The sequence below is a fragment of the Lagopus leucura genome, unplaced genomic scaffold, assembly GCF_019238085.1.
Source record: "Lagopus leucura isolate 7727_CA_CO unplaced genomic scaffold, USGS_WTPT01 Super-Scaffold_100038, whole genome shotgun sequence".
Taxonomy (NCBI): Eukaryota; Metazoa; Chordata; class Aves; order Galliformes; family Phasianidae; genus Lagopus; species Lagopus leucura.
Window position 1 is genome coordinate 1,087,942 of NW_024962287.1, and position 143,526 is coordinate 1,231,467.

The following is a 143,526-nucleotide window of genomic DNA, read 5'->3' on the forward strand; positions in this document are numbered from 1 at the left end:
AGGGGTTGGAACTGGATGAGCGCTGTGGGCCTTTGCAACCCAGGCCATGCTGGGATTCTGTGATTATTTTCAGCAAGAAAACACAGCAAGAGCATCCCTTCCTGTAATGAGAGTACAGACACAGTCACTGCAAAGTGCTTTATGGCACTGCAGACCAGCCCTAACACTTACAGCTCGCACGTGGCGCAGATGGAAGGTGTTTTTGTCCTGGTGTCCCCCAGCAGCAGGAAAGGACCTTCTGCCAAATGACTGTTTGTTCTGTGCACAGCGCTGCTGAGCTGCAGGGCCGAGCACAGCGCCGGGACGGAGCACGACAGCTTTGCCATCATACTGTACATACTTTGGAGATATTCTATTTAGTCATATTTTATAGGAGTGTGAAAAAGCTATGGGCGAATTAACCACTTTTACACTTGTATAATTCAGAGCTTAGTTTAAAAAAAAAATAAATATGGCAAACGATGGTTGTTGTGTTGTTTGTGCCGGCGTGGCGGAAAGCAGCAGAGGAAATGTCTGGGAAAAGGTTGTGTTCCTTGTGACAGATGGAAAGCAGCTGTTGGTGGTGCCTTGCATCAGCTGGTGCTGCGCCTCCAGGCACTGGAAGCAGGCTGTGTTTGCAGTGTCGGTGTCCCGTGTTCCATCCTGTGGCGGTCACTCAGCTCTGCACTGCGAGGGTTTTCCTGCTGTGCGCCCAGCCTGCAGCTTTACAGCTTTGTAGCAGGAGCCACGTGGGCCGCAGGGCAGCACTGTGTGGATGTGCACGGGTGCAGCACACACTGGGTGCGGGCAAACAGACCGGCTTCGTGCTGGGTGCTGGGGGTGGTGTGCAGCTCCCTGCTGCCAGGCACTGCATGACGGCCACCAGCAGCATCCCCTCCGGTACAGCACTGCGCTGCTGCTGCCTGCCCTGCAGCCACAGGGCCTTGTCCTAAGCTCTGGGACGCGCCATGGCTGCACCACTGTCAGAGGGCAGCCCCTACAGCAGCACTGCAACATGCTTGCAAGGAGAACAAGCAAAAAAGCAGAGCCCACCAAAATGGGGCTGTTCTTGATTTAGTGCCTCTTCTGGGATCCGCTCAGCAGTTCTCAGCTGAAAGGAATGTTGTCCATAGAGCTGAGGCCGTGAGGCTCTGCTCAGTGATGGGTCCTGCAGTGCTGTGTGCTGCTGCGTGCCCCACGCACGGCTCCTGTTCTCCAGATGTGACAAATCTGCATACATTACAAATGAGTGCTATTTTCAACCACGTGATTTGTATGAATCTCACATCAGCGCTGTACTTCAGTGAAACGATTACAGCATTCAACATCTGGGTGGAATTAGCAATTCTTCATCCCGTGTGTGATCCTCACTGGGAGCTCCCAGCCAGCCCGGCTGGCAGCGTGCCCGCAGACTGCCCCTACCGGCCACGTTGTGCCGTGGGGAGGCCCGACCCGCACAGGTACAGCTGTGATGTTACAGGCGGGTTTTCTTCTCACTCCTTTCAGGGCAGTGATGGGGTCACCGTCCTCAGAGGTGTCCCAGAAACGCGGAGGTTGCAGTCAGAGGGCGCGGGGGTGGGCTGTGCATCGCAGAGGGCTTCTCCAGCCCCCCCGACTGCATGGTTCCCTGCAGCTCCTGGGGTCAGGTCCCTGCACTTAGAACCTCACTGCATGGCCGAACTCAGATCCTCACACTGCATGGCCGAGCTCAGATCCTCACACTGCATGGCTGAGCTCAGAACGTGTGCGCGTTTCGCGGCGCCTACGCGGCTCCCAATGCCGGCAGAGGGCGCTCCCCCCCCCCCGGGCACCTAGTTTTGATTGACAGCGCCGCTGTCCACTGGGAGCAGAGGAGGCGGGCCGCCGCAAACTCAGCAGATCACGGCGAGGTGGCGGCGGTCTCACGGCGGCGGCGCGGAGCAGAACGGCAGTGAGGGGATTCGGCCCGGCCCGTCCCGTCCCGTCCCGTCCCGTCCCGTCCCGTCCCGTCCCACCAACACCCGCCTCTGGCGCCGTGATCCGACGTCAGAAGACACGAGGCGTTACTTTCGGAGCAGCCCCACCAGTGCTGCGCTGCCCGGCACGGCTTCCGGCGATTCGTCGCGGCGCTGAACGCTCAAACCCTCGGCTCACGGCGTTGGAACGGAAGCTGATTTCCAGCTCAGGAGCGGACGCCCCAGGTCCAGCTCTGTGCTCGCTGCCTCGTGCATCCCGCAGACAGATCTGCCGCTCGGTTTGCTGTCCGTATCCGTGCTGCTGCCCCTGCACACGGGTGCTGCGGTGTTGGACGGCTGATAGAATCATAGAACCATAGAACTGCTCAGGTTGAAAAGACCTTCAAGATGATGGAGTCCAACCACAGCCCAACCATCCCACCCCAACTCTACCAGCCCTCTGCTCAATCACGGCCCTGAGCACCACATCACGATGGTCCCACATTGCTGTGAGCGGCCGCAGTTCCCCACGCAGCGCTCTGCCGTCCATCCGGAGCTGCAGGGCCCAGCTGCACGCCGCTCTGTGTGGTGCGTGGGTCAGCGCTGCAGGGCTGCGTGTTGGGGGCGAGTGGAAGCGCAGGAAGGAGGGTGGTGTGTTATGGTGTCTGAACAGCCTGATTCCTGTGTGTGAAGGGCGAGCAGGAGCAGCACGTGAGGAATACTGCAGCTGCTCATCCTTGTGACTTTGTCACGCAGGTGAACGCAATCAAACCCAGCTTTCCTCTGCGGATGCCAGGCTGCCCAGCACAGCCCTGAGTTGCTCCTGTAGAGCCCTGGCCGTGTGATTCCAGTGCTTACTGCTTCCAGCCCCTAGGGAGCCTGAAACAGGAGGGGAGTCAGCTCTTGGAAAGGGGAGATGACAGCAGGACCAGGGGAAATGGTTTGGAGTTGAGGGAGGGCAGATGGAGGTTGGATGTCAGGGGGAAGTTCTGTGCTGTGAGAGTGGTGAGGTGCTGGAACAGCTGCCAGAGAGGCTGTGATGCCCCGTCCATCCCTGGAGGTGTTCAAGGCCAGGTTGGATGGGGCCCTGGGCAGCCTGGGCTGCTGTGAAATGGGGAGGTTGGTGGCCCTGTGTGGCACAGGGGGATTGGAGCTTCGTGATCCTTGAGGTCCCTTCCAACCCAGGCCATTCCGTGACTCTGTGATTCCTCTCTGCAGGCAGGACCTCCCCAAGGTGTTGGTGATCTCTTTTGATGGATTTGAATGGGATTACAACTACAGTCTTGACTCTGAATTGCCACGATGCCACAGAAAGTGGTATTGGTGTTAAACAGATCACTGGTGTGTTCATAACAAAGGATTTCCTCACTGCTGTACAGTGCAGTGGGTCTCTGTGCAGAAAGCCATGGTACAGTTGCCAATGAGGAGCGTGATCCTGTTGTGAATGAAGCTTAGAACTACACCCAAAGCTCCATTCAGTAATTCCAAGTTCTGGGAAGAAGCCATCCCAGCATGGGTAACAGGCCAGAGAGAAGGACAGAAAACCGGAGTGGTTGCATGGCCTGGAATGCACCTGAAGATACTGGAGTCCTTCCTACATGTGCTATGGCATACAGTGAGTCTGTTGGGAGCAGCCTGGTAAGATGGACCCAGCAAGTCCGCTTGTGGGACAGGCAGTTCATGGTATGGATCACAAGCTGGGATGTCTGATATCAGAGGAGAAGAAAACGAAGCTGTTGAATGTGGTAGATGTGATAACCTCCAGTGATCATAGAACGTCACTGTCATCCTCTGAAGGGCTCATTGGACTTCATCGGGATGTGAGCAGAGAGCTGTGCAAAGTCCTCGGCTGTCCTGCATGGCTGCTCTGCCAGAAGGCCGGAGCTGTAGCACTAAAATCCTCAGAAGAAAATCCTTGCATTAGAAGTGCACAGACTTCATTCCTGAATGGAATCTGTCATAGCACCAGCGATGCCATCCACCTTAACAGGAGTTCTGGCTGGAGCTGTGCTGTGTCACTGCTGCTGGCTCTGTCAGGAGCCTGAGTTACGTTGCTGAAATGCACAGTGAGCAAATTTGTGCCTTGATGAGCAGTACTGCCCTGTGTGCTGTAGTGCTTATGAGCAGTGAGATGATCTGAAGGTGTTACAGGGCTGAGCAGTGTTCTGCATGGATAGCTACCGAGTGTCGCAGATCGTGCCTTCTGTCAGCATGCTGGAGCCCTGGATAGAATCAGATTTGTGAGTCAGGAACCTGAAGCCAGATGGGGAGCTGCAATCCATAGGGACTGCGGTAGCTACTGGTAATCACACTGAATCACAGAATGCCTTGGGCTGGAAGGGACCTTCGTGATCCTTCCCTCTGAGGCACACAGGGCCACCAACCTCCACATTTCATAGCAGCCCAGGCTGCCCAGGGCCCCATCCAACCTGGCCTCAAACACCTCCAGGGATGGGGCAGCTCTCTGTCAGCCCCTCCCAACGAGCACAGGCAGCAGTGCTGGTCGGGACACTCTGATTACCAACTGAAGGAGCTGCTGTAAAAGGAAACTTCAGCATCAGGAGGGAGAACTGACTGTAACCTGATTCTCTGAGCTTGTTTTCCTGGAGTTCAGATAGCTATTACACATGACAGTAAGCACACATCAGCTTGGAGTACAGCTCACGTTGCTTCCTCCTGCAGCGGGACCCACTGTGAAGCAGTAAGCCTCGTGCCTTGTTCAGCTCTGAAGGGGCTCAGGCTCACTGACCCCGTGCTGTTTTCCAGCTGTTATTCATTCTGTCCCGTCCAAGTTTAGCGATTCTCTTCAGTTGTCAGTTTGAGATCAGAAACAGAATGCTATTCTCTGTTTTCCTGCAGGATTCCTGTGCTGTGCCTGTGCTCCACTGTTAGGGAGGAAGGGACGTGCCCAAACATACAGGTTCCTAACTTGTTTTCATGTCCTGGCTCCTCCTTTCTGCTCGCTGGCTTTCCAGCTTGTTGTTACACAGACTTCTGCTGGAAAGCAAAGCTCAGAGGCCAGAGATAAGCAAATGGAATCTGGGGGTGGAAGCTGCTTGTTTCTGTGGCAGTCGTAGTACAGCCCCTGGGTTTTGTTGCTCGCTGCACAGCAGACGATGAGGGAAGGGAAAAAAATACCCTAAAAGTACAAAGGAGTGAGTGGTGCTGTTTCCTGATTGCATACAGTTGGTGACAAGGTCTGAAGTGCCACCTGCACCTCCCATCCTGCCTGTCCCTGTGGCTGGTGCCACGAGCTGCCAGCCCAGCATCTCGGCTCAGCACAGCTCCTCCTGACCTGTAGGCTGCCTGCGGCTGCTGGAGAGTTAACAGGAGCTGCTTCTGCTCCCCCCTGGGCAGCAGGACTCCGTACCATGATGATAAATGGAGCACAGCAATGAGCCAGCTAGTTCTGAGTTAGATGAACTCAGCACCTGAAGATGAAAATTGGGATTTGAATGAGGTGAAATACCTCACTGCCTCCTGGAAGATAAATAGTCAGGTTCACTCAGAAAGCCTTCACTCAGGCTTTCAGAGGTGCCAGGACGCAGTGTGACATCTCCCTTTGGCACTGGGAAGGAAGAAACTAGCAATGTGCTCAGCAGAAATGCATCTGTGCTTCTCTTTCTCCTGAAGGCAGGATTTGCACTCAGGTGATGTTGGTAAACCTATCCATGGTTTTGGATGCCTTTGGATGGCTTTTCTGCTCATTTGCTTCAAGGCTGTGTCTGAAGCTCCAGTGCTCATCCCAACACGAATGTCTGTAACAAGGATGTGATCCTGACATTACATCACACACAGCCGTAATGTTCAGCCAGCCTTACCAGGCTGATAAACGATGGGAAACTGTGCGCTGAGTCCGATCAGTTTCAGTGCAAGTGATCCATCATCACAGTGTTTTGCTTTATCTTCTGAGTCAGGGACCCTGCACAGTACTTTCTATCCCAACCTCAACCAATGCCACTGAAGAAACAACAGCAAAACAAACTGTGAAGCCAAATATGTGGAGTTACACAACTAATTGTATATTTTATTTATGGAGATGGATAGGAGAATATCCTCCTTGGTGGAATAGGAAACATCCAGTATTAGTAACGGAAAGAGACTTGGTCTTACTGTCTCAAACAGCTAAACTTAGTGAGGTGAAGTCACTGCATGTGTTGGTGACCACATCCACGAGGCCTGAAGAGATGCAGCACACTGAGGACTTCCTGAGAGAATGAAGAAGAGTGATAACAGAACATGGGGGGGTTGGAGCAGCTCTGCTATGAGGAACAGTTGAGGGAACTGGGCTTGTTTAGCTTGGAGAAGAGAAGGCTGTGGGGTGACCTCATGGTGGCCTTCAGTGCTTGAAGGGAGCGGATAAACAGGAGGGGAACGGCTGTTTGTGAGGGTGGATGGTGATGGGACAAGGGGAATGGTTTTAAAGTGAGACGGGAGGTTTGGGTTGGATATGAGGAGGAAGTTTTTCCCCCCGAGGGTGGTGAGGCACTGGCACAGGTTGCCCAAGGAGGCTGTGGATGCCCCATCCCTGCAGGCATTCAAGGCCAGGCTGGATGTGGCTCTGGGCAGCCTGGGCTGCTGGTTGGCGACCTGCACACAGCAGGGGTTGGGACTGGAGGAGCGCTGTGGGCCTTTGAACCCAGGCCATGCTGTGGTTCTGTGAAGTTGGTGAGCACAGCTGCTGCTTCACCCAGCACTGCTCGTTTGCAAGTGCTGTGTTACTGGAGGAAGGTTGGCTTTCTGAGAGCGCTCAGTTTTTGCCCACATGTGGGGTACCCTGTTCTGTTCCTGGAGAGCTGTGAGGTGTGATGACTGTGACACTGTACAGTTATTTGCCTTAAGGTTACAGTGCATTCTCAGCAATTTGGGGGGAAAAAAAAACCCAAACACCCACATCCTTCACCTTGGGGTTTTGAGATTTATTCCAAGTAAGTGGAACAGGTAAAGTAAGCTTTGGCTAATCAGGAAGGACGTGTGGAAGGGGATGCTCACCATTTTCATGGCTGCACAGCAGCAAGGACCTGCTCTAGAAAGAATGCTTAATGCTCTCATGTGCTGTACTTTGTTTGGGCTGGAAAATAAACAGTGATGCAATTAGGATACTTTCTTCCCTGTTTAGTACTCAGTAAAACTTTCCCTGTAAAGCAAGTTAATCTTGGTGATGGAGGGAGGAGGAGATAAGGGTTTATGAGGAGCCCTTCCAAAGGTGTGACCTGGAGCAATGGGCCAAGGCCTCATTTCCTCACCTGTGCCAACAGCTGGTGAGAGCAGGGTTGGCACGGTTCAGTCTCGCCACACCTGCCAGTTCCATGCCAGCCTGATCTCCTGCTGTATGCAAGGAACTTCGAACCTGCAGGGTCCATGTGCTCAGGTGCTGAGGCACTCTGCAGCTAATATCAAATCCAGGCAGTTTTAGCAAGAAACCACACTGCACACCACCACCATGTACTTCAGCTCTCTCACTGCATTCGTTCTTCAAACTGTCAAACACAGAAAAAGGACTTGGTGACCACAGCTCTATTTTGAGGTTTGTGTAACAGTTTAACCTCACGTCCTTTCCTCACTAAAAGAGGAGGTACCACAAGGGCTTTCTAAATCAAACTCATTTTTGTGTATGAACTTGCTGGATCTGACAGGTAAAAAGGAGAAAACCACCAGCACTGGTCTTCACCACAGCTTTGAACCCACACCAGTCAGATACCTCAAAGATCATCATCTCATCTCTGAAGTTTAACCTTTCCCTGTAAATTGCCACTTTAAAATAAAACCTTGGAGTCTTTGTTTGATGGCCAGCACCAGCTGGCAGGTAGGGCAGCATCCACCTTTGGTGCAGGCACACATTCAGCAGTCTGCACCTGAGAACACCTTCCATAGGGTTTGGAAACAGAAGCTCTGGAATTTCATTTTAAAAGCGCTCAACGACTCGAGTGAAAAATTAAACATCTTTATTTTCTTAAGCACTTCCTCCAGCAGCAAATGACCCATTGAGGATTTCTGAACACCTTTTCACAGGACTACAAATCAGGTGAGACGCACACAGAAGTTAGCAGGTCTGGGCTGTACAGTATTTTACACAGATACTGATAAAGTGCATCAAAGAATGCCCTGCAGTGCAAGATCACACGCGCTCGCTGAAATCCCTTCTGCCAGGCAGGCTCAGCTCAGCGCACGCTACCCAATTAAAGGGTCAGCTACCCAATTAAAGGGTCAGCTACCCAATTAAAGGGTCATCGTCATCAGACTGCAACTGGAGCCGGGAAAACGGACGCGGAGAAGCGATTCTGTTCTTTGTGACCATTATGACAACGCAGGTGAAGGTGGTCAACATCAGCAGCCCCCCAGTCACTATCCCAATGGCCTCTGGGAGCTGAAGGCACCACTGGTCAGCCAGCAGGCACTTGGTGTGGCTGAGAGTGCCGTTGTGTGGCTGCGCTGCCAGCCCCAGGATGTGGCACATCATCGGGTAAATATCCACGTTGTTTATGGTGCTCTGCCGGTAACCCCGACGAAAAGCAGGGCCACGGGCAGCCAGGAATGGATGCATGCTTGGGAGAGAGTTGTCATAACCGTGGTCACCTACTGGAGAAATGCAAATTCAAGAGGTAACATGGCAGCTTCTGTCTGCATGTCGAGTGTTCCCCTCTCCCTTCGCCCCCACTGCACGAGGCACTTTGACCAGGGGCTGAGGCAGGCACTAGGAGGAAGTTTTTCCCCCCGAGGGTGGTGAGGCACTGGCACAGGTTGCCCAAGGAGGCTGTGGATGCCCCATCCCTGCAGGCATTCAAGGCCAGGCTGGATGTGGCTCTGGGCAGCCTGGGCTGCTGGTTGGCGACCTGCACACAGCAGGGGGTTGGGACTGGAGAAGCGCTGTGGGCCTTTGCAACCCAGGCTGTTCTGTGGTTCTAAGGGCAGCACTTGGATCACACACTGATGAAACCCAGAGCTTCCCTCTTCCAGCCCCCCCAGCAGTCTTTTCTCATACCAATGTTCCTTTCCCTACTCCAATTAACCTTTGCTCCCCCTCCCATTCCAGCCAAAGCTGAAAAGGTGTTACCACTCCACAAGCTCACGGTTGGAGCACAAGTTTGCATTTCTTAGATTTTGGAAAGACCCTCCTCTTAGCAAAGCAGGCACTTCTGAAAGACAGGCACCTTCCCACTGATGGTGTTCAGTTCAGGTCTATGATCTGATCCTGCTTATCAGGTTAGGTCAGGTGAATGCATATCAAAACAAACCCCTACAGACCACACGAAGAAACAGCCTAACAGGGGATAAAGATCCAAACATCTAGCAACACCTTGTGGCTGCAAGGATGCTGGTACTTGGGCAGCTGGTATATTTGCAAGAAACACTGACTTTTGGTAAAGTATCAACAGCCACGGCCCAAATTCCTAATCAGAGCACACCTGCAGAACCCATTCCAGGTACCAACAGTCCCACACAGCACGCTCAGCACAGCAAGAGCGACTGCATCTCAGTTTGTGGCTCATTTCTTAGTACCAGTTCCGTGGGTCATCTCCCTCATTAAAAGCTTTCCATCTGAAACATCAGACTCCTATTGCTTTAGACCACACTCACCTCTTAACATTTTCCACCACTGCATTAGTTACTGCCAAGTTCTAAACAAGATACGGTGCAGTAACTTGTTTTAACGTAGTCCTACATTACTTGATTAGACTTTTTCCTTCTGCTACTTGCTTTGAATGGAGATGTTCCAGTGGAGCTTTGAGGGAGAGGAGTGCAGGTGTGTGCTAAGTGCTGGGCACAGAGCTGTGCTGCCACTGCACAACAAACTTGTTGGGAAGGCAACAAACAGCCAGGCAGGCCAATACCTCCCCTTCCTGCTTCTAGGAAGCCATAGCTAGCAAAATGTTTTGCAAAGTGATTCACTTCAATGAAGTGAGCACTGATGCAGTGCTGTTACTGGTCTCTATATATTTATCAGCTATTTTTAGGTACGTGACATTGAATCTGAGCACGAAAACAGAAGAGAGCTCTGTTGGAAAACACTCCAACACCTTAAACGTCAGTGGGAAGACGAGTGGCAGATGCTGGGGGGAGGTGGAACACAAACATGTCACAAGCTGTACCTTTGTGCAAACAACGGCACAGGCAGCAGGGTGGCAGCAGGGGCTGCACTGCACAGTGCTCTGTCCTGGCAGCAGCCAGCCCAGCCACACACTCCTTAATTTCTTCCCCCCTCCCCCATATGTGTATTTTATATATAAGCATTTAAACAACACACTGGTGAAATATTAAAATACAAGAGAAATACAAGGGAAACCCAGAGGTGCATCTCAGGCTATAAAGTTGAGCGTGGCCAAGTGTTTCAGCCAATAGAACAAGTCATGGAACCATAAAATAGCTCAGGTTGGAAAAGCCCTTAAAGATGATGGAGTCCAACCGCAGCCCAACCATCCCAGCCCAACTCTACCAGCCCTCCGCTAAATCATGGCCCTGAGCACCACATCCAAACGGTTTGAAACACAGCCAGGGATGGGGACTCCACCACCTCCCTGTCAGCCCATGGCAGTGCTTAGCAGCCCTTTCTGTACACAAGTGTTTCCTGACATCCAACCTCAACCTTTTCTTCCTTTGCAGTGGGAACCCCCAGGTTCCAGCTGAGAACACTCTGAAACGCTGAGATGTTCCTAAAGGAGCACAGACTCCACTTGCTAAACCAGGAGCAGCCCACGGGTCACTGGGGTCAAAGCAAAACCCTCTACCAGTGTAAGTCACATGAGCTCAGATGGGGAAATCCCACTTACGCTTTGAGAAGGCCTCATTCTGCACAATTGTCCAGCCTTCATCTGCAATCAGGATTATGGGCTGAATTCTCCCGTTGTGGCGATAATGAAACCTGTCTGGGATTTCCTCCTTGAGATACACTTTCATGTGACGCTCATCACACTGCTTCAGTAAGTTGTACACGTATTTTTTATCTGCCAAGAAAAAAAATGCATGTGAAACAACTGGAAACGAGGTCTTTTTTACTGCAGTTATCTGTCATTAAACCCGAGATCCATTTTTTCCCCCAAACAATTACTTCTTACAAGGCAGTCATGAAATGCCACCTGCACCAATGCGGACGTTGCAGCTCCCCATGAAGTTGGGTGTTTTGTGTCTGGGGCTGAGGACCTACAGTTCAGCTTATCCTGTGCTTCTGGGGGAGCGAGGTGCAAAGTTCAAGCAGTGAAATCAAGAGAAAGCAAATCATACCCTCTGGTAGCCAATATTTTCTCCAAAACAGTGAGCATAAAACCTTCTGTTGATCTATAAATGGTTTTGTTTGCTCTAATTGCTTCAGCCTGGCCGCGCTTGAGGAAGCTGAGACCAGCTGCATCCGGGTGTTACTGACTACCTCTAGATACAGAAGCTACAGCTTCACTCACAAAATTAAAGTTGTGCAGCAATCCAGGTTGGTTGTAGACAACATTTTTCGTTCTGAATAACCCTGAGGGCTTATTTCATGCTCCTTGCAAACCTCAACTGGACAGAATACACGAGCAACAAGGGAGCAGGCACACCAAGTGCCTAGCTCTGTTCTCTATAAACTGCACCATGACCACCATTAATGAGAAACCCCTCAGCCCATCAATTGCCAAAACAAAGTAACTTCTAAACAGACAGCGAGTCACAGCAGCATGACAAGGCTTCAAAAACTACCACGTACTGTTCTTTGGCAGCACTGCAGCAACTGGACTCCTGTCGATCAGAGTATAGTTACCACGACCAATACAGTTGTCCAGGATGATCAGCTTCTTTGGAGAGCACTGGGCCATCCCGTGATCACTAGTTATTATGACATTGATACTGTCCCACAGACCCGATGCCTTCAGTTTACTGGTAAGGAAACCAACGTGTTGATCCACCTGCTCTAACACTCGGCGCATGTTCTCAGTATCATCTGGTCCATACTTGTGCCCGCTCACATCTGGTTCTTCCCAGTACAGCGTAGCAAAATTGACGACAGGATCAGAGCTGTTCAACCACTTCACAATTTTCTCCACTCTTTCCTCAAACGTCACTGAAAAGTTATACTTCATGAAGAAGCGAGGGGTCGTGTTGTTAATCCTCACATCAGTACCGGGCCACATGGCAGCAGCACTCGTCCCATTTCTCTGCTGTTGATTTGTCACCCAGATCGGGACCGCTTCGTTCCACCAGAAGGGATCCGAATCATTGAACTGCGAGAACTTTTTCTTGGCATCTGGGTCATACATGTCGTTAGCCACGATGCCATGGCTTTCCTCATACAAACCTGTCACTATGCTGTAATGGTTTGGGAAAGTCTTGGTGATGAAAGCATTTGTAACTTGCTTTACAAACACACCGTCTTCAATGAACTCCTGAAGGTGAGGAAGGTTATAGGTTTCCAAGTAATCAGCTCTGAAGCCATCAAAGGACACGAGGAGCAGCCTGGGGGCTGAGCTACCCAACTGACTGCAACAGCTGACTATGGCAGACACAAACAGCACTACCAGCACGCTCATCCTCGGAGCCTCAGGACGCTTCCAGCAATTAATCCAATGCAGCTGAGGAAGTTAAAAAGATGAGCCATAATTCAGAAGGGCTGTAGTGCAACCAGCACAACGAGCTGTATGTTACACACACCTTCCTCATACAGCCTGCTGTAAACAACCCCCGAACAACAGCCAATAGCAGGTTCCACAGCCAGCTTCAGAAGCTCCTACCCGCACATTATCCAAACAAACGAGCAAGAGACGGCCTTCAAAGCAGGCTGAGCGCGAGGAAGAGCTGCGCCGCCGTCCCCCGCTTCTCCCATCAGCTGCAGGCAGCAGCTCGGCCCCCCCTTCTGCTGTCCCGCCCCGCTCCCCTCACACAGGCCGTGCTCACAGCAGGAGGCTGCGCAGCGGGACGGCCCCACGCGGCCGCACCCGCACCGGCCCCGCGTCCCAGCGGTGTCCCAGCGCTCCCTCTGACAGCTCGGGGCCGTGCTCACCGCCCCCTCTGGTGCACAGCCTCGCCCTCACCCCCGGCCCTCTCCCGCCAGCGCCAGGCCCGCAGTGCCGCCCGCCTAACCTGCAGCAAACGGCCGAGCCCCGGCCCGAGCGGCGCGCGCAGCCCTCAGGACGGCGGCAGGCCGCGCTCACCTCCCGCTCCCCCCGTCTCACCCGGCGCCGCCGACGCTCACCTCACGACCCCAACGGCAGAGGCGGGAGATGGTGGGCGGGACCCGCCGCCGCCTCGGCGGGCTGCGATTGGTCGGGCCGCCCGCTGGCGAAGGCTCTGATTGGCTCCGGTTTGAGTGGGCGTGGATGCGGAGCGGGGATTGGGGGGAGTGCGAGGAGGGTCGGGGGAGCGTTAGAACCCGAGGGCGGGTTGGAAGAAGGGCGGGAAAGCTGGTGAGGGGTGTGCGGCTCAGGGCTGGTGAAGAGCGGCTGATGGAGTTGGGAGTGTGCGGTGTGGAGAAGAGGAGGCTCAGGGGAGACCTCACTGCTCTCTGTAACTACCTGAAGGGAGGCTGTGGTGAGTTGGGGGTTGGCCTCTTCTCTCGTGTAACAGTGATAGAACTTGAGGGAATGGCTCCAAGCTGTGCCAGGGGAGATTCAGGCTGGATGTGAGGAAATAGTACTGCTCCAAAAGAGTGGTCAGGCAGTGCCATGGGCTGCGCAGGGAGGTGTGGAGTCACCGAGCCTGGAGGTGTTCAAGGAACGGTTGGATGTCGTGATGAGGGCCATGGATTAGTGAGAACTGTTGGTGATGGGTGGAGGTTGGACTGGGTGATCCTGTGGGTCTTTTCCAACCTCGGTGATTCTGTGATTTCTATGACTTCTGTGCTGGGAGCAGGGTGAGGTCTGCCTCTGTTAGAAGGCATCAGCAGTTCTGCAAAACCTGTCTCGTTATTGTGGCTGAATAACGATGAAATCACCTCTGTGCAAGAAGGAAAATGTCTTCTTTAACAGAACAGAGCTGAAATCACAGCTCCATTTTCGATTTCATCCAAAATAGTGAGAAGCAGGCATGGCCACAGCCCCACGGCAGACATGAGGGCCAGACAGGCCCAGAGCCGGGTGCTGCTCCAGCTCTGCTGGTACCCACGAGGCTGTGTGCAAGAGGGGAAGGTCCCCTGGCAATGACTTTACTGTGTTTGCTTCACAGCACTTACTGTGAGTGAGTTAAGGGTCATGGGGAAAGGTAACGTGTAGTTTTTAATCCAATTATGATTTAGTTTTGTATAATGAGGACTGACGTCTTGTTACAAATTTATTCCAAGATGCGAGGATTTTAGGCATCAAAGGTAACTTAGCAGGTAATAACCTGCTTTGGCAATGGGCTTGCTCAACCATTGGGGCCTCAGAGGTGAAAGATCTCCTTTGCCCTTACCTGCCTACTCTGAGACCTGTTTGCAGTATTCACTGTGTCCAGTTTGACACTTCCCAAAGGCAGCTCATGGTACCATCTCTGTGCTTCTGAGCCGTGCTGGCAGCAGTTTTCACATGGCATAGAGCCCTTCTGCTTGGAAAAGACCTCCGTGATCCCCAGGCCCAACCCAACCCCCCATGCCTACTGACAGTCCCTCAGTGCCACATCTTTGTGATTCTGGGGCTCCTCTTCCCCCATTGCTTCCTCAGTACAGGTCCGGTTCTGTTGGCAGCGTATGCCTACAAGGCGTGGATTTATGTACATACTTGCATTAAGAGAAGTAAAACTGGGAACTGCCAAGAGGTTTCATCACCTTAATCCCTCTCTGTACTGTATTTCACCCCACATTCATCTGCGTAGGCTGTAGCTCTGAGCAGCAACCTGTACGAAATCCTGCCCAATGCCCTCTCAATTTGCTGCTGTGGTAGAGCTGAGCAGAAAAGCCATGAGATGCACTTGTTTGTGTCAGAGGAGTTTAGGGAATGACAGAGGCGAGGTTTGGAAGCACACCTAGCTGCTAGGTGGGCAGCTGCACTCCTGTTGGTAGTGGCATGAGGGGAAAGCAACTCCTTTTGTTCAGGTGGAGAGAACATGTTGCACTCAAATAGTTTAGGCATTCACAGAATCATAGAATGGCTTGGGTTGGAAGGGACCTCAATGATCATGAAATTCCAACCCCCCCAAGAAGGGCATTTTCATTATGTTAAGCAGCTTAAGCAATGCTAAGTTGAATATTGAAAGAGAAACATTTTTTTCTGTATTTCTCCATTCGTTTCTCAGAGTTATTCATTTGACAGAGCTCCGTTTTGCTGGGTCACTTCTTTAATCAGTGCACCTTCTATCGTTGTGAAGAATCACAGGTGACAGAATTGCAGGGGTTGGAAGGGACATCAGCAGATGGAGTCCAACCCCCCTGTTAAAGCAGTACCCTACAGTAAGTCACACAGGTGAGCATCCAGATGGGTCTTGAATATTTCCAGTAGAAGGAGACTCCCCCACCTCTCTGGGCAGCCTGTGCCAGTGCTCTGTCACATTTACTGTAAAGAAGTTCTCCTGCACGTTAGCACAGAACTTCTTACGTTCCAGTTGTAGGCCACTGCTCCTGGTCCTATTGCTGCACAGCACCTGGAAGAGCCTGGCCTCGTCCATTTGCCTCCCACCTCCCTTTGGATGCCATCCTGCTTTTATCAGAATTCCACCCACAGGAGGATGCAGTTAAGACTCAGCTGCTGGTGCCCATTTAACCTGAAGGACAGGCTGTACACAGAGACCAGAGACAGAGCCCTTCGCCCCACATCCCCTCAGGCTGCTAATGGCTTGATACCCATCCCTGTGTGATGGGGCCATACCTTGGTGCTGTCCCCATAGCCCCGCTGCAGCCTGGCTGCTGGGCTTCCTGCAGGCACAGCATTTTGGAGTAAACAAGGGTGTTGAAAGGATGCCAGGCTCCAAAGGCAAACAAAAATGTTTTCCTTGGAGCTGTTGTGAATGTAAAGTCAATATTTCTCAGGCTGTCAGGTATTCTAGCGTAACCATGGAGCTGGAGAGCAAAGTGGTACAAAAGGAACGCAAAGACCACTCTGAAGGCCTTTGAAACATCCAAATCAGTGATAATTGTTGAGGCCCTGCAGCGGGTGAGAAATGTCTGCTGGCTGATAACACCTGCTATTTTTAACTACAGGTTGTTTATAATATACAAATTGAGTGTCTGGTGCAAAATAATCTGGTATTCTTTTCCCATTTCCCTGTGGAGAAGTGTCTGTGGCCCTCCCAGCCACACAGCCCAGGTGCTGCTGAGCAACACGGGCTGCTGCAGGCCCTGCCATGGTGACTCAGTGTGATCACACCTGATGGCCAAAGGCCAACGCCAAGCCACTGCCTCCTGCAGTCCTTCTCTCTGTTTTCTCTCCTTATGAGAACTGAAGTAGAATGCTGCTGTGGCTGCACAGATCAGCAGTTAACATGAAACCAAGAGGAAGCAGGTGTTTCAGAAGGTGAACTAACTACATGCACTCCAGAATTTTTCAGCTTATCTTCTTGTCCCCCTCCTAATGAGATGCTACTAACCCCTTTTATGTAAAAGCTGAGACTAAAATTTTGCAAGAAAGTGGGCTTGCTGCTATTTTCCAAGTATGTAGCACAGTCAGGAGGGAAAATGAAATTGCAGTTTCCTTGTAATATGTCTGCAAACCATCAGCAGGCTTCCTCTGTGAGCCCACGGGGGCAGGTCTGGTGACCACTCGATGGGTAAGAAACTGGTTGAACGGCTGCAGACAGAGGGTGGTCCTCAATGGCTCTGTGTCCAGGTGGAGGCCAGTAACGAGTGGCATCCCCAGGGCTCTGTGTTGGGAACGGTGCTCTGTAACATCTTCATCATGACAGCGATGGCGGAATCGAGGGCAGCCTCAGCCATTTGCTGACAACACTAAGCTGAGTGGTGCGGTGGAAGGACATGCACCACTGGTGGAAGGAAGGGATGCCATTCAGAGGGACCTCGAGAGGCTGGAAAGATGGGCAGGGTGAACCTGATGAGGTTCAACACGGCAAAGTGCAGAGTTTGGCACTTGGGCCAGAGGAATCCCAGGCATCCACACAGACTGGAAGGAGCGGTGCTTGAGAGCAGCCCTGGGGAGAAGGACCTGGGGGTCCTGAAGGATGAAAAGATGAACATGAGCCAGCAGTGTGCCTTTGTGGCTCAGAAGGCAAATGGTGTCCTGGGCTCCATCAGCAGAGGGGTGACCAGCAGGGACAGGGAGGTGATCGTTCCTCTCTGCTCTGCTCTCATGAGGCCCCATCTGCAGCACTGCATCCAGGGCTGGGGGCTTCAGTACAAGAAAGACAGGGAGCTGTTGGAGAGGGTCCAGAGGAGCTACAGAGATGAGCAGAGGGCTGCAGCACCTCCACTACAAAGACAGGCTGAGGGAGCTGGGCTTGTTCAGCATGGAGAAGAGAAGCTGCGGGGTGACCTCAGTGCAGCCTGCAGTAACTAAAGGGAGCCTGCAGACAGGAGGGGAGTCAGCTCTTGGAAGGGGGAGATGGCAGCAGGACAAGGGGAAATGGTTTGGAGCTGAGGGAGGGCAGCTGGAGGTTGGATGTCAGGGGAAGTTGTGTGCTGTGAGAGTGGTGAGGTGCTGGAACAGCTGCCCAGAGAGGCTGTGATGCCCCGTCCATCCCTGGAGGTGTTCAAGGCCGGGTTGGATGGGGCCCTGGGCAGCCTGGGCTGCTGTGAAATGGGGAGGTTGGTGGCCCTGCATGGCACAGGGGTTTGGAGCTTTGTGATTCTTGAGGTCCCTTCCAACACTGGCCATTCTGTGATTCTGTGATTCTGTGACTTGAAAAGCACCTTGTTTCTACCTGTCTGAATGCAGAATTGCAGCTGTGCTCACTGCAGAGCTGTATCACTGTCACCAGAATGACCCCTGGCCCTGTGCTCCTGGTGGAGACGTGGGGGAAAAGGGAACACAGCTCACTCGCAGTTCTGACTAATTAAACCAACTCCTGTGTCTTTATTTTCCATAATGCCTGCATGCTGCACTTTTGTGATGCATTTTACCTGTGATATTGTGTACCCTCCAGCAGGTGCTGCTGCACCCTGCCAGTGTTTCTGTGGATTAAAAGTCATTTGATACACTGCTATACAACCATACTTTGCTCTTTGCTTGGCTCCAAAAGACGCATGAGAGTGCCCTTATCCCTTTCCTCCTTGGTGACTTGCAAGCAGGGTTGACAAAGAAGCAAAGTTTGCTCATCCCAGAGTACTGAACCCTGCACGGCCTGTAGGAGAAAGGCTTGCAAGTCAGTGGAAGGTACTTATCATAGCATCTTGTGCGCTTGGCAAGGTGCAGAAATGAAGGTGTGCTGCTATGAATTGTGAAGAAATGTTAGCGCTCAATAATGTGTGAAATTGTTATTAAAGTTTTGTGCCTTGCTGGTGATTTAGAAGAGCTGTCTGTCATTGCTGTGTCTTTCCCTAAGTTACAACTTGAACTTGGCATGCTAACACTGGATTAAAGGGCTCAGCGAGAAAAGCAGAAGAGGCAGTGTTGTACATTTGTTCTGTTCAGTGTGTCTGCTGTGCATGAGCAGCTTCTATGGCAGAAGAATTTTCAGTGACTCTCATTTAGGCACTTACTCCTTCCCTGTTACACAGAGTTCCCAAAGGGCTCTTCTCTGCAGTTCTGTGCTCTGGATTGCTCTTCCTTCTCTTCCAGGTTGCCCAAGGAGGCTGTGGATGCCCCATCCCTGCAGGCATTCAAGGCCAGGCTGGATGTGGCTCTGGGCAGCCTGGGCTGCTGGTTGGTGACCTGCACACAGCAGGGGGTTGGGACTGGAGGAGCGCTGTGGGCCTTTGCAACCCAGGCTGTTCTGGGATTCTGTGATTCCTTCTGTTGCACAGTTTCACTCAACCCACTGTCAGCAAGCCCTTCTATATTGGATAAGGGAACAAGATTTGTGTGTAGCAGGGTTCTCAGGGCTCCAGCTTCCTGCTGCAAGCTTTGCAAGAAGGGAATCCCATACAATCCTCAACTAGGCAACATTTAGACAGAGTTTTGTAACAGTTCTGTCCGTAACACTGCTAAGTTTGTTTTCAGTTAATATCAGGAATCCTTCAGTGCAACCAGAGTTTAACCTTTGTTTTAGCTGAAGCAGCACTTTCTGGCTATAAAGTGGCTAGAGGCATCTCAGCATAGGATGGTTACATCTGCCAGTTCCACTGATGCACTGAGCACTGTGACAGCAGTCATTTAAATGGATGGTTGTAAAAGCTGCTGAAGGTTTGCAATCTGGATTGCCCAGCACGTGTTTCACAATCTCTTGTTTAGGACTTGTGCAGGCGTGAGCAGAAAGATCTCAGTAATGTCTGATATCCTTGCTGGTGGCCCCAGGAGGGAATTGAAATTTTGCTATAGTGTTTTTCCTCACTGTTACAGTGATTAAACATCAATCTGGGTGTGATTTAGCACTTCTCTGATTATCTGAGAGCCTTAGCAGGTGAATCTCAGTTGAACAAGCTCAGTTATAATATTGCTTTTGATATTTAACTTTATTAGTGATTTTAAAAGTTCACTGTCAGAATAAGGCAATGAACAGCAGCCATAAATTTCAGGCATGCAGCAGCTGCTACTCGGTGGCGTGCAGCATGGCGAGTTCCCTGGTCGTTCCATTTGGAGATGACTGGAGCTGTGATCTGTCCTCATAAGTACGTAGGACCACTCTGTGCTGCTTTAGCAATCCAACCTGCAGCTGCTTGGGAATTACATGAATAGTGAACCCCAGTCTCGCTGTGATGGGCCAGGAGAACGTCCCCATCTCTCTGTTTCAATTCAACTGGAATTAACCACACTTTGGAAGCTTGGCTCTATGTCATGCCAACGTGGAGATTCATAACATAAACGCAATCATAAGTAATGCGACATTAAAGTTTGATGCTCAAGGACAATGCCTTTTTCTTTTCTTTTTTTTTAATTTGTATTTTTTTATCACGATCCCTCATGGTTGACTGAGAATGCTGTAAGTAACCACTGAAATGTTGCAGGCTGCTTCTACTGCTCAGACTGTTTTCCCTTCTCTGACTCTAGGCTTCTGTGTATTGAGAAGGTGAGCAACTGAGTAAGGCCTGCCTTTCTATCTCTTTACACAAGTGAAAGAATAAATATTTTTTTACCATAGCTTTCTAATATGGTTAGATGCTTCAGCTTTTTCTCCACTGTGCTTGACAAGAAAGAACAAAAGGTGATGATAATCCCTAAGACAGAGTTGCCAGCAGCCGGATTGAAAAAGGAGTTAAAGTGAGACAACCTTATCTGTTATTCAGTGGAAGTGTAGTTGTTGATTTAAAGCTCTTAGTAAATGATTGTTGGAGATCTGTTGCGTAGCAGAACACTCAATAAGCGTAGCACAGACCTTGGTTCCTCCTAAGGAACAGATATCTGTCAACATCTCACTTCAGCTTGCGGACTTCTAAGGTGCTAGAAGGAAGGTGAACTCACCAGGCAGTGGTCATGGCAGATCAGAGCGCTACGTACATTAACCGAAACATTAACAACACCAATAACTGTGTGATGCCAGGCTCTAAGGAAGACAAAGGAAATCATCTTTATGATCGTGTCCCAGAAGATCCAGCTTCTCCCTCTTCCACCACTACTATCCCGGAGATGATGGATCTCAGTCAAGATTGCAACGAGGGCAGCCGCAGCACTTCTGTGGCTTCTCAGCACGGGTCTGATGGGGAGAGTAGTTCTTCCTCTGAGCACAGTGCTGCAGATGAGCACCCGTACCAGGACATGGATCAGATGAGCCCCGCTCACGAAGACAAACCCATGACATTTGAGAACTGCGGGTTTTGTCCTCCAGGTTTCCACTTGCGTCGGAGCCAGAGCACTTCCACCTCTCCGACCTCCCTCAAGTTCCCACATGGCACTAACATAGGAGAAAACAACAACTTTGAGGAAGATTACGAGATTTTCATGTATGTAAAGGTAAGAGCCTGAGTGCTTCTAAGACCCCTGGTCAACCCATGTGTCCTTCACTAACTCATAAGGCACAGAAAGAGAATACTTGCGTGGAGGTGCTTGCATTTCTTCCAGTTCAAGTGGGAGGACAAAATGCTGAAGGTGTTGTGGTTGTTGCCATAATTCTTTTATTCTCCTACTTGACCTGGCTTAGTTAGGCTGGTTCAGTTATTGCCATGTTTCATTACCCAGTAGTGCAAATGCGACAGTTATTAATGCTATAGAGAAAATGGCATCTACAGTTCAAATGATGGCAACAAAATTTCTTCATATGCTCATCTCTGACAGAGATCTTCCTTTTAGTGCTTTCAGTATTTAGACAAATGTATTTTTGTGTCCAAGAACAATTTTCAGAGCTCTCCACCTATGGCAGATTTACAGATCAAGATGCAGCATGCTTCTGCTGATAGAGCCATCGCTGGAAGTGACTGTGGAGGTCCAATATCCTACCGTGATACTTTCTTTTTTATTTTTAATGAAATAATGGATGTTCTTCTCTGCAAATAGTTTCATGAATGTAAAAAAGTTTATAAGTGCAATGAAGCATGTGAACGGCATATCGAGGTGTAAGACATGTCCTCCTGTTTTCAATCTTATCTGGGTTATCTCTAATGCTGATATCTCTAATCTCTGATGCTTTTAGGACTTTGAAAACATTCAGAGATGCAGATTCAGCACTTATACTGATCAGTCTGTGCCAGTGTTCCCAGTACTGGAGATATGGGGATGCTGGGGAGAGTACTGGGGAGGAACATGGAGGGCCTGGAGCAGCTCTGCTGGGAGGGGGCACAGAGTGGAGCCCAAGGCACGGGGAGAGGGGAGCTGAGGGGGTCCTCACTGGGGATCTCCCACAGCCCCTGGCTGCGGTGCTGGGCACTGGGATCAGATGGACCCAGAGGTCCCTTCCAACCTCAACCCTTCTGTGATGATGTGAATGCTTAATTATTTTGCAGGGGAAAATATTTTCCTCTGTTAGAATTCCCTGGTTCTCCATCATGCTATTTTTCTTTTTTAATAAATGGGTTACTATGTATTAGAAAACATAACACATTTCCTCTATGTTTTTTCTTTCCTAAGCAAAAGAAGTGCAATTCCTTCAGCCTGTCTTCAAGTTATGACTTGTAGGCTTGGAGTGATTTGGTGTGCTGTGGGCTTTTTGGTTTGTTTGTTTTTTGACCTCTTCCAGACCCTCTCCCATGCTCCTACACATTTCTTCTGTTCTGGTTTTCAGGTGTAGGCAACGTATTTAGCAGTGTCAAAAAAATTAGTGCAGAAAGTGCTTCTTTAACCCATCATTTATTTACCCAACCCTCTAGCCAGGATGCTTTATGTGCTTTATCTTAGCATATTTCTTGGTCCTCTAACACATAGGATTACCATGTTCATCTTCTGCTGTTCTCGCGTGGATTGTAGCAGCCACTTAGCACTCTCCTGTTTGCATACAGCTATGGAGCAGCACTTTTGCCCATCTGTGCCTGTTGTTTGACTTCAAGAGCATCAGGTTTCTCTCAGTGTTGAGCTCTGGTGCAGTGAGAACAGTAGGGTTTTGCAGGCAGAGAATTACTGTGCTATAAATGCATGTGAAAAACACTATCACCGATGCTTCCTCTCTACTGATCTGTGGTCCGTGGGCTGGCTCGTGGTGATTGATGGGGCTGGCACAGCCATGTAGCTGCAGCTCCAAGTATGGACCCAAACTGGGAGCTTTACTGCACACTGACTGCAGAAAGAGCAAATACAATGCAGATCTGTGGGTCACACTGAGGGAAATTTAAAAAGAGATTTACATGCTTGCTTCTTTTCTGTGTATTTTCCTCTTTTTTTGACTCACTCATAGGTGTTCAGAAATAGAGGTTGTCATCCCTGCCCATTTTATTCTTTCCAGCCATTTTGGTTCCTTTTGTTACACATGAGAAGACTGATTTTAGATTGATTACTGTTGTATTCATACTATCCCTGATGTCTGTGTAGCAGCACTGCCAGCCGTGGAATGACTTCTGCCCAAGATGGAGGGATTTGTATTATTTGCAATTGTTTATTTCAGAAGAAATCCCTAAAAACTGGCTCTGCTGAGACCAGTGTTTTCAAATGATGAAGCAATATGCAGTCCCTGCAGAGCAGCTGGTGATGATAAGTGTAAATTATTTTGGTAACTATGAGAAGAAAGCTGCTTTTCCTCTTTGCTCCTTGTTTTCTTCATAGACAGAGGGCTGGGTTGAGCTCTAGCTGACTTCAGGTGTCCATAAGCTACTGACTGCTAAGCTCCTCTTGCAACAGAAAGTTAATGAAATTGAGCAGTGGGGTGTCCACCTGTGTGAGCAGGTGTAGGCACGAGCTGCAGGATATGGTTAGATGTTCCATAGGCCCCACTGGTTGTGTTGGGCAGCAATCTCATCAGGCTTTCCAACCACAGGTTGAAGTGCCTTATGGTTTCCTTCCTGACCTCCAGCTTCCTGTGCAAATGGCCACAGATCTCCTATGCATCCTCTCCCATATCTCTTTATGGATTTCTCAGCTATCCTGGGGCCTCTCTTGTGGCTCTGGATCATAGAATCATAGAATCATAGAATCACCAAGGTTGGAAAAGACCTAAAAGATCACCCAGTCCAACCGTTCACCTATTCCCAATAGCTCCTACTAAACCACGTCCCTCAACACAACATCCAGCCTTTCCTTGAACACCCCCAGGGTCGGTGATTCCACCACTTCCCTGGGCATCCATTGCAGTGCCTGACCACCCTTTCTGAAAAGTAATACTTCCTCATGTCCAGCCTGAATCTCCCCTGCCGTAGCTTGAAACCATTCCCCCTGGTCCTATCACTGATGACACGAGAGAAGAGGCCGACCCCCAGCTCACTACAACCTCCCTTCAGGAAGTTATAGAGAGCAATAAGGTCTCCCCTGAGCCTCCTCTTCTCCAGGCTGAACATTCCCAGCTCCTTCAGCCTCTCCTCATATGGCCTGTGTTCCAGACCCCTCACCAGCTTTGTTGCCCTTCTTTGAACACGTTCCAGGGCCTCAATATCTTTCTTGCAGTGAGGGGCCCAAAACTGGACACAGTACTCGAGATGCGGGCCTCACGAGTGCTGAATATAGGGGAACAATCACCTCTCTGCTCCTGCTTGCAACACTGTTTCTGATGCAAGCCAGGATGCCATTGGCCTTCTTGGCCACCTGGGCACACTGTCGGCTCATGTTCAGCCGAGCATCAATCAATACCCCCAGGTCCATTTCCTCTACGCAGTCCTCCAGCCACACCGCCCCAAGCCTGCAGCGTCGCCTGGGGTTGTTGTGGCTGAAGTGCAGGACCCGGCATTTGGCCTTGTTGAAACTCATCCCATATCTAGAGTCAGGCCCCCAAACCAAGCCATAAACCTTCCCTGCATACAGTGGGTGGTCACTGGAATCAAGGAGGCTGGATGCCACCGGCAGCAACTTAAACACAAAGCATGGATGACAAATTAGAAGTACCCCTAGGTGAGATATTTGCCATCCTTGTCAGTCTGGAAACAAGCTCCAGGCTGGTTTCTTCGGGCTACTTCATTCCTCGCTTCTCGCAGTGACTGCACTCAGCAGCAGCTGAAGTGCAGCAGTGAGCAGATTTGGGATGTTGGACAGCTCAGCCAGAGAGCAGAGAAGAGCTCACAGCCAGCACTAAGAACCAGCACTCTTCTTTTTAACTGTAGGCAACTCATCCTTTTTTTTTTTTTATTAACAGCAACCTCCATGTATGTTTGTTTCATACTTTCCATCCTACTTGAGTAGAAAAGCCAGCTGAATTTACTACAAACCTATATGGAACTACCTTCTGTGGGAGAAAAATTAGGAGGAAGTATATCACTCCAGTGTGAGTCATTGACACGTTATCTGGTTTTGATAGCTGAACCTATGGGTGAACTTTTTCATATCAGAAGTGATACAACTGTTGTTGATGTTTTACTGCTGGTACATCTCTGATAGTGTTGCTAAGCACTGGTGACCTTGATGAAGATGGTATGATACAATTAGAAACAGATAAGAAGGAAATTGGTCTAGGTTCAGTACAGGCAAGCTGAATCCAAAAGCAGAATATCCATTGAGGAATTAATTGAGTTTCTATTGCAGCTTCCATGCAGCCACATCCAAGCAACCTACACGTGTTGAGGAATTGAAACTCCAGAGCAAGTCTTCCAAGAAAAGATTACCACTTCCCTGATTATGTGTATGTACAATCGAGGCACAGAAAGGTGAAAATCTGCCTGTTCAGCAAGAGGATTTGTGTTGGCTCCTGGTAACCGAAGGGAAGCTCATGGATCTAGGGGTGACCTTCTGGGGGCATGAAATTGCATCCTTGGCTGTCACTGCCAGCCTCACCGTGTCAGATATAACTCATACACAGAACAGGGTCCATCTGTGTTGCTACTTGGGTTGGAAGGCTTTTCAGAGCGACACTGCTCTGTGGTTTGACATCTTAATCTAATTTCCAAATGATACTTATTTGTGTGCAGCCCATACGTCCTTGTTCTTGTGCCAGCGTGCCCTGCTAGCATTCCTTCCTTCAGTCAGCACTTTTGGGTCAGTTTAGGCTCAGTTCTTCTGAGGTGGTTTTGGGCTAACTAAGCAAATCCATTCTGCACACGTTCTTTGCAGGAAGGTGCCACTTCTCACAGCTGCATCCTGTGCCCCATTGCTTCTGCTTCTGCGGGCAGACTAAATTAGAAGCAAGAAAGGGTTCTTTTAATAACTTCCTTAAGATTCCTACCATCATTTAAGTAAACACATCATTCTGTTTGAAATGAAATGTTCCCATGTAAACACAGAATAGAATTAGTCAGAAATCCATTAATTTCTTGGTTCCTTGCACCAGTTTTCACTTATCCTGGCACCTGTTTTCCTTTCAGAAACAATACTTTTTTCCCTAAGATCTTTATAATGGTTCCTCATCGGCCTGCAGAGGGCCTAACACTCTCAGAAATGTGGTTTGAATTTTGGGTGGTGCAGTGCACAACCAGGGGTTGGACTCAGTGTTCCTCGTGGGTCCCTTCCAGCTAAGGGCACTGTCGTTCTGTGACTCTAATTTCCACCGTCCTGTTGTGTATTCACTGGTCCTGAGCTTTGACTTTCTCAAGTCCAAGGGGCTTCTATCTGGATCCCTAACTGAAATTTAGATACAGTTGTTCCCTTATCTGTATGATTGCACTCAGGTTGATCTTCGCACTGCACACAGGAACTTACAGCTGTATCCCTGTAGCTTAGGGATTGCTTGGGAAGAAAACAGAAGCGGAATCGTACCTGTGAGTATCTGCACATTTAACCTCTGTCCACCCACACTGATGCCATTCTGGGATTTTTTAAAAAAGGATTTGGTTCCAAAACCTGGCCACCAGGAGCACTGATCTGTGGCCCACAGAATGGATCAGTTCTACTCCATAAATGCGGATCCTTATCTGTAGCTCTGATACTTTGGGTGCCCCTCCCTGCATGAAGGTCTTTGTTGGGCAGAATGGCACGTGGCTGGCCTCAACCATGCTGCCAGCTCCTCGTTAAACAAGAATAGCAGGTGAAATCATTTAAACTTAAAAAGGTCTCATTTTTCTTCTTAATTTTAACATCTGTTAGCATGGAGCCTTTCCAGATAAGCTCTGGAGAAAATAGTTTGAGAACCTATGCTGCAGCTGTGAGAAGTATTGAACCACACCAGTGTGGACAGGATATTATTTAAGATACTTTGACATGTACACTATGTGTGTGGTTTGGAGATTGCTTCGATTTGGGGATTCATCCATATAAAATTATGGAAGTGTGTTCTTAATGATTCTATCAGATAGAAAATTGCTTCAGTGCCGATCTCAACTGCTTACTGTCCCTGTTTCCGTGTTGAGGCAGAAGATGAAGATGTATTGAGGGACGTGGTTTGCTGGGAAACATTGGTGATGGGCGGATGGTTGGACTGGATGATCTTGGAGCTGTTGCCAACCTTGGTGATTTTGTGATTCTGTGATTGTCCTTTGGGCACAGAAGACAGGTGCTAGCCCTGGGACACAGCACAGCTTCCTAGGGAAGTTGCCCACTCTTAGGTTTAGTGGTGTTGGAGACATACCAGGCATACCACAGAGTCAGAACGTGTTTTTCCTTGTCTCACAAGTGGGTGTGCTGGTGTTGGGTTGGTGGTTGGACTGGATCGTCTCAGTGGCATTCTCTAAGTTAATCATTTGATGATGTTGTGAGATTTCTAGATCAGCCACTAAGTGGCAGACAAACATGGCCCTGGGGTCAGGAGGAGAAGGAGCGGGGAGAGCTGAGAGCGGCCTGCGGTGCCTGCAGGGCTGTATGAGAGAAGGGCAGACTCTCATCGGGGTCCGCGTGCCGGGACGAGGGCGATGGGTTCGGAGCCAAGGAGGGCAGATTTCGGTGGATGTAAGGAAGGAGCCGCTGGCGGTGAGGCGGTGAGGCGCTGCACAGGGTGCCCAGAGGTGCTGCTGCCCCGTCCTGCACGCAGCCAAGGCCAGGGGACGGGGCTCTGAGCACTGAGGAGCTGCGGTGTGCTGTGCGCTGCAGGCCTGCGCTGATGGCCTCCGGGGTCCCTTCCTGCTCAAACCGTCCTATGCCTTATGGTTGAAGCAGCATAACCCCACCAATAGTTTCTTAAAGCCTGAAGTAACTTCAGTGTCCTATTTCTGGAAAAAAGCACTAAGCTAATCCATTAGAGGCCTGTGCTGAGGAGGCACTCGCCTTTCTACCGTGTGGCCGTATGGTTTGTTAGCAGTCAGCAAGCAGCAGTTCCTGGTTACGCTGTGCATAGCTGCAAAATGACACAACAAAGAGCACCTCAGCTGAAAAGAAACAACAAAAAAACCACACCAAGACTGTTTCATTTCTGTGCCATGCTGCAGGGCTGCATACCTCACTGGGCTGAATGAGGCACGCCGAATTCTTGCTGTTTGCACCCATCGTGGGCAGGGTGCGTCTCTGCTGGGTCAGGCTCCTGTAACTCAGGTGCCTGGCGTGCGACTCCCTGCAAAAGTTCAGGGCAGCAAATTTACAGCCATTGGGCTCCTCCCTGAGAGATTGCAGAGAATGAAGTTTGGACCAAGAGGAGTTCCTTGGAGGCACTGGGTGCTGATTGGCCCCCGGGCTCTGCAGCTGATAACAGCTAAAAATAGTCGGATATAAAAGCAGAGGCAGCACCGGGCTGCTGTGGCTGGGGAGGAGACGCTGCTCCTGAGTGCCAAGGAGCTCTTTCTGCTGCTTAATTCCCCTTAACAATTAAATTGTCAAAGAAGGACATCGGGAGGCGTGACTCAAGGGGAAAGGAACCACGTTCTGGTTTTAAAAATAACAAATCACGTCCAAGGGCAGGTTGTCCTGCAGGTGGCCATTGGTGTGTCTTTGGAAGTGTGCCTGAAGGATGCCCGTGTGATTTGTGTGTGAGGATGTACACATATGCATCAAGAGCATAGTCTGGCTGTGGGATTCTGAGTGCTCTGAGAAACAAACATCCTTATGGGGCTCTCGTACAGCGTCCAGGATGCTGCTCTTAGCCCTGCTGCTGGCTCTGGGGCAGTGTGCCTGCACTTCCCTTTCTGGCTTTGGCTGCCTTCTGTTCCAAGCTGCAGGCACTGGGACAGGAATACTGCTCTCAGCACAGAATGCTTTGCGAGGTAAACCTGTGAATGCCCGAAGCACCTTGCAAAAAGAAGGAAAACTCTCCTAACTTCTGGCAGAAGTTGCATGGAACTGAAAGCAGTGTCATCAGGGAGAGCATTAGTGAGCCCTAAAAATAGGTGGCAGTATCAGCCCTATCAGCAACCACTCCCTCACGCATTCATTTCGGTTGCTGTGAGTCCTCCTCTTTGATTTGGAGCAGCTTTGTACTATGGAATTTGGCTGGGTGGATTCCTGTTTAGTGTAATTATAGGTTTTGTTTTATTTTTTCTGGCACATAATAGCTTTGTCATATCCTGCAGCACTGGCAGATGACCTGGCTGACTTGCCTTCAGCTCTGATTTGATACACTTAATTATCTGAAAAGGTCACTTATAAACGCTTGGCCACTTTCCCTTTCATAAGAACATTCAATTAGCATTTAATTTATTTTTTAATTGAGCGATACTCATAGCAAACAGGATAATTGCAGAGGATGCTCGTTTGGTAATTGCACAGATTAAAGATTTTCTGTGGTGGTCAGGAGAGCCAGCAGGAGCCGTGCTGCTGGGAGCTCCCATCCCATCCCTCTTTGCAGCACACCTGCCTTCACTTCCTGAACTCTTTGCCTTTCTTCACAACAGGGCTGTGTTAGTGTGAATCCGAGGGAGAACCTGAGAGCCTCTTACTGATGCCATCCTCTCCAGCGAGCCTGGGCTTTCTCACATCATGAACATTTTGTCCGGCATCAAGCTCTCACTTGCAGTTTGGCCAAGGATGGATTGAAATTGCTAACAATAAGTAAAGGGCTCCATATCCCATTAAGACTTTTCTAACTAATGTAGATCTCTCAGGAGCCGCTGTCCCTGAAGGTGTGCAGTAAAAGGGTAGATGTGGCACTTAGGGACACGGTTAGTGGGCACAGCGGGGATGGGTTGGGGTGGGACTTGGTGATCTTAGAGGATAAGATTTTCCAATCTTATGTTCCTGTGATTCTGTGATAGTTGTCACTGAGGCCACAGCAGTGAGGGCAGCTCTGGGCTTTGGCCATTCAGTCACCTATGGGGTGGCTTCCAGTTATCGCAGCAATATCCAGGGACCCTCAGAAGGTGGTGAGGGACCAGAACCTGAACAGGTTGTCCAAGGAGGCTGTGGATGCCCCATCCCTGCAGACATTCAAGACCAGGCTGGATGTGGCTCTGGGCAGCCTGGGCTGCTGGTTGGCGACCTGCACACAGCAGAGATGTGGCCTCAGAAGCCCCGTGCATGGTGGCAGTTATCACCAGGGAATGTGAACAACCTGTAAGCACAGCTGCAGAAGAGGGGTTCATGTCTGTGCCCAGCTGACCACACTGCTTCCATTTATGTCACCTTAAGCAAAAATGAAAATGAGATCTAACCAAGGCAACGTCAGGTGCTTCAAGACATTGAACCCTTGCACTGAAGGAAACGAAAACCAAACCACCCTTCTTTTAATAATGGCTCCAGGTAAGTGAGCTTGGTCACTGGCAAACTTGATGGAAACTGTAGCCCAGAAGTACCAAAAGGTGAAATGAAAAATGAATGAGGGCAATTTCCTGAGGAGGATGAGAGGGTTGCAGACTGTGCTGCAAGGCTCAAGGTCAGCGTATGGCTCTGCCTCTGCTTACATTTGCTGCTACAGAGCTGTGAAACTGCCCATCCTGTTCACTGGGATGGCTTTAGCACGGAGCCAACAGCCACAAGCCCTGCTCTTCAGCCTAATGGTGCACGATGGGAGCACATTGGGTTTGGCTGGTGCAGCTGAATGCCTCTAACAGCAGTTTTCCAAACACGGGAGCTGCTCTGAGTCATGGACAATCTCAAAGCAAGGTGCAGAGGCCTCGCCTTGCAGAAATAATGTGCATCGACACAGAAGGCAATTTTTGCTCTCAGCCAAATTGTTCACTAAACATCAGAGCGAGGCACAAACATCTCCAGCAGCAATTGTGCCATCTTTGAGACTTGTTTACTGGGAGGAGCAGAAACCCAGCCTGAGATGTGTGTGTACGTGGCATTTTGAACCTTTTCTCTGCACGAATAATACATTAATTGGGATTGGAGCAGTGCTGTGTGCCAATCTTTCGCTTTGGGGGATTTCATCCTGGCTGCATGGATCTGCTTCACATTATGGTTAATTTAGATGTAATTTCTGACAAGAAGCACACCAAGAAGTGAGCAGAAAGAACCTAAATGCTTATTTACCATATACACACTTGAACACTTGGAAATGAAGGCAGAGATATGTGCTGTTTGCTCCGCTGCAGCTGTAAGTAAAATCACGTAGTTTTCATTCAGCGACATCAGTGAGTCAACAGCAGTGGGTACATGGCTTACCTGGTGCTGTTTCTCTCCACAGCAGTAATATTAAGAGGATTCATTTTGAAAAACAGGGGCCAAGGATGTCTCCATTCCTTTCATCTGCTGTGTTACACAAAGCCCACAGTTGTGGGCAATCTGTGATGCTCTCCCCTGCATCCCCCACAGTGCCACTTGCAGAGGTCTCCCAGTCCCATTCAGAAGAATCTCCTGGTTTGAATTGAAACAGTGGTTCGGGGGCTGATAGAAAATGCAGAGACCTCTGTGCCCTTGAAGCCTTTTTACTGAATGCAGCGTTAGGAGATGGTTTTGTACATTTTAAGAGCTCCTTCCCTACGAGTGGTTCGCTGCGGCTGCCTGAATGCAAGTGCTGAGATAATTATCCATAATGAAATCCCTCCTCACACTGAACAGCAGTGAGTTTTTCTCTCGAAACTGTTAACATTTATTAGTGTTGCAGAGAGGTTTGATACTGAATCCATGTGAAAATGCAATTATAAAGAAAAATGACGTGGTACTCCTGGCCTAGAACTTGCTCTGCAAAGCAAAGTGGTGAAGCATCTGCCCTTTCTGGTGAACAGTGCAGTTCATCCAGCAGCCATTGGAGCTGCACTCATGCGTCTTCATCATCTGGTAAAAGGAGAGCTGCTGCAGCCTGTGGCTACAAAGGGTTTTAGTGCCTGGGGGGTGGATGCATGGTCAGAGATCTGATCATTGACTTTTAAGGGGGCTGCCAAGTTTTTCTGGCCAAGATTTTGCCCACTTCTTGGGACACTCAGGCTGCACAGCTGTTGTATCGCTGCCTTCTGTTCCATGTTGGATATCAGGAGCAATTTGTTCTCAGAAGGAGCAATGGGGCAATGGCACAGCTGCACAGGGAGTGCTGGGGGCACCATCCCCATAGGGATCCCAGGACCTTAGAGATGTGGCACTGAGGGATGTGGGCAGTGGGGTGGGCTGGAGTTGGGCTTGGGGATCTCAGAGGTCTCTTCCAACCAGAATGTCTCTATGATTCTATGTCCTTGTGCATGGCACAAAGTAGAAAAGGGAACAAAATCACTGCCCTCCTAATTCTGCCAAATCAACAAGTGTTGAGGCATTGTGCATCCCTGGGCTGGGGGAAATGTCTGCTCAGCCAGCTCTGGCTTGAGGTTAAGAAGTGCTTCATACATCCTCCATGTTTTCATACATCCATACATGTCTTGGGCAGCAAGGGGAACACACACTGACCCCAAATATCTGAGACAAATCCTTCTGGATGTCTCTGAAGGTCAAGCAAGAGTTTGACAGCTATATATAATTCAAAAGAAAATCAAAATTATTCAATTAATCTGTTTTAGTTTTGGCTTCAAAGTCGCTCCCATTTGTTAAACAAGTGCTGCGTCAAAGATAGCCACACACAACGAATGCAGTTGCAACTGACCATAATTCAGAACTGATCCACCCATACCTCTTGGTGAGAGCTCCACGATAGAGTTACAGGGATGCTTGGCCTCTGCATCACCCCCTGGGGACAAATCTTTGCTGGAAGTGAGGCTGGATCAGCGCAGTGAAAGCTGATAGTGCGTCGGGGCGCCTACAATAGAGGTCTTACGTGGGGAGGTGACGGCTCCTTTTCTGAAGCTGTCCTCATTTATTCATGCCGTGATGTGCTCATATTTATATCGCTCATAAGCCTCAAACTATAATGACCTGGCCTATGGAGAGCTCAGAATTCATACATCATGTTCTTGTGGGTAACTCAAAGCCTGCACTGCCTCTGACTTGCAAGAAAGCGATAGGCCAAGCGGAGCGGCTCATTCTTTGCAGTAAAATGAGAGTGTACAAATTATTTATCAGTGTCTTAGCCTCAATTTGATGGAAGAAAGAGCTGATTTCGTAGCACAGAACAGAGCCGTGCAGACAGTGATAACCATTGTAGTCAAAAAGGTTGCACCCAGATGTAAGTGATAAGTCCATCTTAGATGGCAGCAAAACAGAACATGCGTGAATGGATTCCCAAGGTGTTACACGTGTATATATTTCCTCTTACTCTGCTTCCTGGTGTGTTTACTTTAGATCAAGAATTCAGAATCTGTGTCAAGAACACAGCATTTGTACAAAGAAGGGCTCCAGCTTTTTGAGGTGAGCCAGGTTGTTCTGGGATGTCACCTTCTTATTGAATGTCCCCATCCCTGCACACAGCCAAGGCCAGGGGACGGGGCTCTGAGCTCTGACAGCGATGTGTTGTCCCTGTGCACTGCAGGGCTGGCACCAGTGGCCTTCCTGCTCAAACACACACACATACAGAATGCCTTGGGTTGGAAGGGACCTCAAGGATCACGAAGCTCCAACCCCCCTGTGCCATGAAGGGCCACCAACCTCCACGTTTCATAGCAGCCCAGGCTGCCCAGGGCCCCATCCAACCTGGCCTTGAGCACCTCCAGGGATGGAGCATCCTTTGCTCAGCAAAGCTCCTTCTCGTGCAGACCACAGGAGGGACTTAGGGGTATGTTTTAGAGATGCAGTGACTGTGCTTACAGCATTGGCTGCTGTTCAGAGCTGCAATCCATAATGATAGTGCAGTGATTCTTCTTGCTGCATGTAAGTGTGCTCAGCCCATGTCCTGGGAAGTTTGCCTGTGGGCATAAGAATAATTACACCATAAATGTTTGGTAATTAATGTACGTAGTCCAAGAATTACATGTAAGCATCTGAAATCAAAGGGCTAATAACACTTAATTCTCTTACAGTTAACCTTCCAGTTATTTGAATGAGAGCTAATTAGATCTACAAACCATAAGCGCACTTTTACACTAATTACCCTGTTGATTGTGTTGTAATTACAGTTGCAGCAGCATAACGAGACTGCCTGGTTAATCATTTGTGTGCTGCAGAGACACACAGCTGGAACCCCCATTGCCATCACCTGCAGTGCTGCAGAGGTGCTGGGTGGCACCAGGGGTCACGGGGCAGTGAGGGCTGAGCATGGAGCTCACAGTTGGGGGACTTTGAGCAACCACAGCCTGCTGGTCGTGGCAGAACGTTCCTAAAAGCTTTCTAGGTGTCAGGCAAGGAAGGTGAGCCTGCTGCATGCTTTATTCCATAGGAGTGGGTTTTCCTGTGCTGCATTTGTTCCAAAGCAGAGCGGGGACAGGGCGAGGAGCTGTAACCCAAGGGACACTGTGAGGGTGTGACAGCAGTGAGCAGGAGGTGCCACTCAGCCCTGCTGTGCCCTTCTGCTTGTGTCAACCCACAGTGTCACCTCCCGCTCTGGGTGCCTGTGTCATTTGTGTCACCACAGTGCCTTCTGAGTCACACCAGGTGATGGGCAGCGTGTCAGTCAGAAGCTGAAACTTAAAGAAGCATAGAATTCTAGAATCCTAGAATGTCCTGGGTTGCAAAGGCCCACAACTCATTTCAACCCCCTGCTGTGTGCAGTCACCAACCAGCAGCCCAGGCTGCCCAGGGCCACATCCAGCCTTGAATGCCTTCAGGGATGGGGCATCCACAAAAGACGTTTCCTCCCATTTGTGCCACCACCCTGCTGTCCCCACACTGTGCCCGAGGGCCGAACCAAGGCATGGGGCACCCTCCCGCTGTTCCCCCCGCAGCTCTTTGTGCCCCTGCATAACCCCATTCGCACTCCCCACTCAGCTCTCCCAGAAGCAGCGGCACCGGGCTGCTCTTCCCACATGCGGTTATCAGCCGGGCTTCTCCATGTCTCTGTACCTCTACGGATAGGGCTTGCTGCACGCACACAGTGCTGTCCCTCTGCACCGGGACAATCAGCAATAACAACAATAGCAATACTGTGGTTTTGAACGGCGAAAGCCAAAACACCCATCAGAAAAAGAAGGGACAAAACCCCACCCCAGCTTCCCGCACCCCCACCCCGCACCCTCCGACCCCGCTCCCATCGCGCTGCGGGGCGAGGCGTGGAGCCGGGCCGGAGGTACCACGGCCTGTCTCCTCCCCGAGCCCAAACCCCACCCTCCGCTTCACGCTGGGACTATTTCGGGCTGCGAGCCGCTCTCTGACAGATGCGCTCCCGCGGCCGCACTTGTTGCGCTCAGCGGCCGCCGCCCCGCAGCAGCGCTCCGCTCCGCTTCTCCGTTCGCTCCTCCATCGCTCACCTGCCGGCTCTCCCGCTGCGTTGCTTTCGAGTCCCGCTCCCCGCAGAAGATGTTTTAGAAGGGAAACCCTCCCGGAGCGCGGCTGTCCCCGTCCCCGTCGGGAGTTCGGCCCCGCGGTGAGAGATGTCAGAGCCCTCCGCTGCCAACGGGGACGGGAAGGAGCCCGACATCGAGCTCTTCGTGAAGGTGAGCTGCGGGCGGGCGGCGGGGCTCCTACGGCCCGTCCAACTTCCATTCCCGACCTCTTATCTCCCGCAAACACGCGTCGCTTTCTTCTTCGTGGCGTTCCAATTAGGTCACGCTGCCGAGGGAGAGGCAGAGCTCCTTGATTTTGTTGTCGCTTCTCTCCTCGGGAGCGTGCCCTGTTATTCTTAGCCCGGCGGGGTTCTCACGGCCAGCCTGACGTGCTGCTCCATTTATGGGAACGGAGCGCGGAGCGGAGCGACCCAGTGAGGGCTGCGGGCACCCCGGGCTCCCAGCACACAGGGCTGAGCTCAGCGGGCACTGCTCTGCTCAGTGCCTGCAGCACTTACTTCCTCCCCCCGGAGGAAAAAAAAAAAAAAAAAAAAAGGGTAATAAATCAGTTTTTGCCCTCGGTTCTCAAAGCCCATTCTGATTTTTTTATATGGGTAACTGGGAACAGAACCCGATTCAATGCAAACATAGACAAGTGGGTGTGCCTGGGATGTGACAGGACCACAGAATATTTCAGTTTGTGTACATCTGTTGCTCTTGGGTTATACTTGAAGGGAGTGTATAAACAGGAGGGGGAATGACTGTTCACAAGGGTGGATGGTGATGGGACAAGGGGGAATGGTCTTAAACTGAGACAGTGGAGGTTTAGGTTGGATATGAGGAGGAAGTTTTTCCCCCCGAGGGTGGTGAGGCACTGGCACGGGTTGCCCAAGGAGGCTGTGGATGCCCCATCCCTGCAGGCATTCAAGGCCAGGCTGGATGTGGCTCTGGGCAGCCTAGGCTGCTGGTTGGCGACCTGCACACAGCAGGGGGTTGGGACTGGAGGAGCGCTGTGGGCCTTTGCAACCCAGGCCATTCCATGAAGAACATCCCACTACAATCAGTGGTGTATGCAACGTTATGAATAGTGAACTTCATGCAAACTCTGAGTGAAGAGTTTGGATTTTTGGGTGCTCAAAAGGTGTTCCAAAGCCTCTGTTAGGGCTGAGATATGCCTGTGTCAAACCAGGTGCTGGCTGTGCATCCCTGCTTTGATGGGGCTGTGATTAGCAGGTGGGAGTTGTGTGGTGCCCTTTGCAAACAGCACAGGCTGATTGGGAAAGCAAATTCCAGCTCCTCCCTTCTGTCAAGCTAAGGGTACTTAATTGCTTTGCACTCCTGATGGATGGCTTGGGTGATGAGTTGAAGTGTCAGCTGCATACCACACATGTATGCATGGCCCTTTCATGCATCCTCCAGAATGTGCCAGCTCAGGTGCAGCCTTTCTGACCTGGGCAGAACAGAAGTGTTTTTTTTTTCCTTAGCAAACAGGGATTTGACAAGAATTCCTGGTTCATAATTGCATGGAGCTTCATGTATTAAAAAGGCCCTGTCTGGTTCCATCTGCCCTGATACCTTTCCAAGCTGTTCCTCCTGAAGTGAGCTTTGTGTGCTCACTGATAGCTTGCTGAGGTTCTTTGGCTGGCATCACAAGGTCATCTGGGTTGGAAAAGATTGCTAAGATCCCCAAGTCCACCCCCAACCACCCCTGCATGCCCACTGTGTCCCTGTGCTGTTAAGGTCCAGGCCATGTCCCAGTGCTATGGGTGAAGCTCTGGGTCCATGCAGTTGTCACTGCAGCCAACTGAGCCATCACCTGAGGATTTATGAGCACAGAGAGAACATTTCCAGTAATGGGACTTCCTGCATAATGCATGCGGGGGAATGCATTGAGACTCATGTAAAGCCCACACTTTGCTGAGCTGCAGCAGAAGAATTAATTGGTGTCTTTTTGGAGGCTTTCCATTTAGATTGAAAAATGGCAGTTCTGGACATTTTGGAAAGGTGCCATTAATTTAATTAAAAGTCTAAAAAGCCGAATAGCAAAGTGTGTGAGCAGAGCCTTACAGCATACAGCTCAGAAGCTGAAAAAGAAGTAAGGATTGTTGGAACGAGCGGAGCTGAAGGTTATGGCGTCATAGAATCACAGAACGTCCCGAGAAGGAAGGGACCCACTGGGCTCTCTGTGCCCAGCCCCATGCAGCACCCCCAGCCCTATGTGAGAGCAGCATCCCAGTGCTCCCATGGCCAGGAGCACAGAGGCTAGGGAGGTGTGAGGCAGTGCGTACGGCCAGGAGAAAAGTGGGTCTTAGCCGAGCGCAAATAAACCAGAGCAGGGCTGTTTTTCAGAGCCTCTCACAAAAGCAGTTTGTGTCTCAGGTTAAAGAGGAAAGAAAAAAGAGAGAGGTGTTACACAATTGCTCTATTTCCTTTTTATTATGCAGCAAACAGGAGCTGTGTGTACAGAGGCAGGGAGCAGAGCAGGGCGGTGCAGTGAGGCTGTGTGTTGCAGGATCCAGCTGCAGTCTCACCTCACTGCTTGCATCCCTGTTTGTCCCCCTGTGCTTCTGTAGCCTAAACTGCATGAGATGCTTCGCTGTTTCTGCTTGACTGAGAGTGAAACCCCCAAAGCTGGGCTGGGATAAAGCAGGGTGGTGGTGGCAGCTGGCTGGGGTGTGTGGCAAAGAGGGATGCTGGCTCTGCTTAGGCTGGCTGCTGCTCCGGTGTGCTGCGAAGCAATGTGCCCAGTGCAAGTGACACCCTATGGAAGGTCTGCACTGCTTCTTTTGGCAGTCCCACACCTGTACACTGGGGTGTAATGGTGCTCTTTGGAAAGAATCACAGAACGGCCTGGGTTGCAAAGGCCCACAGTGCTCCTCCAGTCCCAACCCCCTGCTGTGTGCAGGTCGCCAACCAGCAGCCCAGGCTGCCCAGAGCCACATCCAGCCTGGCCTTGAATGCCTGCAGGGATGGGGCATCCACAGCCTCCCTCCTTGGAAAGATGTGCACTGAGACATAACATTACACCACATAGGGGAAGAGCAGAGAACTCTTCTGGTTTCTTTTTATTCGCTCTGGTTTTGAATGTATGTTCCTTGCATTTCAAGTATTAGAGTACTGATAAATTTCTGGAAAGTTAATTTGGTCGCAGAGATGTTGTATACATGGAAAACAAAGGATAGAACCAGGCCTCAAAAGTACAGCTGTCTGTTTGCACTGCTCAGGATGAGTGCAGTCTAGAAAGCAAACAAGCCACACAAACGGTCCAAAGTACGTTCTGCTAAATAAATCTTCCTGCTTTAGAAATGCTCTGCAGCACGACAGATAATAACCCGTATTTCTGATGGTCAGAAGGTGGTAGTGCCCTCACAGCGGTCGGTCCTTGCTGTGGGGTTGCGGTCCATATCCCAGAGAGGTTCATCAGTGCTGCTTTGCAACAGTTTTTGCTCGAGAGCTGCAGGGCTTCTCTTCGCAGAGCTGCAGGCACGGCCCAAACCCATGCACAGAACGTAGGGAGGTTCACAGCAAGGAGGCTTCTCAAGACCTTGAACCTGGAGTCGACCTTTGGCTCTGCTAAGGGAGGCCATCCCTCCATAAAGCACACCCAGGACTCAGCCTGTCCCACGCACTGGGAGCAGAGGGCAGTGGCTCCAGGAGCTGTGCTTGAGGCTGCCTGTGGGACGCAGGGAAACACTCCCAGCCTGGCTCAGCGATGGACTGAGGCTGTGTGTTTGTAAGGAGTCATTCCTCGCTAGAGGGTTGTTATAAAGATAAGAGGTTGGTCCTTGGTTGGACTTTGGATCCTTTTGGGGTCTCTTCCAACTTGGGATGTTCTGGGATCCTGTGGTTATTTTTTTAATTATCTCTGCCACAGATTGATTGCAAAGGAACCCAGGTTAGGATTTTGGTGAATGGTTGTGATGTATCTTTAAAGGCAGGCACAGATAAAAAGGTGACTCCCAGTACAGCCATTCCCCACTATTGAGGGTTTGTGTTTTTTGAGGTTAGAGATTCATTGTGATAAGAGAACTGATTTTAGTTTCAAATTTTGGGGTTTATAAAGCTCGTGCTGGTCTCCCTAACTGGGAGGGAGAGAGAAGTTGTCAGGACCCTTTTAAACATCGGGGCAGTGCAGGGTCTGTGATTTATGTGGCCATTGAGATGCGTTCTGGAAATCACAAGCAGGTCTGGAAGGCACAAAGTTCATCTCTATTTGTTAAAAACTGCGAGTATTTTATTGACTGTTATGAAGTCACCTTTGGCTCCCATACAAATTTGCTTCTACATTTAGCAAAACTCTCTAGGTAAGGAGGAAGTAATAGGGAAAAGCAAACAAGGAGTAATAGTGGTACTGAAACACTGGCTCAGCCCACCTGGTGCTCCACGATGAAATGCAGTGTATTTTTGGTTACTTTGGTCAAGTGACTTGCCAAGCCTTTCTTCTTCCAAGAGAGAAGCAGACCCCTACAGAACAGATACGCACTGTGCTTGCGCTCCTCTCTAGCTCTCATGTATCGCCCCGCAGGCTGATATGAACACATCTGTGCTGATAAGGATCATGCAGTTATTCCTTCTGAGCTGCTTGAGCAGGTGCTGGACACCACAGTTCACATCCCTTCCAAAGTTCAGGGACATCTCTGCAGTACAAGAAAGATGCAGAGCTCTTGGAGCGGGTCCAGAGGAGGCACTAAGATGATCAGAGGGCTGGAGCAGCTCTCCTGTGAGGAAAGGTTGAAGGAAGTGGGCTTGTTTAGCCTGGAGAAGAGAAGGCTGTGGGGTGACCTCATGGTGGCCTTCCAGTGCTTGAAGGGAGTGGATAAACAGGAGGGGAACGGCTGTTTGTGAGGGTGGATGGTGATGGGACAAGGGGAATGGTTTTAAAGTGAGACAGGGGAGGTTTAGGTTGGATATGAGGAGGAAGTTTTTCCCCCCGAGGGTGGTGAGGCACTGGCACAGGTTGCCCAAGGAGGCTGTGGATGCCCCATCCCTGCAGGCATTCAAGGCCAGGCTGGATGTGGCTCTGGGCAGCCTGGGCTGCTGGTTGGCGACCTGCACACAGCAGGGGTTGGGACTGGAGGAGCGCTGTGGGCCTTTGCAACCCAGGCCATGCTGTGGTTCTGTGATCTCCCCCTTCCTCACATGCTGGCCTTGTGCTCTGTTATCAAGGTAACAGAACCAGGCCAGGTTCACTACTGGTGCAGACATCAGCACCATATGTAGTGGGGGGAAAATTTTTTTTAAATATTGATTGCATTTCGTTTATGAGCTCCATGCAAGAGATTGCAAGGATTTCAATGTATTTTTTGCTCAGTTCCTATTTTGCTCTCTTCTTTTCCATTCAGGATTAACCCCATTGAAGACTGTGGTGTTTGCACATGTACAAAATGGGCACAGGAGAGTCAGGCTGCCTAAATTTGAATCATACTATTGAAGCAAGCAAGCTAATAGCAACCCACTGTAGACACAGTGAAGTGGACCAAGGCTTGCTTCTCTGGTCTTTTCATTCAGCATTTTCCATAAAATAATAAAAAGAACAGAGTTAAGGGGAAAAAAAAAAACATCCACTATGACAAGGTCTAATTTTGCTTTAACCTGTTATTACTGAAAAAGCATTATTCAGTTAATTAAGGAGCTGCTTCAAGAATGTTTTAACAGTACAAGTGGGTTATTTTTCCTTGTGTGGAAGAAAAACAATACCCTAAAGAAGCTCTTGCCTGAGTTACACAAGCAGAGCCTGTATGTCTGCCTGTCTGCTTTCTCTCTGAGCGCCTGCAGGTTTTGTCCTGTGCCAAGACAAGAGTCTCATTGGTGGGAATGCAGGGGCAGCCAGCGAGCGGTGCAGGAGGTCAATATGTGAAAGGACTTGGCAGGAGCACAGTAGCTCTCCCTGCCACCTTGGGCTGCTGTGTCTTCGGAGAAACCTCACCCTGAGGATTTCTGAGATTTCGGGTGAGCTCTGCCTCCCAGCTCCTCCATTCCGTCCGCTTTTTTGATCTGCGCCGTCAAATCAGGTAATAGAGGGTTTTAATTCCTCCACAAGGAGCTGGTGATGTTCCACACTGTTATAACTGCTGCTCAGAAGGAGCTGTGGGTATCTGTGTGCTCCGTGCTTAGCAGCAGGCAGCTCACTGCCCATCCCTGGCATCCCATCGCACTCCAGGTCCGTGTGTCACGGCCCCGTGATGCTCCTGTAAGAGTGCCCAGGAAACTTCTATGGGCAGCACATGGCTCTGCTGCTGCTCTGAACGAATGGCAAATGTCACAGGGATCGGCTGACACAGCATCCCAAAAATACACAGGGATCTTTTCCAGGAAGGCCGGTAGGAAATGCGGCTGTGCTTAAATGTGAGCACCGATTCACCTGGCTGTGTCAAACAGGCTTTGGAAGGAGGCTGTGTAAAGGTCGTTTGGAGTAATGATGTCATCATTTGGGCAACTGTATTGCTTAGTGCTTCTATGACACCTAATTCTTCATTATCTGGAAGGTAGCAGTAAATTAATCCCAGCTGTGATTGATGTTATTTCCAGCACAGGCTTCTCCAAGGCCATAGGAAGAACCCGTTGGCATAAGGAGGGTCCTGAGTTTGTGTACTGAGGAGTCCATCTGTGTTCCTTGAAACAGGAAATCAGAGTGGGTGCCTGAAGCACCAGACTGAAAATAGCTTCAAGTGCTTTGTTTGGCACAACAGAATTTATCACTGATAATGTCCAAAAGAGATTTTCATTCCCTTTCCTTCCTTGCCTCTTGCTCCACCCATTTGTTTGTACTTCTGTGTTTGCAGTAAGACTCATCTAGGTGTTATAACTGTGCCGTTTATATACATCTGGAGCTGGGAGTGAAGATTTCTTTTTTTTCTTTTCTTTTTCCTTTCTTTCTTTTTTGTAGATCTGATGAATTTAATCAGAATCACATACTTCTAGCATGATTTTAGTATCATAGGTTGGCTTATGTTGGAAAGGACCTTAAAACCCATCCAGTTCCAACCCCTTCCTCAGGCACCTTCACGGATGGGGCATCCTCAGCTTTGTGCAGCAGTGCCAGGGCCTCACAGTGAAGCATTTCCTGCTAACATCAGACCTAAATCTTTCTTCTTTTAATTAAGAACCATTCTCCCTTGTTCTGTCACAAGCTACCCTTGGAAAAAGTCTCTCTGTGACTTCTCCCTTAGTGCTGGCTACATTATTTCTGATACAAGCCAGGAGGCCATTGGCCTTCTTGGCCCCCTGGGTGCTCTGCTGGCTGATGCTCAGCAGCTGTTGCCCTGCACCTCCGGACCTTTTTCTGCTGGGCAGCTTTCCAGCCACTCAGCCCCCAAACTTTTGCACTGTGTTGAGTTGTTGTGACTCGAGTGAAGCATCTGGCACTTATCCTTGTTGAATGCCATGCAACTGGCAGCAGCCTATTGATCTGGCCTATCTCTCTGCAGAGCTTTCCTACCCTCGAGTAGATAAATGGTCTTGTCTGGCTTGGGATCACCTGCAAACTTGCTCAGAATGCAGTCGATCTCCCATTTGATAACCTAAATCTTTTTCAGAGTCTATGATTTTACTCCACTGTGCGTATTGCTATTTAATGGCAATGTTCTTTGGCTGATGCAGCTCTTCTATGACATAGGATTCCTCTTTTGTTTAACTTCCCTGGTGCACTATGGAAATTGTGTGGCTACACTGTCATAAGACAAGGTGTGCTCAGAAACGAAACCGAGGCACAGAGAACCCAAAGCTAAGAGGGAGTTCTGCATGGAGCTACTGCAAAGTTTTGCCATGTTGCTATTTTTGACTTTCCATGCAGTGAACAGATCCCTGTTTCTGCTCTTTATCTTAATACAGAGCAACAGCAGCAGTTCCCACCAGGTTGAAACTCTGATTTTTATTTCTATTTTGATCCAATTCTAGTTGAAATCTGAAAAGATCCTGCCACACACACTCTGCAACGTGACCTTGTCATACCCCTAGCCTACCACCCAGACTCCTGGTTACCCTTTTGCTCTTCTGCCTCCTTAGTGACCATGGCAAGCTTGCCAGGCTGTGCTGGGCTTACTTCCTCCTCTACATCATGCTGAATGTAATCCTCAAGCAGATGTGCAGACATTGGGGAGCAAGGAGTGTTCTTCACCCCTATCCCCAGAAGGGCATTCTGACTGCTATTTAGAGTAGAAATGTAGGATGGGTCTCTGCTAAACAGCTGTTTCCCAATGAAGTACTGAAAATCTTGATTTCTTGGGCATAAGAGAAATCTGACCAAGCAGAACTGAACATTTGACTGCTTTTGGGAACTGGCAGAGCTGAGCCAAAGCTCCTTTCCCATCCTCTTCTTCCAGTCTTCTCTTTTTCCTTCTCAGGGTTTGCATCTCCTGCAATGACTTTTTTCCAGCTGTTTTGTCCACCTGTTCTCAGGGCACTCAGACTCGTCAGTTCAGATGAATCAGCGTCTCAGTTGTCACGATTTCATGTTGGTCCTTGGGGACTCCTGTTTCTCCTACCAGACAACTGAGTACATTGGAGTTCGGGTTCTTCTCCAGCTGTCTGCCATGTACTTAATTGCCACGAGGTGGAAATAGCTCCTTTGTATGTATTTCTGGCCACCATGAGTAAAGCTCAGGTAAAGCACTAATTGAAACACGTTGCAGGAGAGTTGTGTTGTGATGGCTAACTAGTGCACCCGTGGGACAGCAGGGCTTGAACCTATCCCTGCTGTAGCTACTTTGGTAAAAATAGTGTCACATAAGGATGAAGTTGCCTAGATAGTGATCATTTGCTCTTCTAAATGTGCAGTCTGATAGTCCCTGATATGGGGCAGATTACAGAAGACCATGGCGTTGACTTGTGCTTACTTGATGCAAAATGTAGCAAGAATGGTCAAAGCTTAATATTCAAGACTGATTGGATTCTCTTTTACTTCAAATTCTGTAAAATTTGAGCTTCATACGTATAAAACTTGCAGAGATTATATATGGGAATAGTCATAATAACATTACATTATTCTTATTGATTCTCTTACTTATGTTGATTTCTTTGAGACTAAGAAAAATATCGTGGCTCAATTCTCCATTCCCCAATATTTTGCAAGTCATACCTGCTCATGATGCTGGCAATGCTGCTGGGAAGCAAAAGGAAGTCTGCCTGATTTATGTATTGCTTTAGTTTCCCTTTTTGTTAACAGTGAAGGTGCCAAAATCCATGTAGCATTTTCTAACTTGTGCTGCTTGTAAAGAGAAAGAGAATGGGAAAGAGAAGAATAATTTTAACATTTACAAAGTAGTGAAGATTGCTGTTTTTAAGATGGTCTTTCTCATTCATGTTAAACAGCGGGAGTCATTTGACTGCAATATGAAGTGTATCTGTACTGGGCTTTTAAATATAGGGCTAACAAGTGGTATTAGTGATTAGTTAAGATCAGCTATAATGGAACTTCATTTCTAGTGGGATTTCTAGTGGAATTGGAAATGAGTTTAATAATAACTGTAAAAGTCACTAACCACTGGAATGAGCCAGTGAAGACTTTCTTCTTCTGATTCAGATCAAGACTGGACATACTTCAGAGAAATGTGCAGGTAGAGTTGGTACAGGAATAAATGTGCCATAAAATCTGCAATCCAGGTAGGATCAAAGAATCGTAGAATCCCAGCATGGCCTGGGTTGCAAAGGCCCACAGCGCTCCTCCAGTCCCAACCCCTGCTGTGTGCAGGTCGCCAACCAGCAGCCCAGGCTGCCCAGAGCCACATCCAGCCTGGCCTTGAATGCCTGCAGGAGTGATATATTGGTACAGCAGAGTAGAGATTGATTCAAGCACAGAAGAGAGCTTTCTTTTTCTGTGTCATTGAAATGTGGCACAAATTTGATCAAAGCTACTCTGATAGAAACAATGTTCAGAGGCCACTTGCATGTCTTAAAATATCTCTTGGTGTCAAGGGTGCAGTAATGGCATGGGATCAGTTCAGGACTGGTCGAGGGTTTGCTTATTTGTTGGTATGCAGGTGGCAGCCGTCGGGAAGGCCTTCAAAGATGGGGTGGCTGATGCAGGTGTGCTGGGGCTCCAGGCTGCTGTGCCAGGAGGGATCCCACCCTGTGGCTGAGGCAGAGCTAAAACCTTTTCTCTTCACATAAAGACTGCAAAAGCTGCTGGGGCTTTATGGTTCTGTGATCCTCACAAAGCACTGAATCAGTTCTCAGGTCGGACAGGTGTCTCTCCCTGTACTAAGTGTCAAATCTCTCCACCTCATAGCATCTCAGCACCCAAACAATCACCCTGAACATCACCAGCCACCATGTACAGCTGTTGTCATTTTGGGTGCTGGTGCACATCTGTACCTGTGTATTGTTCAAAACAAGCGGTCCCCTGATGGCTCACTGCTATTGTTGCTGTTGTTTTTCTAGACTGTGATTCGATTTGTGTGGGTCAACAGGCACGTTGTGTTCCTGCTTTCCTTTTGCTTCTAGCTGCTGAATGGGCAGCTTACTTCAAACAGATACAAATGCATATCATGGGAGGAAACGACTTTCTTTCAGTGCCTCGTGTTTTGTGATGAGCCAATGTTGCTGTTGTTTGCTCCATTTGTTTTACTGGTAGTGTTTTTTTAAAGCTGTCTGGATGAAGAGGGGTTGAACCATGGAATGTTCTTGCAGGCTGTAGGGGCTGTCATAATGGCAGTTGCAGTTGTTCTGTTCCCACTTCTATCAGTTTTTCAGGACAGGAGGACAGGACCCAGATCTCCAGCTCACTCTGTGCAAAGCCTTGTTTCAGACTTCCTCCAGCTCTTGCATCCTTTTCACTTTCTTCTCTGACCACCAACTCACAGTGCAATATCAAACAAATGGCATTTTGCCTTAATTTACTGAGCTGTCCTTCCTTGAGCTGAGGAACCCTAGATTTGGATTTTTGGTTTTGTTTTGCTTTTAATGCCAGTTAATTTCTATCCCCAGTTTAGCTGTGATCCAGTTTTAGATCTGGGTCTTGCCTGAGGTTCAAAACCGCTTGCCCCTTTTCAAGGGTTGGACTCAGTGATCCTTATGGGTCAGTATCCCAACCTGGGATGGATGTTCTGTGATTCCATGATAAGACGGAGCCCAGAGCCCTTCCTGAACATGCATGAATGTGAGCTTTTGGGTTTAGTTCATCTCTAGCTATGCTTTTCTCCAAACACTTCATAGAATCACAGAACCACAGAACGGCCTGGGTTGCAAAGGCCCACAGCGCTCCTCCAGTCCCAACCCCTGCTGTGTGCAGGTCGCCAACCAGCAGCCCAGGCTGCCCAGAGCCACATCCAGCCTGGCCTTGAATGCCTGCAGGGATGGGGCATCCACAGCCTCCTTGGGCAACCTGTGCCACTGCCTTGCCACCCTGTGTGTGTGAAAAACTTCCTCCTCATATCCAACCTAAACCTCCCCTGTCTCACTTTAAAACCATTCCCCCTGTCCCATCACCACCCACCCTCACAAACAGCCGTTCCCCCTCCTGTTTATATGCTCCCTTCAAGAATTGGAAGACCATAATGAGAAGTGGTTTCTCACTGTTCACTCCATACAGAAGGCAGCTGAGCATGGCTGCAGGAGGACTTGTTCTGGAGTTGGAATTGCCTACTTGTCCACCTGGGACTGATGAAACCAGCATCTCTATGGCATGCATCTCTGGAAGACCTCCTGTCCTCCGAGGCGAGCAGGGCCTGTACCTGAAGGTTGCTGTGTTTATCTCAAAAGAGATGATGCTGCAAGAATAATAATAGTAATAAAAAAGTGCTGATTGCACGCAGCTACCAGGTCCAGCCTGTGTGATCATGGGAAGGACACAGAGCGGGGGATGTAACCTTGGGATGGTGACTTTCTTTTCCAGTGGAAGGAACTGCCTCTTGTCCCTGTCCTTGGCCAACATCCCCAGTCCTGTCATGCACTCCTGTCAGCATCTTCCTGCAGCTTGCAAGGGCAGCAGTCTTTTTTTCCTATTTAGCCTCTGGGCATCTTTCACACTTTGCTCCAGGGATTTATGGGAGCATTTAAAGAAATGAACCATACCCAGGATGTTTGAGAGTGGATACAATTAGTAGCAATCATGTTGTGCCCTGTTGTCAGAAAGAGCCTTTTGTGCTGATGTTTGCTTACTCAGTGCAAGTGGAAATGTGTAGAATTTATCTGGGTTTATAATTTTTCACATTCAGAAAGACATCCTTTTTCAGAGAGATTTGGAAGGAATTCTCCTGGCAAATGCTGGTTTCTCAATTATCTCAACTTGGATGTTCCAGTGAACTTTTCACGTTAGATGCTTGGTGCTCAAATGGCATTCTGCAAATCACAATGAAATGCAAACTGCTGGATCAGAGAGCTCAGGATAAAACAAAAAGCTGCTGCAGAAACTTCTGAGATGGAGCAGGGTGAGATTCAGTCCATCTGTAGAGGTGGTTGGGATTGCACTGGATGCACTGAGACGAGATCGAAGGAGAGACCAGAGAGGAGAAGCTGCCAGGAAAACTGCAGTGGCATCAGTAGGGGAGATTTTGTACAAAGGGAAGAAAGGAAAGAATGACGTAAGGTTTTAATTAATAGCATTAAATTAAATTTAATTAGCTAAGGGTTTTTTTTAATACTGGATATAGGATAAAAAGAAATTAGAGGGAATTCAGTTCGAGTGTCAAGTCAAAGTGTGTTTTGAGAAGAAATTGTCCTGCATGATGACGAGATCCTAACCCTGCTCACTGCTCCAGCAGCATTTCCCTCCTTGCAGCATCCATCAGGCATTTGCTTCACAATTCCATGCAATATTTGCAAATAACTCTTCTCATCATGCATGCACTTATTCAAGTTTCCCCAGTAGTTTTGGAAAGCATCACTGTTATTTTCTTGAGTGTTTGATCTTGAAAACACAAATTGTTTTGCTTTTAGATGAGTAACAAGGCATTTGTTGGTTGTTGAGGTGTGTGCCTTCCTTAAGCTCTTGTTTTCCTTGCAAGTATTTACATTTACAAATACAGAACTTGCTCTCTGTCTCTGGTTTAATGAAATATTCAGGCTGTGTCGCGTTCCCCTCCTTTGCAGATGGCTCTCAGAAAAGCTGCCCGTGGAGTCACACCATCTTGGTGGGCAAACTTGACTGTGTGTAAGAGGTCAGATGAGCAGATATGGTGGCTTTGGTGTGCAAGAAAATATTCAAGGTGAAGAGATGTCCCCTGCGTAGGAAACCATGTTACGATCCTTTGCTCAGGGACCTGATTTAGCAGAGGGCTGTTAGAGCTAGGGTGGGATGGCTGGGTTGTGGTTGGACTGGATGATCTTTAAGGTCTTTTCCAACCCAAGCTATTCTATGATTCTATGATTTCTCTGTGAATAGCTAGGGACCAGAATTTCTGTTTCCATTGATTGCATTTGTACCCTCGCAGCAGGCAGGTTTGGTCCAGGTTCTGCTGGATATCAGTTGGATCTCAGAAGGAGCAGTGGGGCAGTGGCACAGCTGCACACGGAGTGCTGGGGGCTCCATTCCCATAGAGGTCCAAGGACCTTGGAGATTGGCACTGGGAGATGTGGGCAGCAGGCAGATGGGGTGGGCTGGGATTGGGCTTGGGGATCTCAGGGGACCTTTCCATCCTAAATGACTCCATGATTCCATGGATATCATAATTGAACCAGTAAATATTTTACTGAAGTTACTGGGGCTTCCATTGGGAATTCATGCTGAGATGCAAGCATGAAACCAAATTCTAGCTGGTGTCTGCTGGTGATGCTCTCCTCCTTTGCTGTGCAACTTGAGCTGCTTTCTGGAAAGCGATGAGCATGGCTCACATCTGGGATGAGGCTGCCTCAGATTGCAGCACCACAGCTCTGGAGATGCCGAAGGAGAAAGGGCAACATCCTGCAAACTGCAGAAGAGCTCTGCAGAGCTCCTGGTGGCTCTTGCATCCCATTCAGATCAATGGAAGCCACGAGTGAGCATAGTTATGTGGTAAATAAGATACAAAATGAGACCATCGAGGGCAGGTCACGGCCACTGACTGCTTTGGTGGTGAGTGCCCTCCTCAGAGGCAGCCCTCCATTCAGCTGTGTGTTTGCAGGGCTGCGAGTGCCTCTCTCTTCTAACAGTGCACAGAAAGTCCTGGAATTTCAATAAATAATTCAGGCCCGGATCTGATTTCAGGTTCAGCATTAACTTTCAGCACCTGGCTGCTGTTATTATTTGTTAGTCTGATACGCTGCTTAGAGGCATGGAAATTTGGCTGCAATTCACCAGCATTTGCAGAATATCCTCTATGGCCAGATTACCATCCTGGGCTCAGAGATTTTTAACAGACATTCAAATGCCAGATATGCAGAGATTGAATTCTTACAAGGACAGCAGCATGCAGGGCTCTGTCCTGGGAACGGAGGTCTCAGCACAGAGCTTTCTGCAAAGCAATGACTCCTCAATTGGCACCTGCCCTCTACCAGAAGCGCCGGTAATTGCACCATAATTTGCACTGCCCGTGCCACCTTTTGACAACGACGCAGCTCTCATTTTATTTCCTACATTTTCCCCGAGGGAATACTTTTTTTTTTTTTTACATGTCCGTTCAGCTCTGAGGATATAGAATCATCAGAAGCAATCATGGTTGGTGGCCTGCAGGTACCCCAAAGGATTTGCTCCCAGTTCCTTTCTCCAGAGCCCATAAAGTCACTTCTGGTTTTGACCACTTATTAGAAAGAAAATGGTGAATCAAAATTACAATTCTGCTCTCACTGGTGGATCTTTAGTGGGAACAGCTTGTATCTCAGGGCCATGATTCAGCAGAGGGCTGTTAGAGTTAGGGTGGTATGGTTAGGTTGTGGTTGGACGTGATGATCTGTAAGGGCTTTTCCAACCTGAGCAGCTCCACGAATAGTGGCTATGATGCGAGCAGAATTAGAGTAAGTCTGTTGTATTCCACTCACCCATCGCTGAAAGGCCGAAACCAGAATGTTTTGTAGACGCAGGGCTCCAGAATGTGGGATGAGCAGACAGATGTGATGAGTGCATCTCCCTGCAGCGCCGGCACGCACCACGAGAGGGGACCTCGCTACCGCTCTATGCCGGTCGCTCCTGACAGACCTCTCAGAGCCTGTGCTCTGCTTCAGCCACCAGACGTTAGCCACAAGCAGAGGGAAATCTGTGGTTTGTGTGATACGAAAAGCCGGGGACGATTGTTATGATTGCACCTTTTGGCTGTTAGACCCACCAGTGTAATGCCAGTACCATCACATCCATTGCCATAGTCCCCACTGCCTGCAACGGGGCTCGGCCGCATCCTGCGCAGCTTAGGGGAGCAGAGCCTGGTCCCACTGGCTCTGCTTTGCTGTTAGAGCATCGCTGTGTGCTGCTGCTGGGACGTGGGGGCACCCACTTGACTGCCCCACATTGCTGCAGGATGGGGTGCACTCAGACTGGCTTTCTCAACTTCTTCTGCCTTTTGATTCCTTCAAAGCCTCCACTGGTGCAGATTACACAACCTCCTTAGAAAGCCTGCTTTGTCTTTTGTCTTTCATATAATTACACTGGATTTCTTTTTTCTCCTAACGCTTCATTGTTGCAAATTAAGCAAAATAATAATCCTATTCTCCGTGGAAATGAACAATAGCCCATCATCCTCTTTGTAAACAGTCTTTTATGAGCTGGAGGACTGCGGTATTGCCTGAAGCTGCTCCTAGGAACCCACACACCAATTGCATCACCTTGCTGTGCTTGTCTGAGGGTTCACGCACCGATGGTTTGTACTGCTTGGATCTTCCATACAGCCTCCTTCACACTTCCCCATCCTGCTCTTGTACCTGTTGTTCCCCTTGTCAGACCTTGTGCTTTACTTCTCTAAATTCCATTTAAGCGACTTCAGACTCTTTGTTCTGACTTCTCTGTATGGGTTTGGAGCCTGCTCCTCTCCTGTGCTTGTTGCTATTGGAGTGTTGTAGGGTTCTCTCAGTTCCTTCCTTCATTTTGCTGATGGAGGCATGAACTGTGACTCATCTTGTTGCAGACCTTTATGGTACTCCTGGTTGTTGTGTGTTTCTAGAGTAACAGAAAACTTGGTTATTACTACTTCAAAGATGTGCTCTGCAGAGGCTATGTACAGTTCCTGGCTCCCTATTTATATATCCCACCCCTATGAGGGTGGATGGTGATGGGACAAGGGGAATGGTTTTAAAGTGAGACAGGGGAGGTTTAGGTTGGATATGAGGAGGTGGTTTTTCACACGCACAGGGTGGCAAGGCAGTGGAACAGGTTGCCCAAGGAGGCTGTGGATGCCCCATCCCTGCAGGCATCCAAGGCCAGGCTGGATGTGGCTCTGGGCAGCCTGGGCTGCTGGTTGGTGACCTGCACACAGCAGGGGTTGGAGCTGGATGAGCACTGTGGGCCTTTGCAACACAGGCCATGCTGTGGTTCTATTTGATGAATGTAAATCTGAAAGCTTATACATTTGTCATCCTTTGAGTTCTTCTCCTGCACCTTCTCTGGTATCTCATTATCAGTGAACAGTTGAATTCCCCTCCAATACAAAAAGCAAAGATTTTAGAAGCCGTTCTCTGTAGTTACATCCAGTGCCCACTGTGGGTGTATGGGATCTCTGCCATGATCCCAGGGAGTGGTGGGAGCACAGTTCATTGGGTTGGAACAGCTCAAGAAGTGTTAAAGGATGATTTTTATTTTATCTGGGCACATATATATCCAGCCCACTTCGTCCACGTGCACAGAGACTCTGTGCATGATCCGCTGGCCAGAGCTTGGCGAGAATGGCAGTTTGGGTTTTTGAAGAATGTCAAGATTTTGCTCTAAATCGCCCAAAGACTGAAAAACACATTTTAAAATACCCACAGCTTTATTGAACAGAAGCTGTGGGTTTTCTGAGGGGAGGGAGAATGAAATAGCCTCAGTGATTCTGAAAGGCGCTTTCGGCTGGCGGGCTGACGGGAAGCCAGGAGCTCTCGGCCTTTGGGTTTGCATGGTCCCAGCACCCTGCCTGCCCTGCAGAAGGGCATGGGGGGACTGCATCGGGACACTGGGGCACACTGTTATGGCTAAAGCTGTTGCACAGCTCCACCAGGTATCTGTGAAGTTCCAGGTGTCCTCCTCCAAAGAACAGCATTTCAACAGATGTGGTTTTCAACATTCCCATATTGGTTTTTTTTTTGCCTAGTTGCTCAAGAAGCTCACAGAGGGGAAAATTCCCAAAGCAGATCTAGAAAACTGTTAGTAATACTTTGAAAAGCAGCTATTCCTTCTGAGTGGCTCTTGGCCCTAGTTTCCGTGTGTGGGGAAGTGACACGTGCGAGAAGCTGTCTGCCTTCAAATCATCCCACAGCATCCAGAACACCACACACCCCTTAGCTGGTGCCGAAAGAATGCTGATCAGTGGGAGATGTCACCGTATGCACTTTGTATCTGAGCCTGTGTTACTTCATGGCTGCCCCTATTCTGGGATTTCCCCTGAGATACCACCATGTGGATGTCAGATGTTAGCTCTAGGGTTAGGGTTAGCCCAGAGCAGAGCATGCTGGAACACGGTCTAGAAAAAAACAAAGTATGTTAGTTCCACCCCTATTTCATAAATTGCAGTATACATTTTGCTATAGGAAGTTTTGTTGTAGCTCCTCCTCCCTTTGATTATTTACCATCAATTTCTCGTTAAGTTGAATGCATGCAGTGATAGGGAAGGGATCTAAAAATATAACTGAGAACAAAATCCTTTATTGGCCCAGGGTGCTGGACCTGTCTGTGCTTTGCTGTTCTGATGCCGTGTGCCAAGCTGTGGGCCTGTAGTGTTTCAAAAGAAAGGAGGAGAGGTGATGGAACGGCACGAGGAGGCTGTGGATGCCCCATCCCTGCAGGCATTCAAGGCCAGGCTGGATGTGGCTCTGGGCATTGGCAGCTCCTTGGAGGTCCTCAGCTCTCCTGACAAGCTGCTCAGCCAGTGTGGGCAGTGTGGAACACACCAACTCCCTGCAAACTGGCCAGCAGTGCAAACCCAGTTGAGCTTATGTGCATCTATAACGTGCGTCTGTATGGATGCCAGACTTGGACAACATTTTGGCTGGCTTTTGGAGAGCTGGCTGAAGATACTCACCGCTTCCTTTTTGTCTTGTTACTACCCTGACAGTCTTTCTAGCAAATGCTCTATTTTTGTTTGACATATATGCACATGGTCCATTTCCATGTGTGTGTGCTTCGGAGTGTATTTCTTCTCTAGCTTGCCCTCCTTTGGAAGGCTGCTGCTAGGAGTTTCTCTTAGCAAAATGAAATTTCGGAAAAAGTCCAGTGGAATTAAAATGCTGCACAGCAAATTTATTATTGTTATTACAGGCTCCCATTCAGGAAAATACTTAAGTATGTGCTTAAGTCCCATTGAAAGCATCAAGACTTAAGAACATGCTTAAAGTCAAGCGTATACTTCCTCTGAATTGGGATGTATTTCAGCACATGCTTAAATGCTTTCCTGAACCAGAGCCACAGTCAACAAGAGCGTCCTGTGATGCACAGGACTCGTGCTGTAAGATTTACTCCTTGCCTGGGACATAGCAGTGCTGCTCTAGGAGCATACACTTCTTTGCTCTGTTGGTGGTACTCCAAAGAGCTTACTGGCTTTTGCAGTTGGACGTGAACTTGTGAAAGGAGACCAGAAAGTAGGAAAAAAGGAAGAGAAAAAGATCCTTGCTAAAACAATACCTTGGCTTGTCTGATCTCACGTTGCGCCCAATGATTTTTCCTTACGATGGAGATTTGTGCTGTTGTGCATATTGTGGTATATGCATATTGTGGTTTAATTACGAAGACAGATTTTTTTTTTTAATGGCACAGCAAATAGGATATTTCCTGGCTTGCTCTGCATTTCAAATAAGATTTTCAGTTCCCCTTTGGGTCCTGAGTGTAAGGAGAGTAAGTGTCAAAAGGCAGGCGCCTTCCCAGCTCTAACAGAGAGAGTGCAGCCATGTGGAACGTGCATCTAGATTTTGATTGTAAGGATGATGAAATCAAACCTCTCCTTAATTCTCAGTCGGGAACATTTGGGTGAATTAGCCTGCCTGCTGTTGCTGACGTGTTAAAATCCCTTTGAATGAGAAACGTCTATTTAGTGTCATCAAAAATATCCGTGTGCTTTGCCGTGAGTCCAAGGGAGCGCTGGGCCCTCGTTCAGAGCGGTCTCAAAGCAATGCAAAATGACAACAAAATGAAAATAGATAAAACCACGTACAGTCTGATACCGGAGAACACAGCGCTTTGCAATGCACAACTCTTTCCAACACAGCCATTTTTAAGCTAGATGCTTAGTCATTACTAATGACTGCATGTTCCTATAAAGCTGCTCTATTTTGGGAACAACTGCAAGTGCGACTTTGCTTCTTCCCTACCTTAAGGTTAATTACAATAATGTGCAGTTCCCTGTGTACACTGCAGGCTCTCTGCATGCACCACTCTCGGTATTTTTGGAACAAGTGTGGAAGTTTATTCCAGTTATATCATTCAAAGCAAGCAGTAACTTGAACTTGAGAATAGCTCCCTGTTCACATTGTCCGGCCATGCTGTGCAGTGCTGGAGGCTCTGGGTATTACTGCTGCCTTACAGAGGGATTTGGCACGAGCTCATAAAATGACTGAGACTTTTTTTCTTCCCCTATGGCCTCCTTAATTTTATTCCTTGGGTGTGTGTCAGTGCTCCCCCGCTTGTGCACATCTTTAAGGTTGAATTGATTCCCTAAAAACAGCAGAAGTATTTGAGGAGTGCTTTATAAATAACAAAGGAGAACACCTTGCTCATTCTTGTCATTGCTCAGATTTGAGCAAGCAGCTGCCTTGGTGATGGGGTGTCCCAATGTGGCTGCACTGAGTCCCAGGGCAGGGCCCTGCATCGCTTGGTGGTGCTACCTAGATGTCCAGAGGCCAATGGGAAAGCATCTCATTCAGCAGCTGAACTGATAGATGAAGGTTTGAGAGAAGCAACAGGAGCAGAAAGTGATGTTTCCAGGACGGAACAACAGTTTTGCCTTCACAAGCTCCAGGCTTTACAGCTGCTGGTGTCCACATGTGTCCCGCTTCAGTTCAGGCACTTGCTGGGTTCAGTCAAAGAGAAAAGCAGGCAGGTTCTTGTTCTGGATGTGCTTTGCTGCCTCGTCTGCATGAGAGACCTTCCTTTGGGCATCCCCCATTACACTTCAGTGTGATGAATGCTGGCCAGGCAGTCTCGGTCAGCAAATCCTAGAATCTGTTTTACTTTCCCAGGGTCACTCCAGGCTGAGGTTCTTCTCCATGGGGAAAAGGAGGGAGTGCTCTTCTGCAGGGAGGAAGGAGCTCTGAAGCCCTTTCACCGCTCTGGTGCACAGTGCACGTCTCAAAAACTTCTTCAGTGATCCTAGTGCCCATAAATCTGTCCCAGCTGCAGTAATTATACCAGCAGTATGCAACATTGCTGGCATCTCCAGCTTGCTCCTTTTGGTACGTGGCTGTGCCCCAGGGAATCATAGATAGAATCACAAGGTTGGAAAGGACCTACAAGATCATCCAGTCCAACCGTCTCCTCATCACCATTGCCACCACCAGCACTAAACCACATCATGCAGCACATCATCCAGACGCCTCTTGAACGCTGCCAGGGACGGTGACTCCACCACCTCCCTGTGCAGCCATTGCAGTGCCTGACCACTGAGAGAAAAAGTTCTTCCTTATGTCCAACCTAAACCTCCTCTGATACAACTTGTGGCCATTGCCCCGTGTGCTGCTCGTTGCCTGGGAGAAGAGGCCAAATCCCTCCTCACCACAGCCTCCCTTCAGGAGGTTGTACAGTGCAGTGAGGTCTCCCCTGAGCCTCCTCTTCTCCAGAAATCTTCTAGTCCAGATCTTCTAGTCCAACCATCCTCCCATCACCATCATTACCACTCAGCTATTCAACTATATCTCACAGGAGCCGCATGAGAAAGATTTTGTGGTCGTTTGAGACTGGCAGCAGGAGTAATGGTGTTTCTCCAGCTTGTCAATTACGTGTTCTTTTCTTTCTGCCCACTGTTGGAGTTCTTGATCTTGATTAAGGCATTATTTAATTCCTGCTTTTCTGAGCCCCTGTGCTGAGCCAGGCATAATGGCCCTGTGTTTGGGCACTAGCAGGGTGCTTTCAGCAAGCTGATCTTCTGTGAAGCTGAAAGCGACTCAGCCTGAGCAGTGCTCTGTTCCTCCTCCTCTCCTCCTGGTAGGGAGCAGACTTCACAGGTAATCTGGAGGCACGCTGATATGCCTTTCAAGTTATTACCCGGGAAGTTTTTGCCCTGTCTGAGCACTGAGCAGTGAGTTGCTGACAGCTGTTGGAAGCAATGAGAAAGGATTCACAAAACAGACAGAGCCTTGCCTCCAATTTCTGCAGACTGGAGCTGAATTTAATGGATAAATTGTGTTGCTGGGGAGATTTTGACTCTGTTCCCTCCTCTGTCACCAGTTTGCCTTGTGATTTGTGGCAGCGTTTTCAGCTGTGCCCGTCACATGAGATCGAAACCCATGAGTCAGACTCCACCCAAATCATGAGCCTGGCTTCTAGATCCAGGAGCTTTGAAAAGAGATCGTACTGTACTGTGTCTTTAGTTTATCTTTCCTTTCTGGAATTTCCTCCATGTATTCCCAGCGTGTCTCCAGCAATTAATGTTTTCTACTCTTTTGGAAGTGCTGGGGGTGTATTCTGACCATTTGGTGCTGCTGGAAGCCTCGTTTGACTGACACAATTAGTTTTGCTTTTGATCTCCAAATGCATCTTATTTCTTCCAGACTCCACGTCTTTGCCCTGTCCCCAGTGTCCTCCATCCCTCAGCCTCACACGACCCATCACCGCCGTCCAACTGCTCTGTGTCCCCTCTTCAGTCTGAAGAGGGTTTTTCAGCATTGCCTTTCATGGCTGGGAGAGTGCAAAAAGGCACAGACCTGTGTAATCCTTAACCTTTCTGTGGCAGTATGTAATTGGAGAGAGCAGGGAAACACTCTTCCTGAGGCTCGTTCCTGAAAAGGTGAAACTTGTAGCACAGGAAAAGGGCACTGAGGACAAGCAGTGCAGTTTCTCTGTTCAGGATGGGAGACCTTTGAGTTAGGTGATAAAAGACCCCTTTGCTCATGAGGTGTTTGCAGGACTTGGCAAGCCAGAGTTTCTGATTCCTTCAAATGGAGTCAGGTGAGGAGTGAATCAGACACAAGCCAAAGTAAATCCAGAGAAGGTAAGTTGAGAGTCAGCCCTTCTGTCTGCCCTGTTTTGCTCTCTAATTCAGTGGTCAATCCGTTTTTCTTCAGATGTAAGGTTCATAGTATGTTGTTTGTAGGCTCTGTTGACTGACTCCATTGTGGAGGATATGGGTAGAATGAGGTGGTGAAAAAGCCAAGGGGAAATTTGGTGTCGTATCACTGTTTTCCCCTATAGCATTTGCCTCTTCAGAAGGGTAAGAAGTTACAACTTCTTGGCGAGGTTTTATTAAGCCAAAGCCAAATCAATAAATGTAATTTCGCAGTAATTATTGTGTGCAACACTGTGGTGCCTGGTATTCCCATGGTAGCATTGCCATTGTTTTGCCATGAAGCCTGGAGATCAGAGCCAGCTATTTGACTAAGTTACACAAAACAAATCTACTCGCACCCCAGGCAGACAAGAAAATGCATCTTCCCTTGCTCAGCTTCACACTGTACCTTCACCCATGGAGTTTGCACATTCCTGCATGTGCTGTGTGCCAGGCATATGGCCAGTCCACAACGTCAGGTAGAAGTGCAGCTGAGCCACGTATCTCTACAGTTGGACAGCTAGGAACTGAATCTGAACCCAGAGAAAAGCTCTTTACCTAGCCTGAAACCTCACCAGGAGCTATCTCCAAGACTTGAATCCACACCATCTCCATAGTTTGGTAGATGGGAAATTTGGAATTTGTTTTTAAACACAGGATTATCAGAAGCTGTGTTGAAGATGTGAGGAAGATGCACGATGCCTGCCAGAAAATCTTTCAGCTAAACTTTTCAGATGCAAGTTGTAGCAAATGGACACATCCTAAAGTGTTTCTTGTTGTGCTGTATTTCAATAAACTGTGGTAATTAGAAGTGATTCCTTCTGTAAGACAGAGAAATGCTACCTCACAGCTTGAATATTAAAAAGATAACATTTGTGAAAGCAAACAGAGTAATGTGATATTTTCTCCAGAGGAAAAGGCCATGTGTTTTCCTGCCTGTTTCATCAGCCATTTTCAGACACACACTGCGTACATAAAGTGCAGTTATGCAACCCACATGGGTCAACAAAGGGAGGTTGGTTGCTTCACCAGGATCATAAGAATCTTTCAAACACAATGGTACCACAAATTAAAATGGAAATCTATCAAAACCATTATCGTCCTGAAAGCTTTGGCCACAAGTGTAATTACTGCAGAGGGATGTTGTCCTTGGACACAGCTTTGGCGCAGTTCTGCTAGTGTTATTTGTAGCCCTCTATGGCTCAAAGTCAGAGCTTGCATGGCTAAGGACCATAAATTTTTAGAGGCAAGAAACAGGCTATTTCCTCAGTGCTAACACTAGCAGTTTTTTATTGTTTTGTAGTGGTTTGCAGGCAACTCATTAGGTGCTAGAGATAGGAACAGACTGAATGCGGTGGCTGAAGTCTGCCTTGAACTTTGGAAGGATTCAGACACAGATTTCTGTCTGGATCCAGTTGTTTGTGTCTGAGGCTCTTGCTTTACTGGACGTGAACAAGAACGATCAAATGTTAGGAGTGTTTGGATTTAAATCCAGTTCCAGAAGTCTCCCGCATTGATGTGCAGTCCACAGACTTAAGCAGAAGACCTACCCTGAGTTCCCTAGCATGCAGCAGGCAGTCCTGTAGGATGAAAGTAAGTGAAGGTACGTTCGACATACAGTGCAAAGAAAAATGCAGTCTTCTGTTGCTCACCATAAGCAAGGGTCACAACTTCTGCCCCCAGGAGAAGCACCAGGTTACTTTCTCAAGCTCCCGATAAAGGCGGAGTCCTGGAGTAACTCTGCCACTGACCTGAAGATGAACTGCATCAAATAACAGGCACTGTACATTAGTTTTGAGCTAGTTACTTCTTTTCCAATACCCGATTTTCCATCTTGAGAGAGATGAGCAGTGAACATGTTTGGACAGTATTTTTCCTCTCTCTCTTTCCCTCAGGCCGGTATAGATGGGGAAAGCATTGGGAACTGCCCGTTCTCCCAGCGTCTCTTCATGATCCTCTGGCTCAAAGGAGTTGTGTTCAACGTCACCACTGTTGACCTGAAAAGGTAAAAATTGCTTGGTTTTATTGAAAATAGTGACATGATCCCGTGTTTTCCCAATAGAAAGGCCCCAGTAAGTTCAATCAGATTGATATCTGGCCTAGAGAGTCTGTGGTGCACAACAAAATAGTTGGGATTCAGGTTTGTTATTCCTTTTTTCACTTGTGGAATGTTTTTATATTAAACAGAGTGTTCTGGGGTATTTTAAAAGCATCCTCACCACAAACTGCTGAAGAAAAAGAAGGGCAAGCAACTGATTTTGCATGATTTTGCATGAACTGTGAATATCTGTGTGGCTGCCTGACCATAGAGATTAACGAATTCGTGACCTTTCTTCTCTGTGCAGAAAGCCAGCTGATCTACACAACCTGGCTCCCGGAACTCACCCACCTTTCTTAACTTTTAATGGAGAAGTCAAGACAGATGTTAACAAGATTGAGGAATTCTTGGAAGAGATTCTTGCACCTCCAAAGTAAGAGCTTGAGGGTTTTTCAGTCAATATTCCATTTCCTAGGAATGAAAGTAGTCCAAAGAGGAGTTCCTAAAAAGCACTCGGTCCTGCAACCTTTACTTACAGGAGTAATATTTATTTATGAAACTTGTTGGCTTCTGTGAGATGACTTCCATGTGTGAAAGTTGCTTGTGTGACTAATAACTGCAGAATGTTTTCTCTGAACACATTTCAGGATGCCATTGTATACAGAATTAAGGAGATGAATACTAAAAAAAAAGAAGTCATAGGGGTCTGGTGTCCACATTTTATAGAGCTAAAAATAACTTGGACTGGATGCAGAACATTGCCACACACAAAATCTGTGCCAGGAAAAGCATTTTGCTGTGAAAAACTGAAGGGTTCTGAGCTCTTCCAACAAAAAGGTTGGAAGAGGAACGGATCACAGAACACGAGGAGCTCTGGAGGCAGAGAAGTGCTCATTAGTCTCATCAAGAAATGACAAGAACCCATGACTAGAAGTTATAACCGTACTAATTCAGATTAGAAACAGGGCACAGATATTTCGGCATGAATGAATAACCACTGGAACAAACTACTGAGGAAAGTGTCGGATTGGATTCACCAGACACGCCTCAGTTAGTCAAGCATTTCGACTTCATACAAGGATGGTGTAGAAAAAGATTGTTGGCTTGTGTTTTGGACCTTAAAATCTATGAATCAATGAAAATTGGCTCAGTTCCTTACAGAGTGTTTTACCTCTGACTGAACCAGCATCTGTGGGCCAGTCCTGAGGCAAGCAACCAGGTATTTAATTTTCTATATGCTAGTCCAAGATCACCAAAACCAGTAGGAGTCGTTAGTTTGCATTGATCTTTCAGATCAGTGTATTCCTTTGCACCACAAAATAACAACTCAGAGACTGAAAACATTATGTTCCTTCACATGGGTGATGTTAACACGCCTTGCTGTTACATCCTGGCATGCATTTTCTGTGCAGGGAGTTAGACACGACTGCTGCTCATAATAGAGAGAGCTGGTTGCCAACCTCCCCTGCACTTTTCTGGAAATTTATGCTTCCTTTTGATTCAAGGCCACTATATGTTGGATTGTGGTCACGTAAAGAATCAGTGTAACTACTTCTGTCATGAAGCCATCCCTGTGCAGCTATCCAATCCTCTGCCTTGACAGACACAGATACTGTGAAGAAGGTCTTGCCAGGCTGTTGTTTTGAGATAAATGATAGTGTTAATTGCAGGGCTTTTTTTTTCTTCTTTTTTTTTCCCTTTCTTCCTGTAAGTAGAATTTGTAATCATCACGATGCTGCTGGTAATAAGATGTTTCTCCTTTCAGGTACCCCAAGCTGGCTGCTAAGCACCGGGAATCAAACACTGCTGGAATTGACATCTTCTCCAAATTTTCTGCTTACATCAAAAATACCAAGCAGCAGGACAATGCTGGTGAGTAGGATTGTTACCAAATGCGCCAGGAAGATTTACTGTTTAAAAAATGAATAATTTTACTATTTACCCCTTGTTTTATTGTAAGCTGTGTTCATACGACTTCAAGTGCTGCTGCTGATCAGTCTCAGGTGGTAAATTCAATGGACTCAATTCACATGTCCACAGTTGGATTAACTACATCTACACTAGTAAATAAAATAGATCAGGCACAGCTCCTGCCCGTAGCAGCCAAGCTGCACCAGTAATCCTGTATTCCATTCTGGATGGGTCTGATGGCTTGTACTACCTTCTCTACTCTATCCAGGCACTGTTCAGGATGCTAGTTGGTTGGCCCATGGTGGTGCGAGAGACAGTACTAAAAGCTTAGCAACCAGTGACTCAGGAATGAAAGGAGAGAGCAAGCCATGCCTCTTGACCTGCATGATTTCGTAGATGTAGCCACTGACACCAGATTCTCATCCCGCATTCGGTGATGTTATGGTAGTGTAGCTAATTTGCTCATATAAACAGAATGTAATTGAATGAAAGAAGTGGCTTTGAGAAATGTAATTGCACTCTGCATGCTCCTGACTTTCCTCACATCTGCGTCAAAAGAAATAACCACGGAAGCTGGATGCCATGCATATTTACACGCATCCTACACTCGCTTCTTAATGAAATTGCTTTTCTTCTCCACATTCCTTTCTCCTCAGAGGCACAACTTCAGCCAGTCTCAGTTCCCATTGCTCCATGACAGAGAATGGATTGACACAGTCATATCCCTGGAGATAATCTAGCCGGATACTTGCAGTCACTCACTGTTCATCTCACCTCGTTTTACTAATTTCACAGAGACCTAAGGCATGCTAATTACCATTCAGAGAGGAGTAGATTTGCAGGTTCCAGCTCTGCCCCAGCTTTCATTTGTGCACTTATATTTCATTGCCTGGGGCTGCCTCGTGAGATGAAGATGGGGAACGGGTGATTTATGCCAGATTACAATCTGCTCCTTAATATTTTTTTGGTGTTAACAAAGAAAGTAATTATAACACTTCACTTCTTAGAGATGCTAAAAGCTTTTTTTATGTGTGTGTGTGTCTAACACCAATGGGATGCTCAGCTAACCACTGTAGGAAGGCTTGTAAAAAGAAGATAAATTAAGAGTCAGCCTAAATTGATGCTACATTGAAAATAAAATATCTTGGCCATCCAAAAGGAATCTTTATGGTCTGTGGTGCAACTGTAAGTCTTCAATTCAGCTGCTCTGTTCTTTGCACTCGAAAACTGTCATGGGTGTTTGCCCACATGTAGAATCCTGGCATGGTGGTTCTCAGTGGCTCTGCGATGTGCAGATCCTGCTCTGATGTAGGCTGGCAGCTCCCACTGGTATTTAATGGCTGTGACACCTGGACATCTCTGAGCTCAGCTTTCCTCTTTGAAGTGGAGAAATGCTTCATTTCCTTCCGCTGAAGTGCCAGAGCACCAGGACAGAGCAAAGATGAGCAGAGTATTGACCTATTCTTTGTAGCACCACGGGCCTCAGGGAGCTTGGGGCTGTCAACCTAACATGACCTAACACCTACAACATGAGGGAATCAGACCTCAGCTATAGTAAGGTCTTTGACTTTCAGTTTTCAAGAGCTAGGTGAGAATAGTGTTTGTCTTACCCTGGGGACATTTTCATTGAACTATCCTTTCCAGTTCCTCTGATCCTTCTTTGGAGAATGCCCCTTTCCTTATCTGCATGTGAGTAGTTAAGGTCTAAAAGGAACAGATTGCTGCTTGTGGCTATCATGCATTTCCTATACACACCAGCTCTCGAGGTAGTGGCACATGCCTCACAGCCGTGCTCTATGTCGAGCCCAAGCTGCAGGTGACTCAAGCTCTTGGGTTAAGCTGGAAATTCACACCTCTATCCGGGTCATCAGTTGCAAAGGATCGAAGATTCTTTCGAAGGAATTACTAGCGCAACAACACATCATCAGTAGGGTAAAACTAACCTGTCTCACGACGGTCTAATCCCAGCTCACGTTCCCTAGAACAAGAACAGAAAAACACTTGTTGACAGAACCAAAACGGAATGGGGAACCTTTATCATTGCATCAAAAGTAAATGTCATTGCTTTTGCTTGGGAGTAGGAGGGTGCTGGATACCAAGTTGCCTGAGTCACAAAGCGTCAGGTTGTTTAAATGATATTCTCTGAACCTGGAGGTCAGGGAGGTGGATTCACCAGTGTGGGATATCAGGCTGGGAATTTGTAGCATCCAGCAATCTCTAGCTGTGAGAACTCGTGTTAGCTGTAGTTGTGTTCCTCGTGGCATAGGGTTAGGAGAGGTCATTAGGTCTATGTAACATGAGCTGTTGTGGAAAAATGTTGTGAACTGGTTGGAATCATTAATGAGATTTATGCAGTGGAAGAACACTGGATGTGAGAGTTAATGGCAGCCCAGTGCACATCCAAGATACCCCCCAAACAGCGTTTCTCCTAGAAGGGCTTACAGCTGCAGTCATGCAGCAGATCAGACACCAAGTAGCACCGTCTCTTGGCTGTGTTATGGCAGAGGGGTGGTGAGGAGGCACTGGCTGTAGAGTCTGTAGCCTTTAAGTACTGGAATGACTTTTTTTCCCCTGAAAGTAGAAATGTTATGAAAAAAAAAACGAGATTTGTAATATCTTTGTTTAGTTTTTTGAGTTCTTGCGTGTAAGTGAGCAAACACAATGATACACACATCCGTTTGTTTCTAAGATTGTGATACCCTCTGCTGGCAAGTATATGAATACTTAAAGCAAGAAGCTTTGCAGTCAAAGCTGAGACATCCCCTGGACAAGATAGCTTTCGTTCTGACCAGGTGCTTTTCTCTTTCAAGTGCAGTATTGTCAAAAGAGAAGCGTGCAGAGTAGTCTATTGATTTTAACAATGTTTTCGTGGAAAGTTTTGTGTTTTTTCTGGATGAGCTAAAATTATTTAGAATTCTTCAGCATTATGAGAATAACAGTGCATTTTTTTTTTTGCTGGATTCGTGAAGTACTTTATTAGCCACATGCCATTATGTTTCATACCTGGCACAGAAGCAGGTGATAACCCTCTTGGGTAAGTCTGCATGGCAATATGGTATTGATCACGTTCTGTTTACTTACTGAAGGTATTTGGCAGCCAGGCTGCCCTGTTTTAATAGTTCCCTGAATTTCTGATGCTTTTTTTCCATCTTTGTTTTGCTCACATTTCTGCCTTATAATATAAAAACGTTGAAAGGTTTGGAACGGGCTGGCTAGGGCTGTAAGCCCAGAAGCAAACATGCTCATGCCATATCAAAGTCCCACCACTTTTAAGCTTCTTGAAAGGGAATGAATTGATTCCAGATCCTCAGGATGTGGCAAGCTGTGTTTAAAAAAAGTGCGTGCATTTATTATTTCAAGTCACTTCAATTACAACTGGCTTGATTCCTTCCACCCCCCATGTCACTCGATAATTTTATAACAGGCCTCTCTGAAGGAGCGACGGTCTCATCGTAGGCGTAGATCCACATCTGGCTTAGATAGCACAACCGGGTTATTCGGCCCTCCAAGCCCAGCACCAGACTTTGCTGCTTGGAACACTGAGAAGTTCTTATCCACCTCGTGGCTGCCGCAAAGAGCCCTTGGAACAAAGCAGCGACAGTCCTCTTTGGTGATCTCCTGGATCCTCATCCACAGGTTTAGGTTGCTCAGGCTTGTGTGACTAAGCTGAGAGTTTTGGGTTGCTTTGTGCTTAATATCTCAAAGACCTTGACCGGGCACAAGGATGGAAACCAGAGCCCTGGGAGTTTACTTTGGTTCCTTTTGTTGATGCTGAGCAAAGCACTCCAGCTCTGTATCAAAACCAGAGTAGTAACAGTTTATCTATTCATTGGAGGAGGATGCATTTCAATTGATCGGAATGCTGCGTACAAATTCAGTACCCGCTCGTGACTTCTTTTGCTGCGTACTGCAAACCAAGGGGACAGCCCATAGCCACCACCCCTTCACCGTTCCGCCTAAAACCCTAAGTTCTCTGGCTCGCAGAATGAGCCCTTTGATTTCATTTATGAGTTTAAAAAGTTGTTCTTGAATGGAGTTCTTAGGAGGCACCAGCCCCGTGTGGGTGGGCGCATTCATTAGCGGCACGGAAGGAGGTTTCTCTGTAGGGCTCTTCAGAAGGCACGAGGCCGGGGGACCACCAGCACGGTCCCACGCGCAGGAATTTCCAACGTCTGACCAGAGGCCTCCGCTTGTCTGGTTTGGATTTACATCAAGAGCATTTAAATCATTAACTTACACGTGATTAAACGCTGTTCACCTCTTTCAGTAGCTGCATCACGCTGCGGTTCGGCGCGTGAGATGGGAAGTACCTCTCCATGCACTGCATCTGTGTGTGTGCAGCAGGTATGCACCCATGGGCAGGCTGGGATTGAAGCTGGTCTTCACCACTGTGAAGCTGCTCTGACTATACAGGATTCCTCCTGCTGAGAAGAGAGCCAGGTCCACAGTCTGGGTACGTGCACCCATTGAGGTGTACCTGGAAACCGTGCTGAAATTAGCAGGAAAACAGCAGGTTCAAAAAATCTACGTAGGATAAAGGATGCTGCAGTAATCGATCTGTGGTGCAGGTCCTCTGTGGAATTGGAGCTGATGTGCACAGATCCTTGGTGTGGTTTCATGGGTCCTTGATGCTGCGGTCATCCCAATGAGCACAGACTGCTCTACTCAACATCCACATCCAGAGGGGAGAAAACAGCTTTCCCCGAAGCTTCCTCTTGCTCAGTGGGAGAGGTCAGACTGGAACCATGACACAGCTTATCCCAACCCTAAAATCCTCCCGTCTCTTTCTGGGCCTAAAAGCTTCGCCCTCAGCTCAGCAAAGCTCTTGGCACAGCTCCTGTTGGCTTTAGTGGAGCAAAGTTAAAAAGTAGTGTGAATGCACTGAATGGATGAGGAGTTTCCTTTGACAGGAATGCGGGATCGGACTCTAATTCAGGAGCAATGTTAATGCTTTACGATTTTTGCATAGTTTTCCAAGGTGCCACAGAAATATATAGGTATAAATGCGTGTCGTGTCTGTGTATCAAATTGCCATTCAGTTTTTTCCTTCTTCCTCTTTAGTTGCAGAATTTCCCTTTTCCACCACAAAACCCCACACCTGTCCAAACCCAGCATGAGTCATAATTTGTCCCATACTGAGATAACATTAAGTTTTCTCTGCCGTGCAACCAGGAAGGACTAGAAATAGCTGTAAAAATCATTTTGAAGAAAAGGAGTTGCTTTGTGATGGGCTTTCTAGCTGCGGAGTGTCTTGGGATGACAGATCTTCAACTGTGACATTTTGAAACACAAAAAAGCTATTTTAGAGCATTTTAAACAAGTCTTTATGGCTCCCTCAGAGCCGAGTACTGTTGGGCTCATGGCAGCTGAAGTGCCTGGCAGCTTTACAAAACCAGGCCTAATATAAAAAATACCTAGTCTTAGAACATATGTAAGATAGGTTTTCTGCAACATTTGTGGCACATAAAACACCAAATACGTGTTGTCGAGCATGATATAAAGATTTTATTGCTACTCATTTGGGATGACCCATATAACTCACTCATGATATGTTAATAAAACTGCTCTCCACTCTATTTATAAAAACACACATATAAGGTTCACTCAAAAAATGGTGATAGCTGTGTGCAAACTTGTTAAGCAGAGCAGTGAGCTGTACTCATCGTCCACCCTCAGTTGCTTCATCGCCACTTTGCCCCATAATTAAAGACCAGCTCTAAAATGCTCAGAAACAGCATTTTGCACAAGTTTGCAGAGAAATAACTTTTTGAAAACCTCCCTCAGAATGTTTCTGGCTGGAGGCCCAGACCCATCCATCTTCTGCCTGGTGCCAGGGACAGGTTTCAGGGCTGATATCTTCTGACCTGCCACAGCCAGGAGCTGGAATTGTATGCCATTGGAGGGAATTCTTTTCTAAAATGATGATAAACCATTGTCTTAACCTCAGAAGTATGTACCTTACTAGGGAAATTTCTGAACTTTCCCATTGTTTAGGTTGGTTTGTTTTTTTTTCCTTCTCAGGCCTTTTAACTTAATTTTGCTAATTAAGGCACGAGGATTTGCTGATGGAAGTGTGAAAAATACTAATTGAAATCAGTAGAACATGCAAGCTCTCTGTAAGTCCGGATGTGGTCAGACTGCAGGAGCTCCAAGGCAGCACGTGGTGCTCCTGCGCGGCACGCTGAGGTGCAGCCGCTCCAGGAGCAGTGCATATTCACCATCAATGCACCCACAGTCATAACTCTGACAAGTCTGTGTCTGCAAGCCAGTGTTGCTTTGGAGCCATAGCATGCCGTACGGGGGGAGGAAAAAGAAATAGAAAAGTATATTTATAGACAGAATATGCAAAGCCCTAAAAACCAGTTGACACCATGCTCTCGAGTCAGTGACTGTAATGATGCTCTCAAAGAGGGGCACTGTTTGAGGCCTTTGCTGAACCAGGGCCTACGCACACAGGCCAGGCCTAGGCTGAAATCCTTGCAAGGGGAACAGAAGTTGGCAGACGCTCTCCTTGAAGAAGGAACGATTTCCCCTGTGTGTTTGAAGACTCCTCCAAGTGCTGCTGGCTTCCCTGGGATGCTTTGTTCTGCTTCCCAGCCCAGCTCTCGCTCACACACAGGAGCAGTAGCACAGCTGGAAGTGGATTAGAGCAAGCTGGCGGCAGCAGTCCTGGGAGGAATTAAGCGCCTTGCTGCTGGGATGGGAGGCCTAAATGACATTATTACTTAGGATTTGGTTTTAACTTTGTTGCTCTGCTGTTTCGCATGGGTGGGTAACTCCACTGGTTGCAACACACTTGGTGCATCTTAAGCGCGTGCAGGACTGATGAAGTTAAGGCCTAACTCAGTAGAACATCCGGATCTTACATGAGCAAACTGCAGGGCAGCTGAACTGGGTGGCCTTTGAATGTCCCGGGCACCTGAAAAGATTCTATGATTTAAGCACCCAAGGGGTCCTACTGTCCCAAGAAGGCTGTCCCCAGACTTCTATTTAGCAATGGTAGAGTGAGCTATCCCATGGCACAGCCCAGGGACCGGCTCTTTATTTGCACTGAAGTCCATTTTCAAAACAGAGAGACTTCAAAGGGCAAAGCATTTGTCCAGAATCTGTTTTTCCCAAAGCATATTTTTTTTGTTTTATCCATGCAAATGTTCTTAATAAAATAATTGGGAAGAGAAGAATGAGACGTAACTGAAAACCAGTGCTGCTAATTTTCTTTATTAGAGAGGATCTTAAATAATTGACAGTTAGCTTGAAAACAGTGCTGGGAAAAAGGTGACAATGAGAATTAGAGACACAATTATTTTCTAAATCTCCCAATTTTGCTGATTGCAGAAAAAAATATCAAAATTTCTGAGAGCTTGAGTCTGCAAGAAGCTTTGGGTGCAAAGCACAGCCCTGTCAGCTTTACTTATTCAGCAAATACGCTACTGTTTTAGTGCTGTAGAGGGTAAGTTACTCTTTTAGTCCTGTAGAGGGTGAGTTCTTTTGCATTTAAGCAGAGAACAGGAGAAACTGAAATGTCTTTTACTGCCCAGTGCCCCTCTAAGGAGGGAATGTATTGAGTGAGAGGGGCTCAGGTGATGGCAATAGCCGGTCTGTATTCTGCACTGCAGAAGGAGGATCCCTACTGACCCAGCCAATCGAAACTGAAAGAAACTGCACCTTAACATTGAGTCAAGATGCCCTGAAAATGTCAGGAAGGCATCTGGTCAGCAGTGCTTTCTGCACTACTTCAAGCCATTGGTCTGCCTAATCCAACTGTTCTAACAGAGAAAGACCAGACAGCAATGGATAAGCTATGGACAGCTATGGATAAGCCCCTACCGATTCGTTTTATGTTGTGGGAAAAGATATTGTGATCTCTGCAAACGTGTCAGGTCTTGAGATATGTGGTTTAATTACAGTTACTGTCTCAGCAAACTTTCTGTGTTGTTGAGGCAGTGTTGTTGAGGCAGTGCACCTCATTCCTTTTCCAAAACATCAGAGGCGATACCGGGGATTGAAAAGCACATGGGTTGTGACCTGTCCTTGCAGCTGTATCCCCCCTTGGCTCAGTTTCTGACAGTTCTGAAAAATTTACCTTTTCCTTGTCCCTTTATAAATATCCTAAGAAGCAAGCATGCCCCTCTCCCTCCTTGTTTGTTCCCTGAACACTCCATTGCTTTGGCAATGTGGAAACTGCAATTTGTCCAGCTTCCAGCATTTGGACCTCTCCATGCCTTTGTCATCAAGGCTGAATTGCTCCTCACACCTTGCAGATGTTTTGTCCATAGGTGAGGAGCTGCACACATGAACCTCTTAGCGTTCCCTCCGATAAACTGAACAAATAAACTTTTCTAGCCTGATATTCTGAGGCTTGTTTCCCGGCCCTTGAGCACGACATTATTGTTCTCCTTTGGCCTCTCTCTTGGGAATTTCCAAAGCCTTTTTTAACAGGGGACTCCAGAACTGGGAGAAATGTTCTTAATGTATCGTCACATCAGGGCTATTGCAACAGAGGAAGTATGACCTTCCTGCTACTGCTTGGATTTTTTAATGCATCCAAACATAATTATAACCCTTTTGGCTGATGCTTCCATTAGAATGCTGAAGTCAAGGCATAATTGCGATGATCCCTAAGTCATTTGATGCGGCTTAAAACCAAAAATCTCAAAGGCAGAGAAACAGTGGATAACAATTACAACTTAAGTCATTTGTAAATCTCATTGTAAATCTCCTTTCTTTTTTTTTTTTTTTTTTTAATTTTAATTCCCTCCCACGTCTTCACTGCCGTTTAAGTGGAAGAACTTGAAGTCAATAGAGTGTAATTGGGATGATTCTGTTGTCTGAAAAGCTGACTTCATTTCCGTGATATGTCTAGCGTTGGAATGAATTGGTGTTAAAGATGGGACCGTTTCTCTTTGCTCAGGCACAGAACACCAGGGGTCCCCACCGCACTGTCTCTGAGCCCAGAGGCACTCACCGTGCGCTAACTTTGCTCTTATTTCAAAGCAGAAGCATGCAGTTTGTTTTGCTTTGTCAGTCCCCAAATCGTCAGTTTGTTCTTTGCAAATAAAACAAAACCGTACATGCAGAGTAAACATGTAGCAGCTTGGCAATGGAGATACTGGAATGCTAATCTCACACTCCAATGGTACGGCTTAATATTGTGCAGGGCTTTCATTTTTATTATTATTACATTTTTTTTTCAGGGTTTTGATGCAAATCAGCTGCTGTTTGTCTGCGGTTGTGTCAGGGACATCTGCGCTAGACTAGAGCAGTAGTGGTCAAGATGAGGCCCCTAAGGACAGAGAAAAGATGTCTGTCACCTGTGTGCTGCTGCAGAGTTCCGATGATTTGTGAAATGCAGGCAAAGTGCTGGGGCGCTGGTAGGCCACTAGTTTTACATTCGGTTGCTTCCTGCCCTCAGGTCACTGTGGCTCCCAGGAGAGTTGGAAATAAGCCTTGCATTTGGTGTCATTCTGACACCTGGGTTTTCTTCTTAGAGAACTGCATTTGAGGGTGTTTCAGTTTCACTCTTTGTGATGAAGTTACAAGTATTGCATTTATTTCTTGCCTCCACTGAAAAACAGACTAAGAAGGAAGGAAGAAAATTGATATTTAGCCTGAAACTAGAACCAAATCAAAACAAACTTTCTAGTTGCTATGAATGGTTTAATTTTCTTCTTAAAGTCATTATAGATACACCTGTTTCACTAGGTTTGATTTGGGAGTTGGATAGATGATATCACAAAATAGGATACCTCTTTTCGTAACAGACAATTTCCCTCTGACCTGAAACAAATGCCCATGGCTGGCACATTACTGCTTCTACCGATGTAAAGTATCTGTCATCCCTATTTTGCCTGTAGGAAGTTGACAGAGCATTTAAATCATTTATGGAAGCTCAAGTAGAATTATCTTGGGAAGAAAAGAATTGGACTTGCATCTCCTAAACCCAGGTGACCCCAGACCTGTGGATCATTGTGTTTGAGTGAGGGAAAGTTACCTGAGGAATCCCAGAATGGCTTGGGCTGGAGGAAACCTTACCGATCAGACCTTATCAAAGTTTTTGGCTCAGTCTCTCTGGGATGAAATTTGACAGGTTTGTCAAAGCATCCCAGAGTTTGGGAGCAAGCTCTGAATGGTCAATTCACATCACTGAGCTTTTGTAGACAGTGTGGAGAGAAAGGGAAGGGAAGGGAAGGGAAGGGAAGGGAAGGGAAGGGAAGGGAAGACATCACCTAAGTCTGTTTGTCTAAAAGTTCACATAGGTCATTCAATTTTCCCGCCCTGTTCTCTGATTTATGAAAAGGTACGTAAATCTACCTCCAAAGGAAAGTTTCATTTACCTTAAAGTACAAACTAAAACTGGAAGAACTTCCCTTAGAGTTGCCCATCTTTTATCAATATCTATAACGGAGCCTTGGACAACCAGGTTGGACTAGACACCTAACATTTAAATAGCCAAAGTTAGACAGGATGAGTCCTGCTCGTAAGTAACTTGATAGATTTTCCGTGTGTCTGCTGAGATTGCTTTGGTTATCTAACTGCTGTATGTCCCTCTGAGAACTGGCTGCAGTGCTCTAGGGGTTTAGCAACTCCTTTTCTCTCTGTGAAAATGCACAGAGCATATGCACCAATGTTTCTTGAAAATATATGCTTATTTATGTTTGGTTATTCTCTGTGTACACAACTAGAGATTCATTCAGTCAGTGAAAGCAGACAGATTGCAGCTTTTCGGTGTTGTTGCATAAGCATTTACCTTTATTGTGAAAGCACAATCAGGTCTCTGTTCAAGTGAATATTGAATAATTTATCTTTAATTAATCTTTAATAGCAGAGGTGATTCACTCCAGAACTCCCTTTGGCTTGGAGTTGGGTATCTGAATGGTTGGATGCATGGGAGCCACACCTCCCTTCTTTTTGTAGGGACTAACCATCATTTGCCCCTCCATACAGACTCTCCTTAGAGCCAGGGATCTTACAAGGCAGAAATACGCCTGGAAGTTGGATGTTGCACTGCTGCAATTGGCAATGTACTTTCACACCTTTGGGGTGTGAAGCCTGAGTATCTAATAAAAAAGGGGGAATGTTACCCTACATCACTTAGGTGAACTGTGGAGATATATTTAAAGGGTGGGGTTCATCTCTCCTGACTTCACCTTCCTGACTGGTAGGTGTCTAGCCTGAGCTTGTCCTTTTGGTTTCACCTATAGTTCATGCTGTGGGAAGGGCAGGTGTGCAGCCAGCTTCCATTGGGGGTCTGTGGCAGTGAGAAGGAGCTGCCTTCCTGAGATGCTCAGTGTCTCTGAGCAGGAGAAGCCCATACAACCAGCAGAGACAAGACACCTGTCTTTTAAACGGCTGAGCAGAGGCATTCAAGGCAGCACTCTGGTCTCAAGGGTTATATCAAAATCACAAATGGGTCAGTATGTAATACAGGGGCAGTAACACGTACTGCAGTTACAGCTCTGCTGCATGAGAAGGATTAATCTATTCAGATTAAAGTTATGGTACTCTGTTGAGCCTGCCTAAAATAAAGTGAGCAGGATGTAGAAAAATAGAGCGAAAATATGGATCCTTGGTCTTTAATCAGACTGGCAGACTACTAGAATGATATTATTTTCTTACCTTAAATTGCAGTTTCTTAGCTGGTTTCCTTCTACCAGAAAACAGTATTGGGTCTCATATAATATCAAACTCTGTGAATCTGGAAGTGATCAGGAAAGGTGGTTTGTTTTTCTAAAGTAGAAATAAATCTCAGATTGTTTGTGTGAGACTGCGAATATTTATGTACTGTTCCCCCTCTTCCCTCATTGCATATTTCACCAAGTTCATTTGCGTGTGTTATGGGATAAATCTTACTGGAGGGCAATGGAAGAAAGCAGTAAAAAGGGAAAGCAGCCGTTAGCTGTCTAGGGCAGCGGTAGCAACTGTTGCTCGGTTTTGTGCATGGATTGCTGTTGGTTGAACTTGCTGGGCTTGATGATTCAGAAACGTGCGGTCCTACTAATTGTGTGTGTGATACTGAGGTCAGACAGCGGTTTCAGATGGTGTACCAAAGCCATTGTGTTGCTGCACTTTGGTGACTTTAGATTCTTGCCACGTGCTTTCATTGACTTGAAGAGGGCTGTATCTATCTTCCCTTGGCTTGGAAAAATGTTTTGTGATAAAATGTTGGCGTGAGAAAAAAGTAGCAGGGGTGTCCTGAATGATGGGCAAATTTCAAGGGTTATCAAAATTTTAAAAGTCATGTGAAAACAGAATCACAGAATCACAGAATAGATCAGGTTGGAAAAGACCTTCAAGATCATCGAGTGCAACCACAACCACAGCCCAACCATCCTACCCTAACTCTAACAGCCCTCTGCTAAATCACGGCCCTGAATGGTTGAGTATTTTAAGTATGACTTAACCAAGTAACCTAAACACTTCTTTTCTTATACGTTTGTTTGGAAAGTTTATGTTATTTTGCTATAGGATAGTTTTAAAAATGTAAACATTTTTGCTCTCTTTTATCTTAAATAGTTTTCAAACACAATTTGACCAAGGAGTCAATTACTCCTATTGCTTTTATTGTGTGCTCCATGCTTTGCATAGGATCCCAGCATGGCCTGGGTCGCAAAGGCCCACAGCGCTCCTCCAGTCCCAACCCCTGCTGTGTGCAGGTCGCCAACCAGCAGCCCAGGCTGCCCAGAGCCACATCCAGCCTGGCCTTGAATGCCTGCAGGGATGGGGCATCCACAGCCTCCTTGGGCAACCTGTGCCAGTGCCTCACCACCCTCTGGGTGGGCACCTCTTCTTACATCAAGTAGAGTCCTCATCCTGCAGATGGTGCCACTCAGACACATAGAACAGGATGAATCTCAACTTGTTTTAGGTATTTAAGATCTGAGTAGCCAGTTTGCCTAGTCTCCAAGGAGTCTTCTCAAAAAAACTGAGGCTCCTCTGGTGGTAGTTCAGCTTTTCCTAGGGTACTATTTTAGGATGGAACGATCTGCCTTCCGGTGTCTCTTTCAGGCCACAGAGATTGGTGTTTGTGTGCTTTGTTTGCTTTGCTGTGTCTCCTCATCCCAGTGTGAAACAAGGAAGGAAATATTTGAGTTCAAGGAAGGGGAAGAAGAGTCCTTGTCTGACCTCTGTAAACGCTGTGGGTGTGGACAGTCTGAATCAGTTTTACTTTTTCCAAACCATTTTTCTTTTACTACTTTCTAGTTACTTTCCACTTTGCTTCAGCCTTATTTGACCCATAGGAAACAGATGGAAACGACCTCCAATGCTGGGAGTTTTATGGCCAGTATTACGCAGGAGGTCAGATGAACTGATTTTGGCTTTAAAAGCTTCTGGAGAAATCCTAACCCCACTGAAGTCAACAGCATAACTTCAGTATGGCCAGAATTTCACTCTAAATACCTACTAATGAATCTTAGAATCTGGCCCTTGACTTGCAGGGTCTCTCCATGCATTACATTTTCCAATGTTTTGTTCTGTTGTGGTATAAATGCTTCAAGACAGAATGATTTCTCTTTGTCCCTGGGAAATAGTGGCTCAGGCTAATAGTTTAAGGAAGTTTTTGCTTGAAGAGTTGAATAACAGAGCCAAAATCTTGTCTTGGTTGAACTGGAGTAAATATGGAATAGCTTGCTGACAATGTGGAGTTACTCCTCTTTTATGTCAGCGTAACTGAGAGCACCATTTTGCCAATTATTAGCTTTTGTTACATTATTTGTATTTCTGTGCATGTCACAATTTGTTAATCTCATTGTTCAACATGAAGTAACCTTATGCTGAAAACAGAGCGTCACTATGAATTAGGTATCATTGGCTAAACTGAGCCTCACCCCATGCAATTGACAGATGGTAATACATTCATTAAGTGTTCTGTGGTTGCTTTGTGATTGGAAAGTGTTATTTTTTTGGCTTCTAACTCAGAATTCTTAAGGGAAGTTGTATAAAGGTATAGTTTTGAGGAGGGAAGGAATGTCACAAAGAACTCGTGAGTTATTTTTACTGATATTATTTGTTCATTGTTGGTGGGAGGACACAACAGGCTGTGATTGATGTAAGTTGTCTTTGCCTAAATAGCCCAGAACACAGCTGTGAAGCCTGAGAGAGATGATTCCACCATGGATTTTAAATATATATGGATAGAGCTTGTTGGAATTTGAGGTTATATTAAATATATCAGTATGGAGGGAGGCAATATAGTTCTGGTGCATTTGTGCTCAGTGATTTCTCTGGACAGTTTGTGTGAGTTCAGACTTCTGCAGATCTTGCACTGAAAACCTGATGACAGCAGTCCTCATACAGGGCTGGGCTGCATTTGGGTTCTCTAAGTTCATACTGCAAATCTGCAGGGTGGGAAAGAAATTGGAGGTGGAAGTTTCAAAAGCAGCACAGAGCAACATTCTCAGGCATAGTTCCACTTGGTGTTGTAATACTGAATACTCCACCCTGACATTACCAACACAATGTGAGGCTATTAGATGCTTCAGGAAAAGTTCTCCATACAACTGACTTCAGGTCATGCAAACCAAGTGCAGTAGAGAAGATACCCCTGGCTACAGAGGAAGCTCAGTGTGTTTAATTCAAAACAATTCATTTAATTTATACACTGTAGGGAAGATTAATCCCAGTGACTGACGTGCAATTGAGCTCCTGCTCGTATCAACAAACCTGTTATTTAATGATGTTACCACGAGGATAAGTTATAAAGGGCAATAGCTGTGTAACAACTTTCAAAATTTATTATGGGTACTATATTGGCAAATGGAAAATTACACCTTTTAGTGGGTCGCACCTTTTTAAATGTCTTCCTTCAGTCTATTGTTGTGTGTGGTATTCACAATGTCCCAGTGAGAGTCTGCTGCTCCCTGTGTTCTCAACAGAGGCAACATACCAAGTCATCCAGATTTTCACAAAATAGCCATGCTGTGGGAGGTTCAGAGGTGATACGAGGCGGTGACCTGTGACAGCCAGCACAGCTTCACTGCAGCTTCAAGACCATGGCTTCACCAAGGGAGACTGTACTTGACCAGTCTGATGGCCTTCTATGTTGAAGTGATGACATCAGTGGATAAAGGGAGGACGCTGTCATCTACGTGGACTTGTGCAAGGCTTTGGATGTGATCCTGCACCACATCCTTATCTCTAAATTGGAAAGAGACGGATTTGAAAGATGGACTATTCAGTGGATAAAGAATTGATTGAATGTTTGTAGCCAGAGAGCTGCTGTCAATGGCTCTATGTCCATTGTGATGAGCAGTGTCCCCAAGGAGTCTGCCTTGGGACCAGTAGTCCTCAACATCTTTATCAGTGACATAGAGAGTGGGATTGAGTGTACTTTCAGCAACTTCCTTGATGACACCAAATTCAGTGGAGCAGCTGACACAAAAGAAGGGAGGGATGTCATCCAGAGGGACCTGGAGATGCTCTAAAAGTGATCACAAGAGAATCTAAGGTACTGGGGTTGAGAATCACAGATGCAAGTACAGACTGAGAGAAGAACTCACAGAGAGCAGCACTGCAGAGAAGGACTTGGGGGTCTTGATGGATAAAAAAGCTGAGTGTGAGCCAGCAGTGTGACCCTGCAGCTCAGAATGCTGTTGTTGTCCTGGGCTGCATCAGCAGAGGGTGGCATCAGGTTGGGGGGACAACGGGGAGGGCCGTCCCCTGTGCTTTGCCCCTTGTCAGGCTGCAGTGCAGCATGCAGGCCTGGGGCCCCCAGCACAGGAGGGATGTGGGGCTGTGGGAGCGGGGCCAGAGGGGGGCCAGGAGGATGCTGAGAGCAGCTCTCTATGGAGAAAGGCTGAGGAGCTGGGGGTGTTCAGCCTGGAGAAGGGAAGGCTGTGGGGAGACCTCACTGCGGCCTTCCAGTGATGAGGAGCTCATCAGCAGGAGGGGGAGTGACTTTTTACAGTCTGATAGTGATAGGACAGCATGGAATGGCTTTAGACTAAAAAACTATACAAGGGAGAAATTTAGGACACATGTTAGACAGAAATTTTTTACTGAGAGGGTGGTGAGCCTCATTGATGCCCAGAGCTGTGGTGCCCCATTTCTGGAGGTGCCTGAGGCCATGGATGGGCCCTGGGCAGCCTGAGCTGGGGGCACCCAGCCCATGGCAGGGGGTGGGACTGCGTGATCTTTTAAGGTCCTCTCCAACCCAAGCCATTCGTAGTTTTGTGAAGAGCTTCTTCTGCTTGGTTTGATCTCAATATGAACCCAGACAACAGGTCACTCAGCAAGGGTTCCAGAACCTTCAGAGATGTAGATTTTTCTAAGAATGTTGTTTCTCAGTCTCTGCTCGTACTTTTTTTACTGTTAATGGATTTTCTTAAACATTGAGCAGATAAGAGAGCAAATGAGAGTTAATTTTTTAAGGTGTTTACCCATGGTTTCAGCTTTCTGTGATGATCCGCTAAAATTATTTATGAAAAGGGAAATAGTCCAATAGGAAAGCCATACAGGTTACTCTGTGCTCCACTGGTGGGATTTTATCTGGGAGACCTGGTTTGATCACCTCGAAAAGGCATTTGAAGCTCAGCCTTCCACTTCCCATAAAAATTGTCTCCCTACAACGTTGTTAAAAGTACAATTCGTCTCCCACTTATTTATTTTTCTAAAAATGATTTTAAAAGAAATTAAAAGTAGCCTTGTACACCTAAGCTCTATATGAAATTATAATTTTAGGTTTTTCATTCTCTTGACTTTTCAGAATTCCATCACTGATCAATTGGAAGAAAGACAGCTCTCTCTTATTCACTGCTCCTCTCTTTCCTAGTTGTTCTGGGAGCTTTACCAGTACCGGAGGAGTATTAATTAATCAGGGTCTGAATTGATGATCAGAATCTGAGGTGGTCCCACCTTATAGTGACTTCAGTGGGAGATCTTGGGATCCCGTGGGTCCCAGCAGAGCCTAGAGTTAGGTCTCAGACATGTTGAACCCTGCACATATGCTTATTTCTGGCCTAAAGCAGTTGCATGCAAGCGCCAAATGAATTCAGATAGATGTTTTTCCCACTGTCACACACAGGCTCCACTCCAGGCATTGTTTTTGAGACAACCATGACGCACTTTGGTGTATCAGTGAGAAAAGAAAACAACACATCCCTAATAAGTTCCAGAAAAACTTACATAAATGCGTGTCACCTGCTGCTCCTGGCTTTGTAAACACGTGCAGCTGAGCCATGGGATGGCGCAGGGCAGCTCGTGTAGCACTTCCACCAGGAACATTGCACGGATCCCTCAAAGAGCTGTAGGTCTCACTGGGTAAATGGGATGCTGGAAAATAGTCAGCGTTAAGCCAATTTTCTAAAATCCAAATGGGCAAAATTGGATTAAATCACAGTAATTTGATTCCATTGTCTCTAAATGAATTCGTTGCAAGAGAATATAGCGTGGGGCTGACCAAGGGACAGAGAGCTCTCCATTCAGCAGGTGTGATGGGTCAAACCAAGGAGAGATTGCTAACCTTCCAAGCGTTGCCACGTGGGGTAGCATTGCGCAGCAGGAGATCACCGCCCTTCGGCAGAAGCCGTGTGGCAGAGCACAGCTGCAGATGATTAAAGGCACCACTGCCGGGATCTGACAGCAGAATGTCAGTGTCAAAATTCAATTTAAATTGATTAAATAAGGGATGGCAACGCTTTTGTTTTATGGATGGCAGCACTTCAGTCGCTTTAGTTGCTCTGCTTTCAGAAATAAAATTCTTTCCCTCCCCGCTCCGTTTGCTGGGATGTTTTCAGTTGGATCGCAGTCACTCCTCCAGTCAATCAATTAAGCCAGGATTTGCCACTGTGTCTGAGAGTCAGCCACAACAGAGCTGCTACGGTTCCCTGGTGCTTGGCCAAGAGGCTTCAGAGGGAGCGAGGCATCAGGTGGCTTAATCCGTCTTCCACCACTGGCACAAGGCTTAATGGATGTCAGGGCTGCAGAGAAGTCACGTTCCGTGGAGCTCGGCTCCTGCTCTTTCCATGGCCCTGTGCACACCGCCCATCCCTCCCTGCCAGCAGCACAGCAGAGCCAGCAGAGCTGCAGGTGCCAGAGCTGTCCTGGATGATCGCTGCTGCCTGTTGAAGCTCGCGCTGTGCTCCATGAATGCATTTCTCTCCCGAGGCTTTGTAGTGTAGTGCCACGCCACGTGAGTCACCTGACGCACTGAGCAGTCTCCCTTAAGTTAAATGGCAATAAGTTACTCAGAGATAAAAGATCTTACAGGATTAGGCCTTAAACGCTGACTCCAGGCCAGATCTGCAGCAGGTATAAATCACTGCAGGTAATTTTCACCAGCTGAAATTCTGGCCCGAAGCCCGTGAGTCATGTTGTTATTTTTTCACATTGTAAATTCTCGCTGTTTCTTATTTATATTGCTTTAGCACTGTGAGGCACTTGTCAGGGGCTGGGACCACATCGTGCTTGTCCCCCTTCAGAGATGCAAAATATCCTTCTTGCCCTGGAGGCTCTGCAGTTCAAATAGCATGCAAATGTGTGCACAGTCATCCAGTTTTCTATAAGTACATTGTTTCAATCACATTTTTCTACTAACCTGCAGGTAAAGTGTAAGAACGCAAAGTCTGTGCCCCAGGTTGATGTTTTCAAGTAAAAACTTTGCTCTTTGCTTTGCGTCATGCCTAAGCAGAATTTTACATCTTCAGTTCCTTGCAGCGGTGTGGGACAAGGTCTTTCACAGTTGAAGGCCCAAGACTTATCTCCACTGTGGCACTCCATCTGAGACATATCAGAATGAGAATCTGCACCTAAATGAACCTGAAGTAAGAAGAATCTTAGCAGTGCCTGAATATCTCACCTGTTTTGAGTAGCTTTGAATTTTGATTTTGTTACATTGCTTTTGTTTAACAGCCATTGACAGTGAATGTTTCTAAATTCTTTCTGGCCACTCACTCTTTACATTTTGGCACAGCCCTTGAAAAAGGTTTGGTGAAGGCTCTGAAGAAGCTGGATGACTATCTGAGAACCCCTCTGCCAGAGGAGATTGATGCAAACAGCACTGAAGAAGAGAAGGTGTCCAAACGCAAGTTTCTGGATGGAGATGACCTCACCCTTGCTGACTGCAACCTTCTGCCCAAACTCCATGTTGTCAAGGTAAAAGATGTCATGTGATGGACAAAGAAGCCTTATTTGATAGGGAAGTGCTCTGGTTCAAACATTTTGAGTGTTTGTGCTACATGGTAGGCTAACACATATGTATTTACACACTATTTACAGTATTCACACACTCCCTCTCACGGATAAGCGAGTGATATATGAAATGCACAGAGTGAAGTCCCTTCCATTGATCCAGCAGCCAAGTGTCAAGCCAACAGGCTTTTCAGCAGAGGTATCTTAAGTGCTAAGGAAACAGGATTTGACACGTATTCTTCTCAGAATTTCCTGTAAGTTAACTTAAACCATTTTGTATTTAGTACGTGGGAAAATTGTCCCACCAGTAGCAAAGACAGTGTTGAGATTTGGGTGTCCTTTCTCTTTGCTTTTACACTGCTGCTGGTAAAAGTCATCTTTCATATTAATTACTTCCCATTATTCTTAAGAGAGATGTCAAAACTTCAGTCAGTTCCCACCCACTTGTGACTTAAGAGAGACAGTCTGTCTTTGGGGGCAGTATTTGTTCCAGCTGGTGTTTCACACAGAGAAATTAACAAATCAATGTCACAGCTGAGGTCCAGGATGTAAGATGCACAGTAGTTGCTGGTACAGGGCAAGTGATGTGCATCATCTTGCCTTCTAAATGTTTCATTTATTTCATTTATCGGACTGCATCTTTCTTTAGGATAAAGCAAGTACCTGGCAGACCTTGGCAAGCAAGAAAACTAGTAATTAAAACCAAGACATGCATCTAATTTGGCTCTGTGAGCCAAAACATAAACTGAGCCTAGGAGCTGAAGGCACACATGCAGTAAGATAGATGAAAGTGTGTAAGTCACCAGGTGAGAACTGCAACAACATCCTCACAACTTTAGCTCCTTCTTTGGCTCATCTCGATTGGTGACTCTGGATTCACACAATGCAAAATCAAATGGTTCCTGTTTCACTGTGACAAAATGAAAGAAGTCAAACGAGAACTAAAATATTTCTCAGACAGGCGTAACCACAGGATATTATCTGAAAAGCATTTTACAGATGTAAGAAAAGGGTAAATTATCAGGAGTTTTTCACTTGATGAAAGATGTGTGCTGGAAATTGTGAAAATCTTGACTTGAGTTGCCCAGCAGGTTTTATCTTCCCCATGTGTGTGTGAAACATCACTGAGGGCAAGAATGCTTAATTGAATGCAGTTTAAGACAGGATGAGGCGTTACATATACCAAGTGGATCCTGGTAATAAAACCAAATCAAATCACAGTCATTTCTGAGAACATGACTGTCCTGCAAAAGCTGAGATGGAAAACAGCTCTACCATGTGCTTTTAAAATAAAGGGGAACTCTGTGCCACATATGTATGTAATTTATGCTCAGGAACAATTTTATACTGTCAGAAAAAATTAGAGATTGGAAGCACTCATCAAATCAGCTAATCCGTCCCTTCCTATCAGCTAGTTCATTCTGTCACCACAGGATTATTCTATATGGTGTGTTCTTACAGGGAAACTGAAATATCCCAACCAGCAAGCTGCTTAACCAACCAGCTAGCTTTAAACACAGATTAGTCCCTTGGACTTCAATAGGACCATACAGGTGCTTAAAATTAAGTATGCACTTAAATATTTTGCTGAATAAGGGCCTGAAATTTTTAGAAATTGAGAATTTCCCTTGATGGACAATTTCCGAGTCTAACAACTCTTGAAATAACCATTTTCTTTCTCCAGCTTATGCTAATAGTCCTGTTTCTAATGTCTGCTAAATCATCTTGGTTCCTCGATCGTGGTACCCATACCGTGCCAAATCTTTCCTTTGTGAGAACAAGGACACAGCCTTCCAACAGCTGTAGGCAGTTATGTCTTCTGACTTTGTTGGCCAAATAAAATATATTACATATGTTAAAAAAAAAAATAAAAATAGTAAATACCTAATGTAATACGTTGAATATGGTACTCAGTTTTAAAATGCATTATATATTAACTGTTACTAATGTCTTTCCCCTAAATCTGTATATTTTTAATTCAGCTATAAGATCTCTTATTTGGCATCTCACTGTTAAGAAGGGATATGCATAGGACTGGTGGAAAACACCAGAAAATAGTAGTAAAATTAATGAACTTCAGGTGCCTTAAAATGCACAATTTGGTGATAGTTGCCAGGCAATTGTATTGAAGTGTCCTTAGGCCAGATGGTGTCCTTGCAAGACGTGGGATCACCAGTGGGCCCTTTCAAGATGTTCTATTCTAAGTCCAAGTGTCCCCAAGAATTTAAAAGAAAATAGAATTACAGAACGGTTTGGGTTGGAAGGGATGTTTAAAGATTGTGGGCAGAGACATATTCCACTAGATCAGGTTACTCAAAGCCTTGTCCAACCCAGTACTTCAAATGATGGCACACGCAGTTCCTCTGGACAACCTGTTCTGGTGTCCGATCACCTGTTCGTCTCCTTTGCTGTTAATTACACTACAAGAAAGAGTAAGAAGCTCTCTGAAACGCCACCAGGAGATGTATCACCAACAGATGCTTTCTTTGTTTTCCTCTTTTCTCTTTGGTTTAGATTGTTGCAAAGAAATACCGCAACTTCGAGTTCCCAACAGAGATGACGGGGCTGTGGCGGTACCTGAAGAACGCGTACGCCAGGGATGAGTTCACTAACACCTGTGCAGCAGACAAAGAAATTGAGCAAGCCTATGCAGATGTGGCCAAACGGCTCAGCAAGCCCTAACTGACCCCAGCAGTGGCTCGGCATCCCTGACAGATTCCTGTTTTGCAGACTCTTCTCCTTGTTGCCTTAAGATATACCTTATCGTTATCTATCTGGCTGGCATCCCTATGATTTCACCTGTTCAAGAGTAGTGGTCAGGGACAAACGTGCTTCTCCCTGGAGGAAGGAGAAGGTAGCCCTAGTGTAGGGGGTGGAGACCCTTTGAAATCTGAACCTACGATCTGACACAGCTAGTATTACTCATAATCAGTATTGGAAATGACTCCGCTGTATTAGTTTCTTGTTTTGTGTTGGGGTATATCACCACCTGTTTTCTTTGGAGTTTTAACAGTAGTATGTTAGCTTAAATTTCAAGCAAGTCAGTCAGGAACACATAGAACTGCTTCTATATAATCTGCTGATTATTTCAAGGGCGCTTTGTTTTCCCATTGCTATTGAAACCTGTGAGGAAGGAACAAAATTTGTGAGAGAGGCAAAAGGAAAGAGTTTGACCCTAGAGGAGTAACGCTCTTAGCAGTTATATTTTTAAACTTCTCTGAAAGCATTTTCTGCCTTAGAAGACCCAAGAGTTTGTAGGACATTTATTTTTAACTTGGCACAAGAGGGGAAAGCCTAAGCAAATGTCAGACTTGCAGATGCTGCTTTGCATGAAATTTGTATGATGCTGCTGGATCTAGAGGTGTAAAGCAAAAGAGATCGAATGGGCAGTTGAGCAGGAAGCCTTGGAAGAGGCTGATGCCAAAATGGCCAGTGGATCTGACATTGGGAGAGACAGCAGTGATGGGGCAATACATTGAGTCAAGCCCACGGCCCAAACTGGCTCAGCTGACCAAACCATGCAGAACATTGTCATCCTGGCTCCGTGGCTGCCAATTCCTTTCTGCTGCTATCTTGGGAAGCGTGGCTAGGCAGGAACAAGCTTTGGGCTCCAGATGGGTTGCCTTCAAGCAGCCATCATCCAGCCCAGGGAGCAGCGTGCTCTGAAAAGGGGACAGAGAGACCCATTTCCAGCCTGAAAGCTGGTGAGCAGGCGAGGAGGAAGCCTGCATGCTGCCTTAGTCCTGCTCCCCCAAGGTTCACCAGTCCAGGTTAAATGATTCAGGATTGTTTTCTGAAAGCGATTATTGCATTCAATCCGGAACATCTGCCTGACACAATTTGCTTTAAAGTAGTGATTATGTGCACATTACTTTAGTAAATCCAGAACGACAGCCCTTTTGCATAAAACTCACATGTATGCTGGTGAACATGAAACATTTCAGTTTGGGACTATTTGAAGACAAACAAAAGCTGAGCTCTTGGCTGGCATAGCTCTCCTTGTGCTCAGGGCTGAGCCCTGACTGAGGGGAACCCGGGGGAGGTGGGCTGAGGCCAGGGGAACCCTGCAGTGAGCTGTCTGCAGCCTGAGAGCCAAGAGATGGATCCACAGCCATCGCTGCATGACAGTGATGAATATCTGATGGGATTTTTCCCCTTTTCACGCTCACCCAGCTGGGAGCAGGATGCAGTTTGCTTGTTGTTGACTATTGTTTTGCACGCAGTGATCAGTTTGTTTTGAGCTTTCCAAAACCTCAGAACTCCCGGGCCTTCCCCTGAAAGGGGCTGTGTTAGAAGTGGCTGGATTGGGGGGCAAAGGCTGCATGAAATCAGCTGGCTCAGAGGGTGCTGATAGCAGCCAGCAAAGCCTCAGGAGCTTAGCAGTGTCTGCACAGGCACATGTGGCTCGTTAAAAACAAACAAACAAACAAAAAAGCAACACTTCTTCATGAGTTTGGAATTACTTGTGATTTTATTTTATTTTTTTAGCTCTAGATTGAGGCGACTATTTATTTATTTATTCTGATCTACTCGGTCCTTTCTGCCCGCCTCTTGCTTTTGGTTTGCGCTCAGCGCGCCGCTCAGGGTGGTGTTAGCAGCACCGTGTGATCTCATTTGTTAGGGAGAAGCTGCTGTGTGATGAACAGCCTCTGGGCTGGATTTTGGCTGGCAGCACCCCTTGGCCAGGAGCAGCTTTTTGCAGTTGCTGTTGGCCAGGTTTGCACGCAGCTGGTGGCGTAGTGGCAGTGATGTTGGAATGAAGGCGCAGGGTCAGACTCAGCTCTTGTTCTGTGCTCACTGTGGTAAGCTCCTCACAGAAGGCAGTGCTTACCTGCAGCTGAGTAGGGTGAGTGAGGCAGCCAGCATCTGCCCTGATTTTGGCCATCTCTGAACCTTCATTCCTGAATCCTATGTTTCTGAAACGTTCTACCTGTCTGACTTTGGTTTTGTTAGAAGAGGGCCAAATCACCATCATTTGGTCTCAGCACGCCTCAAGTTGCATCTGCTTTTTAAAAAATGATGTTTAGAAATAGGTGGGCTCATAGCAGAAGGAAAATGAGCTGTTGGTGCAATGAGTTTTTGGTTAGATGTTCTTAAAATCCTTTTTCGATTTGATTAGAAAACTGAAAGCCCCCACGCTACCTCAATTTTAATTGGCAATACCAAATCAAAATATTTTCACTTTCTCAGCAACACTGCAAAGAGAAAAAAAAAAAAAATTGGACAAAATGTATTGATAGATATGAGAAGGAATAAGAGGTAAGAAATGAAACTGGTTTTCCACCAGCTGTAATGCCCATTCTGGGGGAATCCACGTCTGGCTCTGCATCCTAACTGTGCACTGTGTTCGTCGCTTTGTTATAGGCTGATCCAGGATCATGGACAGGTTCGAGCATTGCCTGACCTTTGGGTTTGCAGGTTCATGCTGCCAGGTCTGTAACTTCTGCTCACCTCTGTGCTTTGTGCCGTAGGCAGAAGCAGGAAACACTGGAAATCCTATATAGAAAAGTTTGAGTCCTACACATACTGAATTTGAGCTCAGTACTCCTGACTCGGGATCCATCACCATCAAGATTTTAAGGGGCTCCAGACTCCTTTAGGCAGGGTATTTTCAGTGACCTTCCATTGTATTTAGAATTATAAGTAATAAATATTAATCATACAGGATTGTATGTCTACATTGGCAAGGCAGCATTTCTGAAAAGAATCTAAGTGACAAGACAGACACTGCAGATTTACAATAACTTTGTTCATAAATTTTTTGCAAGATGTAAAGAAAGACATAGTGCAGAGGGGGAAGAAGCCAACAATATGGATTTAATCATCTGCATTTCAGAAATGCAGACCAAATGTCTGTAAAGATGTCCATTTCATCCAAACATTTCTCAGATATTTATTTCAAAGCTCCCTGTTCAGTCAATCCAACACTCCATTCATATTGGAACTAATACTGATTTCTCTTCTATTACCAGCGATACGGGAGTGTTAAAGGATCCCATATACAAGTTACTCTTGTTTTTTGTTAGACTTTTTCAGTTGCCAAGAGGTCATCCTATGCATACCTATGAAGGTAAGATCAAGGGAGCATCTGTTTTGGGGCTGCTTAAAAGAAAGCTTCCGACAAACAATTTTTTCCACCAGAAAGACTCTTGTAAAGGTATTTCTTTATCAGGAGTGTTGTGGACTATTGAGCTGTGGGTTACAAGCTCTTCTCCTATGTTTGCATCAGCTGAAAACCACCACCAGGAAGGAATTATGGTCTGTATTGCAAAGAAGCTAGACATCTTTGTTTCCTGCTATGTTGTGCAGAGCAGTAATTTTGAGTGTGTATTTACTTTATTTTGACCCCCAGACAGCTTTTCTCGTCCCTTGTATTCATAGAAAGTCAGCTCCAGGTTACCCATGACCATTCTTCCATCCTCCAGTGCCAGTTCAGCAGAGTGCCCATGGATGGGCACACAGAAGGGCATCTTAAAGCAACCCATCCACCTGGGGGGATGGCAACCAAAGGTCATTGCTTGCAGCAGCGATCCCACCATTGTCCCAGCAGAAAAAGTGAGAAGCAAAGAGAGTCCCTCTTTCTGAAGTGACCACGTTTGGCTCACTGCTGAGTTTGGGGCATTGCTAAAATGTAGGGGTTGGAAATCTCACTCATTTGAAACCTGAAGGGCACATGGAAGCACACACTTTGTAAAATGAATTGGTGTTTTAAACAGGGAAGTAAACCCAAAGCCCATTGCCCTCCTTCACTTGTATTCTTCTAGGCACTGGGAAGCTTGCAGTTGTTTATTATTCTGCTAGATATATTCTTGAATAGCTTTTCATATTAAGAAATATTTTCCAGTAAGATTTTTGCCTTTCTACTCCGTCTTTCAACTCTTCATTAGTTTTGATGTCTGCGATGACCAAATGATTCCAGAGGAGGCAGGAAAGCTGGGAGGCTCATACTTGTTGAGATGTTGAAGGAGGTAATGATTTTTTGGAGAAAACAGTGTTCAAAGCATTTTTTTTTAACAATCTGTCTTTTCATCTGGGATACTTCAACCAAAAGTGATGGTCTGTTTAGTCTGGGCTGTGATTTTCAGCTGGGACCTGGAACAGTCACCGTGTTCAAGATGGCTTTGCTGAGGGATTTCCCCCAGATACATAGGATGTTCCCTCTTGGTCACAAAATGGCCCATTCCCTTGGTCTGGATCTTCTGGTCTATATTGGTGCTGAATTACCACACTCCATTAACTTTGTGCTGGGCAGTGAAAATGGTTCCTACCACCTCCTCTCCTCTTCTGGGCAGGAAAAGAAAAGAGCAGTGACCTGTTTTACTTCCTTGTCCAAGCAACACTCCAGCTCCAAGGGAACGCAGGGCCCTGCCCAACATTGGTATCCAGAATCTGAAGACCCCCACATCCCTCACCAGGCAGCATTTCATAGCCCACAGCAGTCTTGCAGCCCCTTGTTCCCCTCTTGGCCCAAACCATCCCCTTTCAACATTTATCAGAGAGATGCCAACACTGGCAGTGTCCCGGAGGATGCGCGCCAGCTGAGCAGTTCTGAGGGATGCCGTTGGCCCAGCAGGTGATGGCTGCACTGCTGGGGGATGGCCACCCCTGCCCAGCAGCCCCCCGCTGGTGCTGCAGTGTTTGGTAGGAAATGCTGATGTCAGCACTGCGATGCTCTCAGCCAGCGGCGCTGCTCCACAAGCAGAGCTGTCTGTGCCACCACTTGCTGCCCCAGCTCAATGCTCTGAAGGACGTTGGTGTTTAGTGCTGAACGAGTGCTTGCCTGCGCTTGCACTTGCAGGACTGGGGCCTGAAAGTCGTGGCAGGAAAGCCTCTATCAATGAAGCTGTTATTGTCCTGTTTCCTTTGAAATCCATGGCAGAATTCCCAGCGGGGAAATTCCCAATAGGAGTTCCCAGTAGAGCCCAAGTCTACACCATGATGAAGCTGTTTGAGGTGTGATGTTCTTGGAGAACTGCAAGCAGTCAGAGAAGCATGGAACCAGCCACAGTAGTCTCACTACAGAAGCAGCACTAAAGATCCCATTCTGTCCCAGTTCTAACTGGGGGACGCCACCAGTGCTGCCAGAACCATGCTGGTGGAGCCCCGGGGTCTTGGGGCAGAGCCCTGCTGGCAGCGTGATGCAAAGGCATGTTCTGCTGCATCTCCCACCCACAGGCAGTGAGCTGCCTGCCCCACTCCTATTCTGATATGGCTTGTCTAATGAAAGCTGAGGAGGGTGGGGGATTTATTTTGTTGTAATGTATATACTCACATTGTAAAAGCAATCCAAAGAGTCCTTAGTGGTTCTCCACATGATGCTGTCAGTTCTCACCACAGGGTAGAATTTGTTGGTAGAAATTAAATGAAATTAAATTAAAACAGAAAAGCTTGGCTGCTGCTGATAGGTACTACTGGGAGCCCTGAAAGCAGTGTGCAGTGTAGAAGCATAGCAGGAGTGAACAGTCCCCAATTCCTGGGTTTACTTATGTTTTGCAGCATCATTGCAGCCCATTCTCCTGCACTGTTGCTAATTCCCTGTCTCTCTATGTCTATAATCTGAAAATATTGGGAAATAGGTATGGGCACCACATTCATCTTTTTCCCCCTTTCTTTCCCCCTCAAATCAATCCCTTTAGTTCAGATATATATATGGTAGGTAAGGAGCGTTTCCAAACAGCAGATTTCTCAACTTTTTCATGAAGGAATTTTTTAAGAGCTTTGGGGTAATGAGAGGTTATCACCGTCTTTGGGAATAAACTGTACTATAAAACATACATAGGAGTCTGATTCTGACCGAATGGAGTAAGCAAGGCAGCGTACAATTCATTTTGAAGAGTCTGCTTAGGACTGAGCAAGCAGAATAATCCACGCTTTGCAGTAAAAACTTAAAGTCTGGTTCAAGTCTCAGTTTTTCATTGGTTGCTTTGGTGTTCTTTTTGGGATTAGTTTCTGTACAACACTTTGCTTAGAATCACAGAATCATGGAATATCCCAAGCTGGAAGAGACCTGTAAGGATCTTTGAGTGCTACTCCCAGAAACAGCATCTGTTCTATGTGCAGGCATTTGTTATGAGGAATGCCCCCTCCCTGGAAGCACTCAAGGCCAGGCTGGATGGCGCTGTGAGCAGCCTGGTCTACAGGGAGGAGTCCTTCCCTCCAGCAGGAGGTTGGAACTGGATGGTCGTAAAGATGCCTTCCAACCAAGCCATTCTATGATTCAATGATTCTATTATGTAATGGCATTATTTAATTCACCAGCTCTGTAAGAGTGCGTTGGGATGGAAGGCGGCACAAGGTGAACTGCTCCTGAAATGGTGCTGTTCTTGGCTGAGCCCTTGGGTTTGTTCCCTGTGCAGTGAACACAAGCAGTGCCATGGGCCGTGCAGAGGCAGGAGCTGCCTGCATCCCGTGCTGCCAGGAATGGGGCTTTGTCAGCACTGGGAAATAGGGGTGAAAAAAACCTGGCCCCAACCCTCCTTCCTTGTGCAATGCTGACTGCTTCTGTACATGGCTGTGTTTTCAGAGCTTGTGAAGCCGTTCCCAATAGCTGCTTGCTTTGCTTTCTGGGGAACAGGTCCTCATCTGTACAAATCCTTCAGCAATCATCCTATCCCTTTTTCCCTGTAAATTTTATTGTTTTAACAGTCCTGCTCTATACTGCCTGGCAAGTTCTGATCCACCGATTGACAGATTTATCTTCCTTGTCTGACTGTTTCCAATTCTAAAGCCTGAAGATCAAAACCAAGTTGTGTAGTGAGATCTGAGGGTGAGCAGAAATGCTGTTTTGTTTTTCCTCAGAAACCACTCAGTTCCAAATCCTGACTCCAATCCTGGTTAGTGAGGGGGGTCTGAGGCTGAAGGAGAGGAAGAGAAGCCCACTGCACATGATGCTGTCCCTCCAGTGATGGAGGAGGAGGAACCAGTCTGAGAGTCCTAAGAGGTGTACGGACAAGTTTTCACTCCTGTGTGTGAAATCAGTCTATGCAGGGACATGAGTGGTCCCAAACTGCCCCAGAGCTGCTTAAAAACATCAGCGATATTAAAAAGCTGAAGTTGGGATGGAGTAACACCCTCAGGACACGGCACAGACAAAAAGTAACTCAAAGACACTCCAATTCTTAGCTATCAGCCCAGACCCATCTTAAGGGCTGGATTTCTTCCACCAAAATGCCATTAGTCTCAGAAACACCTCATTGTTGTTGGGTCTGCCAGTGTGCTGGGGGAAAGCAAAATCAGGGGCTCCTAAAGACTGATTCTTAAGTCGGATCTGGTGAGCTTCAAAGTCATCTGTTTGTAAACAACTCTTTGATAGTGGTTGGCTGTGGAAAGTGACTGTGCATGTGCGGGTCTCCATCAGGTCAGGCAGGTAATCCATCCCTTCTCATACCCCTCCTTTTCCACAGAGGCACTCCTAAGGGAGAATTTTAGATCAGACTGTACCCTTTGCAGTAGAACTCTGCATTTCCTCTCCGTATGTACGGCTCCTAGCGTGGCAGGGGTCTGATTAGAGGCTTTGTGTGCTGCTCTAACACTCAGAACATATCATAGGAATAATGTAATTAAAATGTCATTGAGATTGCCTTTAGCATAATGATTGCGTGGCTGCACTGTCACCTGTGAATAAAGTCAATGTCCTTTTTGTATCATAGGGAGTATATTTTATTATTGAAGAAACTGTTTAATTTTTAAGATTAAATTGAAAAGTATCTGCTTATTATTTCATTGTAAGCCTAAACAAGCAAATATTTCTTTTGTAGCCTTCAAATGAGTATGTGTTAATTGCAGAAATCCACCTTCCTGAATTGGAGCTGTTTATAGTCCGATATTCCGGGAGTGATTAACACTTGGTAATTTGAATAAAAGTGGTTTATTTTCTCATTGGGTTATTCCTGGGCTTTTGTTTAAATTGTTAACTGTTGGTTTTATTAACCAGAAACGTTCCGTTGGCTCTAGGAGTGGCTGCAGAGAGAAAGCGTGCCCACAGCTGTACTCACCTGTGGAACTTGGGTGGAGTAGAAAGGAAGGACAGTGAGCTGGAGGTATGTCAGCAGAAGTAGGAGCAGGTATGAGCATTGGTGCCGTGCGGATTGTACAGCTCCATGGCAGTGCCCAAGCACAGCACAGCAGGTCTGAGAGCTGATGGGGTTGTAATACAGCTCTGTCAAATAGCGGATGGAGTGAGATGGGCCGTTATTGCTCAGTTTTTCTCATTTCATAGGGTAGGGTTTCCTGATGAAGTAATCCTGCAGCAAGTCTAAAGCAAACAAGGAGAAATACCATTTTCAAAGTGCAATTGAGCTTTGGAGCCCTTTACCAGCAGAAACTTTGCAGAGCAGAATGAACGTGGGGTTCAAATAGGGATACGATAACGTTCTGAAAAACAGACCATTACAGTTGTTAAACATGATAGTTTGGGTGGAATCCCCAGGTTAAGACGTTCCTGAATACCTGGGCTGGGACAGAGCCCAGATGATGGAGCGTGTTTTCACTTGCCTTATCTCATATGTTGCTTCTTATATTGCTTCTGTTGCTCTTGCTGTGAGAGGTTGGACACAGCCGAGGAAGGGCTGGGTGGCGCAGCTCCAGACTGCCGGTCTGGTGGTGTGATGCACAAATGTGTAGTATTACAAATTTTATTGCGGCGCAACGTTTTGAATTTAGCTTCCCCAAAGCAAACCACTTCCAGAGAGGCATTAGAGACATCTGAGTCTCCCGGAGCAAGCAGCAGGCAGTCACCATCCGTCTGAAACAACAAGGGCTCATAATGCAGCAGCTAAAATGAGAAGGGAATGTGTTGGATTCCTCCTGGTTGATATTTCAACGTTTTTTTCTAGGCATCAGACCCTGTTGGCCACATCTCTCTTGCAGTGATATGAAAATGAGAACGTATTTCCAAGCCCACGCTCGTGAGTGTTGGTGTGATGTTCCTCCTCGGCTCATTGCGTTTGCACAGAGTTCATCTCTGAGGATGACCAGCACCGAAGGCTGATGAGGCTCCTGGGGTCTGTCGTACTGAGCAGGCACAAAAGCTTGTCCACTCTTTACTTTTCCTGTCTTATTCATTTCATTCCTTATGCATCTCCTCTGCACAAACTGAAGCTTCCTCTATTTCCCCAGCAGCCTCACCATCCTACTGGTCATTTTTTGGTCATTCAGTCGTTGCGTTGCTCCTTACCCAACTAATCCCTCCTTAGCGGCTCCACAGAGCTGCTGGCACCTCTTCCCTCAGGGGAGGGCTGGAGGGAGCTTTGTCAGCAAGCAGTTCATTTGCTTTCTCTTTATTTCACCTCCATACCTGCTGTACTACCCTGCACATCCCATCAGACATGCTGCTATCAGCCCAGACTGTGCCAGCCAAGAGTTTAGGCCTTTCAGGTGCCATCCATTCTTCATCTCCTGCACGCCTTCCCTCTCGTGAGCCCTGCAGATGCCTTTAATTGCCAGCCACCGCTCTTGGCTCTCCGAGGAGCAGCAAAGGAATCATGGAGTCCCTCTGGCGAAGGATGAAACAAAGGGGCCCAGCGGCGTTACGACTTTTTCTTGCACTGAATTGGCTTTGGGAAGAATGGGCTCTTTCCTCCCGTTAGATAAGCACAGAAATCTTAAGCAGATGCTTGCAAAACATCAAACAAATATATACTTCTAAAAAAAATAAATATAGGCTCTACCCACATGCCCCATAATCTGGCCAATATTCAGACACCGCTAACAGCATCTAGGCTTTCCCCAGGGAAGCGTGGAGGAAAAGGAAAACCCTGCAGCGTGGTGATGTTTCCAGGCTGATTTTCTCTGCGTCCTGGGACGTTCCCACTCTGCTCTTCTGCAGCTGGAGGGAGACACAGCCCTGCAATGTATCCACACTGCGGGGGCTTTCATCTGTTTAAGCATTGCTTTAGATAAGCAGTGCGGAAAGCGAAAGGGAATTTCGTGCCATAGGGAAGAAGGTGCAGTAGTGTGGAAAGCCCTATATTGAAAAAAAAGAAAGAAAAAAAAAGAAAAAAAAAATAATAAAAGCAGAGAGAATGAGGGGTAGTTCTAATAGTTCTAGTTCCCCCAACATAGGAAAACTGCAGTGCCATTTCTTTGCTTGGCAATGTGTGGTCCTGAACCTTCTTTATCCCTTAACACTCAGCCCAGAAGATCTTCCAAATAGTCCTGGCGTCGTGTTTTCTACAGCAGTATTGTTGGCAAGTGCTTCACTTACACTGGGCAAGGGTTTTAAATGAAGAAGACAGGTGGACAGGTTTAGATTAGACATTAGGAAGAAATCCTAATGGGAAGCCCTGGCACTGCTGCCCAGAGCTGTGGGTGCTCCTTCTTAAACTGGATGGCTGCTTGTAAGGAACAATCTCTGGATGAGTGGGCACAGATGAGCTTGGAAGGGTGTGTATGAATATACACTAAGTAGCAGAGGCAAGTATTTGGCAGTTCCCACTGCCTTCAGGTGCAGCAGGGGGTGCTCAGTGCCTCTGCACTGTGCATGGTGCCACCTCATGTCGTGGGGCCACCAGGATGCTCATCTATAGAAAGTAGCAAATTCAGGTCAAATGAACAATATTTCCCCCATTTCCTATCATTGGAGTGTTTGACTTTGCAACTATGGTGAATGTCGTGTGTAGTTTGTTTGTTTGTTTCTTTCCCAATATATAATATTTTGTATGCACGTGTACCCAAACGTGCATCTATCCACACACATAGCTCAGAGCAGCATTTTAACTCAGGATATCTGCAGTGCTCACAGACAACTGGTGCATTTGGTGTGTGAGGGGGACCAGCTGCTTCTTGCCACTCATCCTGGGGGGGAGGTACCTCGTATCACAGCGGGACTCATGCTGCTGTATTCATTCAGGCAGGAACATCAGTCATCCCTTGCCACAGGGTATAGCTCCCCAGAACGGCCCATGGGATGCCCCTCTCTGCATCCAGCCCAGGGAGCACTCCTATTTACGGTGTATGGGCTTCAGTTCTTTATTCATCAAGCAGCAGCTTTAGCTTTTCACCGTCAGCACTGAACTAATCAGAAAGGGGAGCACGGGAAGGGTGGGGACCAGAAAAGAGGAGTTTGTGGGAACATAACGACGTTAAAGGAAAAATTCTGCTTGCTGTCAGTTAAGTCTCCCCATTAGTTACCTCTACCATTATGGATTCATTTTAAGATCCAGACTTCAATATACATAACTTTAAATCACTAACATCCTTCATGGCTCTGTGATTTGCTGGTTCCATATGTAGCCTCTTGGCCCATTGCATTGGCATCGGTTCAATTCTTGTTCTTCCTTTGGGTTACGGTTTCCTTTCTTTGATGGGGAGGGGCAGAAGAGAGAGAGAGAGAGAGAAAGGGGATGGTGAGTTGGAAGGCAAGTGGTGGAGGATAGAGACGGGATGGGAGGGAAGGAGAGGAGCAGAAGAAGAAGCGATGTGGACGGGGAGAAATGGTTTAAGGAAGAAGTAAAGAAACAGTGAAAAAAAAGAAAAAAGTAAGCAGAAAGAGGAAAGCAATGAGAAATGCCATCATGAGCAGCCATCCCCTTCCCAATGCCTGCAGTGCGTGCCACGCTGCTCCCGTCCCACTGCACACAGTCCCTGCCTAAACTTCACAATTGAGCTCCCTGCGATTTGCTCGGGGCCTGGGCTGACAGCTGTATTGAATTTTGGTTTATTGTGTGATTTATCAGGGCCGTCAATGGGCATTTGGATGATTTAGTGCTGCAAAAATACCTTGGAATGCGACGTGCAGCAATATCTGCATTATTAATAACAATAATAATAAAGATAAATGTCCCTCCCCAGAGCTTCTGATGGCCGTGCCACTCAATTTAACATTTTAACAGTGGCATGTGGCCTCTCTGTGGCACCTGGTAACGCCTGATGGATATGAGCAGGCAAAGAAAAGGTTATTTGTCAAACGCTCAGCCCCAACTGTACGGTGTTTGGAAAGCTGCAGGTCAGAGCAGCCTGAGCCGCATTCCTGTCCCTGACATCCAGCGGGACTGAACTTTGTCATGTTATTAAGCTGTCAGCAGCACTGGGGCGTTATTTGGATTTCTGGTGGGAACTCCTTGCACATGGTTGGGGTGCTCTAGTGGGATTATATCAACACCATTGTAAAACACACACAAATGAGCTGTGCTGTAATTACCACATGAAGACCTCGCTTGGCTGGGTTAATCAGCAGAGAATGGGGATACAGATAAACACCAACGAGCCACCAGGATGTTTATTCCTGTGGCAACAATGCCATTGTTCCCAACAGCCACCAGCCTGGTTCTGGGGCTCCACTGGCAGCCAAATCCCCTGGCTGTGAGTGCTGTGCACAGAGAAATGAGGCAGGTCTGTACCTCCTCAGGGGGGACCTGGGCTGGGAAGGTGCAGAGGCAGCAAGGGAATTAGTTGATGTGACTTTTGCTGATGTAGAACCTGAGGAAAACATTTTCTCCACTTCTGCTCTAACATCCACTTTGCACGAGGCTCTCGTGGCCGCCTTTGGGACTGGGGCAGCTCTCGATGCACCCATCCCCATGGTGCTCTTGAAAGGGGAAAGAACAATGAAGGTGTTATCCATTCCAGCTGGTGCTCAGAAAGGCAGTGGGAAAAGCAACTGCTTGGGCAGCTTTGGGCTCTTGCTCGGCCTCATCAAGTCACATTTTAATGGGATGTTGTGGTTTGCTTTAAGGCACAACCCTACTTCATCTGGAAGGGGAAGGACCAACCAGGGTAAGTAAAGAAAGAATACAGTGCTGGTGAGTTACAAGAGAAACCCAGAGACTGTGGGCTTGGGAGAGAAAGCAAGAGTCAAGGAGACATGCTGGTTCCATGGAGAAGTGTAGGAACATGGAAGAAGTATGAAAGCCTTCTCTGAAAAGTTCTTCTCTGGGTCTTTGAGTGTCTCTGTTTCCACTGGCCTCTGGGATCAGGTGGGACATTAGAGAGAGAATGACCATGACAATGTCAGTGCTATTTCACTCCTTCTGCTGTTTGCCATCTGTGCCTGTCCTGTGCCACGTTTCCTCTTGACCTGTCTCATTTATGGATGGATTTATTGGATGTCAGGGGGAAATTTGGATGTCAGAGGGAAGTTCTGTGCTATGAGAGTGGTGAGGTGCTGGAACAGCTGCCCAGAGAGGCTGTGATGCCCCGTCCATCCCTGGAGGTGTTCAAGGCCAGGTTGGATGGGGCCCTGGGCAGCCTGGGCTGCTGTGAAATGGGGAGGTTGGTGGCCCTGCATGGCACAGGGGGGTTGGAGCTTCGTGATCCTTGAGGTCCCTTCCAACCCAAGGCATTCTGTGAGTGTATGATGAAGAGGAGGAAGAAATGATTTCTGCTTCCGTTTCTCAGGTGAACTCACAAGAACCCTCTGTCTCATTTTTGTTGTCCTCCAAAGCTGGCCAGGTACCACTTGCATTGGGTCTTCCGATTCTTTGACTCCCACTTGACAAACCTCATAGTCACGTACTTATCCCTAAATCCAGGCTTGAAGTCTGTTGATCTGTGATGGAATTTTGTGTGTGCTTGAGGACAAGTTCATTTCATTTACAGAATGAAGGCATTTACGCTGACTTTAAAAAAAAAAAACACAACCAGAAAGATGAGATCTGGGAGAAGATTAATGCCACCAGATGGGAGTGACATGGAAGAGAAGCACCTTGAAATAGTCCATCCTCTGAGGACCACCTTGGCAAATCATGTCTTCTTTGAAGAGTCCCTAGTAGTACAATCTAAATAGCTAGGCATTGCTGTAAAGATGTGTAGATAATAGAATTTCTAATAAGGAGGAGTTCATAGAATTGTAGCATCATAGAGTGGCCTGGGTTGCAAAGGCCCACAGCGCTCCTCCAGCTCCAACCCCCTGCTGTGTGCAGGTCGCCAACCAGCAGCCCAGGCTGCCCAGAGCCACATCCAGCCTGGCCTTGAATGCCTGCAGGGATGGGGCATCCACAGCCTCCTTGGGCAACCTGTTCCCTGAGTTACACAGTGCTGAACTGTTCCCTATGTAACTTGTGTTTTCCTGATGGTTTTCTGGATTGTCTTAAACAGTAGGAAAATAAACACTTCTGTTATTATTGAGGGCTGTGTGGTTCACTTCCTACAGTGCCAGGGTCTCTTGCCGTGGTACTTTCTTTCTCTTTCCATCTCTCCAGCCCCTCAGCAGCTCCAGAAGAAAAAGCCTTATATATCACTCTTCTCATAGCTGCAAGCCCAAAGTATTTGAGAGAAAATGTAGAGCTCACTTGAAAAAGAGAGTTAAAAGTGTTCCCCCAAAAGGGAAAGTATTGTAACATTTGAAAGATAATTCTTCCTGAGACCCAAGGTTTTTACCAGCATCTGCAGCCCTTTCCAAAGTACTCTATCATCAAATGATTCAATGTCATCATCAAAGAATTTCTGGCTACTCACTTGCCTTTAATAATAGTTGAGAAGTTTAATGAAAGGAAAGATCTGCATAGATTTCTTCCTAAGTTGGATGAAATCCTACTTTTTTTTTTTTTTTTGGTAATATTTCTACTCAGAGAAAATTATACCTTCTGGTGCCAACGATGTGCTCTGTGTATTTTGTTTATTGCAGCGGTTTAAACTGGAACCATGGCTGAGGGAGTATCATTATAAAATTCTTGATGCCCTTGACATATTTGTGCATACATAACTGTGGGCATGGAAGGCAGATGACATTTTCTCCTCATTTGAAGCATCTGCTTGGTCACCCAATGCGGTGCCCACTTCACACTCTCCAGGCAGTGACACTGAAGTCCCAGCTCAGTGCAGATTCATGTGTCCAAACCCTACAGAGGTGAAGCCATCTTTCCGCAGCCATTCGTCCAGCCAAGCCAGGCTAGGTGACAGTTCCACTGGATGGCCAGATGTCATTTGCCATCCCATTGCTGTAGGAAGATGACTGGCTTCTCACACACTGGCAGCCCAAAGCTGTACAAACCAGGGGTGATGTCAGCCTGAGCCCAGGGATTCACATCTCATTGGGGGATCAAGTATTTGCCCTGCGTGTATGAATGCAAAGCATTTGGTCCCATAGAGCTGCAAATTCACACCGTGCCCACATGCCTGTGAAGATGAGCGCTGGAAACCAGGCCTCTGTACAATTCTCTCCCCTTTGTTTTTCTCTCTCTTTCTTTGTTTTCAAGCACTGAGTTGTTTCTCTCCTTGTAGGACAGCAAGAGGTAACAGCTGCAGAAAGGGTAGACAAGAAACCAGTTGAAATGCAAGGGATCAGGTTTACTACAGAGCCAGACATCTTCCCATTCTATATGTACAGGCTGGGCCAGATTTCCCAATGAATTCAACCATAAATTCAGCCACAAATTCAGGTAAATCCCACCAGCACACTGGTAGCCCTACCACAGAAACCTTCATTCAGAAGAATGCTAAACCCTCACAGAAAGCTGACTGCTGAGTCACAGGTCTGCTCATTCATCTTAATTTGAACCACGAGGATCAAATAATCGATGGTGATGAGGGAGAGGAGATTTTTTTTTTTTAATTTATCTCAGAAATTGCTGTGGAACATTTAGCAGGGCTAAACGCAGAGCCCATTGCACCTTGGCATGAGCCTGATGAGCCAGGTACTCACCCAAGACCCTTCAGGTAGGTCCAGCTTCACCAACCATTGGCAACCTCAGGTAGGTCCATCCAGCCACACCAGCTGTTGGCTCCCTCAGAGTGAGGTGCCTCTGCCATCAGTGGTGTGAGATGAGCACCTCCCAGAGCTTTGGCTGCCTCTCTTGGCATGTGAAGAACCACCTCCCCTTCCAAAGGACCTGCTCAGATTAGGTATCTAGATACAGAATGGCTGAAACCAGGTGAGAATAATCTCAGGTGGAGGGGCTACAGGTGTGAAGCACTGGCTTTGCATGCTTTGATGGATCAGGGCAATCAGCAGCTGCTAAACTGCACCCTGTATTGTCTGCAGATAAGCAGATGATCTTCCTGGCCCTTTCCAATCCAATCCAAACCATTCTGTGATTCACTAAACCCCTCCTTTGAAAGGGACAAATTCTGTTTCTACCCTAAAACGGGTCCTTTCAATACAGTTGAATTGTAGAGGTGGCTGCCAGCAAAAGTGATTATTTATTAGGAAGAAAAGCAGGTAGGAGCCACAGACATCCCCCACAAGAACTGAAGGAAAAGCTCTCACTGGCTTTGCTGGACATCAGCAGGATGAGGGCTGCGAAGAAAAAGCCCCATCAACATGAAATAGTGTAGGCTTACCAATAAGTACTACTCTAAAATACTACTCTAAAATACTGATACTACTCTGAAGAAGTGTCAAGTTGAGGTCCTGATAGCATTTGGGAAATGTTTACATGATAAGGTCATCGTCCAAGATGGAGAAGCAGGGGGAACATTCAGGAAAGGAAGGAAGTTAGCAAAATAGTGGTTACTCAACCATGGCATAAATAAGTGCAAGTCCTGTTGACTCAAAACATCTTAGGGGTACTCTGAAGGCAGCATATGAATGGAGAAAGCAGTGTCTTGGGAGAGCAATAGTGGTTTTGACTGTTTTGGTTGGGCTGTGTCCTCAAGTTGTTGTTGCTATTGGCTATTTTGTTTGTGTGTTTGCTTTTATTTTGTATTTCATTAAAACAGGGATTCGGTGCCTTGACCTATCTATGCTGATGGACTGAACTGCACTACGGAGCATATTCAGATACAGCCTCCTGGGTGCCTCTGCTATTAAATTGCCTGATTTTTTTCCTGCTTTCTTCCCTCCAGTTGTGACCTGGGAGTGAGCAGAGGCTGGGTACCATTCCCAGTAGAAGTCTTCCCCGGTTTGGGGAGCTGAAGGTATTTGGCATGGACATGGACAGCCAGCTAAGGGCTGCTTCCCTGTTCAACATACTATTACACATGCAGACTGTGTGTGTATGGTCAAAATTAAGCAAAATGTGTAAGTATATATCCACAGTGAACAATTAGGGCACTGAAATCCTACCTCCTATACCTCCACTGTGCTGACTCTGTTTCAGCCCTGTGTGAACTGAATCAGCCCAGTTAAATGGCAGCAAATGGTGTATTTCCACATTTCTTTGTTGGATAAATCTTTTTCACTATAATGAGCTGTCTTGGCTCAGAAAAGGATCAAAGAATGCAGCCTGTGGCAAGGCCAGAGGAGAAAACTGGACTTAGGATCTGGGAATGTAATGAGAGGAATCTCCAAGAGCCTGAGTGGGCCTCGTGCCTGGTCCAAGAGTAGGCATTTGGGGCTAGTGAGATCCTGCACACAGTTTATATACCATCCTTACTGGGGATTTTCCATTCTAGAGGTCCATCTCATTGCGTTGCTTCTTCTCATTCCTCCCCCAGGTTAAGTAGCATTCTCGTCTCTCATCTCATTTCCCTGTTTTATCTTGGCCTGTGTGTTCATGGGGAATGCATATGTGTTTCATGAATGGCAGTCTTACACTGATACTGCTCGTGCCAAGGGTGATGCTTATGTCCATTCTGTGCCAGAAACACTTTCACATAAGGGGCAGGGAGGAGATAAAAGTTCACCACTAATAGTATCTCCTGGCATCTGGCAGTGAATGTTCAACATCTCTGGATGGTGGAAACATAAATCATTGTAATAGCCTCAGGCCAGCCCACAAGAAGAAAACAAGTTTTAGTTTCATGGCCATTGCTTATCTTACTGGAAAATATGAACTCCCCCCATGAGATGTTACCAGTTCAACCAAAAAATACTAGAAAGAGACAATAAACCAACGTATCTTGTTTGTTTTGTCACAATTCAGCAACAACAAAGAAAAAGGAATGAACAAAAATGGGAAAATTACTAGAAAATTTGGAAGGTTTGGAAAGAGATGGTTAAAAATCAAAGAGAAAAGGAAGAAATAATTGTTTTTTTTGAGGAACCCCCAGTCAACAATTGTGCAAAACATTGCTCTTTTGGAGCATTTGTAGAAACTAAAATTAGACTTACTGGCTGTTTACTGATATTGTACATTGCTTTTGTTTTATATGAAATAAATGGACTGGCTAGTTTTACTGTGCTATCTTATGTCTTTAGTATTCTAGGTTATTTTAAAGGTCTTTCAAGGGTAAAAGACTTGAGGCATAGAGACATATTAATAAGGTAAGTAACAGAATTTGGAATATCTGCAGTAGATCTCCTGCTTCTTCCCTAATGAGTCATCAGTGGGACACTGCTAGCTGCTTAAATTTAATCTGTGTTTAAAGATCCTCATGGGAAGGGAGGTAGGTAGCAAGCCACTGTTCTGCTGTTGTGCAGTTGTGCTCAGGATTTGACTACTGGCAGAAGCTGAATGAGTTAAACTAATGCAGGAACAGAGAAACAGTGAGTTTCCATAACCTATGCATTATCACTTATGGATTCAGTTGCAAAAGAAGTGTTATCCTTTGTCTGAGTTTTAATGTAAAGCAAATGTACTTCACGACATTTTTTAAACAGCTGAATTGTGGACAGTGATAAATACGTTAGCCAGTCCAAGTGTGGAGAAGCTGCTTAAGGGCACTTGATGACTTTAGAAGCCCAAAATATCGTTCAGTCTTTCACTACTGCTTGGTTGGTTTTACTCTACCCATGCTGACAGTTGCTACTGCACCAGGCACATCTGCGTGATTTTCATAGAATAAACACCTTCCATGAAGTTCATGCCTTTACACCAAGGATAATCCAAAGGAAGATTTTGCAAATTGGTTTTCTCTGTATATTTTTTGAGAGAACAAAACTAGTGAATTGATGCTCATGATGGGAATGCTTGTCCTGCCCTGTACGTTATCTCCTGCTCACTGCTCCTGGTGCTGTTCCTGACAGTGGTCACCTTACTTGCTTGGAATGCTTGGAATGTTTGGGGGTAAAATGAGCCCTCAATTTAAATTGTTCCTTAGAAACCCCTTCTTCTCACAAAATATCAAGGTCTTTCCAGTTTCCTGTGTCATATCTGTAAAGGTTTCTCTTTGCTGGGAGCAGCGCTGCTAGCTTCTGCAGCAGTGGGCCTGGGTGCAGCAGATTCTGGATGCCTACCATGTTTCTCTGTTGTGGATTGCCATCCAATTGCAGGGATCACAATTGGTTGGCTTCGTGCAGATTTACTTCCATCAATTCATACATGGGGATGTAAGAGTGTTGAGGAGGCAGGAAGTCATTGCTTGCTGTCATTGAGGTGAAGGCTCTGGCGAGAGGTGATAGATACAGACCACAGCAGGAGGCACTGCCTACAGCCATTGCATTACATCTGAGTCCTAGCTGTCCAGCTTTCTTACCTACCTCGCCTGCTTGCGCCAGTAGAATTGTCAAAACAAGCCCATGAGAACATGGATGCACTATGTGCAAGAGTGCTGATTGTCTCTTGGCCATTAAATAGGTTGCTAAAGCAATTAACATAGCTGCCATAGTGTAAGTCTCACATCTCTGATGGATCAGGTGTGGCAAAGAAACTCAGTGCTCCCTCCATTCAGCAGTTCTGTATTTCGGCCCCTCAGAAGAAGGGGGAACTAACAAGTTTGGGAGGCGTGATGCCTCTTGAGCGAGAGCACGATGCTCTACCATCACACTGCATGTGGTTCTGGCAGCAGCAGAGCTGACTGCCACGCTTTCACCAGCAGGTCACTCAAGGCAATGGAGAATTCATTTCAGGGAGAATTCAGGGAAATTGCTGTTTTAATAACAGGGCAGTTTTCACCCACCTCTTTCACCCTAGCCTGAATGCTACAGAGAGCACTTCTCTGTGTGGATTGGCTTCCTCAGTCAGTCTGAGTCATTTTTCTGAGTCTTAAGTTTTAAGGGACTTTTTGCGGCTACACATCGACTCTGGCTTTGTCGTTGGCATCCCTACAGGAAATTCAGCCCCACGGTTTTGGTGTCAGACTCAGCAAAACAGGCCTGGGCCGAGTGAGAAGAGTTAGATCCTCGGGGGAAAAGGAGAAAGTGCTGTGAGGCGCTCAGGGCACGGAGAGCTGCCCTGCTGCCCTTGTTATTCTCGTTCTGTGGATAACCAGAAGGTTGCAGCCTTCAGCCCTTTTGCCAGGCAGAGCTATTTTTAATTAAGAATAAAACCAGGAAGTTTTTAATATGGACAAACCAGGATGTTTCACTGTGAAGTTCTAAAATTTATACTGTTGAGTCCTGGTTAAAAGACAAAAATGTTTTCTTACTTTCCATTTAAAATATATATATTTTAAATTTTAAAAATTTCATACAAGGGTCAAAATATTTAAAAGTGTTTTTCTTGTTAAAAGCATTACCTGTAATCTCGTACAGAAGCTGAAAGCTCATTCTTGGACAGCAACACAATAAAGGCTTCACATATGAACTGGGAAGGGGTTGTTCAGCAGTATGTTCTACCCTGTGTGACATCGCCATCATTTTACAACATATTTATTTCTTGCTGTGTTCTACACAGTCCCACAAGATATCAAAATAAATCATAGAATCATGCAATGAGTTGGAGGGGTCCTCACAGCCCCAATCCCCCATTGCCATGGGCTGGGTGCCCTCAGCTCAGGCTGCCCAGGGCCCATCCATGGCCTCGGGTACCTCCAGGGATGGGGCACCACAGCTCTGGGCAGTGCCAGCACCTCTCTGCCCTCTGAGTGAAGGATTTCCTCCTAGTGTCTGACCTAAATCTCCATTCATTTAGTTTAAAGCCATTCCATGCTGTCCTGTCACTATCAGACCATGTAAAAAGTCACTCCCCCTTCTGCTTATGAGCTCCTCATCACTGGAAGGCCACAGCCTTTCCTTGTCCAGGCTGAACACCCCCAGCTCCCTCAGCCTTTCTCCATAGAGAGCTGCTCCAGCCCTCTCAGCATCCTCCTGGCCCTCCTCTGGTCCCAATTCCACACCCCACATCCCTCCTGTGCTGGGGGCCCCAGGCCTGGGATGCAGCACTGCAGATGGGGCCTCGTGAGGACAGAGCAGAGGGGGACAATCGTGGCGTGTCGTAGCCCACCACTGATCAAACAGGGATTAACTGGAAGATGTGTAAGGAATTAGCTCAGCAGAAAGCAAGAAGGATTGTGATGAAAGAAGTGATGTTCTTGGCTGGAAGGAGGTTGCTAGATCAGTTTTTCAAGAATTGCTCTTGTCATTAACTTCTTTGCAACAATGAGCTTATTTTATATGGTCTGTAGTTGCTTTAGTACAAAGGGCTGATGAGATTTGCTGATGACACAACGAGAGGGAGGCAGCTATTGTGCAGTGAGAACTGATGTCCTGAGGGTGAGAAAAGCAGGAATAGAATTTTGCTTTAGAAGTAATGAGAATTTTTACTAGAATATCTAAGGCATGAACTGGAAGCAACTGAGATGGGGAAAGCATTGGTTGATCATCAGATAGCACGTGATTCTGAGCCACCCACGTGATGAAACTACAATAACATGGACGTCTTCCCAGGATGGAAGCCATTCCCAGGAAGGACCGCGTTTTACCACTGCTGTATAAGATCTTTGATCTTGCATACTTTCTGGGCACCCATTTTCTAGAAAGGTGGATTCAGCCATGGGTGGCTCTGCTCTATTAATATCGTTTGGTGGTAACGCAGCAGCGTCTTTCTGGCGTGGTTGCTCTGCTGATGTCCATTTGAACATGCCAGCAATGTCTTCTATAGCACCTGACAGCAGTTGCCCTCAGAGCTGTGATCGTGTTGAGATGAGCAGCTATTTCCAGTTTGGCAGCCTGGCAAGTTTTGTTTCCCTGGGAACTGGCAACTGCCCACATCCATGGAGCCACTGCGTAGGAATCCATAATTAATGTCACATTTGCTCTACCATCAGTCTAGACACATTTGTCTAAACTATTGTTTTTAAAAAAAGAAATAAAAATATAAAAAATGTCAGTTCTGAACAGACAGGGAGTAAAGAGCAAATAAAGGCTGGCAGGCTCTTTTGCCTTTGATCACCCTTGCAGCATTCCTAGTTGTCTTTTTTTTTAAAGCTAAGGCAAAGTTTTGCAAAAAAAAAAAAAGAAGTTTTATTTTACTCTCTTTGGCCTTAGAGTTGCCCTGTTGTTAGCTGGCATCTCACAACAGCAGTGGTGTTAGAGAAAAACAGTCACTCTGCTAGTTCAGCATAACCATACTGCAAGCTACTTGGGCACCTTTTGCTGTTGTGTTGCTCTGATGTAATTCTCCTCAGCTAGCAGATGTCCAGAAGAGTACAGAAATCCCTTATATTTGAAGTTTAGTCTTTTGTGATGTGCCATACTGAAAGAATAAGAATTCAGAAGTGGTTTAGGTCAGAATTAAATCAATTAATTAATAGAAAGCACAAGGAGAATTTCACCTGGTGGAATCTGGGTTTGATATCTTGCTTTGTGGCAAGTTAGCACTTGTGCATCAAAAAAATACTAGCACAAAATGAACTCATCATTTCTTATTACACAGTGCTATTTTCTATCAAGAAAAAAAGAAATCATCCTTTTTTCTTTTTCCTCTTTTTTTTTTCTTTTTTTTTTCTTTCTTGTTTCTTTCTTTTTTTCTTTTTTCTTTTCTTCTTGTGTTCTTATCTGCTTACTTACAGCATCCCAAACTTCCTATCCACTTTTGCTTGTAATCCACCCCAATGTTTATTTATGACACTCCCATTCATACAGCTTCTGTGCATTCAACGAAGAACATAAAGTGGTTAACTATGGAAGTCTGTGTATTCACTTTCTTCTATTTTCACTTTTCTCTAATAAGAAAGCTTTCCACACACACCTAAACAAATGCAGTATTGAATTTAAGGGGAAAGATAAACTAACATGAAATGTCTTGGGAAAACCTGCCATAAAGTGACTATAATGCAAATAGTGTGAAATTAGGGGGAATTCCATCATAACCAAAGGTTGGGCACAGTCTGAGTGAATGAAGTTTTTTATTCTGCTGTGTGGCAACACTTTTTATACATTTCTCTGTGAAAGCATGGGATATAGAAAATAAGTGAAATAAGGGAGATTTTAATGAATAGAGAGATGTAGGAAGAAAGTCAGGAGAGTAAGTGAATTGCAAGAAGTACAGTGTGCAGAGATAATGTTTTCCTGATGCAAGTAGCCTAGACCACACCTAAAACACTGGCATAAAAGCGAGGATCATTTGGAACAAATTAAGTTTTCCCTTCCATAGACATTTAAAAAAAAAGCAGTGATTCAGCTCTGTTCAGAATTTGTATTTTGTCTGAAGACCTCAGAAGATTTTTCTAGACTCAAAGTCTGCAGAATTTTGGAGCATTCTGTTTGGGGGAAAAAAAGAGTGAATATGGTTGCAGCACTATATAACTGTTGCAAGCCAGTGTTTGGTCTCCCATTTACACAAGACCCAAATTCAGGGGGAGTGCTGAAAAGCCAGGGCTTGTCTCCTGAAGCTCGGTGCTCCACAGGCCTACAGACATGCAGCTTCCATCCAGGATTTAAAGATCTCCCCACTCTACTCCCTCACACACATGTGTCTGCTGGTCTCCAGCACCCTTTCCCCAAGCAAACAATGACCTGCAAGACGGTTGAGGAATGAGACGTACAATTAGCTGTGAAATACAAAACAGCTGGTGCAACTGAATGGCTGTTATTCTGAGCACATGAACCTGAAAAGATACTGTTTACTTTATAAGACAAACAAAATTTCCCTTCTGTTTGATCGAGGAGAGCATCTACCATTGGGAGCTGTCCTTTCTCATTTGGGCTCTCTGGTGCCGCGGCCAACTGTGCAGAGTTATAAACAAAGAGCAGAAAGTATCACTTCCATTGCTAAATTGTCAGTAAACAGTACTAATTTGACTGTGCAGCTGTTTATTGATACCACTCTCCATCCCAACAATTTAATATACAAAACAGTAGCCAGTGTGCTGTGACTGCAGTGTTTATAAAATTCAAGGAGCCACAGTTGCCAGAATCTCTTGTAAAGCAGACGTCAGGAGGTGCTGTGAGTTGTGCCTTCTGCCTTGCATCAGGGGAAGTCATGGAAATGAATTCCTGAGAACAAGACAAGCAATTGTTCTCCATGGGTCTCTTCAAAACAATCTTTCTGGACATATTTCTTAGTAGCCTTTCTCTGATTTCTATGAGGTCAGTGGGAGAACGATCATTTACTTCTGTAGCATCTGCTCAACTAGTTTGCAGAATATTGACGCAGGAAAAATGTTTTCTGTGTTTAATTATAAGAACGTTCCTAGTACTAAAACAGTTTCACAACTGTATTGTATAAAATAGTGATTGGCAACGTTTGTGCAGAAAAAAATGAGTAGACTCTGAGGTTGTTCCAGTGTTGTGAGATAAAACTGGAAGAATGGAATCATACAGAGGAGTATTGATTTGCTTGCAAGAATACACATCTGGGAGGGTAGGGGCCGAATTACAGTCTTCACCATCAGCTCCTTGGAAGAATGTCTTTAGACTATGTAGCATTAAGGAACCAGGAAGACAATCACATCAGTCTTCATTTATTTCATTGCTAAACACCTTCTGGCTAACAGTGTCCTTTCAGTAGGATTTTAATCTTTTGCTGAACCTACTGCTCCATACAATATTCCCAAGTTTCTTGCCAAAAATACAATACAATTGTGGCATTAGGCTAATTATCAGCAAATGTTTTCTTTTAAATTCTGATCTTTTCTGCAAGGAGTTATTACTTCGTACTTCACACCTGCAGAGTTCAGATTGCTGTCTGAAAGCTGCTGATAGATTTTGGAGGCAGCACTATGCTAGCTACTACTACTTTGTGATACTTCGTCTGCACTACAATACCACTTTCTTGTGCCAACCAGTTCACACAAAACTCAATCTCTTGCATAGTGGTAAAAGCAATGTGCTCTTTGCAGCCTCTCTTCTGTATTTATATGGGTAAATATAAGGGAGTTACAAAAGGATTTATAGTCCCAAAGGAAACAAAATACTGGTGAGAAGTTGTACTTCCTCCCCTTGCTCCAGACTAACCAGGGATGTTGGTCACTATTCCCAGTAGTGTTTGTAAACTGTCAACTTACTTGGAAGACACAGGTCATGTAGGAGAACACAGTTATTCCCATCAGGTTTCAGAAGTTCAGACTCTGTAGGTTTCATTCAGGTGACCAGGAGTGTGAATAGGGTAGAGCGATCATCAAGCAGCAGTAGGCCTCTAATTCTTCTTTGCTTTCTGATGTTGGAGGTACGAGTTGATCAAACCAGACTCAGAGGACAGGCTTCAATGGAATGTTTTGACGTTAGTCAACAACAGCAGTGGTTCAGGAGCCTGTAGGTGACTCCAAGCCATCGCTTTCCTAGTGAGATGAACACAACATTTGTGTCCATGAACCTGTCATTGTTTTCTTGTCATACACTTGTGGGCATTATCTGATGGTTTATTGACAACTTTTCCAAAGTAGAAATAGTCCAACAGAGTGATGATGTTGTTATGTCTTCTTGATAGTGGGTACTGAAAGTGCGGGCCTGGTACTGAGGACACCCTTCCCTCATAGTGGTGGAGGCTGCTGAGGCTGTTACCAGCCAAAGAAAACTTCCACCTTCTTTTTGTTTGTTCTTGTGGATTTGGCTTGGAGCTACCAGATGCTGGCAGAGATCTTTAGCATCTCCCAGAGCAATAAGGGAGAAAATTTCCCAAGATGCCATTTTGACTTTATTTTCTTAAGAATAATGTAGTCATGGTCTTCACTGTGTGTGGCCACAGCCCTGTGACACGCTGCCAGGATGTAGTGTTGTGCAGAAAGCTGATGTTTCCATCCAGACAATACTTAACCTACTCAGTTGATGTTCAAAAGGAGGCAACGTGGGCTGTCACATTTAAGAAGTGTAATAAAAACAAAGTTGAGACATTCCTTTCCTCATCTGCATGATTTTTAGTAAGAGGTCCTTGCTTTTGACTTTTCTTTTACCTATTTTATTAATGGTTTCTTTGAGTGATGACTGATGCCCTATCAGCCCTTTGGATGAAAAGAATTGTTTTATAGATTGAAATGAATGCTTGGAAGAATTCGTACAACTTGATTATGCCAAGTTTTGATTGGATCACTCTCAGTTGGCAGAGATAGCGATATCAGCTTAGACTTTTGTTAAAATCACTGTTGCACAATTTTCAAAGTCAACGTTTTTGTAATTAAAAATATGGTTTTCATGGGGCCAAAAGGGAATTTAAATGTGTGCTGCATAATACCCTTATGTGCTTTGATGATTTAAGGTGTTAACAGAGAGAAAGAAATGAAAATTGCCTGCCATTAAGTACAGTTACAAATCCACAGTATTCAGAAAAGTAGCAGAAATACTGTGAATCCATTTGCATTAAGACTGTTCAAAGAAATTGAAGGAGAAATTTATTTAATGGCCATATTTTTTCCCCCAAAAATAAGTAAAGGGCCAAGTATTTGAAATAACATCCCGAAACTCTTCTTTAATTCCCACTGCATGCCAAAACATTACCCAAAGCTGATCTGTGATTTGTTTCTCATGGTTCCCTCATGTTATGCAACTGTTGAGATGGTACTGAGTTCTGCTGGGAATCAGAATGTCATTCCTGGTTGTACAGCTGAGAATTGCTAGCGTTCAGCACAGTGAGATGCTTGCAGACAGGTAGGGATTATCCTCACCTAGATATGGTTACAATAGTAGTTCAGCAAGTGCTGCTGTGAATTGTACCAAGTGAGCCTGTGAGAAGTCTTCTTGATGAAGTTGGCCAAGGCTGTCTTAACTGAAAATATGCTTTCCCTCTCTTTCTCAAGTCACTATTTGGATGGCACCACTAGAACCTTTGCCCAGTGACAGATCCTGTGTCCAACTGGACTCTGTCTTTCCCACATGGTAACACAGCTTTAATGTGAGAACTAAATGCTAATCTAAAGCGAATCTATTGAAGAAAGTTGTATCTGCTCTTGCCTTCCTACTCCGTGTATCTCTTCACATCTGCTGCGTGAAGTAAGGAGCAGTACCAGGAAAGCCAATGGGTTGTCAAGGCAGTGGTCTAGCAGTGAGTCTGACAAAATCACTAGTGGAGCCTAATTAATAAAAGTAAGTGAGGAAGAACAGCCTAGCTCTCCCTTTTAAGTCAAAGAGCTCTTGCACATCACTTTCCATTCATTTTTCTTTTGTATACGTTGGCCCATCTGTTGGCTCCAAATATGAAGACCAGCTTTTGTACTTGGTGAACCTGGCTTGGGTTTGGCCGTCTCTCCATGCTTTCAGAGAAGCCAAGGCCTGTTGAGCATTTACGTGACTGAGGTCTTCAAGACCTTTGCAAATGATAAATTGTATAGTTTTAAATACTTTTCATTCATTTTCCTGGTCTCAGTTTGGAGGTTTCCTAAGTTCCTATAGATGACAACTACGTGAGAATTGTCCTTAATTCTGATGTAGCATCTAAACTGTGAGATTAAAGCTTCAGGGAGCAAGGAACAGGAAGGGTCCTCCCAGTTGAAATAATTGGATCCATGATCTGATATCCGTGCCTGTTTCCAAAAGGATATAATGATTCCAGCCAGACTGTTTGCTCAGTGTCAGTCTGAATTTAACTCCATGTTACTTTGCTTTATTTTAACTTGCCATTATTTTCATGTTTATTTTATCTAATAAGTGAATCATTTAACTATAAAAGACTCATTTTGGAGGGTTAAGGGTGGAATCTGGAATGGGTGAAGCTTGGGATAACCACTGACCTGCTCGATTATGCTGGTGTATGGCATGAGCAATGATGTCAAGCCAAAGATGTAAGCCAGACACGCGGGGTGAACAAGCCTGCCATTCTCCCTTCCCCATCATTGGAAATGTCAGTAGATCTGCTTGAGAGACTGCTGTGTTTGAGCTTATGGCAAAGACACCCTGAAGTCCCCACCAATCAAAATACATTGATATTACTGTTGAATTTCACTTTGAAGAATGGATTTTAAGAGAAAACTAATGAACTTAATGCTATGAAAACACCATTACATGCAATCTGCAATATCAAGACAGAAATGACATAGGAGATTTTGAAGGTGGCTAGTGATAAAATAACCCTCAGCCAAGGGGTAGACAGACTATGATTCAAAAAGTGAATCGTGAAATTGGGATATCCTGTGAAAAACAGGCCCTTTTATCATGTCCCAGACTATGTTACAAAATAAGTTGGTAGTTGAATTTGAGATTATTTAGCTATGTATAGAATTATTGCTGATTTACACTGTTCTGAAGGTCTAACGAGATACATTAATGCCTCCTGACTTCAAGGGAAAGTACTTCCTTTGTTGTCACTTGCAGTAGGATCTCATATAACTTCAGAAACCTACACTTGGGATATTTACATCTAACTTAGTCACCCTGGTATCTTTTGTAATCAAAGGAAAGAAATAGCATCTCTTGAGGGGTTATTTCATCTTGTTTACTTTTGCCATGTGTCTCTGGAAGAGACATATCATGACTTTGAAATGCTTCTCTCCTATTTGGCTATAAAGGGAGTCCAGAGTGACTAGCTCTGTGCAGGTTTCTACCTACAGACATGTGAGGTTGGTCCCCGTGGTCTAAAACTGAAAACCTGAAATGATGTGATGTGATTGGTGAATGATAGACCGTCACGGTTCACTCTGCTACGCCTGTTCTGAGCCATGTCTTGCCTTGCCCAAACATAACTTTCATGCAACTACTCATATTTTCCAGAAAGGTTATCTACTGTTGGTTTGAGGATCTTGCGTGTAGTCTGTACTACTTCCTGCTAGAAATGGACTTGCATTTGGATCTTCTAAAACTGTCTTTAGTTCGACTCAGATGAAGTTACTGAATAATCTGTATTGTGGCTCTGTCTTCATTTATTATTCAGTTGGAAAACTTTGTGTAATACGAAAATTTTATGAGCAGCAATTTTTATACTTGTTTTCAGAACAATGATTAAAGCACTGAATGACATGGCATATTATACCAATCCCTGCAGGATCCCAGTGGATGTGCTGTATTCAAAACTAATTTCCTGTTGACATTCCTATTTCTGGGGTCTGCTAGCTAATCATTTCTTAATCCATTTAACATATGTGCTATTGAGACTGTGCAGTGCTCATGATTGAAAGAGAATAATGGCACAGTCAATTGACCTTACAGGAACATACATATGTCATATCTCTTGGCAGATATTGTTATAGTTCAAGTGCGTTATTTCAAACAAGAATTGGGTTAATTTGAACTTACTGAGTGGCACTAATTACACCTTATTCCTTAATTCTTTACTTACTGAATCACTTTTTTGCATTTTGCCATAACTTGAAGTGAGATTATTCTTAGTTATCTGATTAACTATTTACATCATCTCACAGTTTTGTCTTGACGATGTGCACATTATGCTCCACCCCTGGAGGTGTTCAAGGCCAGGTTGGATGGGGCCCTGGGCAGCCTGGGCTGCTATGAAATGTGGAGATTGGTGGCCCTGCATGGCACAGGGGGGTTGGAGCTTCGTGATCCTTGAGGTCCCTTCCAACCCAAACCATTCTGTGATTCTGTAACATAAATCTTGATCTCATCTTCTGGAATTCTCCTGACCTTCTAAAGGTATTAAAAATAGTTATAGGTATAGCTCACCAAATTTTTTTCCTGTAGTAATTAGACGCTGATCACCAATATTTGTGGAATTAAAAATTGTCCTCAGACATTATAAGCTCATGTTTCCTTAAATCAGTTGGTCTGGAAGTGAAAATTTGTCTAGATACAGAACACTGCCACCAGAGTTCAAGGAGATTCTCTTTATATGGGCTTCAGGCAAACTTTGGCTGAAACATATGAGTACGCATGATTTTCTGTTTATGATATGCAGTGCTTCTGAAAAAAGTTCATTCAAAATCACTGTATTCAAGAAATGACTGACCACAAGATTTTATCACCTGAAAGAAACTAAGCATAATGACCAAGACATGGACTTGCATAAATCCATACTTTCACTGCCTTTCTATCTTTATCCATCCTCCTCAGCAATGATTGCTGAAATCCATTATTTTTTGGAGAAAATAATGCCAGTGCAAATCCTCCTCTCATTAATACTAACTAAAACCCACAGAAGTCACTGAGATTGGAACAGTCCATCTGAATGCTACTTTCAGCCCCATACTGGCACCATGTTAATTACGCAAAACCTCTTCAATGAGATTTTGGAAAAGTGAAAAAGCACATGTGACTGATTGAAGAGAAGGGTGCTGTTGTGGTCAAGCACTGGAGTTGGGCATGGAATTCATAAACTGGCAATCTCACAGTCTTCTGTTCAACCGTGGTAAGCAGCACCGTAAGGGTAATGTAGCAATAGATGTTACACGGGGTCTTTGGCTAGATCTGGATCATATTTTAGCTAAGATAATGAGGATCTAAGTGAGCTAATTTGCGTTCCATGACCGTAACAGACCTGACAGAGCCTTTCTTTCCAAAGAAAGGGAGCTATTGAGAGGACGGAGTGGTTAAAGAGATAAAGGATAAAAAGCATTATAGCGTAATCTGTGATGTCTTTTCAGTACTCGGTATCTGCACAACAAATAGCTGATGTAAATTTAGTCTTTCATAGAACATCACTCTTACCAAGGATTTTCTTTTTTTCTTTTTCTTTTTTTTTTCTATATACCTTAATATAAATAGAAAATGACTATCACAAGGGGTTAAGATGATTTTGCCATAAGGTCCATTCTGTTGAGCCTGAATACAGCCGTATAATTTCCTTGTTATTAAGTGGCAATATTTTCTTATTGACAGGAAAATAAGGCTTTGTGCAATCAGACAACCTGTATCAAATAAACTGAGTTAGACAGATTTGTCTAAAGTTGTCTTGGACTCTCACCCTCTCTCCGCCGCAGTAATCTGATCCTGCAAACTTTAACAGTGAGTTTTTGGCAGCCATTCCCCTAAGGTCCTTGACTCTTCCGATAAAATCCTAGACACTGATCGGAAAAAACCTTCAAAGCTAGAGAGAGAGCACATTATTACAGTGGTCGACATAATGACAGCTGGAGGAAGATATTACCACTCAAAAATTGACCGTGGCGGTGTGGTGAGCACTGCGGCTTCTCCTAACTTCAAAGCACAACATGCCAGTTAGCAGATGACAATACCCACTTCCTTGGACCTTACTGAATTTCCTTACTGTGCTTCTTGAAAATTATCTGTTCCACCGCATGAGTGACCAAAAAGAAAACCTCTACAGAAAAAAGTCATTAGCATCTCTACTGTAGAGTCAGATGTGCCCATGTTTATACAGGGCTTTGATGTGTGTGAACAAGTGCTGACTCCAGCTTCTGTGAATTCAGTATAAAATGTCCTGAAATATTTTTTTTTCTCTGCAGCTTTTGAACACAGTGTGAATATGAAATTTGTTACCGGGGTTTTAGCAGGTCAAAGAAACACAACTCAGTATGTGTGTCTGTCCATCTATTGGAGAATGTATCTATTTGTCTGTCTGTTTTGTTCTTCATTCTGTCCACCCAGTGAGTTATAAAATGCTCACAAAAGTAAGCTGATATTTCTGTTGTGAGGAGCATTTATATTAAAGACTGTCTAGGTGAGAAGGATGGAGTTAGAGTGTCAGAAATAGGAGAGAAATTAGAGAAGATGGGAAAGAAGGAATCAACCCTGGATCTGTGTTCACTGCAGCAAGTTCTATGGTCTGGATGGCTCCCAGTTCATTATTCCTTTGAAGTCAGTAAATGTCTGTGAAAATGACTGGTGGAGTTTTCTCACCTCAGCCTAGCTCCAGTTGAAGATGGCAGTCCATTCCCACTGCTGGCTTCTCTCCTGTTTTTAACGGTGGCTGGTTCAGTCTGCACCAAAAGAACCCAGTTCTTCCCTTGACCCAGGTGGATGTCAGCGTGGTGATGCCTGATGGACCATGGAGACAATGGCAGTGGTGGTAGTTTGTAGCCTGTTATGTATTTTTTGAGACCCAGGGGATTACATTTAAGAATAAATAAATGATCCCAACTAACCTGGAAAATCCCACTGTTTCATAGCTGTGGAATCAAGCACTTAGAAGCTGATAAATGCTAAAATTAAGGATGTCATTCAGATTCAAAACATTTTCTTTTGGCATTTACAGAGTCTTTAGTTATCACCTGCTGGTCAGACCGAGGTTAAAAATGGAAAAGTGTAAGCAGTGAAAGTAGGAATGGGTGACCTAGGAAGAGCACAGGGATGCTGTCTGGATATACAGGGGTGGAGTCAGGGAAGTCAAGGCGCGGATGGAATTGAACTTGGCAAAGAGTGTAAAAAACAAGAAGGGATTCTACAGATACATTGGGCAGAAGAGGCAGACAAAGGAGAGTGTACCCCTCTGATTAACGAAAAGGGAGAGCTGGCCCCCTCAGACATGGAGAAGGCTGAGGTTCTTAATGAGTTCTTTTGCCTTGGTCTTCTTAGACAGTTGTATTTCCCATTCCTCTCATGTCCCTGAACTTCTGAGTGGGTGTCAGGGAAGCAAAATTCCTGCCAGTGTAAGAGAGGAGTGAGTCCAAGGTCACCTCATAAGGCTGAATATGGATGAGTATATGGGGCCAGACGACATATATCCCAGGGTGCTGAAGAAACTGGCTGATGTTGCTGCTGTTTTCTGTCACATTTAAAAAATCACGGCAGTCAGGTGACGTCCCCAGTGAATGGAAAAGAGGAAACATCACTTCCATAGTCAAGAAATGAAGAAAGGAGGACCTGGGGAAGTGCCTGCGCAAATCATGGAGTGGATCCTCCTGGGAGAAATATTAAGGCATGTGTGAGATGAGGAGGTGATCTGAGATAGTCAGCATGGCTTTTTCAAGAGCAGATTGTGTCTGACCACTCTGGTGGCCTTCTATGAGAAAATGATGACATGGATGGACAAAGGAAGGACAACTGCTGTCACCTACTTGTATTTCTGCAAGAGCTTTGACAGTATCACACACCACATCCTTAACTCTAAATTGAGAAATATGGATTTGAAGCGTAGACTAATAGGTGGATAAGGAGTTGGTTCAATGGTAATAGCCAAGGGCTGTTGTTAATGGCTCTATGTCCAGGTGGAGGCCACTGATGAGCAGTCTCCTCCACCAGTCTGTTTTGGGACTTGTATTCAACTTCTCTGTCAATGACAGAGACAGTGGGAGTGAGTGTTTCCTCAGCAAGTTTATTGATGATACCAAGTTGAGTAGTGCAGCCAACACAAAGGAAGGGAAGGATGCTGTCCAGAGGGACCTGGAGATGCTTGAAAATTGGGCACATGAGAATTTTATGAGGTTTAACAAGGCCAAGTGCAGGGTGTTGCATTGGATTGAGAATCACAGATGCAAGCACAGACTGTGAGAAGAACTCATAGAGAGCAGTGAATGACTTTGGGTATTGATGGACAAAAAGCTGAGCGTGAGCCAGCAGTGTGACCCTGCAGCTCAGAATGCTGTTGTTGTCCTGGGCTGCATCAGCAGAGGGTGGCATCAAGTTGGGGGGACAACGAAGGGGGCTGTCCCCTGTGCTCTGCCCCTTGTCAGGCTACAGTGCTGCGTCCAGGCCTGGGGCCCCCAGCACAGGAGGGATGTGGGGCTGTGGGAGCGGGGCCAGAGGGGGGCCAGGAGGATGCTGAGAGCAGCTCTCTATAGAGAAAGGCTGAGGGAGCTGGGGGTGTTCAGCCTGGAGAAGGGAAGGCTGTGGGGAGACCTCACTGCGGCCTTCCAGTGATGAGGAGCTCATCAGCAGGAGGGGGAGTGATGTTTTACAGTCTGATAGTGATAGGACAGCATGGAATGGCTTTAGACTAAAAGAATGGAGATTTAGGTCAGACATTAGGAACAAATTCTGTACGCAGAAGTGATGAAACCATGGCACTGCTGCCCAGAGCTGTGGTGCCCCATTTCTGGAGGTGCCTGAAGCCACGGATGGGCCCTGGGCAGCCTGAGCTGGGGATACAGAGCCCATGGCAGAGGTGGGACTGGTGGGCTTCGAGGTCCTTTCTAATCTAAGCCATTGTGTGATTCATTCTATGAAAGAGGACCTGAAGTACCAGAGTCCTGTAGTACTTGCAAAGCTGGCACACTGCTGCCAAGAACACGCTGTCATTTGTGGCTCCTCACACTTCCCTGACCACAAGGGAGCCTGGAGACAGGAATCCACCACTGAGGTTTGAAAAATCTCTATTAGGTCATTGAGCAACCAAATTCATGAAACTCGCCTTGTTTTCCTATTTGTGGTAGAAAAAATAGCAGTTTCTGACTGAATTTTAATCTAATGTGTTGTGTGTCTTCACACTAGACAGTTTGATGTCTGTGTTAACCCAGACACAAATTAGCTGGGGGAAAAAAAAAACATTTATTACATACATAAGCGTGCACATACAGCCCCTGTGCTTCCAAAACTTTAGGTCACAATGCCAAGTGAGAAATTAGGAAAAGTTTAATGGCCTTTGCAACCTCACTTTTCTTTCCATGTACAGAAAGACCAGTCTGGCAGGGGGGTTGGAACTCGATGATCTTCGAGGTCCCTTCCAATCCAAGCCACTCGATGGTTCTATGATTCAATGAAGGTTCACTATAATGCCTGGAATAAAGTGATCATAACTCTCTTCCACGCGATCTGGATCTTGTTGAGTGCTCGGGTTGATCAGGTGAATGAGAAATGTATGGAGCCGGGATCTGTTGCATGGCAGTAGCTTGCCTCGTGTGAGGATGTGCTACATGCCTTGAGGAGGGCCGCAGAAATGGCCCGAGGGACGGAGCAGCTCCCTGCGAGGGCGGGCTGAGAGCTGGGCTGAGAGCTGGGCTGAGAGCTGGGCTGTGCTGCTGGAGAGGAGAAGGAGCAGGGAGAGCTGAGAGCGGCCTGCGGTGCCTGCAGGGCTGTTTGAGAGAAGGGCAGACTCTCATCGGGGTCCGCGTGCCGGGACGAGGGGAGGAGGAGGAAGCAGCAGAGGTATCACAGGCCGCATTTGCTTTCTGGCTGTGATTCCCACTTTTGATACCTGTGCTTATATCCCTGATCTTCCGGTTATTTCTTCTCTTTCAGCTGCAAAGCCAGCACAGAATGTTCATCTCTTGTTTAAAAACTATTTCACTTGACAACTCCTGTAACAGTGGGGAAACCATTAATATGTGACCCCGTGGTAATGACCCAGTCTGACCCATGCTCCAGGGGCTGGCTTTTCACAGAATCACAGAACGGCCAGGGTTGGAAGGGACCTCAAGGATCACGAAGCTCCAATCCCCCCGTGCCATGCAGGGCCACCAACCTCCCCATTTCACAGCAGCCCAGGCTGCCCAGGGCCCCATCCAACCTGGCCTTGAGCACCTCCAGGGATGGACGGGGCATCACAGCCTCTCTGGGCAGCTGTTCTAGCACCTCACCACTCTCACAGCACACAACTTCCCCCTGACATCCAACCTCAATCTGCCCTCCCTCAACTTCAAACCATTTCCCCTTGTCCTGCAGCTATCAACTCTTTCAAAGAGTTGATTCCCCTCCTGTTTGTAGGCTCCCTTTAGGTATTGAAATGCTGCAGTGAGCTTTTGCTCTGCCCTGGCTCTCACCCACTCTCACCTGCCCAGCCTCCCTCATACAGCCCAGCTCCAGCAGGAGGAGCAATGGGAGCACACCAGAAGCGTGTCTCCCATCTCCCAGCACTACCAGCTCACCTTCGACAGCCAAGAGCAGCAAATTAGCTGGAAACTCTTTTTTTGGCTCAGGGCTGGAGGAAACTCCAAAGCTGTTAAACTTGAAAAAAAAAAAAAAAAAAAAAAGTCTCTGTGGAGTGTGTGTGACCTCAGAGTTCCCAAAAGCTCATTTCATAGGATAATTTCACTGGGTAATTTCACCAGGGAAGGTTTTTCTCAGGAAAAGGCATGTCTCTGACATTAGGGTAAGCCCCTTACTGAATTCCAAATCTCTGCTCCAGAGAAGGGGGATAGTAGAAACTTTTAATGAAACACCTATTCAGGTTTTGTTGTGTTTTTTACTGTACAACAATGGATTTTTTTACTTGGGCTCTGTTTTGGGAACAAGTGAACAATGTTTATAAAATTTGGTTAAATTGACAAGTTATGAAGAGATATAAAAAGAGTGTCATAGTGGGAGGAAGTACCGGCTTCCTTTACTGCAGGCAAGCGTATGAAAACCATGAATAGGCTATTGGAGAATGCCCTGTAAATAACAGTACAGATCTATGGGCTCACAGAGTTCCTCTCCAGGTGAGGGTTTATGCTCCTGCCAGCTTCACAGTGCTGACAAAGAGCATATGTGTGGTTTAGAAGGAGGGCTACAGTTTCCTTAATCTTCTCTGATAAGCATATTCTGGGTAGAGGCATATACTTACAGGTACATACTATATACCTAGCCTTAATACACTTAAAAGGAGATTAAAAGGGTGATGCATGGGTTAGAGTCTTTGCTTCTCAACAGTGGCAGGTACTAAGAGTTTGGGCAAATTTAGGGAAAATAGCTTTGAAGCCATCTGTAACGTTAGGCAGCAGGCAAAGCACAGATTTGGATTTCACAGGGTCCTAGAGGGGTAGTGAGGACAGTTTCAGTACCCAAGACCTTCCTTGGCTCTTGCCTTTCCCTTCTGATCTCTGCTAATCCCCAACAGGTGTGCCGTGCAGGTGAGCTGAATGAAGGATATTGTTAAAGATGGGACATTTTGAGATGGAAACCACTTTTAATAACACCAAGAGAATGGTCTTAAAAGCTCTAGAGAAAACCAGGCCATCAAAAAGGAAGAACAGATGCCAGCGTACTCCACCTGGATTTCCAGAAATGTGTTTCTAAGATGGAGGACGTTCCCACTCAGAAATTGGGTAGCAAGCATGCCAAGAGATTTGTGCGTCAGCAATCAAGGGTAATCCAAAGTTCACAGCTGTCACCCTTCAGCAAGACCCCTCCAGTACACTGCTAATTACCTAGATGGCCACAGAGGCGGAGGCAGCTGGCCATAAATTACCCTGAGATTCCTGAGGCTAGAAAGGGCTGACAGGGTTGAGGTTGGAGTGCAGTGTGTTGGGACTCTTCTGCTGTGCTCCATTGGGAAAACAATGAGACTGGCTGGGTATAAGCCACTGTGAAATGGCAGGACGTTCCTGTGGTTGGTTCTATTATAATTTGCTTTGGAAATGTTCTGTGTGTCTCCTTGTTGGGAAAGGGAGGAGAGAAACTTTGTGTGTTTAAATGCAGTGTATCTGGCTCTGTTCCTACTTGCAGCAACGTGAGGGGGTGAAAGCAACTCTTGAACTTGGGGGAAACAGTAGAGTTGGTTGAATGATTAGTACCTGCTAATTGCTTTTGCTAATTTGTTTATCGAAGGTTTTTTCCTTTTTTTAATTTTTTTTGCAAATGTGTTGGGTTCTCTTATTTGATTATCTATAAAGAGCGGCAGTTTGTTAGACAACTGAAAGTTCAGTAAAGACAAACTGACATCACAAATGATATTGCTACATCCTGCTTCGTCTTCATCTGAATCACCCGAAAATGACTTTCTCAAAGGATTTTAGAAGTAAAAAAATAATAATAATAATTCAATAGTGGCAAATTATTTTTGCAGTAACAGCATGTATTTAATGAATAGTTATTGTACATACAATATTAAAAGGGACTTGGGGTTAAAAAAACAAAACAAAAACAAGGCAAGAATTCAGAATTTGTTGCTCCAGAATGTGAATTTAATGTAATCAGGAATTGCACAACAGAGAAAGCAGTCTGGTGTACATGGTGATGTGCAGAACTGTGACTGTGAGTCCTGACATGCAATATTACAGGCAGAGAAGTATAGGCATGCTGCTGGGCTGTGTAGGAACAGAGCCAGGAAGGCCAAGGCACAGCTGAAACTGGACTTTGCAAAGGGTGCAAGGAAGAACAGAACAGATTCTTCAGGTAAGTAAACCAGAAAAACAAAGTCTGAGAGTACTTTCCTTCCAGTGAGCAATATGGGCAGTCTGGTAACAACAGATGAGGAGAAGACTGTTGTACTCAACTATGTTTTTTTCCCTCAGTCTTCACACAGCCCTTGAGCAGATGGTCTACAAGGTGGGAATGGGGAGCCATGCTAGCCTCACTTCTGTGCTGGCAAAGTTCATGGTATAGATCTTCCTGGAAGCTGTGCTAAGGCATGTGGAAGACAGGGAGGTGATAGAAGACAGCCAGCATGGCTCACCAAGGGCAGGTCCTGCCTGACCAAACTAGTGCCTTTATATGATGATGTGACTATGTCACTGGAAAGAAAAGAGCAATGATGTTATCTAGACTTCAGCAAGGCCTTTGAAACAGACGGCCATAACATTCTCCTTTCTAAATGGGTAAGATATAGTTTGTGTGGACCATTCAACAGATGAGAACAGGTTACAATGTCATATCTAGAGAATGGTGGTCAACAGCTCAATGACTGAATGGAGATTAAGGGGTGTCCCTCAAGGGTCAGTACTAGAACGTGTGCTTTTCAACATCTTCATCACTGACATCAACAGTGTGGGCTTGAGTTCACCCTCAGCAGTCTGCAGATGACACCAGGCTGTATGGTGCAGTTGACATGCCTGAGAGATGGCATGCCATTGAGAGAGACCTAGACAGGCTGAGCAGTGGGCCCAGGTGAACCTCATGAGGTTCAACAAATCCAAGTGCAAGATCTGCACCTGGGTCAAGCCAACATCCACTACCAATACAAGCTGGGGGATGAAAGGAGCTCTGCTGAAAAAGACCCGTGAATAGTGGTGGATGGGAAACCAGATGGGAGCCAGCACTGTGCCCTTGCAGACCAGGAAGCCAAACATATCCTGGACTGCATCCAAAGCAACGTGGCAAGCAGCGTGAGGGAGGTGACCCTGCCTCTCTGCTCTGCACTGGTGAGGCCTCACCTGGAGCACTGCATCCAGATGTGGGGTCCTCAGTACAGGAGAGACATGGACCTGCTGCAGTGTGTCTAGAGGAGAGCTGCAAAAATGATCTGAGGAATGGAATGCTTCTATGTGGAGAAGCTGAGAGAGTTGGGATTCTTCAGCCTGAAGAAGGCTCAGGGAAGACTTGATCGTGGCCTTCAGTATCTGAAGGGGGGGTAGAAGAAGGAAGGACACAGACTCTTTAGCAGGGTCTGCTGTGACAGGACAAGGGAAAATGGTTTCAGATGAAAGGAGGGATATTTAGATATAAGAAATATGTGTTTTTATTTTTTATAATAAGATTAGTGAGGCACTGGCACAGGTTGCTGAAAGGGATGGTGGGTGCCCCACTGCTGGTGACACCCAAGATCAGGAGATGGGGTTCTGTGCACTGATGGATCTGTGGGTATTCCTGTGCGTTGCAGGGAGTGGGACTGGTGGCCTTTAAGGGTTCCTTTCACCTCAAGTGATTCCGTGATATTTCACTTCACTGTGCCCCAGATCATTATCCTATATACTAGATTTAATTATACTTGTCAGCTTTGTAAAACACTTTGAAGATCATTGGCAAAAATGGCCATCTAGGAGAAAATGTTATTAACATTATTAGGACTGATGACCCGAAGTTAAACTGTTCTGATTTCATCCAATGACCAAACATGTTCTCCAATTTTACAAATTATGCTGTGAGTTATCCAATTTCATGAGCACTTGCCACTCACTGCCACAGCTTTGTACCTCTGGATCCACAGTTAAGGTGAATGTAGTATAATCACCATAGAATTTATGTCAATTTTGTGGAAAAATTATGATTATTCACAGCTGAGACTTCAAAGGCATCTTAAAGTGCTTGGCAGGCCTAGAGTTTTCTGTCATGAGTCCCATGAGATGCAGCTTCTGTACTTGCCACCAAGCCTTGAAGTCTGCCCACCAAGATGAAAAGCAGTCCTACACAGGGAGTGCAGCTCCTGCGCTTGTGGAAGAGGATCTGGGATAGCATTATTCACCACTGTCTCGAAAGTGAATTATTCTGGGTCTGTACAAAGCAATGCACAAGGGATCACAGAATCACAAAATCACCCGGGTTGGAAGGGACCCCAAGGATCATGTAGTTCCAACCCCCCTGCCTAGCAGGGCCACCAAACATACACATTCAGATCAGGTTGCCCAGGACCCCGTCCAACCTGGCCTTAAACACGTCCAAGGACGGGGCATCCACAACAGGGATAGTCAACATGAAGTATACAGAATATGACTTTCCATAGGGTTAGCTTTCTTAATATGTAAAAAGCTTATTTCATTTAATAGCGTAACTAAGAACTAGTTCCCCAAAGCCAAAAATTAAATGCTGCTACAAATTTGCATGCAAACTCAGCCTTGTCAGATGCATCAAGCCACAGATATTAGATCATGTGGTCAACTCTCTTAAACAACATCTTGGAAAATGTATGAGCACAGCTTTGTGGAACTATTATGGACCTCTTTCTTGAGATTCCATCCATAAAGAGCATTCATGAAGACCATAAAATCCCAGCATGGCCTGTGTTGCAAAGGCCCACAGCGCTCATCCAGTCCCAACCCCCTGCTGTGTGCAGGTCGCCAACCAGCAGCCCAGGCTGCCCAGAGCCACATCCAGCCTGGCCTTGAATGCCTGCAGGGATGGGGCATCCACAGCCTCCTTGGGCAACCTGTGCCACTGCCTCACCACCCTCTGGCTCAAAAACTTCCTCCTAAATAATAAAGATGAGAAAATGAAGTTGTTAATAGCCTGGTCTATGACTGTATAGTCAGAAGTGTTCACCAGAGTGGTTGGCATGGATGCCCAGATCCTCACCTGGTTTGGAGTGTCCAGCTACTGCGTGGTGTTCCTAATAAGCAAAGCAGGACTTCTGAGGGTCTTTGGGAACAAGGGAGAAGAAGATATAGACATAATTTGTGCTGTTTGCCCAGAATGAGCAAAAGCGGCCTCACCCAACGTAATTGTTTTTTATAAATGTTGCTGTTCTGGGGTTTCTGGTGGGTGAGAATTTGCACATGTGCCAGCATTGTGACCTTGCAGCTCAGAAGGACAACTGCACCCTGGGCTGCATCAGCAGAGGGGTGGCAGTGGGTGGGGGGGCTGTCCCCTGTGCTCTGCCCCTTGTCAGGCTACAGTGCTGCGTCCAGGCCTGGGGCCCCCAGCACAGGAGGGATGTGGGGCTGTGGGAGCAGGGCCAGAAGGGAGCCAGGAGGATGCTGAGAGCAGCTCTCTATGGAGAAAGGCTGAGGGAGCTGGGGGTGTTCAGCCTGGAGAAGGGAAGGCTGTGGGGAGACCTCACTGCGGCCTTCCAGTGATGAGGAGCTCATCAGCAGGAGGGGGAGTGATGTTTTACAGTCTGATAGTGATAGGACAGCATGGAATGGCTTTTAAAAAAGAATGAAGGTTTAGGTCAGGCACTGGGAATAAATTCTGTACGCAGAAGTGATGAGATCATGGCACTGCTGCCCAGAGCTGTGGTGCCCCATTTCTGGAGGTGCCTGAAGCCACGGATGGGCCCTGGGCAGCCTGAGCTGGGGGCACCCAGCTCACAGCAGGTGAAGGCTGGGTGCCCTATGGTCCCTTCTTACCCAACCTGCCTGTGATTCTATGACTGGGATCCCTTGACATCTCTGGTAACTTAGATCTTTAAATAGCAATTGCCAGGAGGGCAAGAATAGCAAATGGATTAAAATTACCTATGTAACCAAAAATGGTAGAGAATATAGTTCTAGTGTCTGGTATAAGTAGTGCTTTTAGAACCAAAAGTATCCCAGTTTGAAATCTAGTTGGTCACTATCCCTACAGTGATTAAAATTTCTCCCTGTATGTTTGTGGTGTTGACTGACAAATGTTCTTTTGTCTGCAGAAAGGAGGGTCTTCATAATAATTTCAATCAAAAGATAGGAAAAAATCTCTGTTGATTACAAAAAGCATCTATGGGTAAGTAAAATGGACTGAGGACCTCTAAGATGTTTGGTGGCCTGTATCAATACAGAGGCAGAGCACATAAGACAGTGGACTGAATAACAAACACAGTTTAAGTAAGACAGTTCATATTTGAGCAGTAACTTTCTGCTTCTTGCACCATTTGCTGCTACCTAAATGAGAAAAAAATGTGAAATTCTGAAGCGTGGGAACTTAAGCTCTCAAAATAACTTTTGTTTTTTACTATGGTGAGGAAATGAGATGTCTGAGTCAAAAATCAAGGTCTTCTGAAGCTACATGTTGTACAGAAAGAGAGGAAGAAGTAGGTTCTGGTGCTATGAGATAGCTGTCTGGAGAGATGAGATTACAAGCATTAAAATGCAAGTGCTGTTTTCTTTATGTTACAAAAGAGGAACTAACTTCTACATACATCATACAGAGAGCTGAATATCAGTTTTATTTGAGATGAGATAAGAAACTTACATCTAAAAAAGAAATAATCTATTCCAAAGAATATCAATCTGTGAAGCCTCTCCAGTAGGGTCTGATCCTTCCTTGCAGGGCAGGGGGATGAGCATGGCCTTGCAGCTGTATGCAGTCACTGTAGTTTGGACAATTTGATGCAAAAATGGACAGAACAGAGACGTCATCTTGTGGCTTTGAAGCAGACAGCCAGTTCTGGTCCGGCACTCTACTTAAATGTTTCTGCACCAGAGAGGGAAGCAGGCAAGGTGCTGGGGCCCATTTCCTTTTTCGTTTCCAAATGGTTTGCTCATGGCTCTCTGCCTTTGGCAGATGCCTTTTAGGGCTTGCAAAACAGGCTGCTGCTCCATGAATGCAATGGAAAGACCACCATGTTTTCTGAAATGTGTCTGAAAACCCAAGTTTCTAGCCACGAGGGACTGCACACCTCCTCTGCTCAGCAAGGGTTGACGAGCCCAGAGGTGGACGTGCCTCTGCCTACCTGACACGTCATGGTGCAACTCTGGGACCTGCAGAGTGGAAAGCCAGGCTAAAGCTGTAATAGCTCATATCCTCTGCAGGTCAGTAGAAAGAGGACCTGAAACTCCATCTCACCCATGGTTTGCACAAGCCAAATGCAATTCTCAGAGCCAAAGTTTGGTCCTCAGGTGTCACTGGGAGTTTTGCATTAGAATTAAGGTTTAGTGTTAAGCAAATAAAATGCCTACCTTGAGCCAGGTCTTCAGCTGAAATTTTTTTCCCTTCCTCCCAATCCTGCTCCCCCCCTTTTTTATTTTTTTTTTTTGAGAGAGAGAGAGAGAGAGGTGATATATTGCTTATGCATTTGCAGCTAAATATGGCTACAAGATTAGGTAAGAAGGATAATAAGGGGTTGTGGAAATGCACTGACCACAACTCCAAGCGTAAGTCGCAGTGTATGAGAATACACATGCTTAGGGGTTAGGTTTATGAGAAATAAAGATCTGAATGATGCTGTGCTTGCGAATCACAGGCCTTGTGTTTTCTTAATGCCAGGAATGATTTATTTCTTGTAAACAGTTTTGCTCAATCGAAGCATCCAGTTACTACAGACCTTGTTTGGTATAAAAACTAACGACATAGAAAAATATTGCTCTAGCAAGGTTTGACTGGTTGTCAGCCCAAACATGTGGCTGAACATGAATTCCAGTGCTTGAAATATCCTCCAGTCGCTCAGCAACATCTTAATGTCAAGAGGAGATTATAGTCAGCGTTCCCATTGAGGCATGACTCAGAGGTACTGTATGGAAAGAGGACATTTCCAGCAAAAGCATGATATGGAAACTTAACACTGAAGTGCTGGAAACCTTCCCTTCCATAGAAAAAAAAAGAAATGTGAAAGCTCTTATGAAGTGGAAGTTCAGCTGCTGCTGGGAACATTATGAAAATACACATTACATGCATGGTTCCTCATATATAACTATGTTTCACAGCACGTTTCATTGCCCACCTTTGCCCTTCCTTTCTTAATTCAGAAAAGATGCAGAAAGAAACCTTGTTTCTCAATAAAACTAAGTGCAAAACCTTGCTAAGGTGACAGTTTTTGCAAAGCAGGAATTCCGATAACTTTAATGGGCGTAGTTTTGCTTGCGCTGCATAAAAGCTGGCTATTAACATACCATGGATACTTCGGGAGGTATGGAAATGTTTAAAAAAAGCACGGACCAAAGAGATTGGCCTCAGTGAAATTTACATCAGAAAAACAACAAGGACACACTGAAATATTCATAGTTTCCATTCCTGATCTTTCTCCCCATAAAGTTTCCTGAAGTCCATAATTCTCAGCTATGTTTGTGAGATGCTCAGCATTCTGAGGTTAGATGTACATTTCTTGTTTAGATCCAAGGAGGTTCTCCTCAGTGTTCGGATCCTGTACAGGTTCACACACACAAAATGATTGCAACTATATACAGTTTTGATGCCAGCCACTTATATATATGCGTAAATGTTTAAAGGAGCACACAGTAGAGAATCCAGGTGAGAAAAGAATACTATGTGTGTAATATGTTAGGCTTGAAATGCTGTCATCAGTGGCCCGACATCCATTTGGATGCCAGTCAGTGGTGGCTTGGAGGTTTACATAGGGAGCCGTGGCATTTAATATCTACGTTAATATGAAGGATGAGAAGTAATGGCCTTAAGTTGCACCAATATTGGAATTAGGAACAATTTCTTCTCAGAAAGAGTGGTCAGGCACTGGCACAGCTGCCCAAAGTGTGGTGTGGGTCCTGTCCCTGGAGGTGCCCCAGAACCATGGAGATGTAGCACTGGGGGACGTGGGCAGTGGGCATGGTGGGTTGGGCTCGGAGATCTTGGAGATCTATCCCAACCCTAATGATTCTATGATAATGATATGGATGATGAGACAGAGTGGACCCTTATAATATTTGCAGATTATACAAAAGCACATGGTGTTGATGGACCAGATGGATGTGCTGCCAGTTAGAGGAACCTCAAAAGGCTGGAAAAATGGGATGGCAGGAACTTCACTGAGTTCAGCAAAGGGAAATGCCAAGTGTGGCCCTTGGAACAGCCCAAAGCACTGATATAGGCTGGGGGCTAACTGTCTTAAAAGTATCTTTGCAGAAGAGAGACCAGGGGTGGTGGCCATGAAACTGACTATGAGCAAGCAGTGTTCTCTTGTGGAAATCCTGGCTGCATTAGGAGAAGTGTTGCTAGGAGGTCAGTCAACGTGATCCTTCCTCTCTGCGCAGCACTGATGAAGCATAGCTGGAGATCTGGGGCCAGTGCAGGACATGGACATAATGTGGAGACCTGGGGTTGTTTGGTCTGGTGGAGAGAAGGCACAGGGTGATCTTATCAGTGTGTGGAAATGCCTGACTGGAGGAGAAAAGAAGATGGAGCAAAGCTCATCTCAGTGGAACCCAGTGAAAGAAGGAAAGGCAGGAACACAAACTGAAATACAGCAAAGTCTACTTAAACGGAAGAAATAACTTTTTCACCATGCAGTGATGAGTGCTCACAAATCAATTAGTTCGGGTTCTTGAGTACATTTGGTAATCTTATCTAAAAGTAGTGAATTTCAGGCTCAGCATTCAGGCTGTTAACATGCTCTTTCCTTTCAGGTTTGAAATAGCCTCCTTGCCGTTTTCTTTGTCAGCCTTGAAATGCTGTGGTCGGTGGCATGAGGAAGGAGAAAGGAAAACTTGTTTTTGTCTTTTATCTGTAATGGCTTCACATGAAGTAGTAGACATGCAAAAGCAGTACATGCTTGATTTCACCACCACTGGTATATAAAAGTGTGACAAATTGTGGCAGCCTTAAGTGCTATGAACAAGAGCACCCAGGTAATGGCCTTTTGCTGCAAGGCTTCTCAATTAACTTTTTTTCAGCATTTTTGTTTTCATTTGAGAATTTTCCAGTTTTCTATGTGCAGTGATTCAGTTCCTAGCAGAGAATGGCCTGCGTCCAGTTATGAATCTGGCCCTAGAAATCATTTGCAATGAGAATCTGACCTGAATTTCATAACAAGGAGCAAAATTTATGGCTGTTCAAATCCTGAATTGGATATGAATTTTGTGGTTGGGTTGTCTGAAACTGTTGTTGTTGTTGTTGCAGGAGACCTGGACCTCACTGTGTTTTCTGCATAGACTCCATTAAAAGTGGCTTCTTCCATTAAAAAGCCAAAAGTCTGTGCCAGAGCCATCCAGCCTTTCTGCACTCAAATGCCAACTATTCATCAGAGCAGTCTGGCACTGCCCACCTCTCAGGTGTCCCGGTGCAGCAGGAGGTGTCTGGTGGCTGAGGGCTGCCATAAATCATCCAGGTGGTTGGAGCTGACCGTGAGCCACCAGACGGGTGAGAGAGAGTCAACAGATACCATGGAGTGAAAGACTGAGCTATTGCTTCTCTACAGGGAATTGGATTCAGATTGAGATATTTTTTTCAAGAACTTCTTTTTCAGCTTGGTCGTCTTTGGAAAGAAAACGTGGCAAAGGAGAGACATGACAGTAGAATAAATGTAGAGATATTGATGGAAAATTTCTTCCAAGCGTCATCAAAATGGTGATGAGTCTTGGGGAGCTGTCATTTGATTTCTTCCTCTGCAGTTTGGAAGAGAATCATAGCATCATCATAGAATCATAGAATGGCCAGGGTTGAAAAGGATCAACTCCCCCTGCTGTGGGCAGGGTCACCAGCCACCCAACTGGGCTGCCCAGAGCCAAATCAGTCTCTGGTTACTGTAGCACTAAGAATACTATTAATACTGGCGTGAACTGGAACCTCTTCCAGATCCAGATAAGCAGCAAAGGATGTACTGTTACGAGTTCTTCTGCCAGTTTAGAGGTGACTCCTCTGAAATAGGCTTGAAGCCCATACGTGCATGGCAGTGTGGTGAGGTATGTCCCACCACTGCTTTCACTGTATCTTTTCTGTGGTTAGGAGAGGGCTTCAGCTCTCGGGACTGTCAGCTGGGAATCCTTCCTGCGCACTGAATTTATTTTAAAAAGTAAATATTGCTGGGCTGATGTGTGCATATAGCCTTGATGAAGTCATTAATGTGGTTTCCAGCAAACTGTTCGTAAAATTCATGGCTGCACTTAATTGCTACCATGTTCCTCCTCCTCGCATATTCTTATACTAACAAGAAAAAATGCTGAAAGCCTCGATAAATTGCAGGCAGAAGAGGAATGCCTGCACTGAAGTCAGCTGGTCGCATCACCGCAGATACGCGCGCCAGCTGGCACACAGGGGGTTCTGTGTCCCTCAAGGTGCTGAGTTAACACCCAGCCAACAAGTTGTCCCAGCACAGCTCTCCTGGCCCAGGTGCCACCAGCAGACACACCTCAGTGGACCTGGTGGGCAGGCAGGGAGCAGAGGGGGTCAGTTTACTGTACGAGTTGTGTCACCTCTTTGGTTAGCGCTCCGCTGCAGTGCAGAGCTGGGTGCTCACTGAAAGAGAAACTTGCCAGATTCTTCTAGGAAGACATAGAGCTGACCAGCCAGTGAAATCTGAGCTTAATTCCTGAGAACTCCTATGCTGTGTTTCAGAACTTACACATCTGTGAAGGGCCGCTGCCTGGGTGCTGCCCAAGCCTATTCGCTTCCAGGCTTTCTTCTGGTCGTGTGAAAACAGAGGAGCACAACACCAGTGAGATGATGGGGGTACCAGAGCATTCCAAGTACCTGAACTTGTATTACTTCCACCGGATTTAACGATTCACCTCACCTAACTTCAGCTTTCTAAATGTTAAGTATATTTTCTAAACAAATTCTTTGTTCTCTATTTGTTTAGCAGCACTTGAAGAGTGATTCCCTTGTTTAACCTATTAAGGGATATTTTAGCCCTTGGTGATCTCTCTCTATTCATGACCTTAATCCTGCCCTGATCTTTTCCTTCCAACTGGGAGACGGGCATTGCCTTGCAGCTGGGGTTGACATTTCTCTTAGCTGAGTCTCCAGGCCAAGTTTGAGGAGTGACCGCACAGAGATCAGCATGTTGAAGGCATTGCCTTGATTGTAGTCATAGGATTATCAAATCCTAGAGTCATTAAGGTTGGAAAAGACCTCTCATATCACCAAGTCCTTCCGCAACCCGTCCTATCATGCCCACTGATCACATCCTTCAGTGCCACATCCCCTCTGCTCTAGGACACCTCCAGGGACGGTGACCCCACCACCTTCCTGTGCAGCTGTGCATCACCATTCCTTCTGAGAAGAAATTTCTCCTAATATCCATCCTGAACCTCTCCTGGCACAACTTAAAGCCATTCCCTCTCATCCTATGACATACGTATTCTTTGAGAACAAGATCTTTACTCTGTAGGTGTAGCACCACACAGTGAGATCAGTGGAGTCACGACAAGCAGGCATCCATCCTAAGTGTCCCACTTGTGCCAACACACAGGTTGCTGGAGGATGTCGTCAGAGAGCTGTGATTCTCCTCCAGCCCTATCAAATGGTTTGTCACACTGCTGCAGAGACTGTAGAAAAATTGGGAAAAAAATTGTTTCCCATCTCCCTGGAACCTGACTGTCAAAGCTTGACAAGAGGCATCTACAAAATGTTTGAGGGCTAAATGTATCACCATCTGGAATAGGATTTCCAGAAAGACAGCGAGAGAAAGACTCCTTTTTCGCAAGTAACTTGTTTAATAAAAATAAAATTCCTCTTGCATTTCTGACATGGGACTGTAACCACTCCACCCTAACTCGCTTTGTCATACTCAGATCTATGAAGTAAGAGGAAATTATAGAAATTTATCATGTCTGGGTTCTCAGGATTGATTATGACTTGCTGCTTTTATCTTCCAAACAGTCACTAAATCTAATTGCCTTGTTGTAATGGATTAACCCCTGTGGTCCACAGTAGCATTTATATTGTGTTCAAAGAGACTGTTACACAGTTAGGTACTTTTGTGCAGCAATATGCTTTTATAACATGCAGGCGCTCTTTGGGCATAACTCACCCTTTGTAGGTCTTGGGGGGTTTAATTGGCTCATTGCACTGCTCTTCTGCAGGGGATGGATTTCACATCACTTTGGGGGCAACTGTAGATGGGTCAAAGGGCCTTCCACAGCACAACGATTTCTTTTAAATTACAATGCAAGCAGATTTTAAAGCCCTGTGTGTGAGCACCAGCATCTGCATTGTAATCAAAAACATTCCCTTGCTGATATTCGTGGGATTAGTGTTATTATTAGTCATAGTATCTTAGCCCTGGGAGACCTGAACTCTAGGGTCAACAAGGAAACGTATAAATACAGTCCCTGCGCTAATAAAGCTACAACTTATGCTGGCTTACCCTATGTCTGCCAAGGGCTATCATCTTCCACATGGGCCACCCCGGTGACTCGGTGGGTCCTGGTGGCTCTCCATGTGATGATCTTGTACCAAAGCAGTAGGTGTGAGGCAAAGGCTGCAGGTCATGGTGGCAAGAGAAAGAGGCAGCTCTGCTCAGCAGGACAACCAGCAGCCAAAGTGTGCCATCACCCTTCATTTGGCTGGTGAATTTGGTGGTGCAATGGGAGAACAATGCTATAAGGTGTAGTATGAAAGAGAAAACCACTGTAAGAGTGAAAAGACAGTGAAAAAAATAATCAGAGGAATGAAGGAACACATTGTGTGGGGTAGGTAATCAGCGGTAGAGGAGGAACAAAAATATCCCTGGCTGTATAAAGGTTGCTCTGGGTAAGAGGGAAATCAGCCAGAAGCAGCTAGGGGTCACCCCACACATGGGAACCTGACACAGGGAAGGGACAAGAGGTGAGGTCAGGAGGGGGACGTGTGGGCACAACCCACAACCAGAGACCAGCCAGAGATGCTAGAGAGAGTATTGGCCTTGGCTAATGAAACGGAGTCTGTTTGACTGGGAGATGCACCTTTGTAAAAAGCACTATAAATGAGACTCGAGTTATCTCTGAGGTTCATGAAAGGATTTTTAATGTAATTGTTTGTGATTCGTTCTAGAATCAGGATCTAGGAAGCAGTGATGACCCAGGCTCCAAAGTCAGAGCAAACCATCTAAGTGATCTTCTTCTTTCCTTTCTTTCATGTAGAATTGGATTACAGTCTTAAATCGGCGTAACTGAAAATTTAACAGCTTCATGCAAGAGAACAGAACAAGTGAACAAATTTCTTTAAACGGCTTCCTTTAAAGAAGAGGAACTCACTTTATACCATTTTGTGGGAGCACAATTGCCATTATTAGTTGTATTCAGCTTTTTATACTTCTAATTAAAAAGATTTGTGAAATTCTTGTCTTCATCATTAGCAGAGCAATTGCTTTCAAAGATCGCCCTTGCTCCCAGATTGTTTTTGTGTCCCCTGAAATGAAAAGCCAATTGTCAATGGGAAATGGAATCCACTTAAAGCCTTTTAAAGAAATGCCTCATATATTTGCAGCCATTACTACAAAACGTGAGAAGCACAGTGCAGGTTGTGCCCAAATGGCTGGAGATGAACTTTTTGTTTGGTGCAATGGTTTCAGGAGGTCAGCTGAGGAGACTCAGATCCCTAACTCCAAACTGAACGTCTTCTGACCCGTCTTTCACTCTGATGTTTTCCCACTGTGGCAGTCACGAGGATTCACACGAGCAGGCTCAGATCCCCACATCTTGGTATACATTACTGCTGTGGCTATAACCATGACATCTTTGCAAACAACGAGCCTTCTTATCTGGGATGAGCTTAACTGTACTGCTTGGAATCAGTACTGCAGGACAATTTATAGCAGTTCATCAGGACACAAGCTGATACAGAGAAAGAAAACAACATTTTTACACTGTTATGCACAGTTTCAGAGGGAGCTGTAGCCTGGGTTAACCATTTCACTGCCTTTTAAGGAAATCTGTTAATGAGTGTAGACAGCAGATATTTGCCCTTTATGAATGCAAATTCAGTGCTGTTGTCCCCATGCACTTAAAATCATAGAATCACAGAATGGTTTGGGTTGGAAGAGACCTCAAGAATCACGAAGCTCCAACCCCCCTGTGCCATGCAGGGCCACCAACCTCCCCATTTCACAGCAGCCCAGGCTGCCCAGGGCCCCATCCAACCTGGCCTTGAACACCTCCAGGGATGGACGGGGCATCACAGCCTCTCTGGGCAGCTGTTCCAGCACCTCACCACTCTCACAGCACACAACTTCCACCTGATAGCCAACCTAAATCTTCACTCCTTCAACTTAAGATCATTTCCCCTTGTATTGCCATTATCTACCCTTTCAAAGAGTTATTTTTATGCTAGCTAAGGTAATTTCAGCGATGTGCTTCAGCAGCTGTATTTTGGATATTGCTATAACCTTGGTTTCAATTCTACCTTGTGATGCAGAGCTCCCCAAGTTAATGACACATAAAGGTGTTTCAAAAGCATCAACAGCGCTTGAAAAATTTGCTTTCTTTGACAAGGCTCAGGCAGTGCTGGACTCTTTGGGGTATGCTCTGGAAATGAGTGTGTCCCATTGTAGGCAGACCTGGTGGCTGTCGTGTCCTGAACAGCTGACCTTCTTCTTGGAAGGCGGCCACGTTGTTTTGTGAGCAAGCAAAATTCTGGTGGAGAGGCAAAAATCTACAGAAACACCCCACCAAAGACAAAACCAACCCCAAAATCAGAACAACAACAGAAAATATCCAAAGCCAAATTGATGGCTGCTTCTGCAATCAGTTGGCACCAAAGCACTTCCACCATGCTCCACCACCTGCAGAGGGCCAGGCACTGGCAAGGGGAGATCAAACAAACCCCACTGTAGAGCACTGTGCATACATGGGACCAACGTGACAAATCCTGTTAAGGTTTTGTACCAGCAACTTAACCTTTCGCAGTCTGTGGATTTGAGTTGCTCTAATGAGAAGCAATTACTGTGGTGGATTCTTTATTTTATTTTTGCCCTAGGCTTCTCAGTGTGGCTTCTCCCATAGCTGGCACACTGTAACAGGAGCACATGCCAAAGCTGCTCTTACCTCTCCAAGGCAATGAATCAGAAAGAGCTGTGGTGTTCTAATCTGAACACTTTCTATTCCTTTTGCTGAGCTGGAAGCTTTCTGAGAAAGCAGGCAGATATTGCAATCCTTCCTCCTCCATGTTCTTCTCATGTGGTCCACTGCAAACTGCATATATGCACTTTTTAACTAAGGCAGTGTGAAAAATCAGAAACCTGGTTACATAGAAATAACAACTTGTTCTGTTTAGATGTTGGAACCTCTCCTGTAAAGAGGGGGGCAGAGCAATCCCTCCCATCGTGTTTGTCAATCGTTCCCAAGACGTCTCAACACAGAATGCGGCTCCAATCACAAATCCAGAGAAAATCTGAAGTCTGAAGTCCAGACCAACTAAAGTTCAGGTTCAAGGAGTTATTAAGAACTCCTGAATGTGCCTTAAAGTCTTCATTTTTCCTGGCAGGCTCAGGGTTCACTTGGTGCCTGAGATTTCATGATCTTCAGTCAACAAATAGCCAGCAAATAAAAACTCTTAGCAGTGTGACAGTGGGTCTTTATCGGCACGGAAATCTGCTTGCACAACAAGAAAAAGACTTGGATATTCTGTGGAAATGTGAGACGCTTAAAGACATCCACCATAACAGTATTTATCTGCATGAAGATGCATGTATGTGTGTGTAAAGGTGTATGTATGCATGCATATATGTGTGCACAAACATCTACCCAAATGTGGTTTGACGGCTATTTTTGAAACATTTGTGACAAGACAGTATTTCAGGGCAGGCATCACACTCTCCAAATTTCCTCTTCATTCTTTTTTTTTCTTTCTTTGTCAATGATTCATTCAACAGTTTTTTTTTTTAAAGCATGTTGCGGTTTGGCTTCATTTTGTGGGCTGATCATGATCAGAACAAATTGGAGGTTTGATCAATTGTTCCTTCACCTCAAATAGAAGTTTGCCATTGGAGATACTGCCTAGTGATCGTGGGGTTAGGAATGTTAATAGCCTGCTTATTAGATGAGCAGACCTATATGGCACCCAAAGTCTCACAGCTCTTCCCTTCAATAGTAATCGACTGTAACTGATTGTCCACACAACTGACAAAAAAATACAAGAAAACAACGATCAGAAACCAACCAGGTAATTGATTTGTTCTCATGGAGATGTAAGTTTGAGAAGGTAGAAGATTCATTGCAGTTTATGTTCTGAGACTTCTTTTCTAGGAGAAATAATTTACATGTCTTGTGCTACTTACAGATTGCTGCTTAATAATTCATTTAAAAATGTAACCAGAAAATTCTACCACCTCATTTGGATCTTTCATATTTTCCTTGAATTTATTCCAAATTCACAATTACTTCTTAAATATCAAAATCACTGGTCGGTCATAGATAAGTTTTTAAATGGCAGTATCCAAAATTTACCCAGTTTGGAGTGTATGTTCACATGACATATTTGGACTGTCACCTCTTTAAGCAGTTATTTGTGCAGTGAATGCAGCTAGGAATACTGAGGGCAGATGAAGGCATGCATTTTCCTTGAAAATTCTTAGATTTGCTTGAAGTTTATGGCACTGAAGAAGAGATCTCCAGTGATTTCATTTTTTTTTTAATTCTTGCTAAAATATTTTGGATAACTAAAAAAAAAAAAAAAAGCCAGAATGGAAGAAAACAAAAATTCCTTGGTTAATGAAATATTTACACAAATGAATATTGTCAGAATATAAACTTTGTTTGCTTGTCTTATCCACACGAAGTACGTATTACTCCGTGTTTGTGTGTGTGTGTTTCCAATGAATGCCTCGATGGAATAACTTTATGGCTCATAATTTTTGTGCTTCGTCAGAGATGCGACTGAAGCATCAGAAGGGGGGGGGATGAGGGGGATACTAGTCATGGCCAATTAGCCTCAATGGCTGATCTTCTTCAAATGTTACACCCGAGGCAGAGCCTGGGTGTGCAAGCATTGTGTGCTCAGACAGATGCAATTTCAGCTCTGCTGTCTACACAGCCCTCTTTAGGAAAGTGTGTGCTTTGTTATCATTAAATTAATGGCCCTGAAGATGAGCAGTTGCAGTTTCTTGGAACGGAATAGACAGAGAGTCTGCATTCACAGCTTGTAGCCTTGCTGCGATCTTAGTTACAGGCAAGGTTCAGTTCTGGTAATTTAGCTGGGGAGACACTGTTCCACGGAGTGGAGAATCATCTGCATGTTGATGCCTAAACCCCATTTATTTTGTACACAGCACCCAGGGAGCAGCCAACGCCTCATCCAGGAGCTGTGAGGCAGTTGGCTGCAGAGAGCCCCTGGCTGCTAGCTGACAGGTTGGGAGCTGTCTGAAGGCCTGAGATAAGGCTGATCCCAAATTCAGAGGAGTCCCAGTGATACTGTTCATGGGTACCTGGGAACCATACCTGAGAAGGCTCAGAGGAGGAGGTATTCATGCATATTTTGAAAAGTAAGAAGGAGAACAAGTCTCTTGGGCATTGTGTGCAAACAGAAATATGCAGAAAATATATAGAAATGTATGGAAGATACCTCCAGGATTTGTTGCAAGTTCATTAACTTTTAAAATCTGTCCTTTCAGTTTTTCCTCCAACCTGCCAACCCTATTCCATTCCATTCCATTCCATTCCATTCCATTCCATTCCATTCCATTACATTACATTACATTACATTACATTACATTACATTACATATATAAACACTGAAACCATTCTGTGATTCTTGTTCCTACCTATGTTCACACACTGCTATTGAGTGACCATATTGGGTCCAGGTCTTCATCCTGTGCAAATCTAAGCAAGATGTCAGCAGCAGTGCATCAGCTGAGCCTCCAGCTTCTTGTCTCCTGAACTTCAAATTCAGAGCCTTTCATACGTGGAAAGTCACATTAGAAAGTCAATTTCTTCACTAAAACCCATGAGAGTGCCAGCATGTCCTGGCATTCCAGAGGATTTTATTCTTCCTTTTTCAGAAATATTTGGCTGTATTAAACAGGTAACTGAATAATAAATTGCAAAATTTCCATCTGTAATGGGCTTTCTTCCTGAGCTGATACTAATACACATTGGATGGTCCTAAAAAGAAAGCAAGCAAGCAAACAAACAAACAAAAAACAACAACCAGTGAAACAAAACAAAGTTCCATTTAGAAGTGATATGCAAGCTTCAAGTGAATGCTGAAGAATATGTTACATCTGATCTTTAACAAGCTGCAAAATCTCAAGAATTTTTGGACATTTATTGATTCCTTGCGGCAAGTAAGTGATGTAAAGGTATGAACATTAGTGTAATGACAGTATTTTACTAATTTAAAACCCCCAACTACAAGAAAATGTAGTATAAATATATTTATATATGTATTTGTGTATTTCATAGACAGTTCGCTGTAACATGCAAATTCCTTGGCTCTCAACACAGCTCTACACAGATGGTGAACTTTAGTCAGCTAAATAAGCTGAACATTTCACTGCAAACTTTTCCTTTTATCTTTCACTTTTCTCTGCTGTTTCCCTTCCATCTTTTCTGCCAGCTACTCCTCAAAGAAGCCTGAGAATAAGTATAAGGCAGTCTCCTCACATTGCTTAATATTATTTCTGTGAAGACAGCCTGAATTCAAAGGCTCAGTCTGAGAGACTGGGAAGATCTTCATTTCTCTTTTGGCAAGGCTTTTACACTGATAAGAAGTTTGTTCCACGTATTTTGGTAAGGAGGGATCTGCACAGGTTGACGGCATCAACAGCTCCTCCTGGAACAGTGGAAACCCTTTTCAGCTCATTTAAGGAATCATGTACACAAGTTATACGTAACCTACATCATCTTCTAAACTAAATGCAAGCAACTCATTTCTAGTATTAGCTCCATAACCCAGCTACTCTGCCAAAGCACTGTAACCATGTGCTGACTGTGCATTCAACCAGCGGCTTCACAGCTACTCAGTGCTGGAATGGGGATACTATCAAATCAGTTGATTCAGTGAATGTAAGCCCAGAAAAGTAGTGAAAAAACAATGAATACTGTGCTCAAATTATCCACAGTATCCTGGCTATAGGCTCCGATAATTTTTGTTTGATAATGACTTAATATTGTATTGGCTATGGCATTCTTTGCACATGTGTACTGTCGTCTGAAAATATATTCAGATGAATATTTTATTGCTTTCATTCTATTTTGAGATAATAATCAATCAATTAACTTGTCATATTTCTATTTGCAATATTTAAGGCTCTCATTCCCGTTAATAAGCACAGATCTGGATTGGGATCCACACTCACCTATGGCCCAAACTGCTGATTGGAGATGTTCAACGGCCAACTCTTTTGTGGTAAGCCTTCCTGAGCGGTCATTCATGATGGCAAAGGCCTATGGTATTAATATATCTGGAAAAGTGCTATTAGCCTGAGTGAGACATCTGGGCATTTCCTTTGGCCCGAGGAGAGTTTGCTATAAGTCAGCAATTTCAGTTTAGAGAAATAAATTTTTCTCATTGCATTTTTTCTGCTTGTTTTTACAAGCTCTGGGTACATTCTCCTTTTCCTTCAGCAAATGGGTCAAGCTCTTTTTCTTTCACTCCCATGATTTCAGTAGCCTGATTACTACCAGTTGTTTAGCAATGCGGCATGTGTAATGCTTTGCTCTGTGGGACTCTACATTATTGAGCATGGACGTTGGACTCTGTCTTTTGGCTGGGACTGATCAGCAGAAGGAAAGGAAGGAAGGTCTGTCTCGTTTACAATGAAAGATGAAATTTCCAGATGTTGAGGCTTTTGTTTGAAAATACTCTCCCTCCTACGTGTGAAAGACCCCAATTTAAAACCAAAGTTGAAACAGAAAGATAACACTGGTTTGTTATATGATTTCCTTTTCAATTTTGATTTTATTTTAAATCTTTTACTTCTTTCTGTAGCTCATGTGAATTCCAAGGGTGCTCAGGGAAACAGAAGATTCATACCAAGGTCTATTCATCTTTTATTTGGTTTTGTTGCAAAACAAAAACACACAGTGAACTAAGTGGCAGCCCTAACTCCTGCCCTCTCCCTTCACTCCCTTCAGGGAAAAGCCTCTATTTTGTACGTCCCAATCAGAAGTGACTGTTCCTTTCTGTTGGATGATTGCCACTGTTAGAACGCAGGGCAAGCAGCCACTGCACCAAATTAGTATTCCCTTAAAAGGTGGTTGTCCCTCCTTCATTATCACACAAAAGATTTCACTATCACCACATGCTGAAATTAGATGACAAATGATGAGAGTTACTGGGGAAGGCATTTGCTGTGGTTCCTGCAGCTATGCAATGCCCAGGAATGTGACTTTCTCCCACTCCCTCTTCTACCTTCGTGCTTCAGGTTCCATCAAGATACACTCTGAGCCATTTCAGTTCCAAGCACCTATTTTATTGATCTTATTCAATGACTTTCATCTCATCTCCTTGTCTGATCATCTCTTCCTACCTCTCTTTATGTCATTAATGCAGGAAATACTTCTTATGATGTCTGCACTCGTGTTTTGATGATGCGTCAGGAGAAATTCATCTTAAAGAGGGCACAAAACAATGCTAAAAGTTGGGTGTGAGGATGAAATCTTTGTAGGTCCTACAGAAGATAAGACTAATCTGATCTTCAGATCTCAGAAACACCCAGCTCCAGGGGACGGGGCTCTGAGCACTGACGAGGCTGTAGGTGCCCCTGTGCATTACAGGGAGAGGGACAAGTTGGCCTTTAAGGGTCTCTTCCAACTCAAACAATTCTATGAGTCTATTATTCTATGATTCAGAAAAGTCTTCTTTACAACCTCTTCTACTACTGCAAGCAAGATCTTCAAAACCCCCCTAACTGGTTCCCATCTAGTGACGTAACTTCTTGGCCAGCCTGAAGTCAAAACTAGCTCCAGAACATTAAGAAAGTTTCAAAATTAATGAACAAACCATGCAAGACTCTGTCCTATCCAAGGTGGATTTTCTAATGCCACAAGTCTCCAAGCCCATGGGAAGTGCTGTGAAGGCAGTCTGGTGCTGATCTGTTTGAGATACGCTGGCAATGGGCACCAAGGTAACGCCCTCAACCTGATAGCCTCTGTTTTTATAAGTGATGAGAGCTGCCCTAAGGTTAACAGAAGTGCAGTGTGTTCAGCTTATTGATGTTGTGTTTCTTTTCATTTCTTTTCCAACAGTGAATACTGTTTAAATTACAGAACAAACTTCCACTAGTCCTGATAATACGGATGGTGGATAGACCTGGCTTGTAGCTCTGAGCAGTACATACCCCTCACCCCAGCACTGCAAGCCATTCGCTCAAGGCTTGTCAGCCTCTTGGGTTTTAATTAATGAAGTTCCTGTTGAGGACATTTTTTTCATCACTTGCTCTATTCCAACACATTTCTTTCATTTGAAACCTGAGCGCTCTGCCAAGCGGGCCCACAATGTCAGGAGGGGAGGGAGAGCTCTGTCTCAACTACAGTCGTCTCTCTGTTCAACTTGATTCAATTTAGTGGAATTTCACTTTGTTGAATGACAAGATGCTGTATTTTGACAGTTGCCTATTTATGCTAAAGTGGAGGCATAATAAAATCAGTTTGGCGTCTGGCTCACTCTATCTGTAGCTTTTACTTAAGGATCTGATGATCTTTTTTTTTAGATTGACTGACATTACTGTTTAGTTTCTGATTTGTTGTCGTGGATTCCTTTTTTTGTTTTTTTCTTTTCCTTTTCTTCTTTTTTTAATTTTTGAAATAAAAGCTTTCCTAAGAAGCTGGCATTCTTTTCCTTGAACACACCCTTCCTCAGCTGCAAATCTAAAAAAAGGAGACAGCATTGTTAAAAGAAAGGAATTTTTATACATACTTCTTTTTTTTTTACCCTTTAAAATTCACTGGAAAAAAGTTAAATGCAGCAAGCAAACAAAAACCTTCTGCAGTCTGAGAGCAGCAGATGCTGAAGCTGTGGGTGAGAGGCTGTAGGCTGCTGAAGCAAACTTCTCCCTGGCTCTGGAACGCAGCCTGTCTGATGATGGGCAGCCAGAGCATGTGTTGGTGTGATCTGATGTGGGGTTCCCCACTGCAACACAGTACTGCCTTCCAGTAGCTCTCTCCAAGGCATGACTGGCATTTGTCATCTCCTGTCTGGTCTTTCTCACACTTTCCCCAGCAGATAAGTGTTTGCAGCAGAGAATCTTGTATTTCTAAGGAGTTTTTTTAGTGTTTGTTCTGTTCCAGAGGAGGTAACTCAGAGGTAGACATTTTGCATGGGAGCGATAACTATGAGTTTTGAGGTGTTAATTAATTTTGGAGAAATTTAACTCTGATTCTCAACCCAGACACAAAGAAATCTTTGTGCTTAACTTTATTACAGAAAATTTGCTTGGACCAGAGAAATGATGTTTCTGGTTTTGGTCTATGTCTTTGAACTTTTGACAATCAGAAGTACTGTGGGTGTGTTGAGCAGAAGTGGTTGCAGATATGCCTGTTTTGGATAAGGAACACCAAAGCAGCACGTCATACCTGATATGGTGCATTGACATCAATAGTTTTCCCTCCTCCCCAGATTGTGTTTCTGCAAAGAGACACAGCCTTCATGTCAAGCCCATGAACACAGCACCACAATTAGCCCTGGGCTAGCTTTTGCAGTCATAGCCCGATTTCAAAACACAGTGTATTTGGTGAGATGAACCAAAGAGCATTTCAGGAGCATTTCTGTAGCCCTTTGTACCTGAAGGAAGGAGAATTTTGGGGAGAGAAAAAAAAAAAAAAAAGTCAAAAATACTGTAAGGATCTCAGGATTTTACTGGATGAAGGAAAATCTAAACTGGCCAAAATAGGATTAGTAACTCCTTGAAAATAAAATAAAATATTGGCATTTACACCTCTGTGACCTGCTTGAGCAAGATATTCCTGTGCTACTGCTGTGGGAGAGGGTGATGGAGCAGAGACCCAGGCACTGGGGCAGCAGTAGGCACATGCCTTGCTCAGCCTAAGGATCCCAGCTCTGTTCTTCACTGACCCAAGCTCAATCAAGCCTCGTCCTGTACAGCCCCAGAAAGATTATAAGATTTTCTGCACACCAAACCCTTTGTTCTTCACACTCAAGTTGGACCTGGGAGTTAAGTTTCCCCCTGAGGATTTCTGAAGGATTGGTTTCTGTGTCAGTGAACATCAGGAAAAACAAGGTAGGAAACAAACCCTGCTGTCAATATGGCACTCTACTTCAAGTTATTTTGTGCTGTGCTTCATTCCCTGGGTTTTAGATCCGCACTTTGTCTCAACACCAATTAATTGTCATCACCACAAATCCCTCTTCAAGTTGGGCACTTGGTTCTCTTTCACTTAACTGCAGTCCCATAACCTGGTCAGTCTTCAGTGAGGAGGATCCATCTTCCATTCCTGCCTCCAGCCTTAGTCCCAGAGCTGGGATCTGCTGTGAGCACATGTTGAATTCACACTTTTAATGGTTTGTGTTTGGTTAGGTTTGTTTGTTTTCCCTATTTTCTCTAGTAAAAACTGTAATGCAAGCTTACAACTGCATAAGTATAGACTCTATTTTTAATGAAGCCTATATAAGACTCTCCTTAAAACCTGTGGCTGTCACTAGTTTGGTTTACCTTTAATTAATTAATTAATTAATTAATTTTTTTTTTTTGACCAAGAACTACAAGAATAAAGTATTTTCAAGCTCTGACTTTGTGCTGAGCTATCTCAAGGAGGTTGGGCTGGAAGACATCACCCAAATCAGCTCATCTACTCCCCTTCAGGTACAGATGTAACAGATGCTAA

The 143,526-nt window shown here is 45.9% G+C and overlaps 2 protein-coding genes across 3 annotated transcripts; one reads left to right on the plus strand and one right to left on the minus strand.

Annotated features, from left to right (window-relative positions):
- Positions 1-7,841: 7,841 nt before the first annotated feature.
- Positions 7,842-13,083, minus strand: LOC122186698 (bis(5'-adenosyl)-triphosphatase ENPP4-like). 2 transcript variants are annotated; one of them, XM_042883579.1, is made up of 4 exons: positions 13,049-13,083; positions 11,587-12,448; positions 10,682-10,855; positions 7,842-8,492 (listed from the first exon to the last, which is right to left on the minus strand). In XM_042883579.1, the coding sequence occupies exons 2-4, from the start codon at positions 12,404-12,406 to the stop codon at positions 8,125-8,127; spliced, it is 1,362 nt and encodes a 453-aa protein (XP_042739513.1). In that variant the 5' UTR covers positions 12,407-12,448; positions 13,049-13,083; the 3' UTR covers positions 7,842-8,124. The 2 variants fall into 2 exon arrangements, with proteins under 2 accessions (XP_042739513.1, XP_042739512.1); XM_042883578.1 differs by lacking the exon at positions 13,049-13,083 and adding an exon at positions 12,957-13,031.
- A 21,701-nt stretch (positions 13,084-34,784) lies between these two features.
- CLIC5 (chloride intracellular channel 5) lies at positions 34,785-91,074 on the plus strand. The gene is made up of 6 exons (XM_042883581.1): positions 34,785-35,073; positions 59,018-59,127; positions 59,468-59,593; positions 60,926-61,032; positions 79,979-80,160; positions 82,711-91,074. The coding sequence occupies exons 1-6, from the start codon at positions 35,011-35,013 to the stop codon at positions 82,876-82,878; spliced, it is 756 nt and encodes a 251-aa protein (XP_042739515.1). The 5' UTR covers positions 34,785-35,010; the 3' UTR covers positions 82,879-91,074.
- Positions 91,075-143,526: the final 52,452 nt, after the last annotated feature.

Coding starts and splice junctions, on each gene's coding strand:
- LOC122186698 (XM_042883579.1), bottom strand. CDS start 12,406: ATGAGCGTGCTGGTAGTGCTGTTTGTGTCTGCCATAGTCAGCTGTTGC. Junction 10,856..11,586: donor TGCAGTGCTGCCAAAGAACA/GTACGTGGTAGT, acceptor TTTTCTTGGCAG/ATAAAAAATACGTGTACAAC. Junction 8,493..10,681: donor GAATGAGGCCTTCTCAAAGC/GTAAGTGGGATT, acceptor GCATTTCTCCAG/TAGGTGACCACGGTTATGAC.
- CLIC5 (XM_042883581.1), top strand. CDS start 35,011: ATGTCAGAGCCCTCCGCTGCCAACGGGGACGGGAAGGAGCCCGACATC. Junction 61,033..79,978: donor CAAGCAGCAGGACAATGCTG/GTGAGTAGGATT, acceptor ATTTTGGCACAG/CCCTTGAAAAAGGTTTGGTG. Junction 80,161..82,710: donor CCAAACTCCATGTTGTCAAG/GTAAAAGATGTC, acceptor TCTTTGGTTTAG/ATTGTTGCAAAGAAATACCG.